The 144,179-nt window shown below is 44.4% G+C and overlaps 2 protein-coding genes across 4 annotated transcripts; both read right to left on the reverse strand.

Annotated features, from left to right (window-relative positions):
• Positions 1-2,770: 2,770 nt before the first annotated feature.
• Positions 2,771-17,359, reverse strand: LOC134578624 (phospholipase A and acyltransferase 3-like). Of its 3 annotated transcripts, none has more exons than XM_063437607.1 (5): positions 17,271-17,359; positions 16,754-16,851; positions 11,859-11,958; positions 11,295-11,554; positions 2,771-4,916 (listed from the first exon to the last, which is right to left on the reverse strand). In XM_063437607.1, the coding sequence occupies exons 2-5, from the start codon at positions 16,766-16,768 to the stop codon at positions 4,818-4,820; spliced, it is 474 nt and encodes a 157-aa protein (XP_063293677.1). In that variant the 5' UTR covers positions 16,769-16,851; positions 17,271-17,359; the 3' UTR covers positions 2,771-4,817. The 3 variants fall into 3 exon arrangements, with proteins under 3 accessions (XP_063293677.1, XP_063293676.1, XP_063293675.1); XM_063437606.1 differs by having other exon boundaries at positions 16,754-16,905; positions 17,271-17,340; XM_063437605.1 differs by lacking the exon at positions 17,271-17,359 and having other exon boundaries at positions 16,754-17,249.
• Positions 17,360-24,509: 7,150 nt separating this feature from the next.
• LOC134579527 (phospholipase A and acyltransferase 3-like) lies at positions 24,510-110,676 on the reverse strand. Its single transcript, XM_063438844.1, has 4 exons — positions 110,649-110,676; positions 87,083-87,182; positions 34,534-34,793; positions 24,510-24,703 (listed from the first exon to the last, which is right to left on the reverse strand). Exons 1-4 carry the CDS (start codon positions 110,658-110,660, stop codon positions 24,602-24,604), a joined length of 474 nt encoding a protein of 157 aa, XP_063294914.1. The 5' UTR covers positions 110,661-110,676; the 3' UTR covers positions 24,510-24,601.
• Positions 110,677-144,179: the final 33,503 nt, after the last annotated feature.

Raw genomic sequence — 144,179 nt, forward strand, 5'->3', positions numbered from 1 at the left:
CATCCAAGGAACTGGCTCTTATCTTCGCTAAAGAAGTATTTCGGTTACATGGTATTCCCTTATCTATTGTGTCCGATAGGGGTAGCCAATTTATTTCCAGGTTCTGGAAAGCTTTTTGTTCGGAAATGGGTATTTCTCTCTCATTTTCTTCCGCTTACCATCCCCAGTCTAATGGAGCTGCTGAACGTGCCAACTAGTCTCTGGAGCAGTACCTTCGTTGTTTTGTGTCCCACCATCAGGACAATTGGTCTGACCTTCTTCCTTGGGCTGAGTTTGCTCGGAATAACGCCACTCATGATTCTTCCGGCAAAAGCCCTTTTTACGTTGTCTATGGCCAGCATCCCATTGTTCTTCCGGCTGCATTCTCCTCACAGGGCATGCCAGTTCTGGATGAGCATTTGGCTGGTTTGCGTGATACTTGGGAGCAGGTTTAGCATTCTTTGGTGGACTCCGCTGCTCGCCAGAAGGCTCAGGCTGAGAAGCATCGCAGAGCGGCTCCTTCTTATGTTGTGGGGGACAGGGTTTTGCTTTCCACGCGGAATATTCGCCTCCGGGTGCCTTCTATGAAATTGGCCCCCCGCTTCATTGGTCCTTATCGTATTCTACATAAAGTTAATCGTGTTTCGTATGCCTTGGGTCTGCCTAAGAATTTGCGTATTCCTAATGTCTTTCATACCTTGTTGTTGAAGCCTTACGTATGCAACCGCTATACCTGGCATACTCCCCCTCCCCCTCCTGTCTCGGTGGAGGGTCATGAGGAATCGAGGTTTCTGCTGTTCTTGACTCTTGTTTTTTTTAGGAGTTGGCTTCAGTACTTGGTGCATTGGAAGGGCTATGGGCCTGAGGAGCGCAGTTGGATTTCAGCTGATGCTGTTCACGCATGCGTTCTTACCATTCTCGTTTTCCTCTCAGGCCTGGCCCTACCTGCCCGGAGGGCGTGTCCTCAGGGGGGTACTGTAGCGTTACTTACCTTATCCAGGGGCCGGTCGCGGTCCTCTATTCGAGCCGTGCGCGGTCCTGCTGCACGAGCCGCGCACGGCTCATCCGACGGCTTCACTAGGAAGGCGGGCAGTGACTGCGAGAAGCGGTCACGTGTCCCGCCTGAATCTAAGAGCGCGCCGCGGGTCTCGGGCGCGCTCTTAAAGAGACAGTGGGAGCCTAAATTGTCAAAAGGCTCCCATTGGCCCCTGTCATGCCACACTCCCCATACACTTACCTTTTGGAGGTGTGGATATGACAGGAGCCAATCAAATTAGTTTAGAAGCTATTTAAACTTACCTCTCCCTTTACTCCCTGGATATCTGTATTTCCATCTTGTGATTATCATATACAGTTTGCATTACTCAATATTCCTGCTCTTATATTCAGTTTTTTGGAGTGCTGTCATGACTATTTTCTGCCATACATTGCTGCAATTCTTATATCAATAAATGTGTACTTCATTATTTCTGTGTATTTTTCTGTGGATCATAAGGGTTTACTCCTGAGTGCGGACGGCATTTTGTTTTGTGGAAGTTGTTTTCCAACCTATCCCCATCTTTTCCTCCTCCATATACAAACAGTATGGGCAGAGCTACAGCATACTGTACACAGAGGCAAAGCCATCACTAGCCGTTTAAAGCCCTTTCGTTTACATCTGATATTTAATATGCAGTCTGCAGTAAAATAGGTTTACCCTTTCTTATGTACGCATGAATTCAAATTTGTGAAGGTGTTTGTGAATGCATGTGTACATCGCAGTACATACATTACATATGTGCACACACATTTTATATATAGGCTTAAAGAGTAAATCACTGACTTACACAACTGGTGGTTAAAAAGTTTATTGATTATTTACAATGCATATAATAAATAATAAAACTCTTTTTCTACTGCGCTACTAGATATTATCAAATGCTTTATTTTATTTTTTTTCTGGTCTATCAGTCGAAAAGACAATATGGTTTATTTGTAAAATATTCAGTATTTGCTAAATACTAAATTTAAGTGAATTGAAAAATCTAATTTAACGGTGAGGTTAGCAGAGTTGGAAACATTTTCTAAACTATTATTTTTTAACATTTTGCGATAATGCAGCTACTATTCTAAGGAAAATCAGATCAGGGAAGGGCACAAATAAGGTAAACAGAAAAAGTACTTAAAATTGATATTGTAAAATAAGCATATGTTCAGTACCTCCAAATGGAAAGTATTAAATGTTTCTCTGGAGTTATACAAAAGATTACATAAGAACTTTAAGAGAGCAACACTATAGAACAAAACCTTAATAAGTCTCAAGAATAAAGAGAAATGCTTTGTGTAGATTTGACATTTGAGGGTTTAAGTAATCCTGTCAAATTAATAGGGATTTAGCGTCTTTAAGCTAAATGTAAACGTTGTTACTTGCGTAGTGTGTAGTCTGCATGTTTTGGCAGGAGAATGATTGACTAGTGTCAGAAAGACTAAGGCTAAGTCTAAGGCTAAGTGATGCTCTCCAGAGCTTCCCAAGTGAGCAGGCACGATAAATGTTAAGACCCACTATAATTTTGTCTCGGGGTCTATGGATTAGGAAGTATCAAGAATAGTTTAATTGCTGGGTCGACATTAGGGTAGTGTGTGCGCATCTTTGACTAGTCAGAAACAGTGATGTTGATTAGCTAATTCCACATTAGCTTACTACACTGGTATTTCATCATAGAGCTCAAAGTATCAAAATAAATAATTAAGTTAATTACGTTATTAATATAATAAAAGTACATTTGTGCTTGTTATTGTGTTGCAACGTTTGTATGTTTATTATTATTATAAGGCAGACATTGGCTTGAAAGATTGTAAATGCTAGCTGTAGTTTGAGTTTATTATTAGAAGGTCACTATGCACCATAACCACTTCAAAAGAAAATGGTTTAACATTGAATGCAGATCCAAAATGCTACATGTTTTCCTGGCTAACCATGACAGGATCACTGATGGGTTTAACGCCACCTCCATGATTATAAAAGTAATTAAACACTTAGATCATATAAAAGTCCTTCCTTTCCAGTTTTTTTTTTCCTCTTCTCAGGTGACAGGCAGGTAGTTTGAAGATTTAACATTTTTATTTTGGCCTCACCTGGTAATAGCCAGAGATAGTTCAGCCTCTCTCCCTCTGAAAGATCCAGTATACAGCCTACCTTGGCAGGACTAAATGGGTCAGGTTTCATGTTAGACATTAAACTGCTTCATGGGATTATTCATAGTGTACCTTAATATCTGAAAGGTCAAGACGGACAACAAGACTGTTGCGTCATATATAAATCACCACAGAGGGACGAGGATCGCAAATCTCATCAGTGAATTTAGACCAATCATGTTTTGGTCTCAACAACATTTTGTGTGTCTCAGAGCAGTCTACTTTCTGGGGAAGGATGATGTATTGGGGATTTCCTGAGTAGATCAACCCTGGATGCAGGAGAATGCCTCAAATAGATCTGCTTGCTTCTTCCAGGAATGTTCAGGTTCCAAGATTCTTTTCAAGAAACCACAAACTCCAAGCAGAAGCTCAACATGCACCAATACAAATGTGAACATTCAGTTTGGGTAACATCTTCCCTCCAATTCCTTTCAATTACCGATCCTTGAGAAAATTTTGGAACTCCAAACTCAAGATGATCGCCATCCTTCAATTTTGGCCTCATAGAGCTTTGTTTACATGGCTAATCAGCATGAAACCTTCAGTAACCTTGGATCTATCCTGAAATGTGGGATCTTCTCCATCAAGGACCAGCTGTACATCCATCTTCACAAGCTATGAATCAGAATGGGTTATGAAAGGGAATCTAGTAAAATCAGGACTCTCTCTGGGGATAGCAGGGACTCTGCTTAAAGTTAGATCAGATAGGAAGAACAGAAGTTTTTCCTTACCTTTGGGTATTTTTAAATGTTTACAATAAAGCCTACACAAAGTTGCCTTAGAGGCTTTTATATGATTTAATTGTTTAATTTCTTTTAGGATCCTGTCCTATCACATCATGATAAGTATGAAACACATTTCTCCTTTAATATTGACTGGTGGAATGACACCAGGAAACTCCAGGAACCATAAGCACTTCAATGAGAAGAGGTGGTTATGGAGCCTCTAGTGTTATTTTAAATTTAAATTAAATTAATTAAAGGGAAACTATAGTGCCAGGAAAACAGCTTCCTATTGTGTTAAAACAAAACCCTGTTACTTACCTGAGTTCAGCACCAATGTCAGTGCTGATTCAGGCTCCGCCTCTGCTCCTCTTCTATAAATGTCAGCCGGCGGGGGAGACCTAATGCTTATGCACGATTGCCGCACTCGCATTAGAACTTGTATAATTTTCTATGGGCACTTGGGTGATCCTGGACGTCCTCATGCATCGTGTGAGGATGTCCAGCGTCAGTTAGGCAAATGACACGGAAGTCCCTTTGGTAGACAGCCACTCGAGATGGAGTTAACCCTCAAATATGGTTATTGCAGTTTCAGAAAAACTGCAATAATTGCCTTTGCATGGTTAAGGGACCTGGGACACTGCACCCAGACCACTTCAATGAGCTGAAGTGGTCTGGGTACCTATAGTGTCTTTAAATTCCTGACAATATTAGTAAATAACCTTCTGGGTATTGTTAGGAATATGTTGCTTTGCAGAAATTCGCTCTCGTTCTCAACCTTGGTAAAATAGCATTCTATTAAAATTACTGAACACGTTGAGCTAATTTCATCTCATCTTCCATCTGATAAATGTGTAATTTAAAATAGTCCAATAGTGTTCTGTCTGTTCCAGTGTTCTGTAAAATCTGGGTAGCATAGATTAAGGGATGCTGGTTTTGTCTTTATTGGTTCTGTCGTTTATTTCTCAGAAAGGCAAACATGGTAATTACCGAGGCTAAAGCAACACCTCCAACCGCAGCATATGTTGCAACATTAGCCACCTGCAAGAGAAGAAAGGTTATCATTATATAGTTCTTCCATAATTCCCTATAGTATGAATTATCCCCACTGGGTTTCACTTATGAGCATGACACAATACTTCATCCCTCACCTATACTCTATACTACAACTAGCAGCCACACACCGTGGATCATTTAGCAGGCTCAGTTTGTATGTGTGGTCAGACTATGCTGCTGGAACCCAAACGCAGACCCCAGCGCTCTAAGGGAGGTGAGGTCAGGGCACTGGGAAGTCAGTAGCATGGGCTTGATTAAAAACGTAGTTGTACCACCATCACCACTTCTGCATTTAGAAGTGGTGATGGTGGTAGGAATCGGTTTGTGCAGTGCTTTCTTGTCTAGTTACACCCCCAACACATTTGTCTAATGTCATTTCTGTAGTTGAAATGCTGTGTCACTCTTGAGAAAAAGTAATAGGACCAATGTACCTGCTGGTACAATGTAGTAGATGCCGCAACCTCTCAATAAGTAGAATATAAAGCAAAATCCATGGATTCAACAGGTAGGATGCAAAGTGCAATTTATTTAGGCAGTGAACACAACAAAATATGACATTTCACGATTAAGGCTATTTGGCCAAAACATCATACTTTGTTGTGTTCACTGCCTAAATAATTTGCACTAACTGTAGTAAAATATTTAGGTAAACAATAGATTCTATTGCACAATATATATACCCATATAATTCACATAGAACAAGCAAGTGCATATACAGTAGAAGCTTTTGTCTTTGCTGGCAAGAACACAAGGTAAAAAAATATGGGGGAGAAAAAAAAAATCAAACAGAAGAGGCATTAGTCACTGGCGAGACAGAATATGAAAATTGTTCAGTACACAAGGCTCTGTCCTCTGCCTGAGAGGATTAGAAGCTGGGAAGACGTGGATTGTAGCAGTTCCTTCATGATCGCTTATGCTAGTGGAGAAGAATTATGCACAAATCAATGAGGAAGTATTATTTGGGGACCGTAAAAGGTTAATTTCTACGAATATGGGCACTCTCTTCTCACAGAGAATAAACCACTGTTATCGAGGTGCTGTACCAAAAACAGCACCTCCACCATGACTGCTGGAAGGCTGCAGCAAGTGCCAGTGATAAGGAAGGCAGAAGTAAAATTACTTGTTGACACCCTTTTATGGGTGTCAAAAAGAGACTATTGTGTGGTTGCAAAACCAACATTTCAGTACATTTTATTCTGTAAAACTCTGCTTATCTTGTGTACCACTAAACTACTAGTATAAATATATAGATGTGTAGTCTTCCTACCTAACACTGGATGCAAATGATGACCTGCAAAATGATTGAAAACATCCATAGTTGTGCACTGTAAGTTATTGGCAGATATTGCTTTATAATGTCTGCAAGTCATGTATTGGACCTGTGTCCAAGAAGTGGAGGTTTCTGTGCTGTGCACGAGGAATCTACCACAGTGGATTATATATGCTTACCCAACAGGTTGGTACATAAGGTCTCTCACTGAATTTTAGCTCATTCCCAATCTTGATGGTTTTCATGTTTTAGGCACACCGTAATACACTCACCAAGACTAACAAGGGACAAATAATTGAACTCCACAACCAATGGGGAGATCAAAGATCACCCTCACCTACCTGGCCATCTTAATACTGGAGTAGAGGAGGAAGGACTTTGTCTGCACATCCTGTATGTAAAGACTAAGTTCTCCGCTCCTTTTAATGTATTGGAGTATTGCAGCAGGTTAACATGCTCAGATGATTTCTTCTGGCATCGTGGCCTGAAGGGAAAAGTCTGCATTGTAGCCCAATATACCCAACACATACTGCAGCCCCTATCTCCCCCCCCCAACAGTGCATCGCCTATACACCCCCACACACGGAAGCCCCTATCTTACCATATGCCACAGGCCCTATACTCCAATACTATAGACCCTATCACCCTGAACAAACACTGCAGCCATTTTCCCCCTATTATAGTCCTTATATCCCAATCCGCCACATAGACACACTACAACCAACCTCATTCACAGCCCCACAACCCCGCAGATTACCCCCCACCCCTGCATAAATTCACACAAGCAGAAAGTCCCACAAATAGAATCCCACAAGTTGTTCTAAAACAGTATGACAAGTTACATTGGAAGGACGCCAGAGTAGTCTTGCAACCATAAACACAACGGGCTGAGCTGTAGTGGCTATAGTGTTTGGAGTGTTCCTTGAATAAACATTCACCGTGTAATAAATTATTATGTAGAAAAATGTTACACCCATAGCCCGTCAGACTATCAGGAACTACTTTGAGGAAAATGACACAGTAGACATGTCCCCCCTGACACTGTGGGAAGCTCATAAATGCGTAGTCCGAGGGCACTTCATTTCCGTGTGCACACAGCGCAGAAAAGACAGGGCACGCGAGCTTACAGACCTCACGAAACAGATAGCAGACTTAGAAAACTCACATAAGCACACACTAGACGACAACATACATTTACGGCTCACAGAAGCCCGCAGAGCACTCACGAACCATCTTTCCCAGGGCCTGCTGCACACCATGCGAAAATCCGCCAGGTTCTTCTATGAACACTCCAACAAAAGCGGCAAACTCCTGGCGAAGATGCTCCAGGAAAAGCGTAGATCCCAACACATACACAAAATCCATACACCAAATGGGCGAACTACGGGGATGCCTGAGGGCATTCTGGACGCTTTCAGGTCCTATTATGCGGACCTGTACAACCAATCCCAGACCCAACAGGGAGCTGCTGCACAGACCCATTACCGACGAGTAACGGACTATCTAGCTCACCATGTAACACGGAAACTCACACCGGCACTCGCGGAGGAGCTGGACAACCCCCTCACCCTTGAAGAACTAGCGACTGCAATGAAACGTTCGAAACCACACCGAGCACCGGGTCCAGACGGCCTCCCCCTGACTTACTTACGGACGTTCCAAGAGGAGCTCCTACCGAGACTTCTGACTGGCCTAAACGCCCTGCGGGAAGGGGGTGCGTTCCCCACGGACACCCTAGCGGCTGTAGTCACGGTGATCCCCAAGGAAGGGAAAGACCCGAGCAATTGTGCCAGCTATAGGCCGATCTCACTGCTTAACGCAGATCTAAAATTGTTCACGAAGGCCCTTTCCCTGAGGATATCCCGGTTACTGCCCGACCTGATCCACCCGGATCAGGTCGGCTTCATTCCAGGCAGGGAAGCACGAGACGACACCATCCGAGCGCTGAACATAATTCATAGCGCACGGGCCGGAAAGCGAGACGTCGTCCTCCTCTCGACGGACGCCGAAAAGGCGTTTGATCGGGTGGATTGGACATACCTGAAGGAAACGCTGCATCACATGGGCTTTGGTCCATATATGCGCATGTGGATCTCGGCCCTGTACACCACTCCGACTGCCCGGATACGGATAAACGGAGCCCTCACGCGGTCTTTCCCGATATGTAATGGAACGCGACAAGGCTGTCCCCTGTCCCCCCTCCTGTTTGCCCTCACCCTGGAACCCTTCCTGGAGGCGGTCAGACGGGACGGGGGTATAACGGGGGTTCGCATGGGCACAGAGGAACATCGGGTAGCGGCATACGCCGACGACATGTTGTTCTTTTTGGAACAACCTCTGGTCTCTGTGCCCAACCTACTAAAGGCTTTTGACGAATACCGCCAGAAGTCAAACCTGAAATTGAACCTTGACAAGTCGGAGGCGATGCCGATAATGAAGGACGAAGGCGAAGCCCACAGACTAGGCAACCAGTTTGCCTTCTCGTGGTGCACGGAGAAGATACGGTACCTCGGTACCTGGCTACCGAAAGACCTTTCACAAACGTACCAACTGAATTTCCTGCCCCTCCTCCGGAACATACAATCAGACCTCCATCGCTGGACGGCTTACTATATCACCTGGTTCGGGAGGATTAACGCGATCAAGATGAACGTGTTGCCACGGTTGCTGTATCTCTTTGCCACCCTGCCACTTTTAATCCCACAATCATTCTTTAAATCGCTGGATACAGCGATCCGTGGGTTTATCTGGAATCATAGACCTTCGCGGGTCCGTAAGTCGACGATGGAGAGACCCAAACAATCCGGGGGACTGGGACTGCCCTCGGCGTCCACTTACTATAAAGCCACACACTTGCACAGGCTCACGGACTGGCATGTAGACAAGAGCCCAAAGCGCTGGGTGGCTATGGAACTGCAGCAAACAGGAGGTAAAATCCCCTCGAGACTGTGGTTGGGGGGCACCACGTTCGCAGAACTGCGGACGGGCAACCCCATGATAGACGCGACGCTCAATGTCTGGTGCAAGGTTCGCTACACCCATCAGCTCACTACATCACCGAACCCGTTGACCCCGATCGCATGCAACCCAAATCTAGCAGGGGGACTCCACCCGACGGCACTGCGGAACTTTCATCAGGCGAACTGGATATACCTAGATCAGTGGTGCTCGAGGGGGCGACTCCGTCCCCTCGAGGACCTGCTCGGAGACACACGGCCCACACAATTAGACATCTTTCGGTACCACCAGGTGCAATCGTATGTCACCAGCTTAGCTGGAAAAGACCACCTTCATAGGCAACTGACGGATTTTGAAAAAATATGCACAAAAAGAGGTCACATAGACCATGGGGTGTCGCGCATGTGCGACTCTCTGAGAGAGGCCCAAGACTCCTACCCACTGGGATACAAGAGCAAGTGGGAAAGAGAGACAGGTACACAACTCTCGGACCAGGAATGGGACAAAATAGTCCGCTTAACCCACAAGTGCTCGATCAGCTCAAAGATCCAAGAGACTGGATATAAGCTATTATCGCACTGGTATCGGACTCCGGACACCCTTAGACACTTCGGTGGAGCTGGGGCGGGTGACTGCTGGAGGTGCGGCACGGCCCTGGGAACGAATCTGCACATCTGGTGGTCTTGTCCACGCATAGTAACATACTGGCAGATGATAAACACGAAAATTAGAGAAGTCACAGGCGATCCCATCCCTCTACAACCCATGACAATGCTTCTACATCACACTCCCATACCCACGCAGAAATATAAACACTCCCTCACCATACATCTGTTGAATGCAGCGAAAGCATTGATTCCCCTACATTGGAAACGCACAACGACACCCTCGTTTAGACAATGGGTGGACAAGGTGGAGAGCGTCTATGATATGGAGATACTGACAGCCTCTCTGCAGGGACGCTCAGATAAGTGCGCATTGCAATGGTACCCCTGGCGACTTTACATCTCCAGGGGAATCGCGTAAAATCCCCGGGATAGGCAGAGAGCCGGAGTGACTACCCGAGCTGCGCAGATTGGTCGGACTATACCCAGCGCAAAGGAAATAAAGTAGCTAAATAGCCGAAGGAGACCTCACCCGGGCTCTAGACTTTCCCCCCCCCCCCCTCTTTTTTCCCCCCCGTACCGACTATGCTCCCCCCCTCCCCCCTCTTCCCCCCCACCAACCCTCAACTTGACGGACCTTCATACTACTAGACGCCAGAGGAATCTGGCCCCCTAACTGACTATACTCCACTCTGACGGACAGGTAACTTTATTCGCACTTAGGTGTTCAAAACCGAGAACCGGACCACACGACATAACACGGAACAAAACCTCTTTGAGGGGACTTAGGAGTCAAGGGAAGCTAGCCAGACGGACATAGACGTGATAATAGGCCACCACCTAGACACAAACCCATGGACAGCCATGGCCCACCAGACAGGACCGATACCCCTGAAAGGACACTCCACCGAGCAGGGTAACACATGGGGCTCCTCAATCCATAAGTAAGACGCCCAGGGGACACACTGTTCCAATAACTACACACAGCAACGGAATCTGGTCCCGTTTGGACCACCCGTGCACACAAAGAGTACTCATACCCTGACACGACGTAGGTTCTGGGGTAGTAAGGAGTTAACCCCGAAATGGAAACACTAGAAATCTGTTGTTAATAAGTGGGGATCTGGGAATAGGAACTGCCGACCACAGAGATGCCCAACCAAACCCAAGCAAACCCAGGGGGAAGCAAACGAGTGTTCTGGCCAAAGCCAATTCTGTTACCTAAGCTTCCCGGAAATCGGCATCTTATTTCGGCACCTCAAAAGTTTAACTGTTATTATGTTGTAAAAGGATCAATCTACATTTCCGTGTAACTTATGTGAAATTGCTGTTTTTGTTACCGGTGAAACCTTACCAATAAAATTATGATTGACACAAAAAATGTTACACACCGTAATATAATGTGCTGCTCACGCCTATTGAAATATCGAGCACACACCCAGTATATTGTAAGCAACATACACCCACATTGCATTGCATAAGCTATACTTCAGATAGCAGTTCACTGCACACAGCACATACAGTGTATACCTGATCAGAAAAGCATTTCCCATATCTCAGTTCTGTTGCAAAATGTTCGCAGTTGGCACTTGTAACACTGTAAGGCATTGTCTGGCCAACCAAATCCAGGGCTGCTTTTACCACGTCTTGTGGAGGATATGGAATCGTCTTCTGGTCGTACTTGTTATTCACCCTGTATCCACATCCATTGGCAACACTTTCTAGGAGGTCCTTTCTTACAACAGCGGAGCCCCCGAGAGCAGAAGATAAACTAGACCAACCCTCCTGATCTGAGACCAGAGAGAATAATTAGCAGTATTTGTTTTTGTGCGCCACAAGAATAATCATTTCACTATAGATGTATCATAATTCATTTGTATTGAAATTAGCAATCAGTTAACACATAAAACTGATCAAATTCTACGGAATTGTTTTGCGTTTTTTGGTTCAGATTTCTCCATGTGTGGCTTCTAAATGGATTATTATTTTAAAAGGTTTGGTTGTCGTTCGTTTTATATACAAGTTTGGTCTCTGACGTAGACAAGACATCACTTTAGTAAGACTGTTATTTCTGTACAACAGTAAAAAACGTACCTGTTAGATGTACAACATATCCATCTCCCACATAGATTCCCCAATGTTGATAAAAAGGACGGATAAACTCAATAAGGTCTCCAGGTTTAGGGGGTGGTCCCTATTGCAGAAGAAAATGTATTTGTTTATTAGCAATATGTAGTGTTAAAGGAACACTACAGTGACAGGAATATAAACATGTATTCCTGTCACTATAGTTATGAAAAACACATTTTAAGTCCCTGGTCCCCCTGACAGCTAAGTGAAAGATGATGTTACTCACCTTTCTTTCGGCCCTGCCCACGCTCCACACCCTTGGCTGAGCCCATCAAATTTGAGGATCTCAGCCAATCCAATGCTTTCCCATAGAAAAGCATTTGGGAAATATTGTGCATGCGCGGCAAAATGCTTCTCTGCGCCAATCAGCATCTCGTCATAGAGATGTATTGAATCAATAATAATATTTATATGGCACCTTTCTCCCAGTGAGACTCAAAGCACTTTTCAGCGCACGTTCTCGGAATTAACCGAATCAGCAGCTGAATAATAGATGTTATTATTACCCAATTCATGATACTCATTTTATCGACCTCTGAAGGATGAAGGGCTGAATTGACCCTGCCGGGATTTGAACCAACACATGTGTATGAAAAACATTCAGCGCTTCCGCTGAACTGTGCGTGCCACTGGCTTATGAACCAGCTCTAGTGGCCATCTGGTGACTGCCACTAGGGGTGTTACTAGGCAGTAATGTTAATACTGCCCTTTCTCTTAAAAATACACAGAAATCTGTTGGAGGATCTATCAAACTATTAACAGAGTTGGAGATATGAAACACTAAAATAATCATACTGTGCAATAAGGGAAGCTATAATATTTAGACTTGGTTTTTAGAATGTATGTAGGGAGGCTGTGTGAGTCACAGCCAGGGAAGGGCCAGTGTTTAAATAAAGTGATTTAGCTCGTAAATGGCAGAGAATTGAGCACAGTGAGACTGCAGGGGCATGGTCTATACTAGGTGTAGGTAAACTTTGGCACTCCAGATGTTGACTACATTTCCCCAATGCTTTGCCATCATTATGAATGTAAGAGCAATATGGAAGATGTAGTTCAAAACATCTGGAGTGCCAAATGTTGCTTATCCCTGACTTATACATCAAAACCTCTTTATTCAGCTATAGTGGCTTGGCTCTTAGAGTGTACCTTGAAAGGTATACTCGACCATAAAAATAAAGATATTTGAATTGTCCTTACTGTAACCTATTGCCAAGGGATACAAGTGATTAAAGCCAGATAGAGGGACTCGCTTTGACGCCGAATCAAGTTTGCTAAAGGATTTCCAATCATTCATTGGCAACGGCAAATGCTCATTGGCTATCCTATTGACTAATGCAGCTAAATCTCCCATTACTCCTTGTAGCTGGAGTTAAGCAACCTTCCCCTCACCTCCAGGATGATACATGCATGGGGTTGGACTGGTTAGGATCTAAGAGGAATTAAATCTTATAACACAGGAAAGGTACATTCGCACTGCCACTTTGTTTGGGTGGACTGACTACCTTGCATCTAAAAGCACAAGTCACAAACCCTCCCTTATATTATTGGGTTTTTTGTACATCAATCCATTTTTGCAGATTTGTGTACTGTACACAGGGCCGGCCTTAGGGGTGTGCGAGCTGTGCGGCCGCACAGGGCGCCATGGAGCAGGGGGCGCCGTGCGGCCGCACAGCCGGCCGGGATTTAAAAAAAAAAAAAAAAAAAAAATTTTTTTTTTTTTTTTTTTTAAATTTGCAGCGGGGGCGGAGCTTAACGTGCGGCGGGGGCGGAGCTAAAAGCGCCGGAAAACTGATGCAGGGGAAGCAGGAAGGAGTCCCTGCTTCCCCACCAAACAGTCACCAGGAGCTGCACTGCCTCCACAGGTAACTGTGATTGTCAGGTGAGTGTGACTCTCTGCCTGTGTGTATTACTGTCTGTGTGTGTATGACTGTCTGCCTCTGTGTGTGTATGACTGTCTGCCTGTGTGTGTATGACTGTCTGCCTCTGTGTGTCTGTGTATGACTGTCTGCCTCTGTGTGTCTGTGTCTGTGTATGACTGTCTGCCTCTGTGTGTCTGTGTATGACTGTCTGCCTCTGTGTGTCTGTGTCTGTGTATGACTGTCTGCCTCTGTGTGTCTGTGTCTGTGTATGACTGTCTGCCTGTGTGTGTCTGTGTCTGTGTATGACTGTCTGCCTGTGTGTGTCTGTGTGTATGACTGTCTGCCTCTGTGTGTGTATTACTGTCTGTGTGTGTGTGTATGACTGTCTGCCTCTGTGTGTATGACTGTCTGCCTGCATAGGCGTGCGCACGGGGTGTGCCGGGTGTGCCTGGGCACACCCTAATCCCCACAGCACGCCTATGTATTGAGACCGGCAGGGGAGATCTCAGGATCTCCGCTGTCGGCTCATGCAGAGCCGGCGCTATCCGAGCGCCGGCTCTGCTCTCAGCCTCCCTCCCCACCGACCCACAGGCAGGGAGGGAGGCAGGAGAGGACCGGCGGAGCTCTTGCCAGCAGCTCCGCCGGGTTCCTCTCGCGAGATTTGAGCGTTGCCACAGCAACGCTCAAATCTCGCGAGAGTGAACTCTAGCCCCGCAGGGTAGAGTTCACTCTCCACTGGACCACCAGGGATGGCGGTAGCATGGTCCCCCCTCCCTACATAAGGTAACAAGGGAGGGGGGATATTAACTAAACGGCACCTCACCTCACCTCCACTGGACCACCAGGGAAGGCAGCAGGAACAAGAATCCCCCCTCCCTACATAAGGTAAGAAGGGAGGGGGGATATTGAGTCATGTACCCCCACCTCCACCCCCCACAATCACCCACACACATACAGCACACACATACAGCACCCTCACTCAGCACACACACACACATACAGCACCTTCACACATACAGCACCCTCACACAGCACACACACACATACAGCACCTTCACACATACAGCACACACATACAGCACCCACACACACAGCACCTACACACACACAGCACACACAGGACCTACACACATACAGCACCCACACACACATACAGCACCCACACACACATACAGCACCCACACACACATACAGCACCCACACACATACAGCACCCACACACAGCGCAAACACACACATACAGCACCCACACACACAGCACCTACACACATACAGCACCCTCACACAGCGCACACACACACATACAGCACCCACACACAGCACCTACACACACACAGCACACACACACAGCACCCACACAGCACCTACACACACATATAGCACCCCCACACACACAGCACACACACAGCACCCACACACATACAGCACACACACACACAAACAGCACACGCACACACACACACACACACAGCAGTGTGTGTGTGTATAAATAAATAAATATATATATATATATATACACACATACATATACACGCGGCGTGTGTTTGTGCTTTAGGGTGCACACCCTAATGCAATAGGCTGCGCACGCCTATGTCTGCCTGTGTGTGTGTGTGTATGACTGTCTGCGTGTGTGTGTGTGTATGACTGTCTGCCTCTATGTGTGTCTGTGTGTATGACTGTGTGTGTGTCTGTGTGTATTACTGTCTGCCTCTGTGTGTGTCTGTGTGTATTACTGTCTGTATGACTGACTGCCTCTGTGTGTGTCTGTGTGTATTACTGTCTGTGTCTGTGTGTATGATTGACTGTCTGCCTGTGTGTGTCTGTGTGTGTGTGAGACTGTCTGCCTTTGTGTGTCTGTGTGTGTGTGTGTGTATGACTGTGTGTGTGTGTATGGCCGTCTGACTCTGTGTGTGTCACATACAACCAATACACGCATATCACACACTGTTAATACACCCATTACAAATATCACACATAGCATACATATCACACACAGTCATCACACCTACTATCACATACACAGACAACACAAACATTACAGCATACATGGATGACGGGGGGGCGCTGTGAAGATTTTTCGCACAGGGCGTCTAAATGCCTAAGGCCGGCCCTGACTGTACACTTTTTAGTCATTCATTGCTGTTGTTCACCACTCAGTCATCCCAAATAAAGCATGCAATTACAATATACTGTGTATATATTTTTAATTTTAGAGTGTTTTTTCCCTCCCTTTTAGATTTAGGGCACCACCTTTTCATAAAAAAACAAAACAAACAAACACAAACACTTAAAAAGTGTTATTAAATTTGCCTTTAGACCAGTGCTGGGACAAATGCCTTGCAGTTGTGTTTCTGCCTCCAATTAAGTCACCAGTTCTGATGGCTTTTCACCTGTCCCATGCTTCACATAATGAACCAATTGGGGATATAGGGTACATGTACAGCAATTACCACACCCCACAAAACCAATTCTTCTATGAGAAGCATTGGGTGCGTTCAGCCATCATGTTATGCCACATGTCAAAACTTATGTAAGAAGTACCTCTAATGGCTCTGACAGACACTGCCCCTATCAGTAAGTATCCCCTCTTTGGTAATTTGAAATGCTGACAGGTACCAGCACTTTACCCCTCATGTGACCATTACATAAATTCCCACCCAACACCAAACCTCATGTTTAGACCAGACTGAGTTGGCATTAAAGTGGCAGGACATAGACCAAAGTAGCTCAACTGGAAATATTCTCCAACTCTGTTTTATTTAACACTGGGCTTTATTGTTGCCAGTTCACTGTTTAGTAAAAAGCCCTTTTAAGATTCCCTTTTCCACTAGTTTCACTGGCATAACTCCCATCTTTGGCGGCCATTCCTACTGCTGGCAGGAGCGTCCTACATTTTAATACTGTATATGAACCATTTGACATTTCAGGCTCAGGCAGACGTTGTTTTTGGAAGGGGAGGGGTGGTTTAATGGACGTTTTATACGTCATCTCTTAACTCACCGAGATCAGAGGCATGTCTCTCCGCTCTTCCAGACGGTTTTGGGGTGTCCGCCTTGTTCGGTCACCTCCCTTTCTCCTGCTGGCAAACTGCGTTGGGCCTTTAAATGACAGTAAATGTACCGAGTGTGTGTGACGTGACTCTTAGCTGCGTGCTATAAAAAGTCATGACACAGATGGCAGACGGCATTAGATTAACAAATCAGTGGAGATCAGTACATCGTCCGTGCACACTGAGCTTGGAGAGTCGGCATTCCATAATATACAATGTATCAGTAAGGGGAATACCACGATAGAACGCTGAGGGAGAGACTCGTGATCAGGACAGTCATGAGGAATCGGAGGAGAGAGAGAAGGATCAGACATGGAAGCAGTAAATAGGGAGAGAGGAGAAAGACAGGAAAGTGATTGACAGCTTATAGCAAATTCCCTGTCTCTTTACTGTGGGGGTGGGATGTATAGATTTATGAAGGTAAGGTACGATTGCTTGTTGCATCAGGTTAGAAAGACTAGGACTTACCCACTTACAGCAGTGAGTGCTGGGTGATTTGTTGTTATCAGAGGTACATTTTGCTGATCTGTGCAGGGAGCGGGTGTCATTGTTACCAGGCAGACCAGAGTCTGGTACTGCGTAGGAACATTTTAGCACAGATCTACAGTTTCGCAATTATTTGGCTCTTATTAAAAATGTTTAGCTCATACTATGAGAATGGAATCATCACTTAAAGGACCACTATAGGCACCCAGACCACTTTGTTATGGTACTTTTTAGCAGTAAACCAAAATGTTTAAATGTCTTATCTGTTCCTGTCCAAATTAAGAAAATTGAATTGCGTATATACGCTGAAGTAATTCAGTCTGACACACGGAGTTCAGGTTAAAATAACTTCGAGGAAATTTATTGGCAAGTGAAGCAAGAGCGGGCTCGCAGGCCCTTTTAAGAGGCATTTTGCGTCATCATTGATTATCAAGATATCAGTAAATAAACATCATTAATTGGGTTAATTGTTAAGTGTCTGGGTTAGTATCCACCTATCAATATAATTAATTGGCTCAAAAACTAAGTGGTTAGCTAAGTGTCCACCCACCGATAGGTGGTATTGTTCTGGACACGGGTGGGGACAGAGGGCTCAAGCGCCATCTTCCCTAGCATGAGGTTTACTCGGTGGAAAGGGGGGCTTGAGCGTCATTTTACACGGTCAGTGATGTCAGGTCTTGTGGTCAGGTGCAAGGTCTCTTATGAATAGAACATTTCATTAGTACAGTGTTCTCATGGCCTTCAAATTATACTATGTTGCGAGTTAGGGGAAATTCAGCAGTTCCTGGGTAGTCATGTCTTTATGGAAAATACAGTCTTTGTCTATTGTGTTAGATGAGCTGGGAAATTCTGTCATGTAATGTACCGTATATACTCGAGTATAAGCCGACCCAAATATAAGCCGAGGCCCCTAATTTTATCCCAAAAAACTGGGAAAACGTATTGACTCGAGTATAAGACTAGGGTGGGAAATGCAGCAGCTACTGGTAAATTTCTAAATAAAATTAGATCCTAAAAAAAATATATTAATTTAATATTTATTTACAGTGTGTGTATAATGAATGCAGTGTGTGCGTATGTGTGTGTGTATGAGTGCAGCGTGTGTGTATGAGTGCAGCGTGTGTATGAGTGCAGCGTGTGTGTTCATGAATGCAGTGTGTGTGTGCATGAATGCAGTGTGTGTGTGTATGAATGCAGTGTGTGAATGCAGTGTGTGCAGGGCCGGTGCAAGGATATTTGCCGCCGTAGGTAGGCAAAAAAAAATTTGCCGCCCCCTCCCCCCCCCATATGTCCTGACTTCCCCTCCTCCTCCCTCAGTGGTCCTTACCTCCCCACCCCCGTGTTCCTTCACCCCCCCCCAGTGGTCCTGACTCACCTCTCCCCTAGTGGTCCTTACCCTCCCCTCCCCTAGTGGTCCTTATCCCACCCCCATCCTCCCATAGTGGTCCTTATCCCCCTTCTCCCTCCCATAGTGTTCCTTATCCCCCCATAGTGGTCCATATACCCCCCCCTCCCACCCATAGTGGTCCTTATACCCCCCCTCCCTCCCATAGTGGTCCTTATCCCACCCCCTCCCATAGTGGTCCTTATACCCCCCCTCCCTCCCATAGTGGCCCTTATACCCCCCTCCCTCCAATAGTGGTCCTTATCCCCCCCTCCCTCCCATAGTGGTCCTTATACCCCCCCCCTCCCTCCCATAGTGGTCCTTATACCCCCCTCCCTCCCATAGTGGTCCTTATCCCCCCCTCCCTCCCATAGTGGTCCTTATCCCCCCCTCCCTCCCATAATGGTCCTTATCCCCCCTCCCTCCCATAGTGGTCCTTATACCCCCCTCCCTCCCATAGTGGTCCTTATCCCCCCTCCCTCCCATAGTGGTCCTTATGCCCCCCCTCCCTCCCATAGCGGTCCTTATACCCCCCCTCCCTCCCATAGCGGTCCTTATACCCCCCTCCCTCCCATAGTGGTCCTTATACCCCCCTCCCTCCAATAGTGGTCCTTATCCCCCCCCTCCCTCCCATAGTGGTCCTTATCCCCCCCTCCCTCCCATAGTGGTCCTTATACCCCCCTCCCTCCCATAGTGGTCCTTATCCCCCCCCCTCCCTCCCATAGTGGTCCTTATCCCCCCCCTCCCTCCCATAGTGGTCCTTATCCCCCCCCTCCCTCCCATAGTGGTCCTTATCCCCCCCCTCCCTCCCATAGTGGTCCTTATACCCCCCTCCCTCCCATAGTGGTCCTTATCCCCCCCTCCCTCCCATAGTGGTCCTTATGCCCCCCTCCCTCCCATAGTGGTCCTTATACCCCCCCCCTCCCTCCCATAGCGGTCCTTATACCCCCCTCCCTCCCATAGTGGTCCTTATACCCCCCCCTCCCTCCCATAGTGGTCCTTATACCCCCCCCTCCCTCCCATAGTGGTCCTTATACCCCCTCCCTCCCATAGTGGTCCTTATACCCCCCCCCCCCCTCCCATAGTGGTCCTTATACTCCTTTTTTTTATTATTATTATTTCTTATTTTATTTGTATATATTTTTTTTCGTCCCCCCTCCCTGCTTGATATAGGGCAGGGAGGGGGGCTCTCCTTCCCTGGTGGTCCAGTGGGGGGAGAGGGGGGCTGGCAGAGCTGTAACTTACCTGTCCTGCAGCTCCTGTCAGCTCTCTCCTCCTCCGCGCCGTCCGTGCAGCTCCCTCTGTCAGCTTCCAGTGTAAGTCTCGCGAGAGCCGCGGCTCTCGCGAGACTTACACTGGGAGCTGACCGAGGTGCTGAACGGACGGCGCGGAGGAGGAGAGAGCTGACAGGAGCTGCAGGACGGGTAAGTACAGCTCTGCCAGCCCCCCTCTCCCCCAGTCTGTATTATGGCAATGCAAATTGCCATAATACAGACCTTGACTCGAGTATAAGCCGAGTTGGGGTTTTTCAGCCCAAAAAATGGGCTGAAAAACTCGGCTTATACTCGAGTATATACGGTAGTTTTAAAATGGAGAAGCCAGGTTATGAGGACAAAATGGAGGGTTTGTCACAGTGTGAGGTTAAAATGGAGTTAGTACAATAATTCAATACAAGTTCAATAAAGATTTTTAATAATTCTACATCAACTTCAGCTTAATGAAGTGGTCTGGGTGCCAGGTCCATCTAGGATTAACCCTTTCTGCTGTAAACATAGCAGTTTCAGAGAAACTGCTATGTTTACCTATGGGTTAATCCAGCCTCTAGTGGCTGACTCATTGACAGCCGCTAGAGGCGTTTCTCACTGTGATTTTCAGTGAGAAGACGCCACCGTCCATAGGAAAGCATTGAAAATGCGTTCCTATTAGACTGGCTGAATGCGCGTGCGGCTCTTGCCGCGCATGCACATTCAGCCGATGACATCAGAAGAGGGAGGAGAGTCTCCAGCGCCGAGGGAGCTCGGTGCTGGAAAAAAGGTACGGGATAAACCTCTTCCTCCCCCTTCAGCGCCATGGGAGTGGGACCATGAGGGTGGGGGCACTCTCAGGGCACTATAGTGCCAGGAAAACAAGTTTTTTTTCCTGGCACTATAGTGGTCCTTTAACTAGTGTTGCCATAAGTGCACCATTCTTTAAAGGGACACCCGAGCACCAAAGCAATAAGTTAATGCAGTTGTTTTTGTGTATAGAACAAGCCCCTGCAATCTCATTGCTCAAATCTCTGTTATTTATGCATTAAAGGGAAACTATGAGCAGCCAGAGTATTTAATCTTCATGAAGTGGTCTGGGTGCACTGTCAGTGTCCCCTTAACCCTGCAATGTAAGACAGTGGAGTTTCCAAGAAACTACAATCTTTATATTGCTGGATTATGACTGCGATTCCTGCAGCATGAGGACATCCCACGTTTTGCAAAACCCCATTTTTTTTATCACTTTTACCGCTGGGAAGGGTAACGGGTAGAAGGAAGCTATAGTGTTCAGAACACAGGTTTTTTTTATTCCTAACACTATAGTGTTCTTTAAATCGCTTTGTTTATACCCTAGCCACACCTTCCCTGGCTGCTACTCTCACCAGGCATTCAAACTTCACTAGGACAGTCCCCAATTTAAGAAATCCAGGGGAGGTTGGACATGTCACTAAACACTTCAACTACGGTGCTGCCAGGTAGGGAAGGCGAGACCCCAGGACCATACGTAAAGCAATTCATTCACCTGGGGAAAAGACTATGTTGGGCATCCTTTGTCTCCTATCAAGTGCAGGCAGCTGGTGCATGTTGGGATCAGTGAGATCCCAGAATGCACCCGCCTGCCAGCTTTCCCAGCACCTTCTAAAAACTGACAAATGATTTTAGTAATTGCGTGTTTTTAAATGGTAGAAGTGAAATTGGCAATAACAATCACAGATCATCCAGCAGTGAGAGTGACTGCATTTCACAATTACTGCCTGAAAGAGATGGCAGCCAATGTTAAAAAGGGTTGTCTCTCTCACGGTTAGCACTGACAGAAAAAGAAGTTCAAGTGTTAAGAAAACATTTTTTTTTAAATGATTAAATGGACACCATAGTCACCAGAGAAACTAGTGCATTATATATATATATATATGTTTTTTTCCAAGTAATGGTAGGGATGCCATACCCACCATGTTTTACAGGACACCTATAATTTATACAAACCGGTGGGCATCAAATGGAGATTGCTGTATCATGTAGAAATCAAATGCAGCAGATAGTGATTCAGGAAATGCATATCAATTATACAAACTAGGGGGCGGAGCCTGACCAGCTTCCTGACTAGACGCATGGTCACAGAGCTCCTGCATTAAAACCTGATTAATCGCGCAAAAACGACAATACGGGTACTCACACCCACGAGACTGCCCTGCCTGAGGTCAGTGTGCCCCACCGAACCTCCCGATACCACTCGGAAGAAAATCGGAGCACGGAATCCTGAGATGCGTGACCGCGGCCTGCAGGCGTCAGACCTGGGGAGAGACGGGGCCGCTTTCCCCGTTCTCTCGCTAGCGGCCCAGGAGGCATGAAGCTCCCCCCCCCCCCCCGGACCAGTGGGGGTTATCCCGGTCCAACCCTGGGAGAAAGCTCGGCTACCCAGGAAACAAGCGATGAACCAGCACAGCAGGCCTACAACTCTAGAGCAGAGCAAAATGGCGGACGCCACGTGTAAAGGAAGGAAGAAACACCCGACATAATGGCACGGCTAGAACATACCTTTGCGGCCTTCTGGATGAAGCTAGCTGACAGGATGAAGCAAGCCCAGCCCCAGGAGGCAAGGGTGAAAATCACCAAAGGGCCGCCACGCAGCCCCAACCATAAGCAAACATCACCCAAGCTGAAAGGTACTGGCAAAGGGCGCAGGAGACAGCAACACCTCCAAGCTCGGAAAGCCGCCAAAATTAGCCAGCCGCTCCACAAGCTAAAGCAGCGCACTCGAGGGGCCTACACATGGCCTGCACCTAGCACCACAAGAAATCCTATCAACGCTCTACCCAAGTGCAGCGATACACAGCCGCATACAGGAATCTGAAGGGCCATACCTCCACATTAAAGGGACACACAGAGTCTCATACTCGCCAAAAGGCACGGGGAGCAAAAAAACTGTCACTACAAAGCATACATCCCCACCGCCCAGGGCACTCGCACAGGACCGGGAGGCAAAGGCGTAGTCCCTGCAACATCCAAGATCCGCGACGCCAAGGCCCCACGCAAGCAGATCACCATGGTACTGGACTGTACAGCCTGCCCGGAAGGTATAGGTTAACCCGGGATGTAAAATCGAGCAGACATATTTGGTGATATCTCTACCTGCTGTCTCGCTTGAGGACATTACCACTGACACCACCTTTTTAATGTATGTCGCCAAAGCCCCTAGCATGTGTTCGATGCATAGTTCCCTGCATTTTTACTTATGATTGGCATCACACCAAACGTTTATGGATATGTCTAACACTACTGCATATTATTTCTTACAGCAACCTTGCGCCCTATTGAACCGACTAACCTGTTGCCCCTAACATGCAATTACCAAATACCCACACTGTCTAGCATTACTCTCAAGTTATATCTTCAAGCCAAACATGCTACTTTGTTGGTACCTTATATATAAAACCTGAATCATACCAAACGTGTTACCATATTACAGTACATTATCGTATAAGTTAAGTGGGATGTTTTGTTTAGCTAGACAATTACTGATAACTGTTGAACCCTGCATAATTATAGAGAAAAACCTGTGTGACTATGCATACCACGGTTAAACTCCACTATATGTTGACATACAGCACATATACACCGTGCCCCAGCCTGACAACCATCACACATATAGGCCTACTAGCCTGCACACAAGTTAGAAGAGAACCATATTATATGCCTGTTTATATCTTGACATACTTATCTTTTCACCTGTGACATCTTCGTTATAAAACATAAAAATGTGCATGCACTATCAAAACGCAAAGCACCTGACTAATATGCAGACATGTTGGTTTACCCTGCGATTACTGGTTTACCTCTTATGCTTACTGTCACCCTAAAGTTAACCCACGAATACCTAAGCATTTAAAATTGTGCAGATCGCTTGCAATACATGACTAACTATAGCAATATGATCTCCTGCAAACATGTTATTAGACAAGCATGTATAACCTGATTGTTATTTTATTCTGTTATGCCTATCCATGCTTACTTTTGAATTTCTTACAAAAAACAAAAAAGTGCAACGTATCTTGAAGCTGACACCAAAGTGTCACCAATTGTCGACTACTGTAACATTCTCTGCCAGTATTGAAACTTGTAATTACTTATGCACTTTCAAAAATAAAGAATTATACAAACTAAAGGGCTGCATTTTGATGTGCGATCAGTCAACATAGAGAAATTATGTGTTTCCAGAAAAACATGGTGGTTCTGGCATCCCTAGGTAATGTAAATGTGCGAAAATCCATCATCTGGAAAGGTCCTCAATAAACACTGAACTGTAGGCAAGTATCTTAGAATTGCTCTTGGAAACTGAAATTTGTAAGATAAAAAGACATACAGACAACTCAGCACTGTGTGGAATTTAATGATTGAATGAATAAACTTGGTGAAATTGGTTAAACTGAATGAACATTCTATGCTTCTATGTAAATGTGCAAAATTCCATCATGTGGAAAGGTCCTAAATAAAACACTGAACTGCAGGAAAGTAACTTTTAAGTAAGAATTGCTCTTGGGAACTGAAAACGATTTGTGAGATAAAAAGTCACACAGACAACTCGGCACCATATGGAATTCAATGATTTAATGAATAAACTTGATGAAATTGGTTGAATTAAATTGATATCTGGCATAGAGGTGTTATTCGATGCTCTGGATCCATCACTGTTTGTGTCGCTTGTTTTGAGTTGTAAGCAGGGCTAGAGCACCAACAGCCAGAACAGCAGCACCGCCAACTGCTGTGTACATCTTGGCATTATCCACCTGTTGTGAAAAAAGATATTTTATTATCAGTCCATTACCATACATGACTATGCTTCATAAGCAGCAACATGTAAAAATACCATCACCAATATACATTTGTAAACTGAAAATTTCAAGCATAGAAAAATATATATTCATTAGCAGGCTGAAACACAGAAAATTCCACTGTGAGAATAATAAGGGGTAGAAAAGATCACTGCCAAGCTAGAATGCATTGGCAACAAGGAATCCATCCTACAGATTACAGGGTGCAGAGGGCCCATGTGGAATGCACAGGGGTAGAGATAGGCCCCTCCCATGTGCAATGAGAATAGAAACGTTCAAGTCCTTTTAGTTGTTTAATCAGGGCACAAATCAGACACAGAATGGTATAGTATCCACAGTGCTTAAGCAACCTCTGGAGCTTCGGGTGTTATGAACAGTATTTGCACCTGACCAGACCTGGGAGGATACTGTGCCTGTCTGGCCACATACTACGACACAACATATTAGTGCAGCCACAATTAACATAGGGGCTGATGGAGCTGCAGCTCCAGGCCCATTGATTTACAGAAAAAAAAATTTTTTTACTACACTTCACATGCTCTTGCTTAAGTATGGAAACTTAAGAGGGATGTAGGGGAACAAAACTGGTGTGGACTGGCTGACAATGAAATTAGTTAAGATAAAGCTGACTTTGCGCACTATGCAAATGCTTTTGCTGCTTCAGTCTCTCTAACACTGTGGCATGTTCCCTTTCTTCTACACTCACTTCATATACTTTTTCTCTGTCCCAGGCTGTATAACAGGAGCTTCCGCTGGCTAGTGAGAAGATTAGGAGAGGAGTCAGGGCCGGCCTTAGGGGTGTGCGAGCTGTGCGGCCGCACAGGGCGCCATGGTGCAGGGGGCGCCCTGCGGCCGCATAGCTCACACGGCATGTCTGTTAGCCGCAATGCTAACAAGACATTTGCCTTGGGCGGCATTTTCCAGGGGGCGGCAAAAAAAGCCGCCCCCAAATGCCCAAGGCAAATGTCTTGTTAGCCTTGCGGCTAACAGACATGCCTGGCTGCTGGGCGGTCGGGCGGCGCTGGCGGGCGGCTGGCGAGGGAGCACTTCCTCTGAGCTGTATGCTCAGCTCCCTCGCGCGCCGCAGAGTGAGGCTGGGAGGCGGAGCCGGAATATGACGTCATATTCCGGCTCCCAGCCTCACTCTGCAGCGCGCGAGGGAGCTGAGCATACAGCTCAGAGGAAGTGCTCCCTCGCCAGCCGCCCGCCAGCGCCGCCCGCCCAGCCCAGCAGCCACTGGACCACCAGGGAGGAAGAGACCCCCCCCAGCATTCCCAAAGGTAAGGAGGCTGGGGGGGTCTAAATAAATGTTAAAAAATGTGTTAATGTGGGTGTGTGTGTGTGTGTATGTTAGTGTGTCTGTAAGTGTGTTAGTGTGTGTGTGTGTATGTTAGTGTGTGTGTATGTATGTTAGTGTGTGTCTGTTAGTGTGTATGTTAGTGTGTCTGTTAGTGTGTGTGTGTCTGTTAGTGTGTGTGTGTATGCTAGTGTGTGTCTGTTAGTGTGTGTATGTTAGTGTGTGTCTGTGTCTGTTAGTGTGTGTCTGTGTCTGTTAGTGTGTGTCTGTGTATGTTAGTGTGTCTGTGTATGTTAGTGTGTCTGTGTCTGTTAGTGTGTGTCTGTGTCTGTGAGTGTGTGTCTGTGAGTGTGTTTGTCTGTTAGTGAGTGTGTGTGTCTGACTGTGTGTGTGTGTGTGGCTGTCTGCCTGTGTGTGTCTGTTTGCCTGTGTGTGTGTGTGTGTGAGACTGTCTGCGCGTGTGTGTGTGACAGGGTGTGTGGGAAGGGGTAAGGAGTGGGGGAGGGGGGACGGGAAGGGGGGCGCTGTGAAGATTTTTTGCACAGGGCGCCCAAATGCCTAAGGCCGGCCCTGAGAGGAGTGGACCAGCGAGTGCTAGGGGACAGTGTTTAGAAAGTGTAGAACTATAAATGCATTTATACCAAGCTCAGATTGGTCATCATGCGTGATTGGCAGGCAACTTGATGTGCATTCACGCCAGACTGGCCCCTTTAGGTGGGTTTGGTAACGTGATTCACGTCTTACCCCGCCCACCGAAATTCTGCTTCACTGGACACCGCTTTTACAGGATATGGATTTACTTGAAAAATGAAAGTCAGAGATTTTAGCATAGGGTATGTATTTTCTGATAGCTATATCCTGTGAGTTTCCTTTCAGCACTACCTCCAACAGATACATGATGCTTGGGAGGCATGACTGTTTTAGTGTTTTCTGTCGATAAGATTCTGTAATTAGACCAATCATATTTGTCTGCACCAGGACCAATAGGCATTTAATCCGGCCCTGAGTGCAGCAGCAATCACAAAAACCAACAAGGCAGTGTGGGCATGTTGCCATGTGTTGAACTGGAGCTTCAGATCAAATAACCCCCATTTTATTCTGGTCCTGATTGCTATTTGCTGCCCTCTTGTCCACAAACTAGATACAAGTGAGGATGTACACAGTAAACAGCATTCAAAAGTTCCGGTGTTATATATGTTCCTTTGTAAATATTTTATTCTATGCAGCGATATCACAACGATGATATTGTCTGTGAAAGTGCAGTTTTTTTCATTTTTCACACACAAACGGCACTTTCACTGACGATATAATTGATGTGATACGTTTTACTGTTTTGAAACACGAATATTTGTATTAAGTGAAGTCTCCCGAGTAGAACAATACCCCCCATGTACTGGTTTTAGGGTGTTTTCAAAAGTTACAGAGTCAAATATAAGACTTGCATTTCCGTTTTTCACATAAAAATTTGCCTGATTAATTATGTTGCCTTTGAGACCATATTGTAGCCCAGGAATGAAAATTACCCTCAAAATGCATACCTTTTGCAAAAGTAGACAACCCAATGTATTGCAAATGGGGTATGTCCAGTCTTTTTTAGTAGCAACTTAGTTACAAACACTGGCCAAATTTAATGTTTAAGTTAGTTTTTTGCATTCTTCACACATAACAAATATGAACACTAATTTTGGCCTGATTTTGTGACTAAGTGGCTACTAAAAAAGACTGGACATACCCCATTTGTAATACCTTGGATTGTCTACTTTTGTAAATGGTATGCCATCATGTGGGTAATTCTCATTCCTGGGCTACCATATGGTCTTAAAGGCAACATAACCAATCTGGCAAATTTCAACGTGTATAAACCGAAAAATGTAACGTGCTATATTTGACCATGTAAGTTTCCAAAACACCATAAAACCTGTATATGGGGGAACTGTTTTACTCGTGAGACATTGCTGAATACAAATATGTGTACTTTACTGCAGTAACAGCTAACAGTATTATGACATTCACAGTTAAAATGCCATGCAGAACAAAAAAAAATAACATTTCTTAATTTCTCATTTTTATATTGTATTCATATTAAATTATGTTTAAAATAAAAATATTTGATGTGACATTAAAGCCCTGTTTCTCCTGAACACAATGATATATAATAAGTGTGGATGCATTTAATATGAAAGAGGTTAATTACGATTGAACAAACATATCACGCAAATTCAAGATTTTATTAAAGACACGGAGGCTCCTATTATGCTTCTCTTTCTTTAATTCTCCCTCAGCAGCGAAGAGAGATATATGCAAAAGAGATAAAAAAGAACAAATAACATAAACATATTGACAGTGCTATCATGGGTATCCACCCCCTTAGTATATAAGGTGTAGCACTTCCTGTTTCTCCCTCTTTCTTCGCTGCTCCCTCAGATAAGTACACTCTATTTTTATTTATGGTGTGCTCTGGTGGGTTTTTAGCTTGTGACATCTTGTATTGATTTAATATACTGTTGGGATATTCTCTTCCCGTTATCCCTTTATCCCACCTTTACATAATTTTACTTGTTTATTTCATTTATTATTTCATTTATTATTATTTACTAAGATATTTTATTGTGCTGTTACCTTTCACTGTGTGACCGGGCTGCCCGCAGTTCGCCCTCTGGGCGCTGCCGTTTTTTCTTTCCCCTCGCCCCCCCTCCGGGTGGGGCTCTCCCCCCGGTCACACACTACCGGGTTTCGCCGGCGGGGCTCGTCTAACACCCCCGCGGCGCTTCCCGGCACTATTTCCGTTGCCGCCGGCCGGATCTACTTTATCCGCGCGGCGGTTTCATTTCCCGCCGCTCGCGAGTGGCGCGCATGCGCAGTTTGCTCGCGGCGGCCATTTTTTCGGTTTCCGTCGCCGATTAAGGCGGCGGCCATTTTCTGTAGCGTGTTTCACGGATTTTGTTCCTCTCACACGCTGGTTTTCGTTGCTCTCTCATCCTCAGACGGGTATAGTCTTTTCCTACCCTCTCTACCTTGATATTACCCTCCATCTCACTATCCTTCCCATCCTGTATCTGGGTTAATCAATCCTGATACTGCCTGTCACTCATATTTCGTTTATTATTTTCCTTACTTGCACTCATTATCCACCATGCAATCTGGTGATAAGTTCCCTGGCAAACTTAGCCCACCTATGGCCAATACTAATCCTGACCCCCAGGTTGACCCTGGACTGATGGGCTCAGAGGAATTTCAATGCCTCCTGGACACCACCATGTCCAACTCTATCTCAAAGGCCATATCATCGGCCATGGGCGCTATGTCCTCTACCATATCAGACTCAGGCAAGTACAGCCTCAATCTGCCCCGGCCTTGGCCCAGGCCCCCCCTGTAGGGACACTACCGGGGCGCAAATCATTGGGCAAACGCAAACACTCACAGGACCCCCCCCCCACGCAGGTTGAACCTGCTCTGATTGACATGCCTCAGGCTGTCCAAGATGGCGCGCAACAACCGCGCAGTAGAGCTTCTGGGAGAGCTACGGCTACCAGAGACTGGAAACGGGCAAGAGCCCAAGATATTATGTCTGACTCAGACGAGGAGGGGGATGAGGGGTCTGACGTCCCGTACTCAGACCCGTACGAGGACGAGCTCTCAGAGGGTGAAAGCCTCCAGGGAAAACAATTCCCTTTAACGCCAACACGTGCCTTGGCACATTCAGGGACGACCGGGGCAGATACTGAACACGACCCTAAAGAGGTTCCGCTTTTCGACCCGGACAACCTGAGACACCCACGCTCTGCTGAGTGGGAACCCTCCGAACATATCGCCCAATATCTGGCCCTCAGGGTGCGTAAGTCCCTCTCTCAAGAGGGCCGTAATAAATTGAGAGCAGAATGCCCCCGACCCATAATTCCTGATGCTGTGGCAAAAACCCCAGAAGTGGACCCCCAGATAGCCCAGTTTCTGGCCAAGACAGGGTGGAAACCTAAAAGGGGACTAGACTATTCCCTCCGTAACTGTCAGGACAAGTTCCTCGACACCCTGGGTCCCGTTACGAAACTTTATGAGATGCTGGAGGCAGCTCAGTCGGGTGAGGCATCATTAGACTTTGAGGTGGCATTTGGCTGGCTCCAACGCCTGGTCTGCATGATCGGCAACGCCAATACCGCCATGTCCACGGAGCGCAGGAAGGCTATCCTGCTGAAAATTGAGCCTAAACTGGCTAGCATGGCCTCCTCTGAACCAGGGGCCGCAGCTAAGGGTCTGCTATTTGGCGACTCCTTCGTCAAGGATCTGGGCTCCTATGTAAAAACCTTCACAGCCCTTGACAAAGCCCAGTCATCTATAAAGAGGGTCTTCCACCAAAAGGTTTTCGGTGGGGCCGGGAGAGGTAGGAGCCGTCTACCCGGCCGCAACCCCCGAGGTTTCTCCAGACCGGGCAGAGGCTCCTTCAACACACAGAGGCAGAACCAGGAGCGTTCCTATACACCATTCTTCCCCTCTCGAGGAAGGGCTTGGAATGCCCGCGGCGGCAGAGGTACAACCCCAGGAAAACGCCCTTATGGTGAGTACGATTTTTCCCCATTTTTCCCATATAAATGTGGGGGGCAGGTTGGCTTTGTTCACTCAGACTTGGGCCACTATCACATCCGACAGCTGGGTGTTACAGACTGTAGAGGGTTACCACCTAGAACTGACGGGTCTTCCCTTTCAGGACTCCCCTCCAAGGGTACCACACATGCCACAGTCACACCGCGACCTCATCTCCGCAGAGATAGAGGTCCTTCACAACAAAAATGCCATAGAGGAAATCCCTCTAGATACCCCAGGTTTTGTAAGCAACCTGTTTTTGGTACCAAAGAAAGGCGGGGGTGTCCGCCCGGTTATCAACCTAAGACCCCTCAATGCCTTTATCCGATACCATCATTTCAAAATGGAGGGCATACACTGCCTCCGAGACCTCCTTCTCCCAGGAGACTGGATGGTGAAACTCGATCTGCAAGATGCGTATCTTACGATCCCGATAACTCCTACACACAGGAACCTATTACAGTTCCAATGGGACACAAGGAAGTGGCGCTTCCGCTGCCTTCCCTTTGGTCTATCCTCCGCCCCCTGGTGCTTTACGAAAGTATTGAAACCAGTGGTTACATTCCTCAGATTACACGGAATTCGTCTCATCATCTACCTAGACGATATCCTCATACTGTCAGAAACGAGATCCCTTCTACTATCACATCTGTCGTGGACTCTGCACCTCCTACAGAACCTAGGCTTCCTAGTGAATTGGGAGAAATCGGTACTACAACCATCTCAGCAGATGGAATTCCTGGGATTCCGAGTCGATTCGGTACAACAAATTCTATGTCTCCCTGCGGACAAGATGTCCAGCATCAAGAAGGAGATCAGGAAGATAAGACACCGTCCAAATATCTCCCTGAGACAACTAGCCCGAGTAATCGGATTACTAGCGGCCTCCATACAGGCGATCTTCCCGGGACCACTCCACTATCGGGCGTTACAGCGCCTGAAAGCTTCTTGCCTACGGAACGGGCAGTCGTACGAGTCCAACATCACTCTAGACGAGGAATCCAAGGAGGAATTGGACTGGTGGTTGACCCACATGGAAGCATGGAACGGACGAGCGATCTTCGGTTCCACTCCGGATATAATAATAGAGTCGGATGCGAGCTTACATGGCTGGGGCGCGCGCTGCGGCTCCATCTCCACAGGAGGCAGATGGTCATTAGACGAATCCTTCCTCCACATAAACTCACTGGAACTACTGGCAGCCTCATTTGCCATACGCAGCCTCACTCCCAGGAGCGTCTCTTGCTCAATCCTCCTCAAGTTGGACAATATCTCGGCGGTCAGGTACATAAACCATCTGGGAGGTACCAAATCACGCATCCTGGCGGTTTTAGCTCGAGACTTCTGGCATTACTGCTTACAAAACAATGTGTCGGTGACCGCGGAGCACATACCAGGCCTAGACAATTACGCCGCGGACTGGAACTCCAGATACCTGAGGGATCTGGGGGATTGGAGACTTCAACCGAAGGTCTTTTCCAAGATCGCACGGCTATGGGGTCCATTGAGTGTGGATCTCTTTGCATCCAGACTGAACACACAACTTCCTCAATTTTTCAGCTGGCGACCGGATCCGGAAGCCTTGGCAACAGATGCTTTTCTTCAAGACTGGACCGGGGGACGAGCATACGCCTTTCCCCCGTTCAACCTGATTGCTCGGACTCTGGCGTACATCCGACGGTTCAAAGCAACAGTAGTTTTGATAACACCATGCTGGAGATCTCAACCCTGGTTCCCTCACCTTCTGGAAATGGCAATCGATTTCCCACATCTACTGCCGGATCACACGTCCCTGTTAACCAATCCGGATGGGGAGAACCACGACCTGATAGAACGGGGAGTACTCCGTCTCATGGCATGGCTCCTTTCAGGGGACCCTGGGAAATCACGGAAGTTTCGAGAACAACTACCCAACTCTTGGCGAACGCATGGGCACCAGGAACTCGGCGCACATATGCTGCGGCATGGAGAGTTTGGTCCGATTGGTGCCTGGAGAAATCAGTGGATCCCATATCAGCTCCTGTGAAGACAGTACTAGACTTTCTCACTCATTTATTCGAATCGGGCAAGGCGTTCCGTACAGTCAACATCTACAGATCGGCTATCTCGGCTGGTCACGATAATGTAGACGGAAGTCCTCTCGGACAGAACCCCCTGATCTGTCGCCTGCTCAAAGGCATACGTTTTGCACGGCCTCCAAAATCCAGATACGGGTCCTTTTGGGATGTCAACATTGTGTTCAAATTCTTAGAAGAGTGGCCCGACAACTCGGCACTATCACTTAAACATTTGTCTGCTAAATTGCTCATGATTTTATGCTTACTATCCTGTAAACGAGTATCAGATGTACGAGCCTTAGACTGGCAAGCCCGCACATTCACCCCGGAGGGGGTGTCATTTGATATTTCACGAAGAACTAAATCAGCGACTAAGCATGTTTTCTATCCACGCCTCCCGAACCAACAGAAGCTGTGCCCAGTACTGTGCTTGAAAGAATACGAATCCCGTACTTCTTCCCTCCGACCACCAAACGAAGGCCCGTTGTTTATTTCTCTGAAGAGACCGCACCTCCCGGTATCTACACCTACGCTTGCCCGTTGGGCCAAGTGGTTATTAGCTTCAGCAGGGATAGACGTAACAGTTTTCTCGGCCCACTCGGTGAGAGGCGCTATGGCTTCTAAAGCATCGACGATAGGATGTCGATTAGAGGATATCCTGAAGGCCGCAGACTGGTCTACGGAATCCACATTCCGGAATTTCTACTTTAAACCAATCCAACATTTTTCGGAAAGAGTTATTGCTCAGCTTTGAAAGAGCATAATAGGAGCCTCCGTGTCTTTAATAAAATTCCTAGATTTTACTATTAACATGACGTAAAGTCATGATTTTATTAAAGACACGGAGGCGAGTATTATTCCCTTCCCGCCCTCCCTGGGTGGAGGGATTGGATTTGCAAGGATATCGACCTCAAGCGGATGTAACCGTAAGTTCAACTGCCTTTTACAGGTTTTTCCTACATCCTTCAGGTAAGTGGCTCTACGTGCTACTGTGGACATAATCTGATAGATATCTTATGTTTGACGTCATGACGATAATGCTGTACACATTAATTATAACTGTTGTGGGGGTATATGATACAACCAGTCATCAACCGAATATTACCATATTTTCTCCTTTCATTTTAGCCTGAATTATACTGTCATGGTGTTGAAGTACCGTTACTAAGTTCTACAGTCCATCATCAAAGAATGGAATTTTGACTACCGCCCACTGTTCCTGTTCGGGCCAAGTTTATCGTTCAGTTATGGATCTGGTCTTTGGATCGCAGAAGAAAGAGGAAGAAACAGGAAGTGCTACACCTTATATACTAAGGGGGTGGATACCCATGATAGCACTGTCAATATGCTTATGTTATTTGTTCTTTTTTATCTCTTTTGCATATATCTCTCTTCGCTGCTGAGGGAGAATTAAAGAAAGAAAAGCATAATACTCGCCTCCGTGTCTTTAATAAAATCATGACTTTACGTCATGTTAATAGTAAAATCTAGGAATTTTGTTTACGTTTTGTTTTGATCTGAACTAGTACAACTGTCTCAGCCCATAAGAGGTTAATACAAATAGGAACCCAACTAATCTGGGCTTATGAGTAAGAGTGGCTAAACTCGACATGCGTCAAAACTGGTGTAGTTCCCCTGTTTATACTAATGGTGCGCTTTGCATGGAATTAAGGATATATCTTTTACTGGATTTTTTGTAACCTGTCTAGAACATCCACTCTCACTTGTATGCGATTTGTTTCCTGTTAGGGGGATTCGGGGGACTTCCTTTGTAGAATGCACCAATGTGTGTGGGGTTCTGACATGTGAAGTCTAGAGTGCGTATTTCTTGGGCATTGGGAATATGCACTCTGTACCTGATCACTGAAAGACTCTTCATATCTCAGTTGAGTCACAAAGTGTTCACAGTTCTCCCTGGTGACACTGTAAGTCATCTTTTTTCCTACTTCATTTAGTGCAGCCTGCACCACCTTTCCTTTGGGTAGCGGTTTTCGTTTCTTGTCATATTTGTTGTTGACTTGATAATTACAGCCACCAGCAACCTTTTCCATAGGGTCCTTTCTCACCACAGCTGAGCCTCCAAATGCAGAAGATAAACTAGACCAGCCGTCTTGATCTAAAGGTCAGAATAGGAAGATTTACACAGAATCTAGCATCAACATTTAACGTAATCATAACTGCTAATGTCGGTAACTGTGATAGGATCATAGATCATAACTTTTTTGTAGATTATTTGTTATTTATATTAAGAAGCTAAACAAATAAACAAGATGTGCTTATACAAATCCTAAAACAAGAGAAAATGAAAAAAGGCAATATGTACAACCTAAGAGTATGTCAAATCTGTGTTGTGCTACAATAAGAGGTTGTCAGGTGCAATAACATAGCCAGCCACGGGTGTTTGATTATAATGGACTCATTGCTGCCCTGCCATCCCAAATTTGGTCCCTGGTGTTGCACGTCTGGAGATATAGTAGGGGGTTTAGTGGTTATAGTAGGGATAGGGGCTGCAGTGGGTAGAGAGTGGCTTCAGTTATGGGGTAGGAACTGTAGTGAGGGGATAGTACTGAAGGCCTAGTTCTCCCTCTTATCTGTTGCGTTATTTACCTGGTCCTCGAGTTAGCTGTGGTCTTCTGTTCTGGCCGCGCATGCTAGACACCTAATTATTTGCACAGCCATTGCAGAGAAAGGATCTGGTAAATGGTAAATAGTGCTCGCAGTCTGAGTGCATTGTTCAAGGGGAAATTGACACATTTGGACTCTAATTGGGCCACATCTGTCTGGCACCCCCATTCACGTACACTTTTTGGTCGCAGGTATGATGTGGATGAATCACAATGCACCACATAGTATTTAAACATATGTGATCCTATTTCATTTGTCCTTATTGTGGTTTCTGTTCCCAGTACCCTTTAGTGCGCTCCCTGATTCATCTTGTTATATTTTGGTATTGACCTTGGCTTTGTTCCGGACTCGAGTTTGTCTTTGTCCCTTGCCTTTTGTTTGCCTATTTGACTATGACCGTGTACCCGACTTTGGCTAGTTCTTTTTTTTGCTGTCTTTCCATTGCCTTGACCTCGGCTCATTTACTTACTACGCTCTCCATCTAACGTGTAGTCCAGCCATTCTAAGGCACGATAATGTGTTTATTTCCTTTGTTATATTCCTTGCTATCTAAAATGCTGCGTCTTGGGGTTTTACCTTCTGACATTATCCCCATGATAGGTGAGGGAGATCTTAGATCTGGAGCCCCCTACCTGGGCTGTCCCTTCATTAGCACTAGTCCTGCAGGGGCCATGGCGGGGATATTCTGACAGCCTCGCCTTGACTAATTGGGGTGGAGGCATTTGCCCTTGGCTTTTCAAGGGATGGGGGGAGGGATGACTTCACAACGATAGTTCCCATGTAGAGGTTTGCTGCAGTCTTTGGAACTTACAGGGCAAAATATGAGCCCCAGTCTTCATACATAGAAATTTGACCAATTGATTTTCTGGGCCTATGTTACATAGTTAGTTATATAGTTACAGAGTCTGAAAAGAGACATGTGTCTGTCAAGTTCAGCCTTCCTAACATCTGTGTTTTGCTTTTGATCCAAATGAAGGTAAAAAACCCAGTTTGAAGCACTTTCAATTTTGCAACAAACTAGGGGGAAAAAAATCCTTATTAACCCCAGAATGGCAGTCAGGTTTATCCTTGGATCAAGAAGCTATTACCCTACAGTTGAAAAATTATATTATTGAATATTATATTTTTGCAAGTACGCATCCAGTTGCAGTTTAAATATCTCCTTTCTTCCAGTCTAAATGCATGACCTTGTGTCCTATGTATAGTCCTGTTTGTGAATAGATTTCCACACAATGGTTTGTATTGGCCCTGGATATATTTGTATAATATTATCATATCCCCACTGAGGCACTGTTTTTCTAAACTAAAGAGGTTTACATTTGTTAACCTTTCTTCATAGCTAAAATGTTCCAGTCCTTTTATTAATTTTGTAGCCCGCCTCTGCACTTTTTCTAGTGGCATAATATCTTTCTTTAGAACAGGTGCCCAAAATTGCACACATATTCAAGATGTGGTCTTACCAGTGATTTATAAAGAGGCAAAATGATATTCTCATCCCGAGAATTAATGCTCTCTTTTATATATGCGAATACCTTACTGGCCTTAGCCACTGCTGATTGACATTGCACATTGTTGCCTAGTTTGTTGTCTATAACAATTCCCAAATCCTTCTAGTGTATAGTTATCCGTAATTCACTACCATTTAGGGTATAAGTTGCTTGTGCATTCTTTACCCCGAAGTGCATAACTTTGCATTTTTTTACATTAAATTTAATCTGCCATTTGAGTGCCCAGTCCTCCAAGTCTACCTAAATCCCTCTGTAGCAAAGTAATATATTGCTCACATTGTATTACTTTACAGAGTTTTGTGTCATCTGCAAACACTGAAACTTGACTTTCAATGCTTATTTCAAGATCATTTATAAATATGTTAAATAGAAGAGGTCCCCAAACAGAACCCCGAGGGACACTAATTACCACTTCTGTCCAGCTTGAAAGTTTACCATTAATGACATCTCGTTGTACTCTATTTTTAAGCCAATGTTTTACCCAAGAACAAGAATTTTCATCTACACCAAATTTTTGAGTTTGAACACTAATCTATCGCGTGGAACTGTATCAAACACCATGGCAAAATCCAAGTAGATCACATCCACTGCAACACCCTGATCTATATTTCTACTTGCTTTTTTATGTACTTAAAAAATGCTTTGGGGGGCGGGGCCTGACTGCCGGCGGGATCAGACGTGCCATGTCTGAGCTCCCGCTTCGGGGCCACAAAATCAGCGCTGACCAGAGCCTAAACCCACTCAGCAATACCCACAAGCGACTAAATTGACCTTAAGCTGATGGGGTACACGGGGATACCCGCCAAGACCCTCCTTGGCACCAGCAACGACCTAACAAGTACCCGGAGTGTGGAGGAGCTTGAGCCGGGACGAGACGGCCGCTCTCCCGGGTCTCCGGCTGGTGTCTGGCTCCCCCCCCCCGGGTCATCCCGGTCTACACGGGCAACTACTGGAGAGCCAACTAAGGCCTTAAAAATCATCACCCTGCCGTGGACCATCGAGCAGCGCTCCTCAAGATGGCCGCCGAATACCAGCCATGTGCGCGACCTACCCGCATGAATAGGGTGGAGGGCTGCACTCCTTCAGCTGCGACGGCACAGAGCCAGGAGCCACCACCCGTGACCCTCTGCCCACTACACGCACCATCCTGGCCGAGTTTTGAGTGAGAACACATCAAACCACCAAGCAAGGGCTAGCTATACCCACCTCGGCCTTGACAGTGCAGCATAGGTACCAGCGGACCGTTACACCGTCCTTCTTAAGAAAGCATTCACACCCACATTGCACTGGACTTTTGTACTAACTAAGCACTCTTTGGCATGGAATCACAAGGTGCCCAGTGGTCTATCAGCTGTACCAGCAGATGAAGCGGCAGGCCTACAAGCTAATGTGTTCCAGCAAGTATTTCCTAACAGCGCAATTAATCTTCTATATTGACCATTTGCATTATATGACCAGACTTAGTAGCATAATCTTAAACTAAAATGTTGTAGGCAGCATGCATAGCCTATCAGTTTCCTTTAATTTGTTAAGCCTGTCTGTTTACTCTTGAATTTCCATACAAAAAAAAAAAAGTGCAACATATCTTGAACCTGTTATCAATATGTCACCATTTATTTACTACTGTACTATTTTTGACATTACTAATGTATGTAATCAATGCACTTTCAAAAATAAAGAATTTAAAAAAAAAATGCTTTGGGGTTGCTTTTACTCGCCTTTTTGCACACATTATTGGCTTCCTTATATTTTTTTATAGGATGCCTCTGATTTGTCTGATTTGAAATCTTTAAATGCCCTTTTCTTATTTTTAATTTTGTGATTCACTGTCCCACTAAGCCACACTGGTTTCAAATAGTTTATTTTATAGTTATTATCAAATGGTACATGTGACGGAGCTCCAGTACGTCGACCGAGTACCTCCGCCAAGTCTGCTTTCTTGTAGTTATCAGGGACCTTGCTCCCTGCGTTGCTGCATGTCGGAGGCAGAAGACAGAGGTCATCTGTCCTGATGCCAGTTTGTCTGCTGGGGAGGAAGACAGACCGTCTCATCTACCTGTAATGCACACTGCCGCTGGGGAGTGAGACCAACTGTGACCACTCCTAATAATCCACACTGCTGCTTGGGAGTGAGACTGGCTGTCTCCCCTCCCTTGAGCTCACACTGCCGATGAGGATGGAGGTTTATACTCTCCTCTCCCTGGAATACACACTGCCGCTGGGGAGAGAGACCGACCGTCTCCACTCCCTGGAACGCACACTGCTGCTGGGGAGGGAGGATCATACGCTCCTCTCCCTGGAAGGCACACTGCCACTGGAGAGTGAGACTGTCTGTCTGTCTCCACGCCCAATAATTCTGGCTATTTCCACTCCCAGTAACTCCACTGGCACTGGGGTTGTAGCGGGGTTGACAGGGTCCCCATGTCCCAGGTATGAGGATCTGGGCCAGCTGCCCAGCACCCCTGTGAATCGGGTGTGGAGAACGTGGTTCTCTCCACATCTACCTGGCCAACATCCTCAGATGTAAAGTCTATTAAATACCCAGTCTCGGGGACCTGCTGCTGTACAGAGTCACATAATTGCTTGTACTCAAGTTCAAGCTCCCACTCCAATGTGGCCAGGTGGACCAAATCTTGTTCCAGGTCAGTTGCTTCTGAGAGATCCAGTAGGTGTTCCCTATTTTCTCGAATGTCATTGAGACGGAACTTCTCAGATCTTCCAAGTTCAACTTTTTCCTCAAAGGCCTCCCACAATAGGCCAGGGCCATCATAGCCTTCACCCTCTGGAGGGTCGTCATCTGCTAGAAATAGATACTGCAGGACTGCATATGACCTTAAAACCCAGTACAAATCATCCATCAATTGTTTCTGGACCAGCTCCTCTAATTTGAATACACATTCCGCCTGTGACTGCTCTCCCAAGAATTTCATCCGCAAATCAATTTGATCCCAAAATCGTTGCATAATGGTTGGAAGGGGTTCTCTCCATGTACAACAAACCTCCTCGAGAACATTGTTCCAGCATTTCCGTCTGATCATGTCCAGTTCACCCTCTGTCAGGGAAAAGCCATCATACTGGGACAGAGCTGGTTGTATCCTCTGCTACAACTCCTCCTCGCTTGGGGGGCGCTGCACGAGTGCTAGCTCTATCCATCTTGGCAAATTCCAGAAGGCATGCAGGGGTCCCAGTCATAGTTTGGAGGTCCCCCAATCCCTAGGAAGCCATCCCACCACTGCCAACAAAATGTGACGGAGCTCCAGTAGTCCGACCGAGTACCTCTGCCAAGTCTGCTTCCTTGTAGCTATCAGGGACCCTGGAACACTTCAGATCCAGTTGCTGAGGCTTGACTGGGATCACTGAGGGCCTTTTCCACCCTGGACCAGGCTACTGTGTTTATAGCCCTGGACACACTTTCCTTTAGCAGATTTCCCCAAACACCAGATGACACTTGGTGAAAGGTTAAAACAGCAACTAACTTTAATAGACATAGCACACATATTTAAGCCCCCAACAGCCTTATTTACATACAATAGGGTACATAGAGTACTATAGTACATGGAAGGGTGGGATCAGACAACAGCAAGGGCTGATGGGAGATTGAGGAGGAAAAGGGCAGCTAGTTTAAACTGGTCTGGCAGTGTCCCTTGGACAACTCTGTGCTGGGGAAACAATAGGACAGGTAAAAGGGTGAGGAGAAAAGGCACAGACAATTAATAAATTTAACATACCCTGCGCCAATACTGGGCACAGGGTGATTAAAACACAAGAGTAATCTGCGGACCTACATATAGTGTCTGTCTTCCATCCCCAGTGATAGTGACTACCATCACAGTACATACTGATAAATGTACCTTTCCGTTCCTGTTTGAAGATATTCCATTTATCATCAGTGTTTTTTTCACTAAAGCGTTTATGCCAGTCAAAATATTGAAGAGCTGCCCTAATCTTATTGAAATTCCAATTAAATTTGAACCGAACTAAAAGTACCGAATGCCGTCCCAACATGAATAAACAATAATTCGGTAGTTTCACCGGCGCTCTGTCTAAGTGACAGGACGTTCGGGAAGGAGAACAGATCCTGAGAGAGGGGGAGAAGAGGAAGTGATTAAAGAAAGGTAAGTTCAGCATGACAGTGCCCCTTTAAACAAAAGAACTTAAATGAAAAGGTTATGCATTCGGCATTTGCCCTTCCGTTTCATATATAATTTCTATGTAGGACTTTCGTTTATGTTATTGTAAACGAATACGAAAAAGTCCAAAAATTTGGACTTAACCCCTTAAGGACTGGACTGTTTTTGCGATGTTGTACATTTGCGACCAGGCATCTTTTTACACTTTTGTGGTGTTTGTGTTTAGCTGTAATTTTCCGCTCTCTCATTTACTGTTCCCATACAAATTATATATTGTTTTTTTCAGGACAAAAGGGGCTTTCTTTACATACCATTATTTATATAATCTCATGTAATTTAATTTTTAAAAAATGAAAAAATATGATGAAAAATTGAAAAAAATACTTGTTTTTTGACTTTTATGTGAAAAATCTTTTACTCATCTACAAAAGCGAATGAAAAAAACTGCTAAATAGATTCAAAATGTTGTCCTGAGTTGAAAAATACCCAGTGTTTACATGCTTTTTGCTATTTTTTTGCATGTTATAGGGCTATAAGTACAAGTAGGATATTGCGGTTTCAAAACATACATTTTTAAAATGTATCAATAGTGACATTGTAACACTATTATCTGTCATAAATCGCTGAATAACACCCCACATGTACATATTTTTTTTAAAGTAGACAACCCAGGGTATTCAATATGGGGTATGTCCAGACTTTTTTAGTAGCCACTTAGTCGCAAACACTGGCCAAAGTTAGCGTTCATATTTGTTTGTGTGTGAAAAAAGTAAAAAACTAAATTGAACGCTAATTTTGGCCAGTGTTTGTGACTAAGTGGCTACTTAAAAAGACTGGACATACCCCATTTGCAATACCTTGGGTTGTCTTCTTTCGCAAATGGTATGCCATCATGGGGGTAATTCTCATTCCTGGGCTACCATACGCTCTCAAAGGCAACGTAACCAACCTGGCCATTTTCTTTTTTTTTTAAATTCTTTATTTTTGATACGGTTGAACACCACATGTACAATACACATCGATACAAATAACGCCACCTGAACATATGCAGGAGTCAATAGAAACATAAGGCACATCATATAAGGTACATTATAAGTCTCTTGAAGCTTCGTCGATGTCATCGGCGGGTTGGTATCGAGGATTGCACTTGAGGTCGTGGTGTCCCTCCATTTTCATATATATAAAACTCAAAAAGAACTAGAATGGCTATAGCATGTGATATACATGGCATTGAATATTTTACATATGTAGTAACATATCCTTCGGGCTATAGAAAAAACTTTGTCCGGCCTCGCCTGTTGGAACGCCTAATAGTGCAATCGTACATTTCCAAGAAAAGCTCCCTGTAGTAGCGTCCCTGTCTAGACAGGACGAGGTAACCTGGCCATTTTCAATGTAAAAATATTTGACCCATATATTTGACCCTGTAACTTTCAAAAACGCTATAAAACCTGTACATGGGGGGTACTGTTATACTCAGGAGACTTTGCTGAACACAAATATTAGTGTTTCAAAACTGGAAAATGTATCACAACAATTATATCATCAGTAAACGTGCTGTTTGTGTGTGAAAAATGCAAAAAAAGTCACTTTCACTGACAATATCATCGCTGTGATATGTTTTACTGTTTTGAATCAATAATATTTGTGTTCAGCAAAGTCTCCCGATTAAAACAGTACCCCCCATGTACAGGTTTTAGGGTGTCGTAGAACGTTACAGGGTAAAATACAGTGCTAGCAAATTAAATTCTCTGGACTTTCGGCCTGGGTTGGCAGGCAGGTCCCTTAAATTGCAATCAATAAAATAACTTAATTATGTAAAAATATGACATAAATACGCACGTAGAATTTAAATATATATGCATATTTATATATTTGAAGTCTACATGTATATTTATATAATTATTTATGTAATTTTGTATATGGACATGAATAGTTCGTATTCTTTTTATTTATTTATATATACATAGATATATATACAATTTCATTCTAAGTGTATTTTGATATAAATATATATATATTAATATCAAAATACAGTTAGAATAACATTTCGTATAGATATATAATTTTTAAAAAAAAAATATTATTATTTTTACATGTTTAATTTAATTTAAATTACTTATTATTTGTATTTTATAATAATATATATATACAATATATATAGTTATTATATATATTATATATATACGTGTGTAATTTAATTATAGGTGTATTTTTATATTAATATATGTACATATTAATATAAAAATACACTTAGCATGACATTATATATATGATATATAGACATATATTATATAGGTATAATATATGTCTATATATCATATATATATATATACACATATATAATAATAATTTTTTTTTATTAACATTAACTTTATTTTATTTTTAGGATTTTACAGTTGCAGGGAGACTGCCTGTCAGCACAGACAGTCCCCCTGCAGGCAGACACATGGACACCTATTGTGACCATGTGGTCGCCCTGTTGGGCGATCACATGGCCACAGGGGTCCTAATCCGCCATGGGGAGACTGTCTGGGCTTCAGGCAGTCTCCCCACAACGGGAGCACCGCCGATCGCCGCCGGGGGAACGACGGCGATCGGGTAAGTACATCTTAAATTTAGGACGGTTCAGGACCGTCGTCGGTCGGCAAGGGAAAAATGCCGATGACGGTCCTGAACCGTCTAGCGTCCTCAAGGGGTTAATCATATTTCTCCTATATCGAATGCACTTGTCTACTATCTAGTCTGCCCAATTTTTGAAATACTTTAATTAGTCCCTTATCTTAAGTCTAGGATAGCCTTATGCCTATCCCACGCATGCTTAAACTCCCTCACTGTGTTAACCTCTACCACTTCATCTGGAAGGCTATTCTATGCATCCTCTACCCTCTCTGTAAAGTAAAACTTCCTGATATTATTTTTAAACTTTTGCCTCTCTAATTTAATACTATGTCCTCTTGTTGTGGTAGTTTTTCTTTTTAAACATAGTCTCCTCCTTTACGATGTTTATTCCCTTTATGTATTTTAATGTTTCTGTCATCCCCCCGTCTCGTCTTTCCTCCAAGCAATACATGTTAAGTTCCTTTAACCTTTCCTGGTAAGTTTTACCCTGCAATCCATGAACCAGTTTAGTAGCCCTTCTCTGAACTCTTTCTAAAGTATCAATATGCTTCTGAAGATAAGGTGTCCAGTACTGTGTACAATATTCCAAGTGAGGTCTCACCAGTGTTCTGTGCAATGGCATGAGCACTTCCCTCTTTCTACTGCTAATACCTCTCCCTATAAAACCTAGCATTCTGCTTTAGGGTTTTATTTTTTGTAACAACTTTTAGTAGTCACAAACCTGGCCAAATTTAGAGTTCATATTTTATTTTGATTGTGTGCGTTTCACACAAAAGGTCTCATGAGTACAATTTCCCCCATTTACAGGTTTTACTTTTTTACGTTTTTGGTTTTTTTACAGGGCCAAATACATGGCCAGCCCATTTCAGTCAAAATATATGAATTTTCACAAACTATCTTGGTGTAACATCAGCAAATGTAGACAACAGAGGGTATGTCCAGTCTTATTTATTAGCCACTTTGTCACAAATCCTTGAAAATTTTGTGTTTTCTTTTGTGTTTTTCACACAAACACCACAATTTCACTTTTTTTTTTTTTTTTTTTAAATTCTTTATTTTTGATGTGCATGTATAAACAATCGCATGACTGTAATGCCACAACAGCATTCTTAACCCTTTAAGTCCGGAGGACGTACTATTACGCCATGCAGAAACCGGCTCTAAACGCCGGCGGGCGTAATAGTACGTCCTCGCTTTTATTTCCGCCCACGTGGCCGGCGGTATTCTCCCGCTGCAGATCGCGGTCGGGGGGGATGCCTGGCCCCCCGGGCAACCCCCCCTGTGGCCGGTGACCGCGATCTGCAGTCTCTGATCGCAGTGACAGGCTGTCACTGCGACCAGTATTCAGCATGTGTCAGCCGATTTCAAATCGGCTGACACATGCGGCCGGCGGCTTTCCCCTTCTGCAGATCGCGGTCGGGGGACTTACCTGGCCCCCCAGGCAGTCCCCCTGGGGTCAGTGACCGCGATCTGCTAGGTCTGAGATCGCAGTGACAGGCTGTCACTGCGATCTCAGAGCGCTCTGATCGCAGTGACAGCCTGTCACTGCGATCAGTGTTACATGTGTCAGCCTATTGGCTGACACATGTAACTGGCACAGTGATCCCCCTGCAGATTGGAAGGGGGGAGTGCTTGTACCACCCAGGCACTCCCCCCTGTGGTCAATTACCCAATCTGCAGGAGGTGATCACAGTGACAGGCAGTCACTGTGATCACTGATCCTGTGTGTCAGCCAGTGATGTGACATCACTGGCTGACACTGTCTCTGCCCCCTGTCCTGTAAAAAAAATAAAATATTAGTTCAAAAAATGAATAAAAAAAATTACAGTTACAAATAAAATATACTTAGATCATATATATTATATATATATGATCTAAGTATATATATATATATATATATATATACATACACACATTTACACATACACGACGTGTATTTAAATATTAATATATATATATATATATATTAATATCAAATTACACGTAGACTGATACTGATTAAATATATATATAATTATTGTTATATATATATTTATATATAATATAAAAAAAATATATATGTAAATACGTAAAAAAATAAAATTAAAAAAATATTTAAAAATAAATAATTAAAAAATATATAGATGTGTGTTATTTCGTTCTAACTGTATTGTGATAATAATATATATATATTTATATCAAAATACACGTAGAACAAAATAATATATATCATAATATATATATCTATATACATAAATATATACGTATATATCACTATATATACCTATATATAAATAAAAATATTAAAAAAAAATTATATATATATATACGTATATATACACATATGTATATATATACATATATTAATTCTACACATATATTTATGTAATAATTTTACATAATTAGGTATCCTAATTAATTACAATTAGCGGGACCTGCCTGACAACCCATGCCGAAAGTATAGGGAATTTAATTTGCTAGCACTATATTTAACCCTATAACTTTCCAAGACACCATAAAACCTGTACATGGGGGGTACTGTTTTACTCGGGAGACTTTGCTGAACACAAATATTAGTGTTTCAAAACAGTAAAATGTATTACAACGATGATATCGCCGGTAAAAGTGACGTTTTCTGCATTTTTCACGCACAAACAGCACTTACACGGACGATATTATTGCTGCAATACTTTTAACTGTTTTGAAATACAAATATTTGTGTTGAGCGAAGTCTCCCGAGTACAACAGTACCCCACATGTACAGGTTTTATGGTGTTTTCAAAAGTTACAGCGTCAAATATAAGGCTTGTGTTTCAGTTTTTTCACATTAAAATTCGCCAGATTGCTTACGTTGCCTTTGTGACCCTATGGTAGCCCAAGAATGAAAATTACCCCTATGATGGCATACCATTTGCAATAGTAGACAACCCAAGGTATTGCAAATGGGGTTTGTCCAGACTTTTTTAGTAGCCACTTAGTCACAAACACTGGCCAAAATTGGCGTTTTTTGCATTTTTCACACACAAACAAATACTAACGCTAACTTTGGCCAGTGTTTGTGACCAAATGGCTACTAAAAAAGACTGGACATACCCCATTTGCAATACCTTGGGTTGTCTACTATTGCAAATGGTATGCCATTATGGGTGTAAATTTAATTCCTGGGCTACTATACAGTCTCAAAGGCAACGTAACCAATCTGGCGAATTTCAATTTCAAATGTAACACGCTATATTTGACCCTGTAACTTCCCAAAACACCATAAAACCTGTATATAGGGGGTACTGTTTTACACGTGAGACATCGCTGAATACAAATATGTGTATTGCATTGCAGTAAAAGCAAACAGTATTTTGACATCCACAGTTAAAATGTCACATAGAACTAAAAAAAAATAAAAAAATCTTTTTTTCTCCCATTTTTTTATATATTTTTTATATTAAATTATGTTCAATACCTAAATATTTAATGTTAAATGAAAGCCCTGTTTCCCCTGAATAAAATGATATATAATAAGGGGGGATGCATTTCATATGAAAGAGGTGAATTACGGTTGGACAGACATATAGCGCAAATGCCAGGTTTTGTTTACGTTTTGTTCTGTTCACAACTTGTACATTTGGCTGCGGTGTTAAGGGGTTAAGTAATAAAAACATTCAAGAGTTCGGACAGGTGTTAAGCATTTGTAAGTGCGCACATATTTTTTTTATACAGTAAATAATAAAACAGGTTGGGTACATGCTGGCTATACAAGATGAACTACACAAACGTGTAGGGACAGTAGCTGAAGAAGAGATAGTGAATCTTAGTCGTTGCATGCAGTTAGACAACACATTTTTGTTTGTTTTTGGATTCTGCACATTTTTTATATATATTATAGTCGCTTGACAGTTGGTTTATCCTGTTCAGCTCGTCAAAAAAGGAAGGATACAAGATTAACTATATAACATGAATAACTTGAAATAACAGAAGAGTAGTTCTAGAGATTTAGATGCTGCTACCCAGTTTTACCAAGTTAACACAGCCTATTGAGCGGTTATACTAAGCTGGGTATATGCTAGGTGGGTATGGGATGAAGCTGCACAGGTTTGTATACAGTGGTGTCGCTTTGCCAAAGAAGAAAACTAAACAGTTTGTTCTCTGCTCTGCTTTTCATGGCGTTGCCCTAAGTACTATATTAAAGCTTCTTAACCCTGCATGTTAACTACGCTAGGCAGGGGTCAAGTCCTGGGGAAAAAAGTGTGGGAACTCACCCAAGATTCCCACCCTCCCCCTTAAAAAAAAATTTTTTTACACTCCTATGCATATAGTGCAGTGTGTGTATAATTAACCCCTTAAGGACCAAACTTCTGGAATAAAAGGGAATCATGACGTGTCACACACGTCATGTGTCCTTAAGGGGTTAATGTAGTGTGTTTGTAGTGAATGCAGAGTATGAATAATAAATACAGTGTGTTTGTAGTGAGTGCTGTGTGTAATAAATGTAGTGTGTTTGTAGTGAGTGCAGAGTGTGTATAATGAATGTAGTGTTTGTAGTGAGTGCAGAGTGTGTATAATGAATGTAGTGTTTGTGTTGTGAGTGCAGTGTGTGTATAATGAATGCAGTGTGTTTGTAGTGAGTGCAAATTGTGTATAATGAATGTAGTGTGTTTGTAGTGAGTGCAGAGTGTGTTTGTAGTGAGTGCAGTGTGTGTATAATGAATGCAGTGTGTTTGTAGTGAGTGTAGTGTGTGTATAATGAATGCAGTGTGTTTGTAGTGAGTGCAGATTGTGCATAATGAATGTAGTGTATTTGTAGTGAGTGCAGTGTGTTTGTAGTGAGTGCATAATGTGTATAATGAATGTAGTGTGTGTAGTAAGTGCAGTGTGTATAATGAATGTAGTGTGTTTGCAGTGAGTGCAAAGTGTGTATAGGGAATGTAGTGTGTTTGTAGTGAGTGCAGAGTGTGTATAATGAATGCAGTGTGTTTGTAGTGAGTGCATAGTGTGTATAATTAATGTAGTGTGTTTGTAGTGAGTGCATAATGTGTATAATGAATGTAGTGTGTGTAGTAAGTGCAGTGTGTATAATGAATGTAGTGTGTTTGCAGTGAGTGCAAAGTGTGTATAGTGAATGCAGTGTGTTTGTAGTGAGTGCATAGTGTGTATAATTAATGTAGTGTGTTTGTAGTGAGTGCATAATGTGTATAATGAATGTAGTGTGTGTAGTAAGTGCAGTGTGTATAATGAATGCAGTGTGTTTGTAGTGAGTGCATAGTGTGTATAATTAACGTAGTGTGTTTGTAGTGAGTGCATAGTGTGTATAATTAATGTAGTGTGTTTGTAGTGAATGCATAATGTGTATAATGAATGTAGTGTGTGTAGTAAGTGCAGTGTGTATAATGAATGTAGTGTGTTTGCATCGAGTGCAAAGTGTGTATAGTGAGTGTAGTGTGTGTGTGTGTGTAGTGAGTGCAGTGTGTATAGTGAATGTAGTGTGTTTGTAGTGAGTGCAGAGTGTGTATAAGGAATGCAGAGTGTGTATAGTGAATCTAGTGTGTTTGTAATGAGTGCAGAGTGTGTATAATGAATGTAGTGTGTTTGTAATTAGTGCAGATTGTGTATAATGAATGCAGTGTGTGTGTGCTGGATGATGTGAGTGCTGGATGATGTGTGTGTGTGTGCTGGATGGTGTGTGTGCGTGTGTGTGCGTGTGTGTGCGCGCGCTGGATGGTGTGTGTGTGTGTGTGCTGGATGATGTGTGTGTGTGTGTGCTCTGGATGATGTGTGTGTGTGCTGGATGATGTGTGTGTGTGCGCTCTGGATGATGTGTGTGTGTGTGTGTGTGTGCTCTCTGGATGATGTGTGTGTGTGTGTGTGTGTGCTGGATGATGTGTGTGTGTGTTGGATGATGTGTGTGTGTGTGTGTGTGTGCTGGATGATGTGTGTGTGTGTGTGTGTGTGTGTGCTGGATGATGTGTGTGTGTGTGCTGGATGATGTGTGTGTGTGCGTGCGCTGGATGATGTGTGTGTGTGTGTGTGTGCTGGATGATGTGTGTGTGTGTGTGTGCTGGATGATGTGTGTGTGTGTGTGTGCTGGATGATGTGTGTGTGTGTGTGTGTGCTGGATGATGTGTGTGTGTGTGTGTGTGCTGGATGGTGTGTGTGTGTGTGTGCTGGATGATGTGTGTGTGTGCTGGATGATGTATGTGTGTGTGTGTGTGTGTGCTGGATGATATGTGTGTGTGTGTGTGTTGGATGATGTGTGTGTGTGTGTGTGTGTGTGCAGGATGATAGGGAGGGGAGCATTTTTTTTTTTTAAACTTTATGTGTGTATTTTTTTAGTTTATTCCCCCCTCCCTGCTTCTTACCTTGTCAGGGAGGGGGGAGATCGCCTGGTGGTCCGGTGGGGGAGCCAGCCGCTGCACACAGGTCCCATCACACACTGTGTTTCCTCTCCAGCTCTAACTCTCGCGAGACTCGCCTGTGCGGAGCGTTGCCATGGTAACGCTCTGACAGCCGCGGGTCTCGCGAGAGTTAGAGCTGGAGAGGAAACACAGCGTGTGATGGGCCCTGTGTGCAGGTAGCAGGGCCGGTCCTGCAGGACTGGGAACGGGAACGGCGTTCCTGCTTTGGAAAAAGTGCAGGAACGCCGTTCCCATGCGTTCCTGCAGGACTCGAGCCCTGACGCTAGGGAGTTAAGTAGTTCAGTGGGGGAATGACACGTTCAAAACCTATGCGGATGCAATAGTAGGCTAAAAAAGTAGTAGTAAGTAATTGGGGAGTTAAACCTGTGACTAATTTGCTGGAGCACATAGTAAGCCCAGGGAAGACATGCTACCTCCGAGTGCTAAGCATCTTGCACGCTGTGATACCTGAAGACATTAAACAAACATCAGTAGAAACATAATACAATAATACAGCGATGTCAGTTGAGTGATTCTGCGCATCTTAAGACTTTGCACTCTCTGTGTGAGTAAGTGTCAGCATGAGGTTCATAGCTTAAGCTACTGGTGCAAACAAGACAATGAAGAACGCGTAAACTAGGCGTAAAAGGAAAAATGCCTGCAAAGATATAGAAAAATCTTCACAGGGCTAGTAGAAGCATAGTCCGTCTCTGGTGCAGTTAATCCTGATTAGCCAATGCCGGTTCTGGAGGCTAGACAGGTGGGCCAGATACATTGATTGGCCGATTTCCCCCTATGCATGTCAGTGTCACAGTAGTGGCTTAAAACAAAACAGAAACACAACAAAACTTAACTCATGCAGCTGAACAACGCTCTCGCATGGCAGCGGTTTGGGGTACCAGCCTGGCTATTGCTTGACCATTAATAACTGAGGATACATGAAAACATGTCCTTAACATTAGCAGTCCTAATAAAAGTCCAACTCAGAAACGATGTCCCAGGGTTGCGCGTTTAGATAGTGTGGGTAGCGTAAGTCCCTGCGAGTGCACCCCGCCGTCGGCCCATGCCTTCCTCGGTGGTCTAGTATGCCAATCTGATGTCGGGACGTCGTTGCAGGCGAACGTTGTCAGGAGCAGGAGCAGTCGATTTGTGTACATAGTGCGCTTCCGAGTTGTCGCTGTCAGGGGATAAGGGAGAACTGTCCGTGGAGTTGGAGCTCACTGGTTTTCGGGTAAGCTGCGTTGTTCCGTGGAGGCCGATGCCCACATAAAAAGGTGTTGCTTGTAGTTCGGTGGACAGGGGATCAGGTTTCCGCAATTGGAAATTGGACAAGTGGTGCGTCCGAGAGTGTCGAGCTCTGAAAGGTAGTTCACTGCTCTATGGAGGTGAGTGGGATTGCCTGTGCCTCTCTATTCAAGTGGTGATGGAGGCGTAGGCGTCCGGTGTATTATTTCTCGGCACAAATGCGGGGATTCGTGCCGGGTCCCAGTTGCGGTTTGGGGAGGTAGGCTCGTAGGCACTCACCTGGGTTTGTGTAACCTGTGGCAGGCCCAGGGTTTGTAGGAGGTTGGCTGCTTCTTGAGCGTCGTGGATTTGGTGTGTTTTGTCTCCTTGATGAACGAGGAGTATTTGGGAGGATCGCCAGCGGTACCTTATATTATTGCGCTGAAGCAAGGTCGTGAAGGGACAGAGTGACCTGCGCCACTCCAGTGTAGCCCCGGACAGGTCAGCGTAGAATGTCAGGCTCATGCCTTCAAACTGTAGTGGGGTCTTGCCTCGGAGTGTGGCGAGGATCGCCGATTTGTCCTTCCTGTTTTGGAAGGTGAGGATGGTATCTTTGGTGGCTGTGGCCGGGGCCCCGGAAGGTTTGGGGACTCTGAAAAAGTCCGTGGGAGTGATGGGTTTAGCTTGGCTGGCGGGTTGTATGGCCGTCAGCATTTTTTTCAACGTTTGAGGTAATTCCGTCTCTGGCAGGTCATCTGGGACCCCTCTGACCTTTAGATTACAGCTCCTTCTGTTATCCTCTTGGGCCGCAAAACGCCTTTCATATAATAAGTTTTGGCGTTGTAAGTCTTGTACGGCCATCTGAAGGGAGGATATGTGCTGCTGGTGATCTTGGGAGGAGGCCTCCAGTGTTGTTATGCGGCCTGTCAGGCCCTGCAGCTCTCCCCTCAGTGCGGTGACGTCCGTGAGGATATTCCTCTGTAGGTCGGCTAGCAGTGCCTTCAGTACCCCGGTAGTAACCAGGTCAGCATCTTTGTCCACTGTGGGCTTATTAGGTTTCGCCGGCTGTTTAGGGGCTGGTGGTGGGAGGAAATCCTCCTCTGCGCCTTCAGAGTAGTCGTCCGAGTAGAAATCCGAGCAGCCTCCGTGGAGGGCCGCCATATTGGATTCTCCCGTGCTGCGTGTTTGCCGCCACATGTCTCCTATCGTCAGCCCTGGAGCGGGTTTGTCCGCCCCCTGTTTTTTATTTTTTCGTCCCATGAGGTCAGGGTAGTTCCCCTGGTTGTGTGGTTGTCTTTAGGAGTGAAATATTCAGTTTTTAGAGGGTTTTTTCTCGATTGTCGATCGGAGCTTCTGCAGTGTGCATCCGTTCGTTTCAGCGGTTAGGCTCCGCCTCCCACAATTTCACTTTTATATCATCATTCATACTTTTTTTTTTTTTTAATTATTTATTTTTTAGTGCATATAGATAAAACATATTCGCGTGAGGGACCCCAACGGCAATCCTCAGGCTCGTTGTCAGCATTTGTTACATGAAAGGATTCAAGTATACAGGTTAATAATGAGGAAGGGGGTAATGAACACATGCACATTTTTATGTTGTAAACAGGCTAATTACAGGTATGAACTTGTATCTATAGCTTAGTAGGAGCAGTGAGTGGATAGTGAGTCGAGTAATATGCAAAAGTAGATTACACTTTCCAGCTTAGGGAGATATAAGTAGACGCTGTATGCTGCTTGTAATAAGGTGGTTGCTTTAAATGTGGGAGATAAGATTCACCCCTTAGGCCCCTATCACCACACATAGGTAGGTTTAGTAAGTTTGGCTCATCATGACAGAGTAACTTACGGTTGTGCCATATACATATTATGCAGGTTAGAGTCAGTGGGGCGCTTTAGCAGAGTGTTCTTGTGAGTCCCTGTTTAGCTGATGCCCTCTGTGGGCTTTGCGTGTTCTCGCTGCATCCCGGCTGATTGTATGTGTCGCGGTTCCTTCAGCTTTGGTTGGGAGATGCTGTATGGCAGTTCATGAGTGGTTTACTCCAGTGGGTCCAGCCGCCCTGCGGACCCCTGAGACCGGGTACCAGGCCTGCTGCCACATTTTGTGGCCCCGGCCGGCGCAGCAAACCGCCGGGGCCGCATATGGAGGGGTCCATCGGGTGGCCCATGCTGTCAGGTTTTGTAGATGGGGGTGGCAGGGGTTTTGTAGATGGGGCAAAGGTGTCCAGCATAATGTGCTGATGTGCTAGAGGTGGAAAAGATAACTTAAAATTGAAAACTATTACTGCAACGAAAGAAAGCACTCATAGGGCTTAAAAATAAACAACAGAGCAACTTTATTTTAAGCAGACATGCATTTGCATATAATCATTTTTTTTTGTATCCTATGTTGAGTTGAGCGAACCCGATCTGTAAAGTTCGGGTTCGTACCGAACATTAAGATTTTTTGACCCCGAACCCGAGCCCGGACATTTCAGTAACAGTTCGGGTTGGAGTTCGGTGTTCGGCGATTTAATGGCGCTTTTTGAAAAGCTGAAGGGCAGCCAATCAACAAGCGTTTGACTTGTGTGCCCTTAAAACCATCACCGCCATGCCTACTAATGTCATGTCTGTGATTGGCCAGTGCAGCATGTGACCCAGCCTCTATATAAGCTAGTAGGGGCATGTCTATTAAACAGTGAGCAGACTTTTTTTACACCCGAGCCCCCCTCCCGAGCCCCTACTTGTAACGTGCGAGTGGGGGCTTTTAATCTAAAGTGGGGACCTATTGCCCCCACCCCTGAGAGGCAGGTGGGGGCCCTAAAGCAAAAAGGGGGGGGAACCTAATGTCCTCCCCCCTGGCCCCCACCCCTGAGCGGTGGGTGGGGGCCCTAAATAAAAATTGGGGGGGGGGGGCCTAATGTCCTCCCCCTGGCCCCCACCCCTGAGTGGTGGGTGGGGGACCTAAATAAAAATTGGGGGGGGACCTAATGTCCTCCCCCCTGGTATCCACCCCTGAGCGGTGGGTGGGGGCCCTAAATACCAATAGGGGGTGGGGACCTATTGTCCTCCCGCCTGGCCCACACCCCTGAGCGGCAGGTGGGGGCCCTAAATAAAAATGTAACCCCCCCACCCAAGTAACTAGGGGTCCCCAAACCCCTAGTCACTCCCCCAAAAAATAAATTAACCCCTATCTACCCCCCTTACCCTAAAAATAATGAGGGGGGGACCTTTAACTAAGTACCTGTAAAAATAAAATAAAACTTACCATTTGATGTTTTCTTCTAAAATCTTCTTTTTTCAGCCCCAGAAAAGGCCAAATAAAAATCCAATAAATAACCAATCAGAGTGTTATGAGTCAAATTACACAGCGTGGGAAAATTCCAAACAACTTTCTCCCGCTGTGTAAAATGACACAGAGCACTCTGATTGGTGGATTTCAAGCCAACGAATCAGAGTGCTGTGACAGGTAAATGTAGAGACTTAAACTCACCAATCAGCCTTCCCCTGCCCTGCAGAGCCCATGCGCGGAGCCCTCCATGGGTGAAGATAAATATTTTTTTTTGTGCTCGTTTTTTTTTTTTGTTTTGTTTTTTAAGTGCGTTGGTTATTATGGATTTTTATTTGGCCCTTTTTGGGGCTGAAAAAAGAAGATTTTAGAAGAAATAAAACATCAAATGGTAAGTTTTATTTTATTTTTACAGGTACTTAGTTAAAGGTCCCCCCCTCATTATTTTTAGGGTGAGGGGGTAGGTAGGGGTTAATTTTTTGGGGGAGGGGGGTGACTAGGCGTTTGGGGACCCATAGTCACCTGGGGGGGTTACATTTTTATTTAGAGCCCCCACCCGCCGCTCAGGGGTGGGGGCCAGGGGGGAGGACAATAGGTCCCCCCCAATTAGTATCTAGGGCCCCCACCCACCCGTCAGGGGTGGGGGCCAGGGGGGAGGACATTAGGCCCCCCCCCCAATTTTTATTTAGGGCCCCCCTACCACTCACGGGTGGGGGGCAGGGGCAGGGGGGAGGGCATAAGGTCCCCCCCTTATTCTAATTTAGGGCCCCCACCCACCTCTTAGGGGTGGGGGCCAGGGGGGAGGACATTAGGTCCTCCCCCCAATTTTTATTTAGGGCCCCCACCCACCACTCACGGGTGGGGGCTGAGGGGGAGGACAATAGGTGTGTCCCCCTTATTGGTATTTAGGGCGCCCACCCACCGCTCAGGGGTGGGGGACAGGGGGAGGACATTATGTCCCCCCTCCCCAATTTTTATTTAGGGCCCCCACCCACCGCTCAGGGGTGGGGGCCGGGGGGGAGGAAAATAGGAGTGTCCCCCTTATTGGTATTTAGGGCCCCCACCCGCCGCTCAGGGGTGGGGGCCGGGGAGGAGGACAATAGGTTTCCCCCCCCCATTATTTTACTTTAGGGCCCCCACCCACCGCTCATGGGTGGGGGCCGGGGGGGAGGACAATAGGTCCCCCCCTTATTGGTGTTTAGGGCCCCCACCTGCCGCTCAGGGGTGGGGGCTGGGGAGGAGGACAATAGGTTCCCCCCCATTATTTTACTTTAGGGCTCCCACCCGCAACTCGGGGTGGAGGGCCGGGGGGAGGACAATAGGTCCCCCTCCTTATTTAACTTTAGGGCCCCCACCCGCCGTTCAGGGGTGGGGGCTCAGGAGGGGGGAACTTTTTTTTTTTTTTAACAGTGAGCAGCCATAGGCTGCTCACTGTTTAATAGACATGTCCCTACTTACGGTATAGCGAGTAGGGGCATAATTTACTAATAGTTAGTAATCTTTACTTAGTATTAGTAAATTTGGCTGAAAGACCAATTCAGGTCTTTCAGCCTTTTAGTAGATAGCTCTCTAATATCGTGGGAATTAGGGAGTTATCTACTTATTCATTCCTGTCATTACATTGACTGGCCAAGTATCTTACATTTTATATGAAAGTATGTTACTTGATTGTTGTAAGTGTTGCAAATGCTTACAGCTGAATCCTAGCTATGTTTGTAGGGCGGTCAGACGGGACGGTTTGGAGGCGGTCAGACGGGACGGGGGTGTCTCGGGGTTCGCCCTGAAGGGCACGACCCATAAGATAGCAGCCTACGCTGATGATATGCTATTTTTCATCAGCAACCCACTGGTGTCCCTCCCAAACCTGTTACAAGCATTCAAGGAATATGGACAGATATCGAACCTGAAGCTAAACACCGATAAATCAGAAGCAATGCTCATCTCAGCCGAGCCTGGGGCGGCTTCCAACTTGCACACGCAGTTCTCTTTCTCCTGGTGCGCAACCAAGCTGAAATATCTAGGTATCTGGCTACCGATGGATCTATCCCAACCATATACCCTTAATTTCGCCCCGCTCCTGCGGAGCCTCGGGGCGTACATGCTGAAATGGTCTGGCCTGTGTGTCTCCTGGTTCGGTAGAATAAACACTGTCAAGATGAACCTCCTCCCCCGTTTGCTATACTTATTTCAAACGATACCGATTAGCCTACCCCACACCTTGTTCGCTCAGCTGGAATCTGACATCGCTAGGTTCATATGGCAGAACCAACTTCCCAGGATTCGGAGGACACTGCTACACAGACCGAAGGAACGGGGGGGGTGGGACTTCCCTCCATGAGGACCTACCACAGGGCTGCACACTTGCTACGCATCGTAGAATGGCACATACCACACTCGCCCAAGCACTGGATACTCATGGAGAGAGCACAGATGGAGGAGGCGATCCCAGCGATGGTGTGGAGGTATGGACCAACGAGGGTACACCGGCTCTCAACCACCCACTCATCGGAGCCACACTGAAGACCTGGGGTATGATACAGACGAAGCTCTCGCTTACCACGCTCCCGGGGCCAATGACACCTGTGACGTATAACCCGGATGTGGCGGGGGGACTCCAGCCCAAGGACGTGGCCGCCTTTGAGGGCGCGGACCGGACCCATATGCATCAATGGTGCGACGCAGCCACATTTAAACAGCTGCCTGATTTGCTAGGAGACAGAGCACCGACACTCCTTGATAGGTACCGTTATTTTCAAATCAAGACCTTCTACACCCAAATTGGAAAACACCTTTTTCCATAGACCACCTCACAAGGTTTGAGGAGCTTTGCAGAGCAGGCTCGAACGTCCCTCACGGGATCTCGGTTATGTACACAATCCTCATGGCCGCGGTCCCACTGGACCCCGCGAAACACGCGGCCCGATGGGAGAGGGAGACGGGAACTGAGCTCAGTGACCCTCAATGGACACAAATATACATCCTGACGCACCAAAGCTCCATATGCTCAAAACTGCAGGAGCTAAACTACAAACTGCTCATAGGATGGTACCGTACCCCGGCGCGGCTACACCGCATGCTTCCCGAGGTCCCGGACATGTGCTGGAGATGTGGAGAGGGACAGGGAACGGACCTGCACATCTGGTGGTCCTGCAGCAAGATAGCAACATCCAGGCGAGATATGTGAACTGGACACAGGGCAGAAGGACACAGACACTCCACCAGGACCCGACAAGTATCAGACTACACACACATACAGCTGATCAAACTTAGGGGAGGAGACCGGGAGCTTGCATAAGCCCTAAACTACGAGCAACACGAAACCAGGGCACCCCCAGAACAAACACACCTGACCGACCACCCCGCATGGCCACCTAACACACGGACACCCAGGACCATGAAACATGGCCTGAACTCCAGACTCACAGACGAAGTTACCCGAACCCCAAACATACGCTACCAATAGGGGGGGAGTAATGGGGGTGGCACAGGGTTGACGAATGGACGGTACACCGGGGGCACACAGTAACTCACCAAGGAGCTAGCTGCCAACACGGAGGTGGTGATCAGCACCCTCCAAGAACCCGAACCCCATAGCCCACATACTTAGACACCCGCCCCAAAGTAGCGGGGCAAAACCATATAAAATAAAGGACCTGGGGGCGCCGGGGGGACGTGTGGTATACGGAACTGGGATCCAGACACAAAAGAGGTATGAAATAATAATGGCAGACAACAGACCTGCCCGGGACGCTACGAAAACCCCTTCACTTAGAAAACACGTAATAGGTAACTCTCTACCTCGGATAAGGTAGCAAGTGTACAAGTTAACCCTGGATGGAGTACCCAGCGGAAATCTATCCAGCCCAGACAATGAGCCGGGAGTACCAGACGGCTATCTACTTTAGACACATTATAACAACATAAGTGACAGTAGGTGCCCGCACACAATGACCTAATGAGCATATTCCGCACGTCCTAGGACATAACACACCGAAAAGACACACCGAATGTAAGTCTACACAACCTAGTGGGGTGTACCAACGACTGTACTGACTCAGACCATAACAGTAGGATGAATTACTGACCCGACGACTCACACTACGGGGTAACCCTGATAGCCTAATGAAGGCAAGAGATAGAGGCAGAAAGGCAAGGGTACCCTTCAATGGTGAAGGGTATCTCAGCTCACTAAGAGTTACGAATACAAAAAAGAAGTAGGGATGCAAAATGACAGATAAGCACTTCTAAGGTGTGGATATAAAATATATATACAACCTTGTATCAATGAGGTGAGCGATATCTATATAGAAATAAATCGCATATAGTGTATTACAGAAACAAAATGTTATAACACGCAAAGTGATTGTAGTAACTCACAAGATAGTAATGTAAAACAGGCCCATCATCCTCAGTCAGGCAGGATCTTCAGTATATGAAGTAAACAGATTCTTCTATAGACTTGGAATAAAAGAGACCAAATGATAGTGCAGACAGAAAATTTATGGAATAGATTTAATATACAAATGCACTTACAAAAGGATCCGAATAAAACAGCATAAAAACCACACTCAGGTGGTATCAACAGCATCAAAGTAAGTCCCCAAGTGGTGTAATCCGACGCGTTTCGTCTAGTCGACTTCCTCAGGGATTATGCTCGTTCCGTTCTGGGGTCGCCATTTAAATCTGCCGCCGAAAGTGCCGCGATGTGATGCACCTGTGTGTGTTTCTCTTCCTGTGCGTCTCAACCTGGAACGCACTGAGTATATCCGGCGTCGTTTCCGGTTCCGGTTCAGCGGTAGCTAAAAAAACTTCTATGCGTTTCATGTTGGAACGCATTGGCAAAAATGGGAACCCCTCGTACAGAGACCACTACATAGTAATATTAAAGTATCCCAGAATGAAAGGGTACATACTTCTTAGTACAATTATATATGTGGAATAAAAGAATTAATTAAATAATAGGTATACAATGAGATTATAATATAATAGTAAAAAATTAATTAATTAAAAATTAATGAGCAAATATTGTATCTATATATATCCAGGGCTGGGACACTTATTTTAGCTGTGTGACATGAATATATATTAAACTTATGAAAACAGCATAATAAATTGATAATACTGAAATTTTGACAAAAAATAGTAAATGTATATACCCAAATAATACTGGGACACTTTTACAGCTGTGTACCATGATAATATGGTATAATGAATTAATAATTCTCTAATGAAACAGAAACCAAATAGTATAAAAATTAACATTCATAATTCATAATACTCCAGTAAAACAGGACAATGATTGGTATTCCCAAACGGATTTCTGAAGACTTAAAAAACAAGAATTAGATCTCGCAAAAGACAAAAATATATATCAATTTTTCTAAACAAAATTAATACAAGGGATATGTAAAAAAAATAAGATATATGTGAACCAGGGCCAGCAAAAGAAGAGAAAACCCACAAAAGGAAAGGGGAAAAAAAGGTCCTGAGGAATCAGATTAAACCTGTAAGATCTATATCCATATTAAGGCCTCTTTTAAGGGTGCCTAAATTATAAATCCATTGTGCCTCTTTCTTATTTAGTAACGTGGATCTATTACCTCCTCTCCAGTTTTTTTCGGCTTTATCTATCCCAATTGCTATAAAATTCTCCCATGAAAAGGCCGGACATGTATTACAGTGTTTTGGGACACTGTGTTCCGTTTTATTTGTGCGGATATTGTAAAAATGTTCAGCTAGTCTGGTGTGTAATTTTCTTGTTGTTCGTCCTATGTATTGTGCACCACAACCACATTGTAAGAGGTAGATGGCAAACGTAGTGGAACACTGAATAAATTTCCTGATCTCATACTTTTTGTGAGTATAAGTGCCTGTAAAGTCATGTGTAGTTCTTTTTTGGAACTTACAAGTAGAACATTTTCCGCAACTATAAAAGCCTTTTAGATCAAATAAGTGGGTATTAGCTTTTTTTGTGTTTAATAGACTGGGTGCTAACTGGTTTTTTAGATTTTCTGCTTTCTTATATATTACTGTGGGCCTGTCAGGGATCACTTTTCCTAATATGTCGTCTTTCTTCAATATGTGCCAATGTTTTCTTAGGATTTTTTCCATTCTTTTAGCCTGGGAATTGAATCTAGTAATAAAGGCATATTCAAATTTGTTGTTGGTATAATTTTTCTTTTTGTTTTTGTGTGAGTTATCTTGATTTTCTAATAGGGATTGTCTTTCTAAACATTTTACTTTTTCCTCATCCTGATTCATTTTTTCTAGATCATATCCTTTTTCATAATATCTTTTTTTAATAATCTGATTTTGTTCTTCAAAAGTAGATAGGTCTGTGCAATTGCGTCTTAGGCGCATCATTTGGCCCTTGGGTACATTAGTGAGCCATGGGCCATGATGTGAACTAGACTTATTTATGGCTGTGTTGCAATCTGTGCTCTTGAAAAAGGTTTTGCTTTTTAGTTGTTGTTCTTTCACATACAGGGTAAGGTCTAGAAAGTTAATGGATGTAGTGTCTATAACTGATGTGAAGTGTAAATTATACTCATTTCTATTGATGTTATCTATAAAGGATACCAGTCCCTCTGTATGGCCTTCCCATATAATCAGGACGTCGTCTATGTAGCGTCGCCATAGGACAAGACCTCCCCCAGTCGCTCCGTCTATCGTGATGGTGTTGGACTCCCAATGGGACACGTACAGGTTGGCGAAACTGGGGGCAAATCTTGTCCCCATGGCGACGCCACATAGCTGTAAAAAGAAAGTGGAGTTGAACCAAAAATAGTTCTTAGTTAATACAAAATTAATACAGTCAATCAGAAAATCTATCTGATGTATATTTAATAACTGTTTTGAAACCAAAATCTCCCTTATAGCTTTCAACCCCTTGCAATGGGGGATACTGGTGTATAAAGAAGAAACGTCCACAGTGGCCATAATATAAGAGGATTTCCACTCTATTTTTTGAAGATCGTGTAATATATGTCTGGTATCCTTAATATATGATGGAGTCATAAGCACATATGGTTGAAGAAAGAAATCGACATACTCGGACAATCTGGAGGATAAGGAGTCAATCCCACTAATAATGGGGCGTCCCGGAGGGTTACTTTGGTCCTTATGAATTTTCGGGAGGAAATAGAATATAGCGATTTTACACTCTATGTTCAACAAATAATCAAATTCTTGTTTTGTGATTATTTCTTTTTCCATCCCGACTAGTAAAAGATTTCTTAGATCTTGTAAAAATATTGGTGTGGGGTCTTTGGGTAAGATTTTATATGTACTAGAATCTCCTAGGAGTCTGTTGGCCTCTGTCATATAGAATAGTCTGCTCATTATGACTATCCCTCCTCCCTTGTCAGCTTCTTTTATAACAAGATCGGAATTATCTGTCAATTGTTTTATTGCTTCTTTTTCTTTTTTAGAGAGGTTTGGAGTATATTTATTATGTGTAATTTTCTCTAAGTCGTCTTGAACAAGTTCATTGAATAATTCCAAATACTTGTTTTTTTCCATATAAGGATAGAAATTAGACTTGTTTTTCAATTTAGAGTGTACTATTGGTAATTGGGATGGTTCATCATTTTTAGGGGTATCCTCATTATTAGATGGGGGTATATCAATTTGTTGTCTTTTTTCAAAGAATCTTTTTCTGGTCAACTTTTTTAAGAATATTTGGTTGTCCAAAAAAAGAGAAAAAGGTTGTGGATTGGTAGCTGGGGCAAATTTCAAACCCTTCTGTAAAAGGGATAATTGATGTGGGGTAAGATCAATATTGGAGATGTTAAAGATACCTTCACCTTTATTTACTGGACTTATTTCCTGGATAGAGGGGGGTAATCTTCTGTTTCTATGTAGGGTCTTTTTTTGTTTGGGGATCTTACATTGTGCAGTCGATTGCGGGTAGGTAGAAAATGTGTGTTTCGGTTTGGCACCTTGTCTAAAAAAATGTCCTGATTGGAAGACTGCCCTTCTGGCTGAGACATGATAGTCTTTTTGGTCATTAGAGGACGTGAAGATCCTGTTTTTGGGGTATGGGGTTCTTGATAAGAAGTAAAATTCCTTTTTGATCTATTAAAGTTGGAGCTATTTTTATTGGGAAAGGGGCCATAGTCTCGTGGTCTAAATGATCTCGGTTGTCTATATGGATTAGATCTGGGTAAAATTCTATGGTTCCCCGTCCTAAAATCTTCCTGGTCCCTTTTAAATTTGGAAGCTTTATTATTGGAAATTTTATCATCTATAGTTTTTATCGTGTCTTTTAATTTCTGGTACTTTTGTTCTGTAATATTAGTCTCATTATTAGAAATGATTTCAGTCTCTAAGGAATTAATTTCTGTTTCTAATAAATTGAGAGATCTTTTTTGAAATTCTATAAGGCTTTTCATATATTTTCTAGAACACTCGTCACTGGCTAAATTCCATTCCTCCATGAGTTGTGTGTCATCTGTGCCAAAAGCTGGCATCTTGGTGACCCTTAGACCTCGTGGGATGATGTTATATGAAAGATATTGTTCTAGCGAGGTGATCTCCCACCATTTTTTTGTTTCTTTAACCAGTAACCTTTCTAATTGAATAAATTTATTGTTAAGATTGTCATCATTACTCCTCATATTGTTATGAAATAAAATACCTATTCTGGTATTTCTCTCTTTTCTGGACAACCAAATATTCTTAAAAAAGTTGACCAGAAAAAGATTCTTTGAAAAAAGACAACAAATTGATATACCCCCATCTAATAATGAGGATACCCCTAAAAATGATGAACCATCCCAATTACCAATAGTACACTCTAAATTGAAAAACAAGTCTAATTTCTATCCTTATATGGAAAAAAACAAGTATTTGGAATTATTCAATGAACTTGTTCAAGACGACTTAGAGAAAATTACACATAATAAATATACTCCAAACCTCTCTAAAAAAGAAAAAGAAGCAATAAAACAATTGACAGATAATTCCGATCTTGTTATAAAAGAAGCTGACAAGGGAGGAGGGATAGTCATAATGAGCAGACTATTCTATATGACAGAGGCCAACAGACTCCTAGGAGATTCTAGTACATATAAAATCTTACCCAAAGACCCCACACCAATATTTTTACAAGATCTAAGAAATCTTTTACTAGTCGGGATGGAAAAAGAAATAATCACAAAACAAGAATTTGATTATTTGTTGAACATAGAGTGTAAAATCGCTATATTCTATTTCCTCCCGAAAATTCATAAGGACCAAAGTAACCCTCCGGGACGCCCCATTATTAGTGGGATTGACTCCTTATCCTCCAGATTGTCCGAGTATGTCGATTTCTTTCTTCAACCATATGTGCTTATGACTCCATCATATATTAAGGATACCAGACATATATTACACGATCTTCAAAAAATAGAGTGGAAATCCTCTTATATTATGGCCACTGTGGACGTTTCTTCTTTATACACCAGTATCCCCCATTGCAAGGGGTTGAAAGCTATAAGGGAGATTTTGGTTTCAAAACAGTTATTAAATATACATCAGATAGATTTTCTGATTGACTGTATTAATTTTGTATTAACTAAGAACTATTTTTGGTTCAACTCCACTTTCTTTTTACAGCTATGTGGCGTCGCCATGGGGACAAGATTTGCCCCCAGTTTCGCCAACCTGTACGTGTCCCATTGGGAGTCCAACACCATCACGATAGACGGAGCGACTGGGGGAGGTCTTGTCCTATGGCGACGCTACATAGACGACGTCCTGATTATATGGGAAGGCCATACAGAGGGACTGGTATCCTTTATAGATAACATCAATAGAAATGAGTATAATTTACACTTCACATCAGTTATAGACACTACATCCATTAACTTTCTAGACCTTACCCTGTATGTGAAAGAACAACAACTAAAAAGCAAAACCTTTTTCAAGAGCACAGATTGCAACACAGCCATAAATAAGTCTAGTTCACATCATGGCCCATGGCTCACTAATGTACCCAAGGGCCAAATGATGCGCCTAAGACGCAATTGCACAGACCTATCTACTTTTGAAGAACAAAATCAGATTATTAAAAAAAGATATTATGAAAAAGGATATGATCTAGAAAAAATGAATCAGGATGAGGAAAAAGTAAAATGTTTAGAAAGACAATCCCTATTAGAAAATCAAGATAACTCACACAAAAACAAAAAGAAAAATTATACCAACAACAAATTTGAATATGCCTTTATTACTAGATTCAATTCCCAGGCTAAAAGAATGGAAAAAATCCTAAGAAAACATTGGCACATATTGAAGAAAGACGACATATTAGGAAAAGTGATCCCTGACAGGCCCACAGTAATATATAAGAAAGCAGAAAATCTAAAAAACCAGTTAGCACCCAGTCTATTAAACACAAAAAAAGCTAATACCCACTTATTTGATCTAAAAGGCTTTTATAGTTGCGGAAAATGTTCTACTTGTAAGTTCCAAAAAAGAACTACACATGACTTTACAGGCACTTATACTCACAAAAAGTATGAGATCAGGAAATTTATTCAGTGTTCCACTACGTTTGCCATCTACCTCTTACAATGTGGTTGTGGTGCACAATACATAGGACGAACAACAAGAAAATTACACACCAGACTAGCTGAACATTTTTACAATATCCGCACAAATAAAACGGAACACAGTGTCCCAAAACACTGTAATACATGTCCGGCCTTTTCATGGGAGAATTTTATAGCAATTGGGATAGATAAAGCCGAAAAAAACTGGAGAGGAGGTAATAGATCCACGTTACTAAATAAGAAAGAGGCACAATGGATTTATAATTTAGGCACCCTTAAAAGAGGCCTTAATATGGATATAGATCTTACAGGTTTAATCTGATTCCTCAGGACCTTTTTTTCCCCTTTCCTTTTGTGGGTTTTCTCTTCTTTTGCTGGCCCTGGTTCACATATATCTTATTTTTTTTACATATCCCTTGTATTAATTTTGTTTAGAAAAATTGATATATATTTTTGTCTTTTGCGAGATCTAATTCTTGTTTTTTAAGTCTTCAGAAATCCGTTTGGGAATACCAATCATTGTCCTGTTTTACTGGAGTATTATGAATTATGAATGTTAATTTTTATACTATTTGGTTTCTGTTTCATTAGAGAATTATTAATTCATTATACCATATTATCATGGTACACAGCTGTAAAAGTGTCCCAGTATTATTTGGGTATATACATTTACTATTTTTCGTCAAAATTTCAGTATTATCAATTTATTATGCTGTTTTCATAAGTTTAATATATATTCATGTCACACAGCTAAAATAAGTGTCCCAGCCCTGGATATATATAGATACAATATTTGCTCATTAATTTTTAATTAATTAATTTTTTACTATTATATTATAATCTCATTGTATACCTATTATTTAATTAATTCTTTTATTCCACATATATAATTGTACTAAGAAGTATGTACCCTTTCATTCTGGGATACTTTAATATTACTATGTAGTGGTCTCTGTACGAGGGGTTCCCATTTTTGCCAATGCGTTCCAACATGAAACGCATAGAAGTTTCTTTAGCTACCGCTGAACCGGAACCGGAAACGACGCCGGATATACTCAGTGCGTTCCAGGTTGAGACGCACAGGAAGAGAAACACACACAGGTGCATCACATCGCGGCACTTTCGGCGGCAGATTTAAATGGCGACCCCAGAACGGAACGAGCATAATCCCTGAGGAAGTCGACTAGACGAAACGCGTTGGATTACACCACTTGGGGACTTACTTTGATGCTGTTGATACCACCTGAGTGTGGTTTTTATGCTGTTTTATTCGGATCCTTTTGTAAGTGCATTTGTATATTAAATCTATTTCATAAATTTTCTGTCTGCACTATCATTTGGTCTCTTTTATTCCAAGTCTATAGAAGAATCTGTTTACTTCATATACTGAAGATCCTGCCTGACTGAGGATGATGGGCCTGTTTTACATTACTATCTTGTGAGTTACTACAATCACTTTGCGTGTTATAACATTTTGTTTCTGTAATACACTATATGCGATTTATTTCTATATAGATATCGCTCACCTCATTGATACAAGGTTGTATATATATTTTATATCCACACCTTAGAAGTGCTTATCTGTCATTTTGCATCCCTACTTCTTTTTTGTATTCATACTATTGTATTGGTGTTTGTAGAGGGCACACTGTTTAGTAGGTTTGCTATTTGTTGCTGTGTTGTTTAGTGGTTGGGTACTTTTTTGCCTTATCACTAAGAGTTACGTATGAGAAGAACGGCCAACTCACACACTCGCTACCTGATTTAGCCACATTTAGACTCAGAGTGCCATATTCGCATACAAACATACGAGGAGACCGCATGTACTATTGTATAACACTGACTGAATGTCACTGTGTTCCCATTGTTATGTTATGAAAAACCAATAAAAACAACATTAAAAAAAAGCCCTGTTTCTCCTGAACAAAATGAAATATAATAAGTGGGGGTGCACTTAATGTGACAGCGGTGAATTACGGTTGAACAGACATATAGCGCAAATTCCAGTTTTTGTTTACGTTTTGTTTTGATCAGAACGTGTACTATTGACTCCGTCCTGAAGGGGTTAAATAAGTGGACAAATAGGGATAAATAGCATCTCTCAGCTATGAAAAAATGGAGCACTTAAATCTTTCCCCCAACTGATGAGTGAATTTAATCTACCATCAAAAGAACTATTCAACTTTTTAAGATTAAAAAGCTTTTTAACATCACATTTAATAAAATCTGATTTGTTATTGGTGAATAGAATAAAAATACTATTTTACTCAAACCCCTTAGAACAACCATTTTCAAAAGCCTTTATTTTAAGCAGATCCCTTATGAAGGAAAATAAACCCACAGCTTTAGGCATATGGAAAAAAGAATTGAATATCAATATAGAAATGAGAGATTGGGGATCTTCTTTGACAAATGTCTCTAAAATCGCTCATTCTTTAAACCTAATAGAATCTCAATTTAAGGTTATTAACAGATGGCATTTAGTTTTCAGAAAGAATACACAATATGTTCCCTTCAGAAGACCATCTATGCTGGAGATGTGGGTTATCTACATGCACATATTTTCATTAGGCATGTGCATGGGGAAAATTTTCGGTTCGGTTCGGCATTCCGAAATTCGGGACTTCGGCACTTCAACACTTCGGCACTTTGACAATTCGGAAATTTGGCAACTTCGGCACATCGACACTTCGGAATTTCAGAACTTCGGCACTTCAGGACTTCTTTTGCAGCCGCTTAGTAGATAACTCCCTAATTCCCACGGTATTAGGGAGTTATCTACCAAAAGGCTGAAAGACCTAAATTGGTCTTTCAGCCAAATTTACTAATACTAAGTAAAGATTACTTAGTATTAGTAAATCTTGCCCCTACTCGCTATACCACGAGTAGGGGCAGGTATAGTAAACAGTGAGCAACCTGTGGCTGCTCACTGTTAAAAAAAATAAAAATAGGGTCCCCCCTTTAATCTAAAGGGGGGGCCTATTGCCCCCCCCCCGGCGCCCCACCCCTGAGCGGCAGGTGGGGGCCCTAAACACTAATAAGGGGGGACCTAATGTCCTCCCCCCTGGCCCGCACCCCTGAGCGGTGGGTGGGGGCCCTAAATACTAATAAGGGGGGACCTAATGTCCTCCCCCCTGGCCCCCACCCCTGAGCGGTGGGTGGGGGCCCTAAATACTAATAAGGGGGGACCTAATGTCCTCCCCCCTGGCCCCCACCCCTGAGCGGTGGGTGGGGGCCCTAAATACTAATAAGGGGGGGGGACCTATGGTGACCCTAGTCACCCCCCCCAAAAAAAAATTAACCCCCTACCTACCCCCCTCACACTAAAAATAATGAGGGGGGGACCTTTAACTAAGTAGCTGTAAATAAAATAAAACTTACCATTCGATGTTTTCTTTCTTCTGAAATCTTTTTTCAGCCCCAAAAAAGGGCAAATAAAAATCCATTATAACCGACGCAATAAAAAAAAAAAAAAAACGAGCGCAAAAAAAAATAATCCATCTTCACCCGGCGAGGGCTCCGCGCAGACTGATCTCTGCAGGGCGGGGAAGGCTTATAAAGCCTTGCCCCGCCCTGCAAATAGGCTCAGAGCACTCTGATTGGTGGGTTTAAGCCATCCAATCAGAGTGCTCTGACAGGTAAATGAAGAGACTGACAGGTAAGTCTCTACATGTACCTGTCACAGCACTGTGATTGATTGGTTTGAAATCCACCAATCAGAGTGCTCTGTGTCATTTTACACAGCGTGGGAAAATTCTTTGGAATTTTCCCACGCTGTGTAATTTGACTCATAACTCTCTCCAGTAGGAATCTTTAATTTCGGTTTGTGATGTTGTTATTATTTACATTTTATTTTTAAAGTCAATCATACGCTCTGCCCAAAGAATATCATCATATAATACCGTGCACTACCATGTAAAGTATGTATCCTAGACTAAACCTATCTGCCGCCTCCAGCTAACATGATATGATGCCTTAACCATGTTTATTATATTGGCTGTAAAACAGTGCTCCAACTCTGCAATGCCATGCTCTAATTTTATACCCTGTTAGTCTCCCACGTGCCCACACCGACCACGGTGTCCAGCGGCTACTCTGCTAAAAAAATTAACCACGGTTTAGCGTGTTACTTTATCTTTATCTTGATTTCATCGACTACGTTAATGTCAATCTATATAGTATGCCTACAATTTAATATGTTTACATTTAAAATGTGCAGTCCTACCATATGCCACAGTCTTATGCCTCTTGAAAAATATGTATTTACTGTCGTGGCACGGCAAACATGTCTGTCTAACTTTTGCACAACAAAAATAAAGAATTAAAAAAAAAAAAAGAAAAAGAGAAAACTCAGTGACAAATGTCTATATAAGGAAATGTAACCTCTGTGAAAGAGGAAACTCCGTAATAAATACCAATATGACGAGCGTGTGTCTGTAACGGACCGTTTCAGCATAAAAGGGGAAAAATCCGTTTAGGCGATAATCCCCTTTTCTAAAGACAGGCACAGCTACTGCAGAACATCACACTCCCGATCTGGATACGAAATAACACTCCGAACTGGAACAGCTGAACAAGAAAAGCATACAATCGGCTTACACTCTTGGCAGTCAGCTTACAATCCAATCCCCCCCAAGAACGAGACGACACTTCATTTTGAGGGTTAAGCAGGAACTCAAGACTGGGACACCCAGTCTGGCTTTTATTACCAACAAGTACATACAGGACACTCCCAGGGGGAGGATGAAATTAACCAATCACATGGATGTACCTCCCACACATTTCCTCCCCTTAGATTAACACTTAACACAATTATACTGTACACCTTTTTCCCCAATTCCTGGATGTACCCCAAATACATATGCTACACCTCCAAAACAGGTATCCCCTGATAGCCCTTATTCAGGGGGACAACATATGCAAGAATCAGCCCATTCGGATAAATGGTTCAGGAGTTATGGGACTCCAAAGATTTGACCGACCGCATGGGTAAAGTATCTGAAAACAGTTCCATGCATTTTGGCCCTGCGGTCGGTCACAAACAAGGGAATGAAAACAGGCGAATTGCCTGTGTTATAGAGCCTGGAGAGGGTTTGAATGAATTCCCTTGTTTATGGGGTTCTTTCTACCGAACGGCGGGTCATTCGGTAGTTTCCATACGAATTTCTGGAAGTATGGAGGTCTCAGCGGTGTTTGCCTAGTCAAGTGTCCGATTTTAGTTCCAGACACTCGACGGCAAAACACCGCTGTTCGGTAGTTAAAGATGGCCGCCGCCACGTGGTTGTTTCCGGAATGGCGGCCACCCAGAGGACACAGAACACATTACATGATTGCCAATTACCCGTTTGCAACATTGTTGCAAACGGTAATTGGAGGCACACTTAATCCTGGGTGGTCTGGTTGTTCGGTAGTTTCCTCAATACAATGAATGGAGTGATTCTACCGAACAATCAGATGAAGGCTGCATATATATATATAACCCAGGTTAACTGCATACATAAATACATATACAATATACAGGCAGTACAATAGAATATGCTTCACAGTCTTAAAGGGACACTAGTCCCAAAATGTCCACCGCTGATTTTAAAGGGCCAGTAGCAGCAATATAAATTATACATGCCCAAATATAGTCTTTAAAGTGCAATATGTCCAGGGGCCATAGTCGCAGGGCAGGAGGCTAGCAGCCAGGCTTCTCCAGCCCACAGTGGCGAAGTTGGTTTCGCCACAGTGTCCATTGCAAAAGAGGAAGATGAAGCTTTGTAAAAAATACAGATTTGATGAGCGGGAATCCTAGAATAGTATTATAAAATGTTTTGAGTGTGTGTCCCAGGCCCGGACTGTCCATAGGGCACACCGGGCAAATGCCCGGTGGGCCGCGGTGGCCATGGGCCGAGGCCGGCAGGGAAGGTCACAGGATCTCCCCTGCCGGTCTATGCAGGGCCGGCACTATCGTAGCGCCGGCCCCGCTGTATTCCATGGTGGGCCGGTGGGAAGATCAAAGATCTCCCTCACCGGCCCACATGCTGTCAAATGCGGCCACCGGCGGGGAGAGAGGGAGGGAGCCAGCCTGCCTGGAGAGAGGACCTGGCGGAGCTCTAACTTGCAGCTCCGCCGGGTTCCTCTCGCGAGATCCGGAGCGTTGCCATGGCAACGACCGGATCTCGCGAGAGTGAACTCTAGCCCGCAGGCTAGAGTTCACTCACCACGAGGACCACCAGGGAACACTGCCACTCTGCCTCCCAGTCCCAGGTACCAGTCCCCCCCTTCCAGGCTAAAGGTAAGAAGGGAGAGGGGGACATAATGCCTGTTATTTTATTTGTTTATTTACAGCCCCCCCCCCCCTTTACACACAATCCATTCTAACATTTATACACAGCAGCACTCTCACACCCATCACACTCATCACACTCAGCACTCTCACACACAGCACTGTCACTCACACCATCACACTCAGCACTCTCACACACATCATACACAGCACTCTCACACACAGCAGTCACACACATCCCACTCAGCACTCACACTCAGCACTCTCACACACAGCATACACAGCACTCTCACACACAGCAGTCACACACATCCCACTCAGCACTCACACTCAGCACTCTCACACACATCATACACAGCACTCTCACACCCATCACACTCAGCACTCTCACACACAGCACTCTTACACACAGCAGTCACACACCTCCCACTCAGCACTCTCACACACATCATACACAGCACTCTCACACCTATCACACTCAGCACTCTCACACACAGCACTCTTACACACATCATACACAGCAGTCACACACATCCCACTCAGCACTCTCACACACATAATACACAGCACTCTCACACACATCTCACTCAGCACTCTCACACACAGCACTCACACACATCACACACAGCACTCACACCCATCACACTCAGCACTCTCACACATCGCACTCTCACACCCATCACACATCACACTCTCACACCCATCACACTCAGCACTCACACACACAGCAGTCACACACATCCCACTCAGCACGCTCACACACATCATACACAGCACTCACACACATCATACACAGCACTCTCACACACAGCACTCTCACACACAGCAGTCACACACATCCCACTCAGCACTCTCACACACATCATACACAGCACTCTCACACACAGCAGTCACACACATCCCACTCAGCACTCACACTCAGCACTCTCACACACATCATACACAGCACTCTCACACACATCATACTCAGCACTCTCACACACATCATACTCAGCACTCTCACACACATCATACTCAGCACTCTCACACACATCATACACAGCACTCTCACACACATCACACACAGCACTCTCACACACACATCACACAGCACTCTCACACACAGCACTGTCACACACAGCACTCACACCCATCACACTCTCACACCCATCACACTCAGCACTCACACACATCATACACTGCACTCTCACACACAGCAGTCACACACATCCCACTCAGCACTCACACTCAGCACTCTCACACACATCATACACATCACTCTCACACACATCATACACAGCACTCTCACACCCATCACACTCAGCACTCTCACACACATCATACACATCACTCTCACACACATCATACACAGCACTCTCACACCCATCACACTCAGCACTCTCAAACACCGCACTCTTACACACATCATACACAGCACTCTCACACACAGCAGTCACACACATCCCACTCAACACTCTCACACACATCATACACAGCACTCTTACACACAGCACTCTCACACCTATCACACTCAGCACTCTCACACACTGCACTCTTACACACATCATACACAGCAGTCACACACATCCCACTCAGCACTCTCACACACATCATACACAGCACTCTCACACACAGCACTCTCACACACAGCACTCTCACACACATCATACACAGCACTCTCACACACAGCACTCACACACAGCACACACAGCACTCTCACACAGCATACACAGCACTGTCACACACAGCACTCTCACACACATCACACACAGCACTCTCACACACAGCACCCCTCACACACAGCATCCATCACACACACATACTGCACCCCTTACATACACACACAACCCCCAACACACTGCACCACACACATACACAATACTTCCAAATATATATATATATATACACATACATATATACATACACACACACACTACACTCTTAACACACACACTCTGGATCCCCTATACACACACTAGATTCCTTGTAAGCAAACACATACTACACCCCTAAACACACGCTTTCCACAAACACTACATCACCTATACACACACACACACACACACACACACACTATAGCCTGTATGCACACACTTGCTATATCCCCTATACACACATTCTCTACAGCCCCTAGCCACATATGCATCACATAACACCACAAACACAACATGACTAAAACCAACCTTATTACACAATACCACACCACAATCAGCTCACTCTACACACACGCAATACCACAAGCAGGCTCCAAACACATGCACAGTACTCTTTCCTGGCATTTTTGTCTCCTGATATCCATTTATAGAGACACCAGAGACAAATTGCAACGAGAGACAGTGCAAGCATGTTATTAAATTTGCTTGCGCTGTGCAGAACAAATACAGGGCTTTTTTTCTCATGCTAGAGCTCTTCAGCAGAGCTCTGTGCATGGTCTGCCCTGGAAGAGCATTGAACCAACATGCTCACTTTGAGAGGGGGCGTGCTTGTCATTGGTGATGACAAAACACACCTTCTCTGCCCCGCCCCCTTAGTGGGCCGCTGTGATAGAAAAATGCCCGGGCCGAATTTTTCTCCCAGTCCGGCCCTGGTGTGTCCTATGTGAATGAGGAATCTCAGTAACCAAATACCAAAACTAATGCGTGTGTGACCTCTGAAAAAGTGGAGGCTCGTTCATGAAAACCAGTCTGAAGAGCGTGTGTCCTATATGAATAGAGATAGCTTAGTAATTAAGTATGAATGTGATGAACGAATGTTCCTAGCAATAGAGGAAGCTCAGTATCAAATACCAATTTGAGGAGTGCGTAATTGCCTGTGGACACAGGCATAGGGTGCATTTCTATGTTATGTCAGTATGTAATGTTTCTGTTGATACCAGAGGACGAATAAGAGACAGGACTGACATACACTAAATATTATACTAAGAATTATAGGAGTTGCGGTGTTGGAGCCGTAAATATTTTAATGGTTAATTTCTGGTAATTTTGTGGCTTTAGATGTAAAGTGCGTAGCAGATGATAAATAAGTTGGATATCATAATTTACTGTTAGGTGTGAGAGGTTTAGTTTGAAGTATGCTGTAGTAAACTAAATATGTAAAGTCATCAATAATTAACACACAATAGGTAGTGTGACAAACGCTATTTTCCATGGACGTTTGCCATGAACTCCTGGAGGAGTGTGAAAGCTGGCCACCTGCCCAACGACTATGGTCCAGGTCTGAGACCTCGTTTGGGAGTTACCCTGCCCATCCGCCATTAGCAGCTTTCCCTCGGTACCCCTGCTTTGCCACTTTTCCTTCTCATGAATTGAACCAAACCCTAGCTCCCTGGCGGCGGTTCGCATGAACTAATCCATGAATGGTCCTCAGCCGTACATAGCCGCGAATGTTATGGAGCTGTTTTCGGCTAGGTGACCTGGTCCGGGGTTTAGAACCAGGAGAGCATGTTTTGGAGGGAAGTTGCCTGAGACTAAGAGGAAGAAACTAATCCTGAGAACTGAGCAGAGTACCCCGCATTTCTGCCGCAGGTGCTCCCGAAAGTTGACTGGCAAAGGGACAACATGTGCGGCCAGTTAGAACTTTGCCCCGGTGGCGTTTACCCTACACTACATGGATCTGAGCGCTATTTGGACAACTTAGGCACTCAGATCAGGGCTGTCTTGGGATGTAGGACATGTGGGGTTATTGTATGTTTTTATGATGTTTTGGGGTACTTTTATGTTTTTATATTTGGCTCTCTGTTCCTGGGAGATAATTAACTTTAACTCAATTATCTCCCAGGCACAGATATTCCTGTGAGGGGCTTGGATTGATTGCTAGGAGATCCCTTGCTGGAGTCTGTGCATAAAAGGGCGAGTTTGGCTCATTAAAATCAGTTTTACTCCCAGAACTATGTGTCGTCTAGTTACTGGGAGAGGAAAGGGCTATGCACTGTTCAGCACCTTGTTCCAGCTTGTGGAGGACTCAGCGGGGGAAAGTCCTTGTAAGAGCTATAGCCCACAGCACCGTCTATCACACAGTCCCTGGGCGGAAATAGAGTTAGTCCCATATCCTGTTCCAGGATGGAGAGGCTCCAGGAGGGCCCCAGTCAAGCGACGGCGACTGGGGCAGAAGCACTGAGGTTTTCCCCAGTTCCAGCTAGGAAGGCGGAGGTACCCAGCCGGGTACAGGGAGCTCCGCTACAGGTAGGTTCATAAAAGCACAAGTAGGACACTTAGTATAAATTACACTTAGGGATGCAGCACAGTAATAATAAATGGGAAAAACTACCTGGAAACTAACTGATAAAACAAATTATATGTTAATGCTTAATAGCAGGTAGCATGACTGAACAAGGTTTAAAATTAAAGAAATGAATGTGCAGCGGAACGTAGGCCAAATGTTCTGAACCAAATTGAAAATGTGGAGAGTAATAAATGGGTCGCAAGAGAATACTGAGAACGGGCAGCAGCTGAAATAGCTTGCCCTTCGGTTTGTCCCCGCTCAGTTCTCAAGCTGTTTTTTGCTCATCTTGTGCCATTACAGAGAGAACTTCTCTGAAACATATCAGACTGGTCCCACCCATACGGGCAGTCCAGATCCGAAATGCCAGCAAGTTCCCTCTGCACGAGAGACACAGCAACCCCAGACGATCGTTTCAGCCTTGTTAGGCATCATCAGTGAAGCATAGCTGATGTCTCCCTAGGCACCGTGAGCAAGGGGTCCACGTCTGGATTATCCCTTTATACTTGTGGAGAGTAATAAATGGGTCGCAAGAGAATACTGAGACGGTACCACGGTGCCTAGGGAGATATCAGCTATGCCTCACTGATGATGCCTAACAAGGCTGAAACGATCGTCTGGGGTTGCTGTGTCTCTCGTGCAGAGGGAACTTGCTGGCATTTTGGATCTGGACTGTCCGTATGGGTGGGACCAGTCTGATATGTTTCAGAGAAGTTCTCTCTGTAATGGCACAAAATGAGCAAAAAACTGCTTGAGAACTGAGCGGGGACCAACCGAAGGGTAGGCTATTTCAGCTGCTGCCCGTTCTCAGTATTCTCTTGCGACCCATTTTTTTACTCTCCACAAGTTTAAAGGGATAATCCAGACGTGGACCCCTTGCTCACGGTGCCTAGGGCGATATCAGCTATGCCTCACTGATGATGCCTAACAAGGCTGAAACGATCGTCTGGGGTTGCTGTGTCTCTCGTGCAGAGGGAACTTGCTGGCATTTTGGATCTGGACTGCCCGTATGGGTGGGACCAGTCTGATATGTTTCAGAGAAGTTCTCTCTGTAATGGCACAAAATGAGCAAAAAACAGCTTGAGAACTGAGCGGGGACCAACCGAAGGGCAGGCTATTTCAGCTGCTGCCCGTTCTCAGTATTCTCTTGCGACCCATTTTTTTACTCTCCACAAATTGAAAATGTAACATTGCTTAATGTAGGCCAAATGTACTACCAAATGTAGGCAAAATTAATATGCAGCGTGGCTGAACGTAAGCCAAAGGTTCTAATGCAAAGTGAAAGTGTACGTAAATTAGCTGAACGTAGGCCGTAGATTAACTGAATATAAATTAAAATATAGTGTAGCTGTCACAGGAGTCCTACTCCAACATGCAGAAAAGAGAAAACCCACAAAACGTGGAACCAAAAAATGTATTATCGAGCCTTCGATTGGCCGGACTTAACGCATATATATAGCGAGAATCAAGGTCAAGAATAAATCAAGGTCAGGGTCACAGAAATACACAAAGTCAAGACAAAGCTGGGTCAGGATACCAGAAATCACGAGTCAAATATGAAGCTGAGGTCAGGATGCCAGAAATCACGAGTCAAATACGAAATGAGGTCAGGATACCAGAAATCACAAGTCAAATACGAAGCCGAGGTCAAATACAGGAAATCACAAGGGAATATCTAGGAGCACTAAACGAGGATCTAACAGAAACCACAATAGGGGTTAAAACAAGCCTTAAATAGGCTTAACTATGTTCTGATAGTTCCACGTCATTACTGCGATCCAAAACAGATTTAAGTGTGAGCGTGATGTCATGCCCATATCTATATATCAGTACAATAAATCCACTATATACACAACCAATATGTGATAGTGAGAGTGTGTAGCGCTTAGTAATTAATCACTTACTCCCCAGCAATTTCTTAAGGGTATGTAAGATATCTGGGTAGTATTCGATCCGTTTGTTGTATGTTCCTCAAGAAAGAACAAAAAGAAAACAGGGAAAATTCGCCCTGGTGTTGAAATCCTTATAACTTTTGGTATCAGAAATAAAGGTGGAGGTATTCTTCTCACCTGAGTAAGAGCCCGTAACCTGGCTCTAAGTGTAATGGCCCGTGAGTCCTTTTTAGGGATGACTCCTTCCCCCTTTCAGCAGGATAGAAGATGTACCAGATGCATGTAACTCAATAAAGATTTATTCATACGAACATTTAAAACCATTTAAAATACATACAATATCCTGGTAGTTGTCCAAAACGCGTTTCGCCGATCTCACCCGGCTTTCTCAATTGGTGACTTCCATCCTTGTTTGTTATACTTAAATATCCCTCCTTCCGTCCGGATTGGAGGAAACGGACCGCATTCCAGCCAATCACGGGCGTTCTCATGGGGGAGTATGAGGAAATTCCGGGATAGGCTCAATTTCTAGTAAATTATCTCAGTATATTGACAGATGCTTACAGCCTATTGTTCGCACATGCCCTAGCTACCTCAAAGACACTATCAATATACTACAAGTAATTAGAGATATAGAATGGAATTATAATTACTACCTCGTAACTGCCGATGTAAACTCCCTATACACAATAATTTCACATACGAGAGGGTGTAATGCAACTAAGCACTTTCTAGAATGTTCCAAAAGATTTCAACAACCACAAATTGATTTTATTGTAGAGGGGATAAACTGGATTTTAACCAATAATTATTTTTGGTATAGGGAGGAGTTTTACTTGCAAATCTGCGGCACGGCGATGGGCACGAGGTTCGCACCCAGCTATGCGAATTTATTTATGTCACATTGGGAATTAGAATTTATCCAGAATGACCGTAGATGGGATGCGAACCTCGTGACCTATCGCCACTATATTGACGATATATTTTTTATCTGGAATGGAGACGAGACATCACTAAAAGTGTTTTTAAATCATCTTAATAGAAATGAATGGGGCATTAAACTTACAAGTAATTTCAGCAAAAATGCCGTGGAATTTTTAGACCTTAATATTTATGTGGAGCAAAATGTATTAAAAACCTGCACTCATTTTAAAAAGGTTGACGTTAACAGTTACATAGGGGAGAATAGTTGCCACTTCTCCCCTTGGCTACTAAACGCCCCGAAGGCACAACTGCTCAGAATTAAAAGAAACTGCACAGATCAACATAAATTCCACGAACAGGCGGTAAAAATCATTAATGATTTTAAAGAAAAAGGGTACAATGATGGTATCCTAGAGAAAGCCCTTTCTGAAGTAGTGGATGAGGACAGGATGAAATTAATAGAGTACAAAGGCACTAAGGATAGTACAGAACCACAAAATGTAAAGTTTATCTGCGATTTTAATTATAGTGGTGGACGCCTTAAGAAGATTATCCGAAAATATTGGCCAATACTAAAGAATGATTCAGTTTTAAACTCAATACTCCCGAACACACCAGACATAGTGTATAGAGGGGTACCAAATCTTAAAAGCACCTTAGTCAAGAACCATATACCAACAAGAAAATTGACAAACCAATTTTTTTAAGAAAAGTTTGGTTTTTATGGATGCGGGATGTGTGGGGCTTGTAGAAATTCTAAAAGCAGCAAAAGAGCAGTGAGAGAATTTTGCCACCCACAAGATAAAAACACTAAGTTTAAAATAAAACAAGTTATTACCTGTCACTCTACAAAGATAATTTATATGATTACATGCCCCTGTGGGTTAGCTTACATAGGGAGGACCACTAGGACTCTTAAAACTAGGATTCAGGAACACATTAGAAATATTCAAAATGGGTTTTTAAAACACAGTGTATCTTTACATTTTAAAAATTATCACAATAGTAATCCACATCTAATGGAGTTTATGGGAATCCAAAAAGTAATTGGAAATTGGAGAGGCGGGGATCCCATAAAACTAATTGGACAAGCAGAGATGAAATGGATTTTTAATTTGAACACTATGCAACCTTATGGTCTTAATGATGATTTTGAAATATGCCACTTTTTATAAATTCTTTTTATTATATATTTTTTTTTATATATATATTTTTTATATATATTTAACATAATTATTGGCTACACATTTTTATCACAATATTTTCTTATCTATTTACTATTTTTTAAGTTTTATAAAAACTTTTTGTATTCTATTTCTACAAGTTGAGGTGGAGAAATCATCATAGTAACCATTATAGAAAGACCCCCCCCCCCCCCTTTTTGCACAGCGTTTTGGGTTGCTTTTTGGTGGAGATGGTATAATGATTTTTAATGTATTTGGGATTGACTAATAATCTTTATCTCTTTATTTATGTGTTTGCAATGCTCTAATATGGGCACACCATCCAAATAAAGGGAAGAATATGGACTTTTATGTGGACATTATTAAGGACATTCTTTTGCCAGCACTTTGCCCTCGAACAAAATGGCGAAATCACCCTCTGCATATGTGGAAACCTGAACACGAATCTACATCACAGGAAAGGAAGCTGGATCCCACGTGACCGGGAAGGAGGCATCATCGAATAGTGGTATGGATAGAGACTATTCAGATTCCCGGAAGTGGCATCACGCGCTCGATTTTACGTGCGTGCGCGATGACGTCACCAATAAGGGATAGAGTACTTTCAGCTGAATTTCCTCATACTCCCCCATGAGAACGCCCGTGATTGGCTGGAATGCGGTCCGTTTCCTCCAATCCGGACGGAAGGAGGGATATTTAAGTATAACAAACCAGGATGGAAGTCACCAATTGAGAAAGCCGGGTGAGATCGGCGAAACGCGTTTTGGACAACTACCAGGATATTGTATGTATTTTAAATGGTTTTAAATGTTTGTATGAATAAATCTTTATTGAGTTACATGCATCTGGTACATCTTCTATCCTGCTGAAAGGGGGAAGGAGTCATCCCTAAAAAGGACTCACGGGCCATTACACTTAGAGCCAGGTTACGGGCTCTTACTCAGGTGAGAAGAATACCTCCACCTTTATTTCTGATACCAAAAGTTATAAGGATTTCAACACCAGGGCGAATTTTCCCTGTTTTCTTTTTGTTCTTTCTTGAGGAACATACAACAAACGGATCGAATACTACCCAGATATCTTACATACCCTTAAGAAATTGCTGGGGAGTAAGTGATTAATTACTAAGCGCTACACACTCTCACTATCACATATTGGTTGTGTATATAGTGGATTTATTGTACTGGATTATAATAGGATTGGAGAGTTCCTATTTTTTGTGTGGGAGCTGCTGCACTAAGAGCACCTTATTTTGGAAATTATTTTAAGCGCCTGTTAACACAGATTACTTTGTATACTTGTTCCATATCTATATATAGATGTCCTGCTGTACAGCCGCGTGGTTCAGTCAGACTGAGCAGCAGGAGGAAGTCTGCTCGTCTTTAGGGAGGTGAGTCTCCCTCAGTGTGCCGCGCAGGCGTGTGAAGCAGTCGATCCGCGCGGCAGGAGGAGGTCTTCGCAGCTCAAAGGAGGTGAGTCTTCCTCAGTGTGCCTCCGACTGCTCCAGACAGGAGGAGGTTTGTGTGACTCGATGGAGGTAGGTAAAGCCACTGTGGCCAAATGCAGGCCAAAAGTACTAAATCAAAAATGACTATGTAGAATGGCCGAAAGTAGGCTTAAATTAATGAGTTAGGGGGGCGTGGCTTGAGCTCGGACCGGGATGGCCACATAAATCGTGTGCTCCCCTCTGCCGGCGCCTAAAACAGCCCCAATATCGCAATTATAAGCACAAATGGGACGCCACCCACTCACAAACACCCCCCAGACCCCGAGGGGCTCCCAACTGGGTCACCCAGCCTTCAGCATACAGCCTACAACAGCGGGGAGGCACGCGGTTCCAATATGGCGTTCTCCTCGTGAACCGCATGGCGCAGCGTTGGAGAGGATTGGGGATGAACTCCGCTCTCTGGCCACTGCTATGGCCACCAAGGCAGACCTCCTGGTCCTTACCACCACCATACAAGACGCACTAAGGGCAGAGATGGCGGGCATCCGGATGGAGGTGGCGGCCCAGGCGGGCCGAATATGGAACATAGAGCGCTCACAGGAGGCCCACGCCGCAAGGCAATGGATACGGCCTTAACACGCCAAGGTGAGCTGCTACTTCACATGAGACGGACTGTAGAGGATCTAGATAATCGGGGACGCAGCTGTAACATCAGGGTCCGCGGGGTCCCTGAATCCAGATAGGGGGGAAGAAAATGTGGAGGACATTCTCACAGACCTATTTCGGTTGATACTAGGAGAGGCCGCACCCCACACCATTAAGTTTGACAGAGCCCACAGGGCCCTGCGTCCCCGGTTGCCAGAAGACGGCCCCCGAGACCTGATATGCTGCCTCCACTCTTTCCGAGAGAAATACGCTATAATGAATTATAATGATTATAAGGGGGCATTGATTTCTCTCTACAACGATCTCTCACCTATTATGCTGGAGGCTCGGAGGGCACTAAAACCCCTAACCGCGGCCTTGCAAGAGCGGAACATACCTTACAGATGGGGCTTCCCCTTTGCCCTTCTTGCTCGCCACCAAAATGGCTGGGCATCGGTCCGGTGGCCAGAGGAGATCCCGAGATTTTTGGAGGAGATGGGCCTACCCTCGATACCCGTACCGGATTGGGTATTGGGTCCACTGGGGGGAAGACCCCGCCAACAACGAACTCCTAGGAGACGTGGGGATGACCCCCCACGAGCCCCGGCTCCCCGCAGGCGTAATGCCCAGGAAGCACCGGAGCGTTAAGCAGCCCTTTCATGAAGTCTCTCATCCCGAGGCCCTCATATCTCAGCCCAACACTACTCCTATTTCAAACACCGAAGATCCCTCTGCCCGCTTCCAGGACCGCACCCTGGATTTCGCATCTATTTTCGCCCCGAGGTGTACTCCCTAGACTACCTCGGGTAAATGGGACTGGGCTGCTCTGGACACTCCTGTTCCTCATGGGCTTTGGGTGGGGGCGATGGGTTCCGCTCCTATCACTTGATGCTTAGGATCCAATGGGGTGGTATCTAATGGCGGAAGGACCGACACGACCGATGGACTTACCCCAGGGATCTTCATTTGTTGGGAGGGGCGCCGGCTGGGGAGAGGAGAGGGAAAATGCCATACACAGAAGTAGAATTATCAATGGCATCCTGACATGGGCCTCTCACCTGCTGCGACAGGGGATCCCCCTGCTTGGGAAGAGTTATAGATCGGAAGGACACCAGGACTGTATAACAGGCTCCTAGAGGACGCAAGTTGAGGACATACGGAGCGGAGCTCACTGGTCGTATCACTTGTTGACCACATGTGTCTTATGCCATAATAATGTTTAATGCATACATGTTGACTTGCTTATGCCACATACCTCGCAAATATGGTATACACCCTCCCTGATAGCTATTATGCCCCTACGGCACCTACACGCGGAACTTGTTCTAGCGTATATAGTGAGATGTTACTAATTAACCCTGCACTATGGGAGACGGGAGGGGACAGGGCAAGGGGGGTGGGGGTGGAGCAGGTAAAGGGGGCGGGAGGCCTGCACCACTACACTACCCCACACTTCTGTCACTATGGGGCAGACGCCCGGAGGGTGGGCGGGGGCGGGGGGGGGACCTGAAGGGGAAAAGACCACCGAATGGCCTTTATAGATACACCTTTGACTAACGGGCCCAAACACCATAACACGAGAGGGCTGAAGAGCACTTAATGGAGGCACGACAAATGATGATGGGGGGGTCCCCCGGGAGATGGGGGGAGAAAAGGAAAGGGGGAGGGACTCCAAGAGGGGGGACATGCAAACGGCCTCACCGAAAAGAACCCCCCCCCTTAGAGGTTACTGTTATTGTTATCATATTTCCTAAATGTTGCAATGTTGATATGCATATATGTTGTTCCATGTTTATCTTACAAGGTGGCGTCCTATGGAATTAGTACCACATGGGGCTGTGGTGACGACGGGGCGGGGACAGTGGGTATCACTAGGACACCACACTCCACCCGGCCTGGGGCGGAGCTACGGACTCCAACTTAGGGTCGTGCATCTCTCCCTAACGGCGGAGCGCCCGGGGGTACACATTTCGATCTGGTTACTGAGGTGGCCCCTGGCAGCCCTAGCTGTCGCACGACTATTTCCTCCTGGACTCAGGGAGGTACCGAGGTGTCCCCTCTGCTCTTTCCTCATCCCCCTTAAAAGAGACACCTCTACTTGGGGATTCTGTTCTTTTCCCCATTTTTTTATTGTGTCGCACTTTCCTTACCTTACCCTTTGACTATACTCTCCTGGTGTTTCCCTCCTGGCTTTGACGCCGACTCTACACTCATCTGTACAGCACATCACCTGCACTGAAAGTTGACAACTAGTAATGTCCCGAACTGTTCGCCGAACTGTTCGCGAACTGTCCGCCGGCAAACAATAGCGTGTTCGCGTTGGAATCTCGGTAAAAATAAATTTAGTAGGCCGAGATTACCACGTGGCATGTGTACGAACATATGCGATTTCCGGTCCGCCCCCTATTCATCATCATTGAGTAAACTTTGACCCGGAACCTAACAGTCAGCAGACACATTCCAGCCAATCAGCAGCAGACCCTCCCTCCCAGAATGTGTCAGCTGACTGTGAGGTTCCGGGTCAAAGTTTACTCAATGATGACGAATAGGGGGCGGACCGGAAATCGCATATGTTCGCCCAATGCAAACACGCTATTGTTTGCCGGCGGACAGTTCGCAAACAGTTCGGGACATCACTATTGACAACACACCAGGATTTGATGTGGGCGGGGACCACACGACTCGACCCGGCATACAGACTTAGGGGGAAAGGGAGAAGACACATTGACGTAACCCTACCATCATGACAGTGACCCCTTCTCTCGCCTGAGTCTGTAATGCCCGGTCCTCTGATCCCGTCGTGGCGCCAGACGCCCGCGCTTGGGGTGGGAGCTAAGGGGTGGGAGCTGGGGGGCCCCGTCTGTGGAACGGGGTTGGGGTCTCCGTGTGCCTGGGGACACCTGCTGAGATGGCCATGTCCTATCAAGCTGCCCCTCTGCACGTTCTAAGTCTTAACTGTCGAGGCCGGAACGTCGCACTCAATTGCGCACAGCTGAATGTAAACGGATCTACTGAACCTGAATGAAAATGTAACATGGCTGAACATAGGTCTAAAGTATTACTATCAAAGTGAACATTTAGTGTAGCTGAATGTAACCGAATTTACTGAACCGGAACTAAAATGTAGCGCGGTCAAATAGAGGCCGAATGTACTAACCACACAAGTGCAATCCAGTTTTCCATGATCCCTAGAGATAGGACATTGATTGGTTAAATCAGTATCCCCTCGGGTGGGCATAGCAAACTCACGCAAGACGAAGAAGGTAAATATTAGAAAAGACAAAGCAAAACAAATTGACCTGCTTCTTCTGCCTGCAGAATGAGACAGCTATCTCATTCAAAGGAAAAGTCCTCGAAGGGTGTCAAGGAGTTGTGTAGTATAGTAGACAGCTCCCTTTCCTTATTATCCTTTCATTTAGCTGTCTACTAAACAACTGAAAGAACAAAATTAAGAAGAGGGTTTTTGTTAATTTAAATTTCTTAGCTGTTTAGTAGGTAGCTCCCTAATTTAATATCCTCATATGGGATTTCCATATTTATGGATACCAAAATCAGGAGCTATCTACTAAACACAGCTTCCTCCCTAATTTGGTGCCCTTAAATATGGCAATCCCACATAAGGGTACCAAATTATGAACTGATCTACTTATCTAAACCACTGAAAGATTTGCCCGACATCGCAACTCTCTGAAACATTTGAAAAAAATAGACTAATGCATCAACTAATGGTCAAAATTAGTTCATGTCGAAACTAAATTTATTTTCGTCAAGTTCATTCAGACTAAAGAGTTAACGGATAAAATGTTATTATCTATAAACTGTTAAGGTTTCATTTCTCCATAGTTCTACTTGGCTCATGTACAGGCCCGTCGCTACCCGACAGGCAAACCAAGCAACTGCTTGGGGCCCCGAGCTGGCCCGGGGCCCCAAGCAGAGCTGGTGCTTCCTATAAGGCTGCAGCCGCCTGAGCGCTCTATAGAGAGCCTCAGGCAGCTGCAGCATTCCTCGTCATCACCTCCCCTTCAGCTCCTCTTCCTCCTCACTGTCAGTCCGGCCGGGTACCGCGCGGTACAGGAGATTCAGTTTCCTGTTCCCGGCCGGACTGACAGGAAGTGCACACTGAGTGTTCACTTCCTTTCAGTCCGGCCAGGAACAGGAAACTGAATCTCCTGTACCGCGCGGTACCCGGCCGGACTGACAGGAGGAAGAGGAGCTCGGCCACAGCCAGAGAAGGGGAGGTGAGAAGAGGAGTGACAGCTCTCTGTACTTCCACATTAGCTAAGTACCAAAGAAGAGACAGCATGACAGACACCTTGGGGCACAACGTCTGTATTAAATTGTTTGAAGACAATTTAACACTTTAAGGTAAGATGGCATCAGAAGAGAACAGGCACCATCACTTCCTCACTGGAGTTCATAGCGTCCTTTTAGTAGTTTTAAAACGTGTTTTGTAAAATAGATAGATAAGGGAAGCATACTATAATAAAGCTGCAAATCCACTTTTTTGGTAAAAGGATGAGTGGCATCACTGAATCCCGCAATTATAGATTTTCCCATTGCCTGTAAGGGTGCAAGTCATATTCACTGGTTCCTGTAGTTTTAGAGACTCTGGATAAGGTCAGCTTACAGCCCTTACACCTTGCAGATGCTTCTATTCAGATCTAGTTCAAACTGCTCTTGAGACCCACTTGTTCTTATGCAGATCATCTGTGTTCTAATTAGATCAACATTTTCACCTGTGTACCTGTGACTGGCACAGAGAACATAATTTTTCTTTTTTAGCAGAAAACAAATTTATTTTGTAGTACTATAAAACATGCAGACAAAAAGGTCTTTGTGTCTTTATTCATTGGGTGATTTGATCATGGCATGAAGCTAGTAAAAATTCATGTAAATAGACTTATTCATGGAACTGTATTACTTTATATGTATTACACAAACAGTATATCTGAAAATGGCAATAAACTGCATTACTGAGCATTGATACAGATGGCTCTTTGTAGCTCACGTTTACCAGTTTTAAAGTTTGTTTTTTTTCTCTTCATTAAAAGACCTGAGTATAGATTTTTCATATCATTACCAGTCCTACAGTTTGCATCAGCCACAACATTAAAACCATTTGCTCATGATTGTGTATGTATTGTGCTGTCAAAACAGCTCTCATGCATCGAGGCATGGACTCCAAAAAAACTTCTGAACATGTCCTGTGGATTGAGATCTAGAGAATTTGGAAGCCAAGGCAAAATCTTGAACTCTTTGCCATATACCTCAAGGGCAAGGGCAGGGCAGAGCTCTAAGCAGTATATGCACTGTAAACCTTTTTTATTTATATAAAGTGTGGGTGAAATTAAACTGTATGGCTTTGCTGTGGTTCCTGTAGGCTTTGTGTGCGTGTGGGGGGTGGGGAGTTGGGGGTGCGGGGGCCTCCATGTCCATTTTGCTTGGGGCCCCCAAATTCCTTCAAACGGCCCTGCTCATGTATCTTTGGCTATAATGCCTTTCTATGTCTCCACAATGTGTGTGTGTGTGTTTATTTTATTGCAATACTCCAGCGATAACATTTACCTGTTAAATGTACAACATTTCCACTTCCCACATAAATTCCCCAATGCTGGTACACTGAGCGGAAGAATTCAATGAGATCTCCAGGTTCAGGATATGGTCCCTGCCAAAAGATAATGTGTGAGTTAAGAAAAGCTTTTCTGAAATTTTTCAGGATAAAGCATAAGACGCATTAAGTAATATCTCTGAGCAGAGTAAGTAATTATATTTAGAGTTTTTGAAATTCTCGTGGTATAAGTATTAGGACCAGTGACGTGGGCATCCCCTATGTAACCAAAGTTTCCCCACTTTTGAATGGCTATCCTATGAAGCTGCCCTCCCATGTCAACTAAGGCCAGTTAGACAGAGACAATATGACTTGTGGAGGACCATGGGGGTCAGCATCCTTCCTTTACACCATGGCCCCTCTGTTGTTACTGAAACTGAAATCAGTAGTTACTGTAGACAACTATCATGTTTAAAATGGTTTTGACTTTCTATATTGTATTTTGGACTGTTTCCTTCCTTCTCTGTCCCTGCATTATTGCTCTCCCAGTATTGTTCCAAAAGAAGGCTTCTAGATTAGTTCAAATTGGCTGTCCTGCTACGCCATGAAGTCTCACATGTTGTCCTTGTCATTGTCTTTCTCCACCCTTCCTTATAAACATGGTGCTCAATACTTACTGACTGCAATTTAATTAAATGTGTTGGTGTTATTGGTTTACTTGTTTTCACTGTACAAATAAAGACGTATATAAAAACCCTGTGTGTTTTTCAATAAAGCTGGACTATTCCCCATTTTATCAAGTGTCTGGCTGATATTTGCAGAGGAACTTCTACTTAAACTATCTTTCTCTGGAAGATACTTGGCACTACTACTCAGGGTAGTGCTTGAAGGAAGGCTGTCTCTTTGCTACATTTTCCCGTAGGAGAAAGGACAAATGCTGGGCGAGATAGGTCTATGCCCCAAGCCTGGTACCAGTCTACCTATAAAAAAAATATATAATACACGTGGGATTCAGCTGATATGCCTAAAAAATAATAAATAAAAAGAACATAGCCTTATACAGTAATGGAAATATAATATTCCCTGCTATAGGTTGCACTCACAAGAAATCGGAGTAATATGTGCTCTGATGGTAGTTCCCCAGTCTATCTATAAAAAATATACAATACACGTGGGATTCAGCTGATATACCTAAAAAATTATAAATAAAAAGAACTTAGCGTTATACAGTAGTGAAAATATAATATTCCCTTCTATAGGTCGCACTCACAAGAAATAGGAGTAATATGCGCTCTGATGGTAGCTCCCCCGGGGAGGGTAGTCTTGGGGGGGTAGTGTCTTCCTCTCAGGATCAGGTATCACCCAGTATCAGGAACCATGCAGGACTCCCACAGGTAGATAGGTTAAAAAGGGATTTATTGGTAGTATAAAAAATACAATTAAAAAGAAAGAAATGGTCATACACGTTTCGTCCCACTTCTGGGACTTCCTCAGAGACCAATATTTAGTAAAAACAATAATGCTCCCCAAAAAAGCAGCCTAATTCCACCCTCCCATCAGTCCCATTAAATAGGGCTAGTTCCAGTCGGCGTCTTCCATTTCATTCACATCATTGGTTGTGTTCAATTCCTTTTCACCTGTTTCTTGATAAGGGATAGTTCACGTTGTTGTCACAGCTGATCGGAAAACCGAGATCGGCTAAACTGGAAGTGATGTATATGACACACGTCCGTGCATTCCACTGTGGTTTCGGGAAATGGATTGGTCGTTCTCCCCCTGGTGTTCTCCAAGGGAATCATATTAAGCAGCTAAAAAGACTAGCAATTGATTTACTAGAAAACAGCATCTAAATAGAAAGGCACTAATAGATAATTTTATCAAACTTCTTAGTTCAATAGAACAGATGATATATATACTCTAAAAATATATATTTGGTATTGTAGTGTATTAAAGGAACACTATGGTCACATAGATTACTTTAGCTAAATAAAGCAGTTTTAGTGTATAGATCATCCCCCTGCAATTTCACCTCTCAATTCACTGTCATTTAGGAGTTAAATCACTTTGTTTCTGTTTATGCAGACCTAGCCACACCTCCCCTGGCTATGATTGACACAGCCTGCATGAAAATAAAGCTGGTTTCACTTTCAAACAGATGTAATTTACCTTAAATAATTGTATCTCAATCTCTAAATTGAACTTTAATCACATACAGGAGGCTCTTTCAGGGTCTAGCAAGCTATTAACATAGCAGGGGATAAGAAAATCTTAATTAAACAGAACTTGCAATAAAGAAAGCCTAAATAGGGCTCTCTTTACAGGAAGTGTTTATGGAAGGCTGTGCAAGTCATGTGAGGTGTGACTAAGGTTCATAAACAAAGGGATTTAACTCCTAAATGGCAGAGGAATGAGCAGTGAGGCTGCAGGGGCATGTTCTATACACCAAAACTGCTTCATTAATCTAAAGTTGTTCAGGTGACTATAGTGTCCCTTTAAGGAAAGGTTGGTAATGGGACTGAAATGGTGAATGTTTGCTGTTACACAGCTATAAGAAAAGTTATCTTGTTTATGTCCTATGAGTGTGCTCTTTGAATATGTTATTGTGCTGGAGTGTGCACCCAGCAACAAGACTGGGCCAATACATGCCCATTACATATATGTTATATATTAAAGGGACACTATAGTCAGCAGAACAACTTTCGCTTGATAAAGCAGTTTTGGTGTATAGATCATGCCTCTGAAGTTTCACTGCTCAATTCTCTGCCATTTAGGAGTTAAAACACTTTTGTTTCTGTTTATGCAGCCCTAGCCACACCTCCCTGGCTGTGACTGACACAGACTGCATGGAAAAAAATGGTTTCATTTTAAATCAGATGTAACTGACTTTGAAAGTTTTTATCTCCTGCTCTGTAAATTGAAATTTCATCACACACCGGAAGCTCCGGCAGGGTCTAGCAAGCTATTAACAGAGCAGGAGATAAGGAATTCTAAGCTAAACACTATTTCCAATAAAGGAAGTGTAAACATTAGACGAGTCTTTACATGAAGTGTTTAGAAAGGATGTGTAAGTCACATGCAGGGAGGTGTGAATATGGCTATATAAGCAAAGTGTTTTAACGCCTAAATGACAGGGAATTGAGCAGTGAGACTGCAGGGGCATGATCTATACAGCAAATCTGCTTCATTAAGGTAAAGTTGTTTTGGTGACTATAGTGTCTCTTTAATATGTCGAGGTAGTTGGACTGAAACATTGATTATATGCAAATGCACGTCTGCTTAACCCCTTAAGGACACATGACGGAACAATTCCGTCATGATTCCCTTTTATTCCAGAAATTGTGTCCTTAAGGGGTTAAAATAAAACCGTTCTGTTGTTTATTTTGAAGCCCTATGAGTGCTTTTTTTCATTGCAGTAATAGTTTTTTTATTTTAAGTTATCTTTTCCACCTCTATATCAGCACATTATGCTGGCGCAACGCATTATTGGGCTTGTATGGAATTTTTTACAGAGCTGCTTTTAGTTCCCAGTCCGGCCCTGCAAACATGTATTTCTAACGCTAAAATGTTCGTCTACCTATTTCAATCTTTGGTCTTCCCCAGAAGTAAGAAACGGTTGCCCTACCTCCACTGACTGATATCATTATTACTGCTGTTTTCAGACTTCCCAATAGAGAAGCATTGGCAGACTAATGCACATGCATGCCAATCGCCATGCTGCACTAGTCAGTACCTATTCAGAGATGCATTAAGGGGATGCATCTCTATTGTGAGCTTTCAGGTCTTCAAGCAGAGTGTGTAAAAACCCATTGTTGTCCAGGAAGTCCATCTAGTGGCTGTCAGAGTGATTCCCACAAGAGCACTGGCAGACCTACCGCGGTCGCAGGGGTCACTGCTCGGCTGCCCTGTGGACCTCTGCACCGGGGTGCCCGCTGGCCATGTGGAATAGTACAACCGTGGTAACCGAGCATTCAGGTGGCCCTAACATCTAGCATTTGGCCATTCTTGCCAGGTTGTATTTGTGAGCAGTGTTTGTGCATTTGAATGTAAGCATGTTTTTGCATAGAGTATATGTGTGCATATAGGGGTTTATTTGAATGTACTGTTACCATTGGAATGCAGTGGTTTACTTGTGTATAATGTTTGAGTTTGAATACAGGGGTGTGTGTTTTTAATGTAATGTTTGCTTTTGAATGCAGGTGAGCTTTTGTATGTAGAGTTGGTGTTGGTGTAGGTATATATTTTTAGCATTTTAATAAAGGGATGTGTTTGTATGTAACATATGTAATTACATGCAGGGGTGTGTTTTTATGTAATGTTATCTTTTAAATGCAGATCTACATTTGTGTGTAGTATTGCTGTTTGAGTGAAGGGGTGTGTTTGTATGTAATGTTTGTGCTTGCAGGGGTGTGTTTGCATGTTATAATTGATTGCTGGGATATATGCACATACATACTAACACAAATATGCATACACATTAAATACAGATACACACATAAATAGGCTGATACCTTGACACACACCTTGACACACAGATACACACTAACACAAACACAAACACACTGGCATATACACACACTAGCACATACACATTGTGACAGAGTTCCAGTACTCCGACTGAGTACCCCTGCCAAGTCTTCTAACTTGTAGCTATCAGGGACCCTGGAGCATTTCATACCCAGATTCATACCCAGGTGCTGAAGCTTGACATTCCTTTCCCCAAACACCAGATGACACTTGGTGAATGTTAAAACAGCAGCTAACTTTAATATACATGGCACACATATTTATGCATCCAACAGCCTCATTTACATACAATAGGGTGCATTGAGCAATATAGTACAAGGAAGTGTGGGGCCAGACAATACTATAGCAAGATTGGAAATTGAGGAGGGACAAGGCAGCAAGTTTAAACTGGTCTGGCAGTGTCTGTGGGACAATGCCCTGCTGTGGAAACAATAGGACAGGAAACGGGCGGAGGGGTAGTGGCACAGACAAGCAATACATTAAACATACCCTGCACCAATAATGGGCACAGGGTGACCAAAACACAAGAGTAATTGGGGGTCCTTCATATAGTGTCTGTCTTTCATCCCCAGTGATGATGGCTAACATCACACACACACACACACACACACAGATACACACAGACAGACACACACTCAGGTACATACACTGACACACAGATGCACACACTTTCATACAAACACTGGCACATCAAAACACAGAGATACACACTTACACACACTGACACAGATATGTACATACACTCAGATATATGCATTGCCACACACATAAATATACACTAACACACACTGACACACAGTACCCTAATCTAGTCACTCACTCATGCCATACTCACCTCCCATTGCTCTGCCATATTCACCCTATCACACTCACCTTCTCTAGCACTGTCACACTCACCCCCCAATCCTGTCACACTCATTCTCCATCACTCTGTCACATTTGCCCCCTTTCACTCTATCACATTACCTTCCCCAATTCTGTCATACGTATCCCCTCCCAACCATGCCACACTCACCCTGTGGGGCATGAATAAGACACATGGAGGGGATGGGGGGCGTGAATGTGACACATGAAGAGGCTGGGAGGGTGAGGCGTATGGGGAGGGAGGCACCCGAGGAATTTTCTCACTGGGGCCCCATGGTTTCTGCACAAGAGGTTGTGTTAGGCAGTAATGTAAACAGCGTCTTTCCTCAGAAAAGTGTTTACACTGCTGAGCCTGCAGAGACAGACTCTTTGTTCCAGAACCCCTACATTAATCCTAAACATACTTTTCAGGGACATTTTGGAGTCTGGGTATTCCAACACTGTTAAGATAAAGATTGGGTGCAATTAATAATAGCTAGAAGAGCTTAGATACCCCAAGTTGGAATATATAACACTATATACATATTCAAAATTAAATTAGTATAGCAAATTACACAGTATAGCCATGCTATAAAATACTTCCGCCCATTTTGCTTCCAAGCCTCTTTCAGGGACATTGGAACGTTTCATCCCCAGTCACCGAAGCTTGACTGGAGGCTCTCCGACCAGACTGCAGCTCTCTCCTTCCAGGCAAGTATACAAACCTCTGCCTGCAATGTGATTAGCTCCTGCCTTTATAAGGCACTTGTGGCTCTCAGACCTTGCTCTTTTTTAATTGTCCTCCACTACAGGGACCATGCAGCCAGCCAACAGGTCCAAAGACTCTGCTACTGGGATCCCTGAACAAATCCACACAGGACACACAGTTCCAAGGGGAAGTAACACACAACTTTATTGAAAACAACACATCTCTTTATACCTCCCAGCCTTATTTAATAGGGTTACAGTGGTACACAAAATTACCACAGGGGTGAAGCACAGTGAGCCAAAATCAGCCAATAGCAATATGGACTTGGGACAGAAACCAATTACACAACATATCCCAAGTCAAGTAATAGCAGTGTGAACTTGGGCTAGTAAGCAATTACACAACCTATCCTAAATAAAGCAATAGCAGTATGGACATGGGCTAGTCACCAATTACACTACAACGCTTAGATTACATTAGTGTGAATGTAGTACTGTTTACAAGGAAGGGTGGGGACAAACAGCAACAAGGGATGAGAACCACATGGGAGATTTAAAGGGATTCTCCAGTGCCAGGAAAACATATCTGTTTTCCTGGAACTGCAGGACCCTGCAGTGCCCGTCTTCCTCCCACCCCCCATCCCATTTTACTGAATTGGTTAAAACCCCTTCAGCGACTTACCTGAATCCAGCACCGTTGTCCCAGGCTCCGCCCAAGCTCCTCCCTCTGCCGACATCAGCCAGCGGGGAGACCTAATGCACATGCGCGGCAATGGCCGCATGCGTGCATTAGACCTCTCCATAGGAAAGCATTATTCAATGGTTTCCTATGGGGATTCTGGCGACGCTGGAGGTCCTCATGCATAGTGTGAGGACGTCCAGCTTCGTTTAAAACACTTTTCATGTTCTAAGAACACGGAAGTCCCTCTAGTGGCTTTCTGGTAGTTTATAAAAACAGAAAACAAAAAATCACAAACTCCCAAATATAGGTGAATGTGTGGTGTCTACCAGATATCCAAAATAGGGGGTAACCCTGATAAACTTGAGAAAAGAAAAAAAGAGAATGTACTAAGGTTCTAACAAGTAGACCCTAGAACATAACTTGGATATCTGTAGAGATTGGTCTAACTACGATATAATGAAAATAAAAAATAGCTTTATTGTATAAACAAACTCCTAACTACTAATGAAACACATAAAAGTGAATCCCAAGGGGGGAGCTGTAAAAAAGCTCAAATTGCAAAAACGGACCTATGGAGCCATGAACAGTATATGCCTAACAAAGTTGGGTCGTGGCTCCTCCCATCTAGAGGGTATAGAACCCTTCTAATAAGGTGAAACCTATGGCCCCTAGCGCATACACACAAGGTTGCAGAATATCTGCTAAACAGGGTAACAAGATGTAGCCAGTGTAACAACTGAAGCGTTTGCATAAGAATTGCAACAATTGCAAAAATAAAAATAAATGTCAAAATAAATGACTGGACTTGTGAATTGTATGCCCTGGTAGGGGTGTATACTGAGGATATACCAGATCAAAACTAGCTAAGTGAGCAAAGTAACGAAATCCTCAGATACAAATGACTTCATTAGGGCTAGTGCTGCAGAAACCCCAACTAGTGGGTGTTGTGGATCTAAAAAAAATGGACCCTATACACAGAAGAGATGGTAGCACTAAAATAGAGGTGCCCCTTACTCAATCCTGCGGGTGCTGTAAGGAGATTCTGGCACTAAATGGAAGTCCCCAAAAAAACTGTAGCAGACTGCAACCTAGAGGCTCTCGATCCGAGCAGGCAAAACCCCCATAAATATAGACCAAAAAGACGTGCTTAAATCGTGCTGAGTGAGATTAAAATGGCATAATGCCTAGAGCATGATGCCTAACGCGTTTCGGCGCTGCTGAAGCGCCTTTGTCAAAGGCAGAATGAACCGTGCTGTATTCTGCGTGTTCTTATATACCTGAAGGGAGGGCTTAGCCATCCAATCACTTGTGATTGGCGTGTATGCGTTTCAAACCAGAACGAGGCTTGAAACGCAACGTGCTAACAGAAGCACTTCACATCCGATTATGCCGCCCCTTCAATTATATCCTCGGCGAAACTCCACCTAATAGGGTGTGTATACGAAATCAATGCTGAACTTGAGTTTTAACCCTTTGGACATGTTAACCCATACTTCACTTGGGGTCCTAAAAATACGGATCCCCAAGTGATTCAACAAGATATACACATAGAGTGGAGATGGTTCATTTGGAATATTATCATACATATGGCTGATATAACACTAACAGAAATCTTATTATGGTTCATTGCATATGTAGTATATTGGGAATTACAATTTAAAAAGCAAACAACAATCATTATAAATAGTAAAGCCAAAACATAATTATTATTACTGGTCCTTCTCTAGACATTAATGAATGGGGTAAAAGAGAACCCCTCATTAAGTCCCTTAGGTGACATGGTGTCCAATTTACTTATCCAGAAACATTCCCTTCTTCTTAAGGTCAGGTCATAATTTCCACCTCTTTTGCCCTTAAAGACACGTTCAATACCTACAAATCTTATGGCTCTTGATGAGTCATTATGGCATTGTCTCATATGTCTGGCCACTGGGGTGTCTCTCAATGATGTTATGGAGTGGACATGCTCCATTACCCTTCTCTTAAAGGGACGTATAGTCTTCCCCACATATTTCATGCCGCAGCTGCAGGTTAGGAGATAGATCAAACCTGCAGTGTTGCAGTTGAAGAAATGTTTTATGGGGATCTGAATTGTACCTGTGGAGTCAGATAGAGTTTTGGAGCCCTTGGCCATGAAACTGCATGCGACACACCTGCCACATTTATATGTGCCGTGTACCGTGAGCCAGCTTCCTTTGTTTTTATTTTGAAGCTGTAAATGGCTCGGGACAAGTATCTCTTTCAGATTCTTCCCTCTCCTAGCCGTAATTGATACTGTAGGGGATACCACATTTTTTAGATGGGGATCCTGGGTAAGGAGGGGCCAGAACCTACCAATGATTTTCTTTGCCACATCCCAACCTGCATCATATTTGGCTATGCAGCGTATCATTTTTGTAGTATTTGGTTCAGGGGTATCGTCAAGGAGTTTTTCCCTATCATTTTGCAGTGCCCGTTGGTAGGCTTGTTTCAAACATCTACCTGGGTAGCCTCTTTCCTTGAATCTTTCTCTGAGATCTTTTGCCTTTACTTTAAAGTCCTCCACAGAAGAACAATTCCGTCTAAGTCTTAAATATTGACCTATCGTAATCCCACGTTTAAGTGCCATAGGATGGAAACTTTCCCACTTTAACAAACTGTTTGTAGATGTGGGCTTCCGATAGAGAGTGGTATTGAAGTCATTTGTATCTGAGGATTTCGTTACTTTGCTCACTTAGCTAGTTTTGATCTGGTATATCCTCAGTATACACCCCTACAAGGGCATACAATTCACAAGTCCAGTCTTACATTTATTTTGAGCGTCTTCCCTTTTTTGCAATTGTTGCAATTCTTATGCAAACGCTTCAGTTGTTACACTGGCTACATCTTGTTACCCTGTTTAGAAGATATTCTGCAACCTTGTGTGCATGCGCTAGGGGCCATAGGTTTCACCTTATTAGAAGGGTTCTATACCCTCTAGATGGGAGGAGCCACGACCCAACTTTGTTAGGCATATACTGTTCATGGCTCCATAGGTCCGTTTTTGCAATTTGAGCTTTTTTACAGCTCCCCCCTGGGATTCACTTTTATGTGTTTAATTAGTAGTTAGGAGTTTGTTTATACAATAAAGCTATTTTTTATTTTCATTATATCGTAGTTAGACCAATCTCTACTGATATCCAAGTTATGTTCTATGGTCTACTTGTTAGAACCTTAGTACATTCTCTTATTTTCTTTTCTCTAGTTTATAAAAACTGCAATAATTACACTTGCAGGGTTAAGGGTGGTGGGAGTTGGCACCCAGACCACTCCAATGGGCAGAAGTGGTCTGGGTGCCTGGAGTGTCCATTTAATGGAGTGCAATGGCAGTCACTTTGAACTGGTCTGGACATGTCCCTGTAACAATGGGGCAACACCCTGCTGTGAAATCAATAAGACAGGAGAAGGGGGATGAAGATAACTAACTAACTAACAAACAAATACATTATACACGCCATGCACTTATAATGGGCACAGGGTGACTATAACATAAGGGTAATCTGTGCACCTGCCTACATAAAGTGTCCCATGTTCCATTCCCAGTGATGGTGGCTACTGTCACACATACTATTAAATTAAAAACCAAAAGCATTTACAAATTGCATATGCATACCCCTCAACTTGTGAAGTCCTAAATAATGCTTTATGTCGTATGTTTAAGAGCAAAGTGAAATGTATGGTGTAAACCAGGGGTCCTCAAACTTTTTAAACAGGGGGCCAGTTCGCGGTTCCTCAGACACTGCTGGGGACCGGACTATAGTTTTACTTTTCTTTTTTAACAAATTCCTATATATAGGTAAACAGACACATAGACATATACAGACACAAGCACGCATAAGGACATACATACACACACACACACATACATAATGACAGACATATATACTGACATAGACAGACAGACATATACATACTGACATATACATACATAAAGAAATACATACTGACATACATATACATACAAACACATACATACTGACATACATACACACAGCCATACATACGCACACTGACATACATACAGATAGACAGACACATACTGACATACATACACAGACAGATACATACTGACATAAATTGATACACACACACACACAGACATACATACATAAAAACACTGACACACACACTAAAATACATACATACATACTGAAATACATACATACACACAGACATACAGATAGACACATACTGACATACTGTCAGGGTATTTATATCGGCACACATTTTGTGCTATGATAGAAATTAAAATGTATATTGTCAGTAGTCACTCTGAACAGAGCAGACTCCATCTTTGTTATTTTCAAGCTAACAGACACAGGATTTCAATTCTCTCTGTATCTAACCTTAACCTGACCCTAAGAATGCACTGTATATACAAACCAAGTGATACAATGAGAGCAGGGGGATGGATAGATGTCTAGATGCTAATGGAATATAAATAATTCTAAACCCAGACATTTGTGACAGAGAAGATTAAATAATTTAATTTTACTTTCGATATTTTACAAGGTCCCATTGTAAGTTAGAGGTCAAACTTAGTTTCTAACTGTCATTTTTAGAAGAATCTCAAAGAAACGCATTGAACTGACAGGTAAACTTAAATCATAATGCTCATTTTAGATAAGACAAATGACGTTGAAATCGTCACCAGGAAAAGTTAACTCTTTCGTGGATAGGAATGTTTAGTGAGACGATACTACCCCCTATGGACCAAATACTTAAATTGATATCTGGAAGGTAACCACACCTCCCGTTTTCTATTGGTCTTATTACCTAAAGACACACGAAGTGCTTGGCCCTTTAAAAAGTAAGACAAAGAGAAGAGAGAAGAAGTGAGTCTAAGAGAGGCTAAGAGAGTCAGAGCGAGAAAGAGACCAATCATACATCCAAACAAATTCCTGAGACTACCTACTTATCTGACGAGAATATCTACCTAACTGGTAAATATACTGGTTTTATTTAATTAATTTAAATTAATTAAAATATTTCTAATAGCATGATATATGACTGGATAAATCACGGTCAGATTTCGATATTTAGAAATCTTAGTTAACTAAAGAGTATATAATTACATACATCCCATTCTGCAGGTGGGATTAAAAATTATATATATTACATGTGACTTATCACATATTAGTATACCGTTGTATTTATCCAGGGGTATTGATTTGCTCTAAAATAAGATAAAATATCTGTTTAGGCAAGTTAAAAATTTGGCTTATAGAATCTGGTAGATATATTCTTATTGAATGGTTCCAGGAAATGACTAATGAACTGGTTTAGATGTTGTGTTAATTAAAATAACATGAAATAGGATAATATATGCCTAGGACAATCTAACCAGCATTGGAAGGGTTACTCATTGATATCACTGTTAGCTAAAGTTTTATTGCCTTACGCTGCACGCTGTGAAATAAACTTTTTCTTTGTCTGTGAAGCACCATCATAAATCTTGTCTTGACAATTGATACTGTGCTAGCTATTGGAACGTGTTTGTTTTAACATTCCATTGTATTGTATACTGATGTTATACTAAATATTCATTGATTATTATCACGCATGTTACTTATTATTATTATTTAAAGGGACACTCCAGGCACCCAGACCACTTCTGCTCATTGGAGTGGTCTGGGTGCCAACTCCCACTACCCTTAACCCTGCAAGTGTAATTATTGCAGTTTTTCATAAACTGCAATATTTACATTGCAGGGTTAACTCCACCTCTAGTGGCTGTCTATTAGACAGCCACTAGAGGTCACTTCCTAGTTTCTAGCACAGGTTTCCTGTGCTAGAGCGTCGCTGGACGTCCTCACGCTGTGTGAAGACCTCCAGCGTCGCTCAAAACCCCATAGGAAAGCATTGAAATGATTTTTCAATGCTTTCCTATGGGGAGACGTAATGCGCATGCGCGGCATTTCCGCGCATGCACATTAGGTCTCCTCGGCCGGTGAGTGAGATTAGTCTCGCCCACCGGCCGACGTAATCACTAGGAGGAGCGTCGCGGAGGCGGAGACAGCGGCGAGGGACATCGCCGCTGTCCCAGGTAAGTGACTGAAGGGGTTTTCACCCCTTCAGTAACCGGGGATTGGTGGGTGGGAGGGAGAGGGACCCTCCAGTGCCAGAAAAACGGATCGTTGGCACTGGAGTTTCCCTTTAATTTGTCACAATAAATTATATCTATTTTTTTTTTTTTTTTTTTTTTTTTGTGTCAATCTGTTTTTATTGAGGTAACGTTTGTCAGAAATTCCGTAAGCATACGGTGTGTAAAACAAAACAAGAGTACAGTACATACATGAGTAACAATATTTTTCAAAGGTAGACTTTGCTTAAGAAAAGTGAGTTCCGTCTGATTGCTAGTTAACACCCGTGGGGAAGGGAATTTGATAGTCCTGTGGATTAGTAAGAATGGGCCTTTGTGGCCGGGCGGCTTTCCCCTTTAGGGTCAGCGGACCATCTGGTGCGGTTATGGCTGGGTGTTGGCCATCCTTGTGTCACTGCCTAGTGCCCTAAAGTATTCTCCTTGTGTTCAACCGTTATCTGTTAGGGTCTGTCTATAGTAGGTGTTGTGTTGGGCTCCCGTGCCCTCTTAGTGAGTTTTGGGTCAGTTCCCTTAATTAGGTGTGGGTAAGTATAGATGTCCAGCAACCCGGTGGCATTGTGTCATCGCGTATTTGTACGCCGCCCCTCGGCTTGTGTGCCGGGAAGGGCGAAGGCCTGCTTTGCCGGGCTAAGTCTGTCTGTGGCGGTCATTGTGGGTGTAGATGTATGTTGTGTGTGTGTGTACGCGGCTGAGTGTTGTGGCTGTCTATGTGTAGTTTGGCGAAAGCCGGTTTATCCTATGCATCTCGAACTAGGTACGAGTATCGAAATATACAGGAGAGAAAGAATGAAGGACAGAATTAGAGAGGAAAAGAGAGAAAAAAAAAAAAAAAAAATAATAAAAGTAAAATAAAAAAGGGTGGGTGGGGGGGAAGGTAGGGGAGGGAGGGACTGTGAGGTGGGGGGGACATGGTGTGTAAGCTGCGTGGTCCATCCTCCCCGCGGTGGTGCGGGGTCTGTGTGGCCCTCAAGCCTCGGATCGGGTCATCTAACCCGTGCGGGGGCTCAGATCTCTGGGGACTCAAGCTACGCCTCTAGTGATGTATAGTCTCCATGGGTACCATGTCAAGGCGCACTTATCCGAGCGCTCTCGCAGGGAGGCAGTCAACGATTCCATGTCGTAGATACTCTCCACCCTATCTATCCATTGCCTGAACGTGGGTACCGAGGGGCCCTTCCAGTGTAGGGGTATGAGCGTTTTCGCGGCGTTAAGCAAGTGGATGGTCAGGGAGTTTTTGTATGCCTGCATGGGAATAGGTGTGTGGTGCAGGAGCATTGGTAGCGGCTGTAGGGGAACGTCATCGCCCGTGATCTCTTTGATCTTGGCCTTGATCATCTGCCAGTAAGGTTTGATACGGGAGCACGACCACCAGATATGTAAGCTAGTGCCCCTTTCGGTGCCACATCTCCAGCATTCGCCCGCGTCCGACCCGTATATGTGTCTGAGAGAGTCTGGTGTTCTGTACCATCGTGTTAACAGTTTGTATCCGGTTTCTTGAAACTTCGAGCTGATTGAACATTTATGGGTGAGGAGGAATATTTTGTTCCATTCTTCTTCAGTTAGCTGGGCTCCGGTCTCTCTCTCCCATTTGCTCGTGAAACCCAGAGGGAGGCTATCTCCTGACCTCTGGATCAAAGCGTATAGGAGCGAAACCCCGTGGTCTATATGCCGTCTGTCCGTGCACAGTCGTTCGAATTCCGTGAGTTGGCGTTGGAGTTGCGTTCGCCCCTGTTGTTTGACATAGTACGTCCTAACTTGGTGGTAGTGGAATTTGTCTAGTTGAGTAGGTTGTCGTTCCACCATCAGGGCCTCGAGTGGTAGGAGCATTCCCCCCGGACTCCACTGGCGCATATAGAACCAGTCTGTCTGTCGGAAGTTGTGTAGGGCGGACGGTTGTAGGCCCCCCGCCAGACCTGGGTTGTGAGTAATGGGTGTAAGCGGGCTTGGGGAAGTGGTGAGTTGATGTGCATACCGCTGTCCGCACCAAACCCTGAGGGTGGCGTCTATCATCGGGTTCTTAGTTTGGAGATCCGAGAAGGTGGAGCCCCCGAGCCAGAGCCTAGATGGGATGGTGCCCCGGGACTGTTGTATTTCCATGGATACCCAACGTTTGGTGGTGGGACGCGCGTGCCAGTCCACTATTCGGTGCAGGTGCGTGGCCCTGTAATACGTGAGCACTAAAGGAAGCCCCACCCCTCCAGCCGTCTTCGGTCTCTCCAGGATCGACCTGCGAATGCGCGGCTGTCCCTGGTTCCAGACAAACCTGCGGATAGCTGTGGACACTGATTTGAAAAACGTCTGGGGGATGCTGGAGGGCAGCGCGGCAAAGAGATACAGCAGCCTAGGAAGGACATTCATTTTGACCGCATTAATGCGGCCAAACCAGGAGATGTATTTCTGTGTCCATCGCTGGAGGTCCCGTTGGATGGTCGCGAGGATAGGGAGAAAGTTCAACCTGTAGATCTGCGTCAGGTCAGCTGGGAGCCAGGTACCCAGGTAACGTATCTTTGTAGCGCACCATGAAAAGGCGAACTGAGTACTGAGCTGGCGGGCATGCTCCTCCTCCTGCATTATCGGCATAGCTTCGGATTTTTCCACGTTTAGTTTCAGGTTGGATACCTGTTGATAGGTTTGAAATGCCTGTAGCAGGTTGGGCATGGAGATCCTAGGTTGTTCCAGGAAGAAGAGCATGTCGTCGGCATAGGCCGCCACTCTGTGCTCCTCAGCCCCCACCCTCACCCCCGTTATACCCCCGTCCTGTCTGACCGCCTCCAGGAATGGTTCTAGAGTGAGGGCAAACAGGAGGGGGGACAAGGGGCAACCCTGGCAAGTCCCATTGCATATCGGGAAAGACTGCGTCAGGGCTCCATTGATACGGATCCTGGCCGTCGGTGTGGTGTAAAGTGCTAACACCCATGTTCGCATGTGGTGTCCAAATCCCATGTGACGAAGTGTTTCGTCCAGGTAGACCCAATCCACCCTGTCGAACGCCTTTTCGGCGTCCGTGGAGAGGAGGACTGTGTCGCGTCCCGAGGTCCTCGCGCTATGTATGACGTTTAAGGCCCGTATCGTGTCGTCCCTAGCTTCTCGTCCTGGGATAAAGCCCACCTGATCTGGATGTATGAGATCCGGCAGGATCCGTGATATCCTCCGGGATAAGGCCTTTGTGAATAGCTTCAGGTCTGCATTTAGTAGGGAGATTGGTCTATAGCTCGAGCAATTGGAGGGGTCCTTTCCCTCTTTGGGTATGACCGTGACTGTAGCTGCTAAGGAGTCCGTGGGGAATCGTCCCCCTTCTTGTATGGAGTTTAAGCCCCTCAGGAGGCGGGGCAGTAGGTTGTCCTGGAATGTTCGAAGGTAGGCTATAGGAAGGCCGTCTGGGCCTGGGGCTCTGTGTGGTTTGGAGCATTTCATGGCAGCGGTCAGTTCCTCCAGTGTCAGGGGTTCGTCGAGTTCCTCAGCTAGTTCTGGAGTGAGTGTGCGGGACACGTGTCGCGTTAGGTATTCTGAAACTCTCCTGCGGTGGTTTTGGGCTGCAATCCCTTGTGTGAGCTTGGATTGGTTATATAGGTCCATATAGTAGGTCCTGAAGGCAGCCATAATGCCTTCAGGCATTCTGGTACTGTGACCGGGGCGTGTGTGTATCTGGTGGATATGTTGGGTTCTACGTTTCTCTCGGAGCACTTGTGCGAGAAGTCGACCGCTCTTATTTGAGTGTTCATAGAAGTGTCTGGTGGATTTCCGCATGGTGTGTAGTAAGCCCTGAGATAGGTGGTCTCGGAGTGCTCTGCGTGCCTCTGTAAGCCGTAGGTATGTGTCGTCTTCTAGGGTCCGTTTATGGGAGTTTTCTAGGTCGGCAATCTGTGTTGTTAGTTCTAAGATGTGACGGGCTCTGTCCTTCTTGCGTTGCGTGCTGATGGATAGGAAGTGACCTCGAATAACGCATTTATGTGCTTCCCATAGCGTCAGTGGCGGCATGTCGGGAGTGTCGTTGTTGTCAAAGTATTGTGTGATAGCCTGTAGTGCTGTGGTGCGAGTCTCCAGTTCGGCCAGTAGAGTTTCATTAAGTTTCCATTGGCGCTCGGCGGGTTTAAATAGCGGGGAGCTCAATATCACCGATATCGGGACATGGTCCGAATGGTTTATAATCCCTATATCCGCATCCTGGAGTAGAGCTAAACTTTCTTGGGGCATAAATACATAGTCTATCCGACTGTAACGTTTGTGTACTGATGAGTAATATGAGAAATCTTTATCATCCGGGTGGGCCACTCTCCAACAGTCGACCAGTCCCATTCCGTGCAGGGCTCGTCTTATTGAGCGTAGGCAGTGCGCTGGAATAGTGCTGGTCCCCCTGGAGGAGTCGACTCTCGGGTCCAGAGGAACATTGAGGTCCCCCGCCACTATGAGCAGGCCGGACCTGAATTTTTCTAATTTGGCTAGCGTTTTGGCTAGGAAGACATGCTGTCTGGTGTTAGGGCTGTATATACACGCGAATGTGTAGGTTTGGTGGGCAATGGTACCTTTCAGGAAGATATACCTCCCTCCAGGGTCCGACATCGTGTCTGTATGTTGGAATGGAACGGAGCTAGCAAAAAGAATCGCCACCCCTGTTTTCTTAGAGTCTGGGTGGTTGGCATAGAACCCCTGCGGGAAGCGACTGTTCTCCACCTTTGGCGAGTCTTGGCCCCTAAAGTGCGTCTCCTGCAAGAGCGCAACGGACGCTTTTTCCGCCCAGAGCTGGCGAAGAAGTTGGGACCGTTTCTCCGGTAGGTTTAGCCCCCGTACGTTGTTGGACCATACTTTAAGTTGTGCGGGGGTGAATCGTCCCATGTCTCTCAGGCGTGAGTCTCCCCCTCCGGGCCCTGTTGGGTGAGGCATGGAGCAGCAGCCCACACGTGGATTAGGAGAGGAAGGTGGGAGGGGAAGACGGGAGGGAGAGAGAGAAAGAGGAGGAGGAGAGTGAGATGAGAAGAAGAGAAAAAAAAAAAAAAGGAAAAGTGAGCAACAATGAGCCTCGGTCGGATGGAGTCGTTCGGTAGCTGCTCTTCTGCAGTCCTGCCGAACTCCGACCAAAATATATACAGTGGGTCTGTTGCGTGGGGTGCGAGAAAGGTCACCTACGGTGTCTGTCGCACGAACGTGAGTGTTGAGTGTGTGGCTGTCCCCAGGGGCTCCCAACCTGCCGGTCGCAGCTATGTGATGAGTGTCGTAGTCTTCCCGTTATACCTCAGAGTATGGGGTGTCCCGGTCAGTTTGTCCGCGTCATCGTCACTCTATGTCTCTGGCCTGTCTCTCGTGGTATGTGGGCGGACCCTCTACTGTTTCTCTGGCCTATCCCCTGTTAGCAGCCCCCCGCCTCTCTACTAAATGGCTCGCCTGTGTCCTCTACTCCCTAGGTCCTCCTCCCCTCTGGCCCGTCTGTCAGTCAATCTAGTCAAGCTAGGTCCTGTGTTGGCCGCAGTCCCCATAACTCTCGTGGTCCAGGTCAAGTCTGGGCATCCAGCTTTATAAGTGACGGTTTGCAGTGGTGAATAAACAACTGAACCATTCAACCAGTAAAACAATTTAACCATTTGTAGCGTGCCTCCTGGGCATAAGTTTGTGCTCCCTCTCGGAGCCTCCCGGGACGCGGACCTCCCACCCCTCTCCAGCCCCCCACCCTAGCCAGGGTGGGGGAGAGGCTAAAGTGCCCTTGGGCCGTGAGGGGTGTGACGGGCGCATAACCATCTCTCCCTCCCCTCCCTCCCCTCTCTCCACGGGCCCCCCCTCCCCAACCAACCCCCAATCTTTAAGGCCGCCTGCCAGCAAGCAATCCGTGAACCCATCTATCCCCCGTAGACCTTCAGCCCCCAGGGGACAGGTCATCAACAGCTAGCTGTATCTCTGAGGCAGTCCGGATGATCCCCGCTAGTTCCCAAAAACATCTCCCCATGGCTGCCCTCCTCCTGGGTTTTCGGAGAGGCCCCCGGGAAGTGGTCACCACCTACCCCCCCTGGGGACGAGGCCCACCCTTGGGATCCATCGGGCTGCTGTGAGCTGGGGAGTGTGAGCCCGACCCCCGAGCCCCCCTCCCAAACAAGCTCATACCCCCCTGGGACTGCTTGAGGCATTGGTGGCCTACCCTTCCTTGCCTCTCTCTGTATGCTTCCCCTTCTCGGCCCCTACCCCACACAATTTGTGACTTCCAGGGGGTAAGGGAGTGTTCGTGCAGCGTTGGGGACCCTTGGCCTGGGGGGATCACAGTACATACCCAGGTCGATAAGTCTCAGTGTCTCTGTGTACAAACGCATTCCCAGGGAAGTTGGGTCACTTGCGGTATTCCGGTGTGATGGTCACAGGGGCCCCTGGGCCACCAGTCCGGCAGGAGCGCTCCGATGGGACCCGCGCCCGGGGAACCCCTACCTTCTACTCCTCTGAAGCATTGGGGCCACCCCGGCGCGTGGAAGAGCTAGGCGGATCCCCTTCAGCAAGGTTGTCAGCCGGGACAGTAGGGCCCGCGGGCCTAGCTGGCGTGTTGTCAAGTATCCAGTTAGGGATAGGAATCTCTGGGAGGCCTGCAGCGCGCAGGAATCGGGGAATGTCATTGGGCCATCTTACAATGAGCCAGTGGTTGTCTATTCTTGCTTGCAGACTGAAAGGGAATCCCCATTTGTACGGGATCCGCTTCTGCTGTAGGAGGCCGGTGAGTGGCCGTAGCGCCCTTCGGGCATCGAGGGTCAGGGTGGAGAGGTCGTGGAACAGAGATACTTGAGAGTCCATGAATCTAATGGAGCGACTAGCCCTGGCAGCTCTCATAATAGTCTCCTTTAACTGGAAAGATTGCAGGCAGCAGATCAAGTCTCTGGGTAATCCGTCCCTCCTCGGTGCTCTGAGAGCTCTATGGGCCCTTTCCAGGCAAAAGTCTGACGGTGCTTCTTCCCCCAGGAGTTGTGTGAACAGGCCCTCTAAAAGTTCCTTTGGGGATTCCCCATCGGATTCCGGCAGGCCTCTAACGCGGATGTTGTTGCGCCGGCCGCGGTTTTCGAGGTCTTCTACCTGGCGTCTTAGTTCTAGGAGGAGGTTACCCTGTCGTGAGGTCGCCATGTCGGTGGCCTGTTGGTGGTGGTCAGCTTGCATGCGTTGAACCTCCAAGTCATCCACCCTGTGTTCCAGCGTGGTCAGGTCTCTCCGAACCGCCGTTATTTCTTCCCTAATAGCCGTGCGGAGTTCGGCTACCAGCTCCCTCTTGTCCTGTCTGGTAAGCATATTTGCCGATATGGATGCCAGTTCTGCAGACATTCGCGTGAAGGCGTCTCTCTGTGGGGAGTCTTGTGTAGGGCTCGCCCGGCTGCTCGATCCTGGGGACGCGGGCGCCATTTTGTCAGGGCCTCGAGCTCCGGTTATGCCTTGTGGGGTGGAAAGATATTCATCCATCGGCCCGGATTGCTGGCTCATGGTGGTCTGTCGTTGACCAGGGGTAGCCCCCCTTTTCGGTTTGCCCATATAGACGGGGACAATTGCTATGTTTAATGGGCTTTGGCGGGTTGGGGCCTAGGAGCTCTCACTGCCTGCGTCCTACTCCATCGGCAGCCTAGCCACGCCCCCTATATCTATTTTTATAACAGATTTTGATTTTATTTGTATGGAATACATTTCACTTACATGATAACAAATCTTTGGGATCTGAGAATTTAAATAGTGGGCAATTCTCAACTGTTTACTATTATTATCCCATAAATATCCCCACAATACATAAACACAGACATACATACAAACACATACATACATACACATACTGACATGCATACATACAGACACATACTGACCTACACACACATACGGACATACATACACACAGACAGATACATACTGACATACATACATACATACACACAGACAAACATACAGATAGATACATACTGACATACATACATACACACACACAGACATACATGCTGACATACTGAAATAAATACATACATACACATACATGCATACAAACACATACTGACATACATACAAACCCATACATACAGGCATGCAGACACACAGCTAAATTTTCTTACTTTTTTTGCAGGAGGATGGCTGTGGCTGATGGAAGTGACGGTCACTTCCTCCCAGCACTACTTTGCGGCTGCAAATTTTTAAAGGGGCCCGGTCGCGCTATTGGACGGCCGCAGCGCTGAGCAGGCCCCTGAAGATACAGGGCCCATCGGGTGGCCCTGAGTGCTGGGGCCGGGTTCAGGACCCCTGGTGTAAAAAATAATTTGTAGGTTCTTCACATCCTGTTCATAGATTTTTATATTACTGGATATGTTCTATATATTGATACTTATTTTAGTAAGACAAATACATGTATAAACCTATTACGGCAGTTTAAACACATATACCAGTGAGAGTTATTTCTGTAGAGTTCTGCTCTACACATTCTGAGCTACAGCCATGAGAGGGGCATTAGGTACCAAAGAAGTTTCAAGCAAAGTTTCAATCACAATCACACAAGATGCTTAAAATAAGGAGCAGCTGTGCATTGTATATCATGCCTTAACACTGTTTTAATATGTCACTCGGAAAGCTGACAGTTGTTGTTGGGGCACTGTGAGCAATTGTACCGTATTACCTTTGCACCAAAAATAAAGAATTAAAAAAAAATATCAAATATGTCAAATATCGCCCGCATCCAAGTGAAAACGACTGCAAAGAAGGCAGAGTTCAACGCAGCAAACCGGCCTGAACCCACCAATGCCTTTTCTATATACCCCGGGCAAAAAATACCAGACCCGCGGCTCCAAGGCCTACCGCGGGTCAATCAAGCACTCTCTGGCGGCCTACGGAGGCCCACTAGACTGGGACGACTCCGATCTCCTAACTCTGCTAACGGGTAACATGGGGAAGAAAACCCAAAAAACACCCGCTCCCACTTCCAAGACACAGCACGACATAAGTCAGATGCTGCAACACACGGCGCCAACGATATCAACACCGGCGCGGGAGGCCTCACTCACCTTGGAGCCTTCACTCACAAGAGTTAGCGGTGAGACCGCATACCAGAGCCCGATGCCGATAAACAGAGAGTCACCAAGTCCAAAGGAGACAGAAGCACCGGCTACAAAACGGGAACTTCGAGAAATGCTCACCGGTCTCCAAAATAACCTCAGGGCAATGTGGGAGGTGGACCTGGCGGCTCTCACGACAGAGGTACAGGCCGTCAAAAGGTGCACACAGACTACTGAAAGGAATGTGACAGACCCGCAACAAGGCCTCAAGGAATTGAGCGATACAGTTCAACATATCCAGACTACACAAGCTGAAACAAACAAACAGATGCTCATCCTGGACGACAGGGGCAGGAGAAAGAACATAAAGGTAAGGGGAATAGCAGAGACTATACCCCAAGAAGAACTACCACACTTCATAAGAAGGTTAGTGGCATCACTACTATCAGCAAGAGAGGCTAAATACTTCTCCTTTGATGGAGCATACCGAATAGCTAAATCCCCAAGAGCCCCTGCAACTGCACCACAAGACATTATTCTCAGGTGTCAAACAATGTCCAATAAATTAAGCCTGCTAGCAGTGATAAAAGGGAAGACCTCAGCAGAGCCACGCTACAGTGGCAGAAAGCCCCTCACGCAGATCGTGCAGAAAGCAGGCCTGACCAGATGGGCGACACCGCAAACTCTATGGACACCCCCGCACTCCTGGCAGCACTGGACTTACAATCACAACGGGGCTCCGCACACGCACCATCGGACATGCAACCCCTACTGGACACTGACTCAGATACGTCCTCATCAGACATTAGAAGAGACAGGAGACCAAAGACCTGAACTAATCAGCACACCCGAGCACCTCATGCTCTAGGGGCATTTATGAGACTTTCCTAGCTGCAAAGTTATGCAATGATTAACACTATATGGATCATCCACCCGGCCTCTTCTTATACACATCAACACACAATTACCTAGCTACGCAGGGAGACTCAAAGGGCACAAACAGCGCCCACATCACGCTCAGGGACTCTCTCCCCCCCTCCCCACCACACCCGACATGCCAGGGGAAAACGACAAGGGGACAAGAGACCACACATAGATGAGGGCCACACAATAGAACTAGTACCAAGAGCAACTACCACATAGGGCCGACACCACATAGGAACCAACACGCCTCTTCCCCACATGCACCCAAGAGACTCAGAACTCGCAAACTTCACTGGCATACAACGTACGAGACATCACACATAGCAGGAGTTCATCAATCCATATACTGACCAACTCGCTACAACCCAACAGACTACTACACTTTTAAAACTGTGCAACACGCTACCCAGCCAGAACCCACAAAAACGTGACTTCACATACAATATTTACCCCGTTCCAGAATAGATTGCAAAATGTATGTATCAGACTTGAATGCAAAATGTATGTACGTTACATGCTAACCTGCACCAAAAATAAAGAATTAAAAAAAAAAAAGATGCTTAAAATACAAGCGTAAAACATACAAATGTTCATTGAAATGCAAGCATATAAACAGAAAAAAATAAGAATCTACAGAAACGCCATCACTGACAATTTAAATTTTCAATAAAATAAAAAACAAAATTGTGGGAATGTATAAGGGTTACTTAATGAAAAAAGTTTTACATTAATGTTTTAGAAAATGTGAAACAAATTAACTTTTTAATGATTACTCCCTCTCATTATCCATAAATCATACTTACCACCAAAGGCATGACTCCGGCTGTGTGTCTTTCTTGTAGGTGTCTTTCTTGTAAAATCTTGTTTTAGTTTCATTATGAGTCCTGAAATTTAACAGACGCACAGGATATATCAGCCAAGAATAACAGCCACTCAATATACACTCTATTTAATACAGGAAATACTTTTGTAATTAAAGTTTCTGCTTCTATATACAGACATATGTTTTACACAAAAAATATTTTCAAAGCATTTGGGCTTAACCTCTAAAGAGAAAAACATCACCACACCTCTAAGTTTTTGTAATAGATTCCCCAGTTACATAGTCACATAGCTGAAAAGAGACTTGCGTCCATCAAGTTCAGCCATCCTCACATATGTTTTTGCTGTTGATCTAAAAGAAGGCAAAAAACCTAGTCTGAAGCGCTTCCAATTTTGCAACAAACTAGGGAAAAAGTCCTTCTTGACCCCAAAATAGCAGCCAGATGTCTCCTTGGATCTGTCAGGACCTGCTCTGTCCTGTTCAGATGTCTGGTAAGGGCTTCTGGTATCCAGTACTCTTTTTACAATTCTTGTTTGGTTTTTCGTGTTTTTTCTGGTTTTCTATTCTATGTCTGGTTTTCTTTATGCTGGGTTTTCTGAGTTCATTACTTTATTCCGCTCCTGGAATTCCCAGTCTCTTGGATTTCTTTAAATGTTTGTTTTATGTTTCCACACCTGTTCCTTTTCCATTTATCCTTTTGTTTCAGTTGGTTCCTGCAGGGTTTGCTACAAGGTTTGCTCTGCCTTTTTTGCAGGTAAGTGCTGTGTGTGTTTTATTATTGTTTATTTAGTCATGCATAGTTAGGAAGTTAGTTTCCCACCTTAATTGGAGTACTTTGCTGAACCTAACCGAACAGATTGCCCCATTTGGTTCGTATACTGAACAAAGTACCGAACACATGGACCACCCAGAACAGTTGTGTGCCGCTAGTTGACCCACTTGACCTCACTAGCAACTACACAAACCGCAAACACTTGAGCATTCTAAGTGGTCGGCTGGGTGGCCGCCGTTCGTATGGATGAACACGAGGCGCCGATCATCTTGTTTTGGCGAACGCTTCCAGTGGTGTTTGGTCGGCCAGTGTATGGAACTATTATCGGACACTGGACGGCCCGAACACCACTGAGATTTCCACTCTCACCTATGTTCGTTCCTATTCATCTGAGGAAAGCGGCGTTCGGTGGGAACACACTCACGAACAAGAGACACTGTGTGAACATACGCACGAACCGATTATTCGTCTATATTGTTGGATTTTGTACTCCCGAAAGAGACAGACCACACAGCCTGATTTCACGGAACTATTTTGGGCAGGCGCCTCATGTGTGGTTGGTCAGAACTATACCCCCGGTGGCGTTTTGACTATATTCATGGGATCTGCGCGTATTTTGGGTATGTTGGGCACTCAGATTCAAGCTATGCGGGGATATAGTATTTAGGGGTGATTGGGGTGTTTGAGTAATGTATGTCCTGGACCTGAGAGATAATGTAATTATGTATGTACTTTTTCTGCAGTCTACCTTTCAGGTCCAGTGGGGAATGGCCCTGCAATATGTATGGAGAAACCTCTTGCATGGGGACTTGTATATAAAGCCAGCTGTGGCTCCCATTAAAACCAGTTCTTCTTCACCCTTAACACAGAGTTTTGTCTTGTGCTTGTAGGGAACAGCTATACTATGCAGCACTGCTCACACTAGGGGGAAGGGACATCTCTGGTGGTTGAAACCCTTCTTCTCTCAGGGTGACCACTACAGTTTTCTACTCATCTGACTAGTTTGTATTGCTTTTTATCTTGCTTCCCCTATTTGGTTTGGATTAAAATGTCAGGTTACCTATTTATGGCTACCAAATGACTAACCTACAGTACCTGGAGTTTCTGTTACAACTTATGGCTTTTAACTTCAGTCATCTTTCACTTTCAAAGTTACAAACTCTCATAACTTTTATGGAACGTGAGTTATGTTTCTCCCACCTATTGCTTCTTTGAGCAATTAAAGCGGTTTTGCCATCAAAAATAAACTTTATATAATCTAATATATACCTCCATGTGTTTGAATCTCTTTTCATTTCTTTTTTCCTGAATGCTCTAGTTTTCATACAATACATAAAGAAAAAGCTGGGACTATTTTTCCTAATGTATAGCAGTCAAGCAGAAACAAAGCTAATGGGTTCTTTTTCACACAAAATTAATCCCTACACTCAAACTCCCACTATAGCAGCATTGACTATAGTACTCAGTCATCACATTACACAAAATAAAAAACAAAAACAAAATTAACAATTCCCCTTGCTGCACTCAGCTCAAAAGCAAGATCTCTAATATGACAGAGGGGTATTTTTATAAACCCGCACACACTTATTAAATGGACACTCCAGGCACCCAGACCACTTCTGCCCATTGGAGTGGTCTGGGTGCCAACTCCCACCACCCTTAGCCCTGCAAGTGTAATTATTGCAGTTTTTATAAACTGCAATAATTACCATGCAGGGTTAAGTCCTCCTCTAGTGGCTGTCTATCAGACAGCCACTAGAGGGACTTCCGTATTCTTAGAACACGAAAAGTGTTTTAAACTACGCTGGACATCATCATGCTATGCATGAGGACCTCCAGCGTCGCCGGAATCCCCATAGAAAAGCATTGAATAATGCATTCCTATGGGGAGGTCTAATGCACCTGAGCGCCCACTGGCGAGCAAGCGTATTAGGTCTCCCATGTCGGCAGGGGAGGAGCATGGCGGTCGGCGCTGGATTGGTAGGAACTTGCTCCGGAAAGGTCAAATTTCATTGAGGTCCTCTTTCCAGAGATTGGTTCGGTGTGCCACTCTCCATTCCAGTTCCTTCTCTGCTGGGATAGTGTCATCCTGCTGGAGTCTTGTATCAAAGTGGGATGCTGCACGACGGTACGCGCCTTCCATATCCCCACATACCAGAGGTGGGTGTCCAGAAGATGTGCTCCTTTCCCAACTGACTAGGAAACCATCCCACTTCTGCCACCACTTGTAGCGGAGCTCCCTGTACCCCAGCTGGGTACCTCCACCAAGGATCACTACCTAGCTGGAACCGGGGAAACCTTAGCGCTTCCAGCCCAGGGTAGGGAACTTGCTCTATTCCCCCCTCCAGGACTCGAACACACACAGTCCTAGGAGATATAGTCATTTAAAGGACTTTCCCAGCTGAATCCTCCACGAGCTGGAAGAGGTCGCTGAAAAGTGAATACCCCCCACCCTCCTCCCAGAAACTGTACTGAACAAGCTCCTGCGGACAAAATATTGGATGCCCCGCCTTGCTCTAAGGAAGCAATTGTTCTTCATAGTGTCAGGCACCTTCCCTCCAAAAAGCGCTCTCCTGGCAGGTCAGCAAGTGGGTCAAAACACCGAAACAAGACAACCGGGAACCGCAAAGTCCTCTAGCTGAAAATGGTTCCATACAGAACGCGACTAAGTACCGCTGAGTTGACCATTCGCGAGTTACTTAGTGCGAACGACCACCAGGGAGCGAGCGTTTGATTGAATTCAGAAGATTAAAGGTCCTGAAGGTCCAATATGAATAACCCACATTAACTGCGGTAACCATGTCCTATGCTAACTGCGCCACAGGCTTCTCCTACGGGGACAACCGGTATATTTTGTTGACAATTGCCATAACTGCTCTACCAAATTGTAAGCCTCTGCTTAGGAAAATGTTACTGTAACACTGCTAAACTTTCACTGCTACATATACCGTTTATTGCATGTCTACTGCATCCCCTGCGTGGAAAAACTGTTTCCTGAACTGTTATCAATAAAAACGGATTTAACACAAAAGGTTGCCTACCTCTGGACTATTTGTTCATCCAGGGAAAACTTATTTTTTTATTTCAACCTGTTATTTGCAACTTAACAAATTAATTAATTATAATTTAGCAAGTAATTGTATTAAACATTTTCCCAGCCACAGATATTAAGCTCACAGGCCTGCAATTTATTAAGGGATCATATTCAGTAGGTAGGTCTGTTCTGTGTCCACTTTTTCTTCAAACGCTTTGTTAATTATCTTGCAATAAGGTATAAGTCATGTGTCACTGTTTGCAGATGACACAAAACTATGCATTTTGCTTTGAGGAACATGCAAACAACTTACAATGATCAGGCACAACATTAAAACTACCTGGCTAATGCTGTGTAGGTCCCCCTTGTCCTGCTAAAACAGCTCTGATGCCTCAAGTCATGGACATTACAAGTGGTTAGGAGTTATCAAGGCCACTCTGACTGGTCTGCGGCTATGCAGCCCCATCTGCAGCAAACTGCGATACACTATGCGTTCTGAAACCTTTCCATCATGGCCAGCATTAACGAGCCTTGGGTGCCCATGACTCTGATGCAAGTTCATCGGTTATGCTTCCTTGCACCACGTTTGGTAGGCACTAACCGTTGCATACCAGGAAGACCCCACAAGACAAGAAGTTTTGGAATTACTCTGAACCAGTCTTTTAGCCATCCCTCCTTTCTGGATAATCATCCTCTGTGGTCATCGGGGGGACTGCCTGACAAGTAATGTAGTCCCCCCTGCAGCAAACGTAGACATGGGGTTACTGTTGAAGTTGTGAGACATCCTGAGCACACATATTGTAACAATATTGGAGTTTGTTGAAAGTATGCTATTTAAAGCAGTCTCTTTTAAGTAGGACTTGAAACAACACGAGTTCCTTGGAGAACTGGTGGACTGTGGTTGGTATTAGTTAATATAGTGACTCTGCTAACCGAAAAGTGAAAAAGCAGGTTTAATTTTGTATTTTTTTTTATTTAAAACTATTTATCGCTTTTTTATTTTTATATTTCTTCTTTTTTTTTTTTAAATATAACTTTTTTTCCCCTTTATTTTTGTTCTTTTTGCTGTTTTTTTGCTGTTTTTTTCCCCCTGCTGGTGACTGCTGCTGCTGAGCTGATTATGAGGAGTGCCCATTTATTTCCACCTGCATGGGATTTGTATTGCCAATATAAACCCACTACTGACTCACAGAGCTTGTTCAATGGAGTTTGCTTGAAAGTAGTCTCTTTTAAGTAGGAGTTGAAACAACAGGAGTTCAAACTAAAAGGGAGTTAAAACCAAGAGTTTTAAAATAGTTTTGCTCACATGTGATTTTGGTAACTGGGGATGAGTGCTAGTAAGATTGCGGGTTTTACTCAGTGCACATCCTGCTGCATGTATGAATCTGTTCAGGGTCCATACCTCTGTGGCGGGTGTGAGCGAGTGGCTTCAACACCAAGGGAGACTGATAGTCTTGAGAGGAGTCTGCTGCTCACTGAGTTTAGTGGGAGCAGATAGTGGAGTGGGAGGAGATAAGACAGCAGGGGAGCAGGCACATAGCTGGGTAACAGTAGTGCAAGGAAAGGGAGGGGGCGGGGGGGGGGAGGGGTGGAGAAGAGGAAAGGTTTTGCTAGTCCTGATCTTGTGCAGCCTAACAGGTTTGCCTATTTGAGTGAAGATGTCGGGAGCATCAGCTCAGGAATAGCTGTACTGCAGGAAGCTGTTCCTTCTAACAGCCGTGGGAACAGTCCCTCTAGTACGGGTGGGGTTGAGAGTGTAAGGAAAGCTAGACAGGTTGTGGTGCTTGGGAACTCTATTATTAAGAGAGTAGATAGGGTCATCTGCAGTTCTGATCATCTCAACTGGACAGTTTGCTGTCTCCCGGGTGCTCAAGTCCAGCATGTTGCTGATAGAGTTGAGGGATTATTGGGAGGGGCTAGGGATGAAACAGCTGTCATGGTCCATATTGGTACCAATGACAAAGTCACAGGAAAATGGAAGGTCCTACAGAATTAGTTCAGGGAACAATGAAGTAAGCTTAAGAAAAGGACCTCAAAGGTAGTATTTTCAAAAATATTACCTGTGCCGTGCTACCGCAGAAAGGCAGCGGGAGATTAGCAAGGTCAATGCGGGCAGGAACAAGGGTTTTGGGTTTTAGAGCACTGGGACAATTTTCTGCTTGGGTACCACCTTTACAGCCGTGATAGATTGCACCTAAACAGAAGAGAGTCTGCTGTGCTGGGGGACAGGATGGCTAGAAGGTTGGAGGAGATTTTAAACTAGTGGTGAGGGAAAGGGACATAGAAATCTACAAAATGGAGACGGGACAGAGAGATAGGCTTTAGCTCATCATAAGCAGGGTGAATATGGGGGGAGGGGCGAGAGGGGTGGTATACAACAGTAATAAAAATTTGCACAAAGTGACTCATGATAATATTAAATATATGCTTACTAATGCAAGGAGCCTAAATAACAAAATGTGGAAACTAGAGGCAATAGCATACATTAGCATTGAGAAAGGGCTGCTGCCCGAAAACGTTTGCTGCTTTAACTTTGTCCTCAAATACATTGTGGTAGCACCTGTGTGTGCACACCTATACTGGATGCGCAGGACTCTTGTTTGTTTTTTGGTTGCATACAGGCCTGGACTGGCCATCGGGCACACCGGGCAAATGCCTGGTGGGCCGCGGTGGCCGTGGGCCGAGGCCGGCAGGGGAAGTCCCAGGATCTCCCCTGCCGGTCTATGCAGGGCCGGCACTATCCGAGCGCCGGCCCCTTTACACACAATCCATTCTAACATTTATACACAGCAGCACTCTCACACCCATCACACTCAGCACTCTCACACCCATCACACTCAGCACTCTCACACACATCACACTCAGCACTCTCACACCCATCACACTCAGCACTCTCACACCCATCACACTCAGCACTCTCACACACATCACACACAGCACTCTCACACACAGCACTCTCACACACAGCACACACATCACTCACACACAGCACTCACACACACAGCATACACAGCACTCTGACACACATCACTGTCACACACAGCATACACAGCACTCTGACACACAGCACTGTCACACACATCACACACAGCACTCACACACAGCACTCACACACAGCACTCACACACACAGCACTCACACACACAGCATACACAGCACTCTGACACACAGCACTGTCACACACAGCATACACAGCACTCTGACACACAGCACTGTCACACACACAGGCCCGGACTGGCCATCGGGCAAACCGGGCAAATGCCCGGTGGGCCGCGATGGCCACGGGCCGAGGCCGGGGAGATCCAGCCGGTCTATGCAGGGCCGGCGCTATCCGAGCGCCGGCCCCGCTGTGTTGCATGAAGGGCCGGTGGGGAGATCGAAGATCTCCCTCACCGGCCCACATGCTCTCAAATGCGGCCGCCGGCTGGGAGAGAGAGAGGGAGGGAGCCAGCCTGGAGAGGCGGACCCGGTGGAGCTCTAACTTGCTGCTCCGCCGGGTTTTTCTCGCGAGATCCGGGCCGTTGCCATGGCAACCGGCCCGGTCTCGCGCTAGAGTTCACTTACCACGAGGACCACCAGGGATGGATGTCAGCGCTCCCCCCCCCTTCCAGGCTACAGGTAAGAAGGGAAGGGGGAGGGCATATAATATATTTATTTTAAATAAAAAATAAAAAAACTTGATAACTCAATATTGGCATTTACACAATACATACACAATCCTTGCAAACACACACATCACCCTCACCCAGCACCCAAACATACTCACACAGCACCCAGCACCCTAACATACTCACACAGCACCCTAACACTCACCCAGCACCCTAACATACTCACACAGCACCCAAACATACTCACGCAGCACCCAGCACCCTAACATACTCACACAGCACCCTAACATACTCACGCAGCACCCTAACATACTCACGCAGCACCCTAACATACTCACACAGCACCCTAACACTCACAGCACCCTAACATACTCACACAGCACCCTAACATACTCACACAGCACCCTAACATACTCACACAGCACCCTAACATACTCACACAGCACCCAAACATACTCACACAGCACCCAAACATAGTCACGCAGCACCCAGCACCCTAACATACTCACACAGCACCCTAACATACTCACGCAGCACCCAGCACCCTAACATACTCACGCAGCACCCTAACATACTCACACAGCACCCTAACATACTCACACAGCACCCTAACACTCACAGCACCCTAACATACTCACACAGCACCCTAACATACTCACACAGCACCCTAACATACTCACACAGCACCCAAACATACTCACGCAGCACCCAGCACCCTAACATACTCACCCAGCACCCTAACACTCACCCAGCACCCTAACATACTCACCCAGCACCCTAACATACTCACACAGCACCCTAACATACTCACACAGCACCCAAACATACTCACGCAGCACCCAGCACCCTAACATACTCACACAGCACCCAAACATACTCACGCAGCACCCAGCACCCTAACATACTCACACAGCACCCTAACACTCACCCAGCACCCTAACATACTCACACAGCACCCAAACATACTCACGCAGCACCCAGCACCCTAACATACTCACACAGCACCCAAACATACTCACGCAGCACCCAGCACCCTAACATACTCACACAGCACCCTAACACTCACCCAGCACCCTAACATACTCACACAGCACCCTAACATACTCACACAGCACCCAGCACCCTAACATACTCACACAGCACCCTAACATACTCACCCAGCACCCTAACATACTCACCCAGCACCCTAACATACTCACACAGCACCCTAACATACTCACACAGCACCCTAACATACTCACCCAGCACCCTCACATACTCACCCAGCACCCTCACATACTCACCCAGCACCCAAACATACTCACCCAGCACCCAAACATACTCACCCAGCACCCAAACATACTCACCCAGCACCCAAACATACTCACCCAGCACCCTCACATACTCACCCAGCACCCTCACATACTCACCCAGCACCCTCACATACTCACCCAGCACCCTCACATACTCACCCAGCACCCTCACATACTCACCCAGCACCATAACACTCACCCAGCACCCTAACGTACTCACCCAGCATCCTAACGCTCACCCAGAACCCTAGCTCACACAGCACCCTCACTCACATAGCACCCTAACACACACAGCACCCTAACACACACACAGCACCTTCGCACAGCACCCTAACACATAGCACCCACACACAGCGCCCTCACACACACACTGCATCCTCCCACACACACAGCACCTTCCCACACACACTATACTCCTCACAAATGCACACTACACCCCTCACACACACAGCAGCCCCCAAACACACTGCACCACTCACTAGATCTCCTATACGCACTCCTTCACACACACTAGATCCCCTACACACAGACGTTGCACCACCTACACACACACTACATTTCTGACATACACACTCTGGATACCCTATGCACACACTAGATTCCATTTAAGCAAACACATAGTGTCTCCATAAATGGGATACCGTGAGTATCCCAATTATGGAAACCCCTGAGACAAGTTTCAAGCAAACACAACGCAAGCATGTTATTAAATTTGCTTGCGCTGTGCAGAACAAATACAGGGCCCCTTTCTCATGCCCTGGAAGAGCATTGAACCAACATGCTCACTTTGAGATGGGGCGTGCTTGTCATTGGGGATGACAAAACACACCCTATCTGGCCCCGCCCCCTTTTCAGTGGGCCGCTGTGAATAAAAAATGCCCGGGCCGAATTTTTTCCCCAGTCCGGCCCTGGTTTCATACACTAAGCAATATGACATAATAGGCATAACAGGAGCATGGTGGGATGAGACATTTGACTGGGCAGTTAACTTAAATGGGAATGCATTACTTAGGAAGGATAGAAAAAACATGAAGGGTGACGAAGAAAATGTGTAAGCTTCATGGGTAGATATCTGCTTGGGGCAAAAGAAGGGAAATCAATTATTGGTTGGGATATGTTATAAACCACATAATGTAAATATTAATGAAGAAGAACAGCAAATTGGGAAAACTGCACATCTGGTTGACACGTTAATTATTGGAGATTTTAGTTACCTGAACATAATTTGGGATAGAGGGACTAGTGGTTCAGCCAAGGGAATTAGGTTTAAATGTTAAATGCCACCTTCATGCAGTGGCGTACTAAAGAGGGAATGGGGGGGGGGGCGGTCTGTCCCGGGTGCCACTCACTAGGGGGGTGCCCTGGGCAGACTGCAATGCCCCTCCTGTGCCCATCGCCGAGACCGGTCTGCAGCTCCGCAGTGAGCAGAGCTGCAGACCATATATCTCGCGAGCACTGCCCAATCAAAGCGTTGCCGCGGTTTACCACGGCAACGCTCTGATTGGGTCTCGCGAGATCCATGGTCTGTAGCTCTGCGGAGCTGCAGACTGGAAATGATGGCCACCGGACCACCAGGGAGCCCATCGGACCACCAGGCAGCCCCCACTGGACCACCAGGGATTTAAGGTAATTTTGTAGCCCCCCCTGCATCACCCCCCTCTCCTCATCACATCACCCCCCTCCCTCTCACAATCACCCCCTCTCACAATCACTCCCCTCTCACAATCACCCCCTCCCTCTCATAATCACCCCCTCTCTCTAAAAATCACCCCCTCCCTCTCATCCTCACCCCCCTCCCTGAGCTCCCTCTCACTTCACCCCCCCCACACCATCACCCACCCCCCACCATCACCCCTTCCCTCACACCATTATCCACTATACAAGCACACACACTGCATTCACTATACAAACACACACAGACACACACTTATACATGTGTGTCTGTATGTGTGTTGGTATATGTGTATCTGTATGTGTCAGTGTGTGTCTGTGTATCTGTTTGTGTGTCTGTGTTTGTATCAATGTGTCTGTATGTGTGTGTCTCTATCTGTATGTGTGTCTGTGCCTGTGTGTCTCTCTCTGTGTCTGTATGTGTGTGTGTTTTCTAACATACTCACACAGCACCCTAACATACTCACACAGCACCCTAACATACTCACACAGCACCCAAACATACTCACGCAGCACCCAGCACCCTAACATACTCACCCAGCACCCTAACACTCACCCAGCACCCTAACATACTCACCCAGCACCCTAACATACTCACACAGCACCCTAACATACTCACACAGCACCCAAACATACTCACGCAGCACCCAGCACCCTAACATACTCACACAGCACCCAAACATACTCACGCAGCACCCAGCACCCTAACATACTCACACAGCACCCTAACACTCACCCAGCACCCTAACATACTCACACAGCACCCAAACATACTCACGCAGCACCCAGCACCCTAACATACTCACACAGCACCCAAACATACTCACGCAGCACCCAGCACCCTAACATACTCACACAGCACCCTAACACTCACCCAGCACCCTAACATACTCACACAGCACCCTAACATACTCACACAGCACCCAGCACCCTAACATACTCACACAGCACCCTAACATACTCACCCAGCACCCTAACATACTCACCCAGCACCCTAACATACTCACACAGCACCCTAACATACTCACACAGCACCCTAACATACTCACCCAGCACCCTCACATACTCACCCAGCACCCTCACATACTCACCCAGCACCCAAACATACTCACCCAGCACCCAAACATACTCACCCAGCACCCAAACATACTCACCCAGCACCCAAACATACTCACCCAGCACCCTCACATACTCACCCAGCACCCTCACATACTCACCCAGCACCCTCACATACTCACCCAGCACCCTCACATACTCACCCAGCACCCTCACATACTCACCCAGCACCATAACACTCACCCAGCACCCTAACGTACTCACCCAGCATCCTAACGCTCACCCAGAACCCTAGCTCACACAGCACCCTCACTCACATAGCACCCTAACACACACAGCACCCTAACACACACACAGCACCTTCGCACAGCACCCTAACACATAGCACCCACACACAGCGCCCTCACACACACACTGCATCCTCCCACACACACAGCACCTTCCCACACACACTATACTCCTCACAAATGCACACTACACCCCTCACACACACAGCAGCCCCCAAACACACTGCACCACTCACTAGATCTCCTATACGCACTCCTTCACACACACTAGATCCCCTACACACAGACGCTGCACCACCTACACACACACTACATTTCTGACATACACACTCTGGATACCCTATGCACACACTAGATTCCATTTAAGCAAACACATAGTGTCTCCATAAATGGGATACCGTGAGTATCCCAATTATGGAAACCCCTGAGACAAGTTTCAAGCAAACACAACGCAAGCATGTTATTAAATTTGCTTGCGCTGTGCAGAACAAATACAGGGCCCCTTTCTCATGCCCTGGAAGAGCATTGAACCAACATGCTCACTTTGAGATGGGGCGTGCTTGTCATTGGGGATGACAAAACACACCCTATCTGGCCCCGCCCCCTTTTCAGTGGGCCGCTGTGAATAAAAAATGCCCGGGCCGAATTTTTTCCCCAGTCCGGCCCTGGTTTCATACACTAAGCAATATGACATAATAGGCATAACAGGAGCATGGTGGGATGAGACATTTGACTGGGCAGTTAACTTAAATGGGAATGCATTACTTAGGAAGGATAGAAAAAACATGAAGGGTGACGAAGAAAATGTGTAAGCTTCATGGGTAGATATCTGCTTGGGGCAAAAGAAGGGAAATCAATTATTGGTTGGGATATGTTATAAACCACATAATGTAAATATTAATGAAGAAGAACAGCAAATTGGGAAAACTGCACATCTGGTTGACACGTTAATTATTGGAGATTTTAGTTACCTGAACATAATTTGGGATAGAGGGACTAGTGGTTCAGCCAAGGGAATTAGGTTTAAATGTTAAATGCCACCTTCATGCAGTGGCGTACTAAAGAGGGAATGGGGGGGGGGCGGTCTGTCCCGGGTGCCACTCACTAGGGGGGTGCCCTGGGCAGACTGCAATGCCCCTCCTGTGCCCATCGCCGAGACCGGTCTGCAGCTCCGCAGTGAGCAGAGCTGCAGACCATATATCTCGCGAGCACTGCCCAATCAAAGCGTTGCCGCGGTTTACCACGGCAACGCTCTGATTGGGTCTCGCGAGATCCATGGTCTGTAGCTCTGCGGAGCTGCAGACTGGAAATGATGGCCACCGGACCACCAGGGAGCCCATCGGACCACCAGGCAGCCCCCACTGGACCACCAGGGATTTAAGGTAATTTTGTAGCCCCCCCTGCATCACCCCCCTCTCCTCATCACATCACCCCCCTCCCTCTCACAATCACCCCCTCTCACAATCACTCCCCTCTCACAATCACCCCCTCCCTCTCATAATCACCCCCTCTCTCTAAAAATCACCCCCTCCCTCTCATCCTCACCCCCCTCCCTGAGCTCCCTCTCACTTCACCCCCCCCACACCATCACCCACCCCCCACCATCACCCCTTCCCTCACACCATTATCCACTATACAAGCACACACACTGCATTCACTATACAAACACACACAGACACACACTTATACATGTGTGTTGGTATATGTGTATCTGTATGTGTCAGTGTGTGTCTGTGTATCTGTTTGTGTGTCTGTGTTTGTATCAATGTGTCTGTATGTGTGTGTCTCTATCTGTATGTGTGTCTGTGCCTGTGTGTCTCTCTCTGTGTCTGTATGTGTGTGTGTTTTCATCTATAAATGTGTTTGTATCTGTGTGTCTATCTGTATGTGCCAGTGTCTGTCTGTGTATGACTGTGTCTATGTAACTGCATGTGTGCATGTGTCTGTGTATGTGTGCCAGTGTGTATATATGTAAGTATATGTATGTATGTATGTATATCTCAGAATTTCGCCTACACTACACACAAATACAACCCTGCATCCAAATGTCAACACTACAAAAAAAAAACACCACCGTATTCAAAAACCACACTACAGAAAAATGCACTCCTGCATTCAAATGCCAATACATGCAAACACACCCGTACATTCACTCACACATACTACATACAAAAATATTCAAACACACAAACACACAAACAGTGCTTGGTGCTAAATACATACAAATAAAAATAAAAACACTGCTCACTGCTAAAGCCTGCTGGCTTGCTTCCTGCCCTAGGACTATGGGCCATGTAACCGACCCACTTGGTTCGTGTGTTTTCCCTTTCAGTTCGGGAACCGAACAAACCAACGAATTGCAAACAACCTCTGGGCTTGTTAACCTCTATTAAACTTTCCTGACACCTCCATAATCGATTGGCACCTCAGTATTCTAAGTGTTCGGCTGGGTGGCTATCGTTCGTATGCACGAACACGTGAGACCTGAGTTGGCGCATCTTGTCGCACAAACACAGGGAGCGTTTTTTGGTCGTCGAGTACCTGGAACTGATTTTGGATATGCACTTTTGCGAACACCTGTGACAATGGAACTGCTGCCCTTTCAAGTTCCTGACCATCCACATGAACGGCGTTTGGGAGACACAAACTACCGAATGGGGTGAGCACTTGAAATCATTCGTCTATAGTGTGTGGTTTTCGTATGGAAGTCCACGAATGGAGACCGGCCGTTGCCACGATTTCTCTGGAACTATTTGGGGCTTTTACCTCGTGGACGGCAGGTCAAATGTTTACCTCGATGGCAATCCCAAACCACCAAAACGATCTGAGTGTTTTTTTATATGATAGGCACTCAGATCAGGGCTATCCAGGGAAGTGACTCTTGAGGGAGTTCCATGTATTTTTGGGGGTACTTTTGGGGTGTTTAAAAATTGTTATACTTTTCTGTACCTGGGAGATAATTGAGTTTGTACAGTTCCTGACTCAATTATCTCTCAGGCATAGGGAGGATTTTACTGTGTGTATAAATTGAGAGTGCTTGCCTGCATTAAACAGATCTACTCCCAGCATTCAGTCTCGGCTGATGTGTGGGGGGAATGCTATAACTGCTATAATCAGTACACAGCTATACTCTCTGCAGGAGAGCTTTGATCACTGGAAGCTGGATCCAGGACCTTGTTCCTGGGTGGGAAGCAATGGAGAGACCCCAGCCAAGCTGCGGGCTGAAGTGCTGATGGTATCCTGGCGATAGCTAGTAGGCGTGTTTGGCGGAGGTACCTAGTCGGGGGACCAGCTGGATAGTCTAATCAGAGTCCAAGTATCCTCTAAATATGACATTTGACAAATGGGTGACATTCATTGATTCTAATGATATAATTGAGCACTCTCTGGAATTTATATTATCGATAAATCCAAATTTTTGAGACGTATTGGTTCCCTATTTTAAATCACTCCAATTCACTGTTTTGTGACAACACTTCACAATTTTGTATATATCTGGGATTTTTTTATTTGGGGGGGGGGGGGAGGGTTCTTTTATTATTATTTTTTGTGGCGTACTGATACCTCATTATATTTAATAAAGTTTGATTATTTGTATCTCTTCTTAGTCTTGTTAAATAAATGACTTACATATTGAGGTGGTGACACTTGAGTTTTAGTCCCAGTTCTCTCTGAGACTAACTCTCACGTTCTTCTTGTTTTATAAACAAATAAATATTAGTATTTAGAGCAGTAAAACGTATAGTGATCATGATATCATCAGTGAAATTTTAGTTTTTGTGTGCAAAATGCGAAAAACAAATATGAGCACAAAACTTTGGCCAGGGTTTGTTAAAAAGTTGCTACTAAAAAAGATTGGACATAATCCCATTTTAAATATCCTGAGTTATCTACTTTTACAAATAGTGTGCCGCGATGGAGGTTATTTTCATTCACGGGCTGCCATATGGTCCCCAAAGCAACATAATCCCAGCAAATCAATATGGCAAATTTGAATGCTAAAATAATGTATATATATATATATATATATATATATATATATATATATATATATATATATATATATAATATAATGACATTCAAAGTTAAAATGCCATTCAGAATTTGGATAATAACATCTCTAAATTTCTCACACTTTTTTTTTTAGAATATATTCATGTTAAATTATGTTTCATGTATAAATATTTGATGTGAAATTAAAGCCCTGTTTCTATTGAAGAGAATGATATATAAATGTGGGTACACTTAAAGGACCACTCTAGGCACCCAGACCACTTCAGCTTAATGAAGTGGTATGGGTGCCAGGTCCAGCTAGGGTTAACTAATTTTTTTATAAACATAGCAGTTTCAGAGAAACTGCTATGTTTATCAATTAGTTAAGCCTTCCCCTTTTTCCTCTAGTGGCTGTCTCACTGACAGCCGCTAGAGGCGCTTGCGTGATTCTCACTGTGAAAATCACAGTGAGAGCACGCAAGCGTCCATAGGAAAGCATTGTAAATGCTTTCCTATGCGACCGGCTGAATGCGCGCGCAGCTCTTGCCGCGCGTGCGCATTCAGCCGACGGGGAGGATCGGAGGCGGAGAGGAGGAGGAGAGCTCCCCGCCCAGCGCTGGAAAAAGGTAAGTTTTAACCCTTTTCCCCTTTCCAGAGCCGGGCGGGAGGGGGTCCCTGAGGGTGGGGGCACCCTCAGGGCACTCTAGTGCCAGGAAAACGAGTATGCTTTCCTGGCACTAGAGTGGTCCTTTAATATGAAACATATGAAAGATATAAATTATGGTTGAACCGACCTATAGTCAAATTCTAGAATTTGTTTTGGTTTGGGTCAAAACTTGTACAATTGCCTCTGTCCTTAAGGGGTTAAAAGAGAATGACTTGGAAATATGTATTGACTAAAGACATGACGGCAATGGGTAATGTCAGGTAACAGTTGCTAAGGCATTGTCCTGCATAAAAAGGGGTATTATTTCACACAACAAAAATATAATTTCCCCTAGTTTTAAATCAAGTGTAAGACCCGTGTAGAAATGATAAATCTTCTAATACATATTGCTTTTATTTTATGTTATATAATTTACTGCATGAGATTGTGTGACAGTAACTCATATTTCCTATCTGAGTGTGACACTCAGTGGTGAAGCTGAGCTGCAGCGTTGTACTTTAAGAACAGTGCCATGTCTCATTTCAGTCAGTGCCACCTAGTGGTGAAACCATCTCAATGTTTAGCCTGTGCCACTGTCATCATGCACTGATAAAAAATAAAATACCAGGAACAGACCCCCCCCACCCCTTGGACCGGTGGAGGTTATCCCGGTCCCCACTGGAGGACTTTGAAGCAGACATCGATAGGGCCTAAAACTAGTGCCCGGTGCTGGTAATCCATGATAGCCACCGCAGCAGCCCCTGTGTGATCCAATCTCTCACCCACCCTGTGGAACGGCTGTTTTCTGCAGTCTCATGGCGACTTTTGATCTCTGTTCGGACCCAAGCAAATCCTACATGGCATCTATGTACCTCAGCTTGGAAGTGAAGGCTTTAGGCAACATTTCACCACACACCCATCATTCGCGACTGGTTACCGCTCACATTCACCTGATGCTCGAACCTAGTGGAGATGATCTCCCCAATGCAGCCCTAAACCAGGGAGAGTGGTCTGCTGGTGCTGGGAATGCTATGGGGGCCTCCCCTGGATTGCCAATCATTGCTTCTTGGAGCACCGGATCCGAGGGCACCAGATACCGTCTCAAATGTAGCTTGGGGCTGCTGGAGTGGGCCTTGATGGACCTGTTAGTATGCTGGGACTTTCACAACGATTTTCTGTTGGGCACAGTAGAGGTCAAAGTGGATTGGGGGACTCCAGCTGGGGACTGTTATTCTTGTGGTACCCTTACAAGTGCAATGCAATTTCTAGTATAGAAGCAGTTACAAGTAAGTGCCCGGTGGCATTATTGTTATTTATAAGTGTATCTTGGGCGGGAAATCTCTATTAAGCATCACGATTACCAGTGTGTAGATCTTGCGGTCAATGTTAGACAGGTCTTGGTTCATTCAGTAACAGTGCCAGATTTGATCAACTGCTGCAGTTGAGACTAATCTCCCAGTTTTATTTACATCTTGCAACGGACTACTGTTCTAATCTATATTTTTACTCATTCTTTCTCAGTTAGTTTAATAAAACTGTGTTCCTGGTGTCTTTTCTCATTAAATATAAAAAGTGCAGTATTTTTTACATATCCTGTCACACCTTCATCCCTACATACATTGAAATCTGTACTCCTGTGAAATGTCTAACCACGCTTGTATGTTATATAATGCACAACAAAAATAAGGAATGCCAAAAATATATAAATAAAATAACATTTGCATTCTTGCTTTAATAATGATTGGTTTAATAGAAAGAAAATACAAATATAACATAGTTTGACAATAACTCCTTAATCTAACTTAACAGCTAGATTTTAGGTATCCATCTTCAGATTCCCATTTTTTATGTTCTGTGCTCAGTGGTAAAAAAATGGACGCATCTGTGGCCTACAGAATTGACAGTCAGATTGCACACCCACTGGCTGTCAAATCATAGGTCATAGACCCATGCACTCACTTAATGTACAGTCACCATCAACTATTTGACAATATTCCACACCTCCAAAGCTGTGATGAAATAATAAAACAAACCTATGATAAATATTTAAACCATGATGAAATAACTGGACGTGTTGGGTTTCCTTTTGAGAAAGATAGACAGTCCCACTACTATACTGTAAATTATACATGGGACATTCTAATGTTAGGACTCTGGTCATTACCGCAGGGCAACATTAGAAAATGGTTTAACAATAGAAGGTAAGATGGTGCCAGAGGACTACAGGTACCATAACTACTCCATTGAGATAAAGTGGTTATGGTGACTGGGGTTTTCTTTTGAATGTGCTGAGCTGCCTAAACAAACCATTGTTTGAGTGTGCGTTCTAATTTGAGTGAGGTAGATTGTTATATATTTTGTATTAAAACATTTGGACCTCACAGGCATCTTTAAGTTTTAGAAGCTAGTGGCATGGCATGCTGAGATCTAGCTGCATATATATAATTCTCCCTCCTAACTTTGACCAGACTGAACAGCTGTCAGCTCCAAGCATTACAAAAAAAAATAACCCACTTTTTGTATTAGACATAGTAATTCATATTTGGTTATTTCATGTTTAATCTTCTGGAAATAATATTTTTATCATAATGTTTAAGAAATCTTTTTTTTTTTTTTTGCAACACTTGTTGATTTAAAATTTTCATCTATGTATGTTTATCATTAGTGATGTCCCGAACAGTTCGCCAGGAACCATTCGCCAGCGAACATAGCGTGTTCGCAGTCGCGAACACGTGTGCTGTTCGGTCCGCCCCCTATTCGTCATGGAGGTGGGAGGGTGGGTCTGCTGCTGATTGGCTGGAATGTGTCTGCTGACTGTGAGGTACAGGGTCAAAGTTTACTCAATGATGACGAATAGGGGGCGGACCGAACATCACACGTGTTCGCGAATGCGAACACGCTATGTTTGCCGGCGAACTCTTCGGGACATCACTATTTATCATTATAATAATATGAATCTTTTTTTTTTCTCTCTAAGGGAACTAAAGGATTTCAGAGTATTTTCTTGTAAGTTTATCTGAATTGGCAGCTGGTTAAAATATATTAGCTCAACATGTTGGTAGCTGTGTACTGCATGCTCGTATTTAATTTATCTTTTAATATCTTTATTCCTCTCATTTTTTCAGTATCTCTTTTTCTTTTAATAAAATTAAAGGGACTCTCCAGTGCCAGGAAAACAAACCGGTTTCCTGGCACTGCAGGTCCCCTCTCCCTCCCAACCCCCATCCCAAAACTCCTTCAGTGACAGGGACCGATGTCTCCTATTGCGCATGCGCAGCTGACGGTAGAGGAGACCTAATGCGCATGTGCAGCAATGCCTCACACGCACATTAGACCTCCCCATAGGAAAGCATTGAATAATGCTTTCCTATGGGGATTTTGGCAACGCTGGAGGTCCTCACATAGCGTGAGGATGTCCAGCGTAGTTTTAAAACACTTTTCATGTTCTATGAACATGGAAGTGTCCTCTAGTGGCTGTCTAGTAGATAGCCACTAGAGGAGGACTTAACCCTGCAATGTAAATATTGCATTTTATGAAAACTGCAATAATTACACTTGCATGGTTAAGGATAGTGGGAGTTGGCACCCAGACCACTCCAATGGGCATAAGTGGTCTGGGTGCCTGGAGTGTCCCTTTAAGTAAACAACTATGACCTTTTTTTTTTCAAAATGCTATTGGCTAAGTGGTTAAGGCAGAGCCACTGATTTGATTCCTGATACTTAGCCTTTCATTCTTCTAAAGGTTGATTAAAAGACTACCATTAAGTTGGATGAAAATATAATATTTTTCAAATAATATAGTAAAAATTGGCTTGACTGAACCATTGACACTACCAATACAAGTGCAATAAAATATCACTTTCAAAGAAAACTGATGTATTTAATAAAACTTCATCACTTTTCCTACCTGTTAAGTGGTTAACAAAACAGTGAATTACAATTATTTATATAGTTCTAACATATTCCGCAGCGGTGTACAATAGGTAAACAAGGCAAGCATTTAATTCTAACAAAACAGGTATGACATACAGGAATAGTAGGTGAAGCGGGCCCTGCCAAAATGGGCTTACAATCTAAGAATTAGGAGCTACTTTCTTGTAGTTAAACTGACTCTTACATTGCCCATGAGTTGATGAAACCCATAGGGACCAATAATGATCTAGGTCAGCATGCAATATTATTTAATGGCTGCAGAGCTATGTAAAGCTGACAGTGATAAATAGGCAACCTAGTATATGCTGGCGTAAACTCTTTAAAATCCAGACGTTGTCGACAGCAAAAAGTAATACTGTAAGCACCTAATTTCATAATAGCGTTTTGGTGCATAAACCCTGTTCCTTTATTCAGACAATGTAAAACATTACTGTTTCTTGTGATGGCTAATATGTATATACAAATATACACGTATTTGGTAGGACACACACATAGAACATGCATTAGAGGGGCATCCAGACCACTTAATCTCATAGTAAAACATTGCAGTTTTTGAGGCACTCCAATGTTGATATTGCAGGGTGAAGACTGCCTCTAGTGACTGTCCACCAGACAGTCACTAGAGGCACTTCCTGCTGTTTCACAGAGTTTAACTCTGTGAACAAATGCTGGGTGTCTTCACGTTGAAATTGTTATTGCTTAAAAACTAAATGGTACATTATAAAACGAGGTGTCTTCAGGTTTTTATTTTAGAGTTTAAACCCTTCAAGACATTGATCATTTCTCATAGAGATGCATTGATTCAATGCATCTCTATGAAAAGATGCTGATTGGCCAGTGCTGTGTTTGGCCCAGTCCCAGCCTTCTTTGCTGAGATCATTAGAATTGACCATCTCAGCCAATCCAATGCTTTCCTGTAGGAAAGCATTGGATTGGCTGAGATCATCAATTCTGGAAAACATTGGATTGGCTGAGATAGCAAGAGGTGGAGCCAGCAACCGACAGACCCAGGGGCGCTGGAAAAAAAATGTGTTTTAGACTTATTTAAGGGGGGTAAGTGAGGAGGGCAACCACCTAACATGGTCTGTTAACACTATACGATTAGGAACACACGTTTGTACTCCTAACTATAGTGTTCCGTTAATAATGGTGCAGAATTGATTAAAAACAGCAGGGTCTTTCTAGTATTGTTAGATATACTGACTTCACTGTTAGACAAACCTGAGGAAATTGATAAGATTAGGACAGTTTGGGTTAAAATAACCAATAGGATCCAAATATATCAGCACTCCTGTTTTTGAGGCACGCTGTAGTTACAAGCAGTTTATTTGTTTTGGCGTGAATAGAAGATTATTGCAGTATGAAAATGCGGTCCTCATCGGTGGGAGATCTATTGAAGAATATAGGAAGCCCAATACAGATAACAGCATCTCCACCGGAATATTGTATCCACTTTCCACATGGAGTTGCTGTTACAAGTCCTGAGCCTCATCATGTCCAAAAGTGAAGTTTTGTGTACTAGAAGTCTTCATGGCTCGCTGACCTCATACCTAGAAACACAAAAGAATGTAAATGTGAGACAGAGGATATACTGAACATTTTGAAATCATATTGCTTAAAAACTAAATGGTACATTATAAAAGGAGGTGTCTTAAGGTTTTGTTTTTTTTAGAGTTTAAACCCTTCAATACCCTTTGTTTTTAAAATATTATAACATTTATTTCAAACATTAAATACAGAGCTAGCAATACAGCTTCTTAAAAATAGATATATAATGTAAACCTAACATCTGTAATTGAGCATATTCCCATATACAGTAAGTACAGTTACATCATGTATTAGTGAAACATATGATGTACAGGCATATATTCGTACAGAGATTTGAGAAGTGTTGTAGCAACCCACAGTCCCCAGTGACATCTTCTGACCGTAACTCACCCTTCCCTGCTACAGTGAAGAAAAAATATATTTATTATTTGCAGCTACCTTTACTGCATGCTAGGTGGGGGTGGACTATTCTATTCATCTCAGACTCAAGCGTAACACTTTTCCTAGAGTATAAAGAAAGTCAAATGCAGCATTATGAACTGAATATTTTTTTTTTTTCTTTGCAGTGCCAAACCCAAGTAAAAACGTGAATACATGTTTTTGATACTGAAGAGGTTGATTAAACAAACTGCAAGCAACATATTATATATTTAAAAGGTGCTCTGTGGCAGAATGCATTATGCTAAAAAAAAGTGCTTAGTGTTGGATGCAATTATGCTCTTAAAGGGTTAGTCCAGGAACTATCACCACTTCACTGATTTGAAGTTGCCATGGTGCTTACAGTCCGTATGTGCAGGGCTGCAGAGCCCTCCCTCTTTGCAGTGAGAAAGGGTGGGATGACAAAAGTAGGCTCAGGCAGCAGGGAGAACTTGTACCTCAGCGCTGGATTACAAGTGAGTTTCCTTTTTTTTTTTTCTATTCAAAATAAAGGGGCAGGCATGCCAATAAGGGTTAAAACAACAACAAACAAGTCTTCCAACACCCAAGTAAAATCTACTGCAGCATTTATTGGGGCGACCAACACAGTGGAGATTCAAAACATACTTATCCCCACTGCATCTGTGTTGTGGTCACTTCACTGTCCCATGATGTCCCTCTAAAAATAAACACTTTCAAACAAGAAAAACAAAACAAATACTAAGTAATATGAATATAATGGAATTCAAAAAGAATAGTACCTGTGCAGTGGTTTCAGAGACCCCACAAATATATATTGTTCTCTGTCCGATAAATTCTAAAGGTTGCAGGGCCATTAAGTAAAAAAAAAAAATGTAGTGTAATGTAGATCATTTTATTCCACCAATTTTTCTTCAAACCATAAATTAATAAAGGAAAAATTAAGTATACATGAAAAGTCATCTATTAACCCCAAGATTCCTGTTTTAAGCACTTCTGGGTATATCAGAGAATAGTCTGGAGGAAGTGCAGTACATGTATATCTGATTGCCATTATTATGCATTTCTGCCTATCTGAGAGCAGTTAAGCTGCACTTTGTGCATATACATGCCAGGCTGGCAAGGCTCAGGGTCAGACTGCCTTGCACGCACCGTTTTCTGAAACGTCCATTTATTGATCATACCATCCACATGCCACCGGTAACATGCATCGAAGGCATGTCCTATAAGTGGGTACATGGTCTCCTAGTCTGCTTTCCTGTTTCACAATATTTTATATATAAAATATTGTGCTGTTTGTATGCCACTAGCTGCCCGTAAACACAATTTTTTTTAAAGCACCCTGGATAATAAATTGGATAAATAATTCGGAACATGAACAACCACAAATATTAGTTTATAAAACATTTTATTGTAATTAAAAAATATATATTTTTTATTGTTTTGAGGTTTGTTTTTGCTGTGGAGTGTTGTAGAGCTGGTACTAGGTTTTCAAAGATGGACAAAATGATATGGGCTCCATAAAGGTACTGTAAGTTGAAGAGGGACACTTGAAATGTAGTTTTTGTACTTTAGGTTATTTGACATTTTAGAATGCATGACTAGCTGTACAAAATATCCCAGGTTCTGATTACGCAAATGGAGTTATTTACTAAAGTGTGAATTGTTGGAAGATCAAAGTGAATTCTAGCTATGCTTTCCATTTTGGTCAAATATCAGAACTTAACTTTGAATTTCTGACAATACACCATATTAATGACTGCCAGTAAGCACCAGTGATACAGCCTTTCCATAACATATTTCTACATAATAAAATGTGTACTTTGTGCACGTACACACTGCCGCACCCAGCGGGACAATAAAAAGGTTGTAGTACACCTTGGTTCTTTACTTTACACACCCCTCTGTGAAACCATGATCACTTGTTTGCACGCATCAGGCTTCTGTCTACAAAAACTGCAATGGGTTGCTTTAAGTTTACCAGATCAACCATGTTTTTACTTCTTCACATTAAAGGACATGGGGAGCACATGAAAAGTGCCGGCTTCCTTTTTTTACTATAATCAATTTCCTACCAGCACAGGCCTGCCAAATTTTTCTATAAAAGTATCAATTCTATGTGGTGATGGATGGTTCAAGAAAAGTGCTAGAGTATGCAGCATTCACATCCTGCTGGGAGAAATGAGTTGAGGCAGTTCCTAAGGGATTGCTGTGTGATTAATTGACCTCATACTGCAGAGCTGTACAATTGAGTACTGCCTTTGAACATGGTGAAGTATATATCCAGGAACATTTTGGGGCAACTGGCTGGCATAACCATAGGCTGTCAGCTTATTTAAAGCATTGGGTATTGGGAGCAGACATAGAGTGCAAGCAAGTGCAGCCATGGCTCACTTGTCAGTCCTCAGTCACAGTCATCATTAGTTTACATATGCCTCTTCCCCACTTACAACTAAGCAAGGCTTTATAGGTAAGTGACCATGGAAATAGGTACTGTCCCTTTTTTTTTCTCTGCTTGCAAATCCAAAAAGCAGGTTTCTTGCCAAGCCATAAATCTAGTAACTCATTGGACTAATGTCTTCCCAATAAATTACAGGTAATGATGTCATCCCAGTGATTTATAGGATTTAAAAAAACATGACACGCTTGTTAAAATAATAATAAGTAGATCATGTAATAATCACAACATATATAAACCTCTCTAGGTTGTAGGCGATTCTATGCCCCCCAAAAATATGAGTTTAATTATTTTAATGCAAGTAGTGGATTTAATGGATAAATAAGCTAAGGGACACAATGCATGGAATTTGTACATTATTTTTAAGTATAAGTAAAATAAATACAATTAAAAAAAAACCTGCAAAGCTATATAACATTGTGGTAGTTCTATTTTGTACCACATTTACAAATGTATCTCCTATACAACCTCTGCCAGTGTTGCTAGTCAAATGCTAGCACCATTTAGTATTTACACTAGATTAACTACTTCTTGGAAAAAGCTGTAGGATAAAAGGATCATACATCCATGTAGCATGCAAAATAAACACATGTGCATTGTTTAACTAACTGGAAAGGTGCACACTTTTACAAAATATTCTTACCTTATTGTATATATATATTTGGAAATATTTTAAAATATTGTTTCCTAGTCTGTTAGGAGATGCATGTTTCTGAAATAGCCAGTTCTTCCAACATCAGCTACATTTCAGAAACGAAAGCCATTTGAAGGCAATGTGTTATTATGCAGAATTCATGCTTTCTTAGTATGGTGTCATTCTGCATCATTTTAGTCAATATGTCTCTACTGTCCTATGTTTAATTTCTGTTGATTTCCCTTTCCTTATGGGTGCAGCCATTTTGTTTCCCCTCTGTCCATGATGTCTGCTTTTTGCCCTTCTGTGGGATTTATTTTACTGATGGGTTGGGGATAAATTTGAAACAAAACCATACTTAAGCTCCACCCATTTTCAGATTTTGCCCAATTAGGATAGGCAACCTTTTGCATTCTAGATGTTGTGGACTACACCTCCCCTGATGCTTTGCCAGAGTTATGGCTTAAGAGCATTATGGGAGATGTAGTACACAACATCTGCAGCACTGAAGGTTGCCTACCTCTGCGGCCCAGTCCCTACTTTGCCTTGTGTATTTTGTAAAAAAAAAAACAAGACTGCTCAGGAAAAAAAAAGTTTCAGACACAGAAGGCTCTATAGTAGAATATTAGTTGAAATGGATTTTTAGGGACCTTGCTGCTTTAAGGTTACAAATGTTGTATGTAAACACTAAGCTATGTGTATCAAAGGTGCTGAATTACTGCACAGAGCCCTGCATTGTGTTTGTCTGTTTGTGACCTCTTATCATCTGGTGTCAGAGTACTGATCTAAAATGGAGGGCAATCTCCTGCGAATCTCCATCATTAATTACGTACAACAGTATTTTGCTGGAAAACAATAAAGGGATTATGTGATGCACTTTACAATTGCACGGTCTAAAAATGAACATTATAATTACAGGGTTATTCATTGAAGTGAAAATTGCAGGAAATTCAAAGTGCATTTCATATTGAAGGGCAAAGGAGCCGAACTGCAAGGAATAGGTTACTTGAAGAATTTTTCCATTTGTGCTATTTTGACCTTACATTTCAAATTTACTTTGAATTTACTTTTAATTCCCTGCAATTATTACTTTAGTGAATAAGCCTGTAAGTAGAAAGTAAGTAGAAGGTAAAAAATATGGGACTGTCCAGTTTTCTTTAGGTTTAGGCCCGCGAGCCAAACGCAGCCCGCTGGACATCGAGGTGCGGCCCGCGTGAGATCTGCAGCAGTAACCGCACCTTTAACTACTGACAGCATGTTATGTGTCAGTTAAACTTGAAGTTAAGCTGTAGTGCGCATAATCCCTCCTCTACCCTGTGTGTGATGTCATGCGCAAAGGTAAGAGGGAAGGAAGACGGAAGCGCCCCAGGATTAACCCAGTATTAACATAGATTACTCAGCTAAAAGGCTATATTACGGTATCTCTCAGTGAAAAATTAGTGCAGCCCACGAACACTAACATTTCTGATGAAGTGCCCCACTGCAGAAAAAAGCGCTAATCCTCAGGTCCCCCAGGCACTACATTTCTTTTCAAGCCAGTTTCGTGAATGGGACGTCACTGATTGACTTTGAGCGTCAGCTGTCGACCCTTAGCAAAAGAGCAGCACCCCTGCCTGGCGCCACTCTGCACTTCCTGAAACGGAGATTTAGATGCCATCTGGGGGACCTGTAGAATCGGCGCTGGGGGCTCGCTTTGGGGTTAAATCGTTCAAGAACGGTTTAACCCCTTACAGTAAGAGTGCAACCTGGGGGATTTGGGCAACATAACAGTGCCATTTTGATGAAATTGTTATGGTGCCTAAACTGTCACTTTAATGTTAACCTATACATTACAGCATTAATATAAATTATAAATCACAACATTATTATAGATTGATAGCCTCTGATACCCGCTATGCCAAGGATATTAGGTTCTGTTACTTTCATATCCTTGCCTTTAGAGATATGAACCCTTTGAGTGCCAATGATGTGACCAATAGATTGCAAAGCAATTGTGTGGGTCACACTTCTGCCATTCAAAGGTTGTTTTTTTAATTTTATTATTATTAACAACAGTAATCTCAGGGTGAAAAAAATGTGCTTTTAATACTGTGATTTTGACTACTTTTAATGCAATACTTATGGCATAGTAAGCTAATTTAAAACTGAATTATAGTCAATAGAAAACCACACTGCAAAATTTAGGCAAAAATATGTTAATGTGGGGGGAAAAAAATCACTCTGCTCTACAGTAATCAAGACATGGTTATTGTAGTCTAAACTTTGCAATTCAGTTTTCAATTAAGTACAGTTAGGTGATCAGTGAGTACACTTCATTCTATCAGCCTCAGTGAAGGTAGAGAGAATAAAAAACCCAGCTGTCAAATGCCCGATTTCCTATGTATGTATGGGTACATACATATAGAATAAATTTTGACTACTACTCCAGTACCACCATCAAGGTGCCACGCATGCTACTGATACACACCTCGTGTTCAGATGGCAAAGTTCAAACCGGTAATATCCTCCTCTCTAGTGTATGTTAATAGGTGACCTTTAAGGAGAATATTCTGTGCAAGAACACTGCTTATCTCTTCAGAACGCTGCACTGTTCGCTGTATGAAGGTGTGTCATAATGCCACCATGATGGCATCAGTCTTTCCCCCTCTAAATCTCAATTATTGTTACCAACGAACAACAATATCGCCAGCATTGCCTGATTTGGTCGTTCCTTTTCATTTACAATTTCTATTATTTCATTTCGGTTTTCTCCCTAAAATATCTGTAAGTTTTTTTTTCTGCTATTTGCACAACGACGTATACACAGGATATTTATTTACTACTAAACTAGATAGATTTGGGAACGTTTTGCCAGGAATTTGTTTAATAGCATGTGCTCTCTTACTGTCTCTCTGCTGTTATATAACTGACATTATTAACCCCTTAAGGACATATGACATGTGTGACATGTCATGATTCCCTTTTATTCCAGAATTTTGGTCCTTAAGGGGTTAAATCGCTTTATACGGCAAGTATGTTCTGTATGTGGCTGCACAATTGCACTACATGCATGTGGAATATAAATATATGTATGTGCGTGTTTCTTTTTTTCATGTCTCACAACTAGCCATTAAATCAGGGGTGCTCAAAAGGTAGATCCCAACATGTCGTAGAACTACAACTCCTATGATGCTTTGCTTGCCTTTAGAATGTCTTTAGAATGACAAAGCATCAAGCTGTAGTTTTAAAACATCCGGGGATCTACCTTTTGGGCACCCCTGCATTAAATCTAATGTGCTCTATAGGGTTACCTATACTAGGAAATTGTCACATAAATAATATATGTGTCTCTTTTATGATTAACTCATTTTAAAAGGCTATTGGAAAACCTTTATATCATATTGTGGCTCTTGATTCTCATACTAAAATGCAAATGTACAAAGATCCCACCACCAACCTTTTCCCAACAACCTCTGGGTATATTGCACGTAGACTCACCAGGGTATCCCGAACAGAGGGGTGTTTGACGGTTCACCTGGGCAGCTCAGAAGTCAAATGAGAGTTTTGAATTCGTGCCTCCTATCTTTTTGACGTTCTGGGAGGGAGTGCGAAGCCCATCCCAGGAATGAGGGGTTAACCATTAACCCCAGCTGTAAATGTTTGATAAACTCAGAGCAGAAGTCACTAACACGACAAGGCCAGTGACTCTGGTGAAAGAAAAAGGGTGTGGAGGTTAAGAGGTGTGTCTGTCAGAAGCATGGGTTCTGTGTACAGATATTGAAGACGAACACAGACACAGTGTCCCATTAATGGTATATGGAACTGACATCATACATTAAGTATATGCAAGCGTTTATTTGCTATAGTGGGAATTTTTGAAGATTTATCAAGCAGGGCGTTGCCGGGGATGTCTGACAGGGCTTTGAGCCCCACGTGAAAGCATGGATCTAATTTTGGTATTATATCATTGTTAACCCAGAGTCCCTTGTAATACAAAAAAAAAAAGAATACTTGCACCCCCAGTTACATAGTTAGTGAAAGTGCCACTTTAACATAATTATACAGCACAGTGTGTGGGTATTGCCACTTGGGTAAGGTTTTTGTACAGTGTGGTGAAGGGTAAATACCAGTGTTAATTGTGACGGCGAATTTCAATTTAGTTTTAGTCATAGTCTTTTGTCTAAAAAGCCATTTTAGATTTAGTCGTATTTCTGGAATCTGAATTTTAAGTCGACGAAATCTAATTGTTTTTACTTAAAGCCTCTATCTGCCTATTTTGGCCCTTCCCTAGCCCCTCTGTGTCTCCTTCCCAAGGCCCTGTCTGTCCCTTTGGTCCCTGCCCATCTGTGACTCTTTGCCCCCTCGCAGTTCATCTGTGTGTATCTTTCTCCCCACAGCCCCATTTGTGTGTCTCTTCCTCCCAGCACCTTGTCTCTTTCTCCCCCAACCCCTGTTGCTTTGTGTCTCCCAGCACCTCCATGCATCTCATCTCCCCCATGTGTCTCAATCCCCCCAAGCCCCTCCATGTGCTCATTTTCCCCTTAGTCCCTCCATTTGTCTCAATCTCACAACCCCCTATGTGTCCTATTTCTTCAGCCCTCCATGTGTCTCATTCAACGAGCCTCCTCATGTGTCTCATTCCCCCAGCTCCCTCATGTGTCTCATTACCCCAGGTCCCTCAAGTCTCATTCCCCAGCTCCCTCATGTCTCATTCCCCAGCCCCCTAATGTGTCTCATTCCCCAAGCTCCCCATGTGTTTTATTCTCCGAGCCCCCCATGTGTCTCATTTCCTCTCCTCCCTCTTCCATGTGTCTTACCCGCCACTGTTAATTTGTTTCAGCAAATTTGAATTTAATTTTAGTAATAGTCTTTTGACTAAAAAGCCATTTTAGTCATCTGAATTCTTTTTTAATCTATTTTTAGTCAACTAAATCGCCAAAATCCTAAGGAAATATACTCAGAGTTTCCTTTCTTTTACCAAAAGGGGACATTTGTTGTTCAAGGGCAGTGCTGAATATTTTAAAAAAAAAAAATGTTCAAATATCAGATTACTTCCCTTACGAACATTGGTGGGCGATAGGACTCCCACTGTGCTGGAGTCTTTCACTTATCACCAACTACACCACTTTCACACTTCAGTAGCTAGCCAACTGCAATTATGCGGGCCAATTATGTTCTCTGGAACTGCAATGTTTTACATGGCAGCCTTAAATGCAATAGGGACACAGCACCCAGACAACTTCAATTAGCTGAAGTGGTCTAGGTGCCTACAGTGTCCCTTTAACCCCTTAAGGACCAAGCTTCTGGAATAAAAGGGAATTATGACATGTCACACACGTCATGTGTCCTTAAGGGGTTAAATACAGTGCCTCGTACAGCTGCAAAATTCATAACCAGAAAGTACTATAACCTTTACTTATTTACATGAAGCTCGGAGTGCTGTTTCATTGAAGAGCCATTTAACATAATCAGTAACTTTATGACCTTTAAAACTAATGTAAGGCAAAACCTCACATTCTGATAGGTTTTAACATTCTGGTTATATGAAACGTATATAATGATACGAACATAGTCTCATAAAGTAGTGCTTGTTCGTCAGCACCTATATAGCAAGCAGTAAAAAGTGTTTCACTAGATTACCATCAGTATACAATTCTCTCACTACTCCTAATGTCGCTTTAACCCATTCCTGACCAGGGCCACTCTACACAGGTTAAAGAGTCAAACATGGTTCTTCACTAAAGTGAGCGATCAGTGTGAATACAAAAAGAAATACAAATTTAGAGGGACACTATAGTCACCAGAACAACTACAGCTTAATGTAGTTTTTCTGGTGAGTATATTCATTCCCTGCAGGCATTTGTATGTAAACACTGCCTTTTCAGAGAAAAGGCAGTGTTTACATTGCCCCCTAGGGACACCTACAGTGGCCACTCTTCAGATGGCCACTGGAGGTTCTTCCTGGGGCAGTGTTGCCATACGGCGTGTCCGTGCTGATTTTTTCTCATAGAGATACATTTATTCAATGCATCTCTATGAGGAGGTGCTGATAGGCCAAGCCGCCATTTGGCCCCGCTCCCGCCTCGTCTCCTTGTGATTTCAGCCAATCCAACGCTTTCCCACAGGTAAAGCGTTGGATTGGCTAAAATCATAAATTCTAATGGCGGATCGGAGGCGAGGCCAGCGCTGGCAGACCCACGCAACGCTGGAAATAAGGTCAGTTTTCTTATCTTTTAAGGTGGGGCAAGCCACCTAAATGGTGGTTTTAACACTATAGAGTCTGAAATACACGTTTATGTTCCTGACCCTATAGTGTTCCTTTAAGGTTGAAATAGCTCAACTGGGAAAAATTCTCTAAGTCAGCTATGCTTTCAGTTTTGCTTATTTGGCCCAACATTTGAAATTCCCATTGGATTCACTTGGAATTTGCACTTTTGTTATTAACCCTGTTAGTCTCATTTGGCAATGAAAGGGTTCCAAAAAGTCTATATGTTAAGGATCAGTTTTGTCCACAATTTAAAAAAAAAAATTATTTTCCAAAATGTGCAATGATTGATTTTTAATTGGCATTTTGTGCCTTACAAAGACCTGCTACCAGAATATATTAAAATTTGTAATGTAAGTCACCACTAATCATTTCATTTTCCATAAAAAAATTATTTATCGGGGGGGCGTGGCTAACCGCCGAACGAGATGGCCGCTCAGTAAACTCGCTCCGGCACATTGGCTCTCTATAACCTGCTTTAAACGCTGCTGAAACCGATCGACCACCTACCACCACGATGGCCAACCCCAAAACAAAGAAATCTGCCACTAAAGCAGAAAAACTTAGCTTTTTTAATCAAAAATCCCAATCTGCATGTGAGACCGCATGGGCTGCTGCACAAGATGGCGCGGATGACTCCGACACCTTAACACAGCACACAGAAGAAGAAATGCCTCAGCCTGCGGAATACCTCACAAAGGGTCACTTTGAAAAATCACTGGAGGATATGGCATCAAAACTCATAGCCACGTGGCAACAAACTGCAGAACAGATTAGGAGAGAGGTGAGAGACCTTTCCGCACGGACCACCTCAGTGGAGCAGCAGTATGAGCAGCTCTCATCTGCACAGGGAGACCTATCTCACCAAATAAAGACCCTGCAATGCCAAATGGAACATATGGAAGCACGGGTGGCGGACCAGGAAGACAGAGCCCGGAGAAATAATCTGAGACTACGGGGCATACCGGAGACCTTCTTCCCGGACAACTTACCTGCATATGTACAGGGCCTACTCCGCGCCTACGCCCCGGACATACCAACAGACATGCTTCTCGTCGACAGGTTGCAACGGGTAACGAAACCTAACCATCTACCAGATTCCATACCCCGCGACGTCCTAATGCGGGCGCATTATTACCACATAAAATAATTAATCCTCCGAACGCACCGCAGCAAAGCTGGACCCCATGAAGACTACCCTTCGGTACGAATTATGGCGGATATATCGGCAGCTACCCTCCGGCGCAGACGGGAATTCCTCCACATCACCTCGGAGCTACGCACCCGCGGCATAAGATACAGGTGGGGCTTCCCCACGAAGATTTTATTTACCAAAAACGGGAAAACCATACAGATATCAACCCCGGAGGAAGGGAAGCTGCTGCTCGCTAGCTGTGGAAATAATCCCACCACAAGAGCAAGCCCTCACTCCCCCAGGGCAGGCCGCAACACCACTATGGACTGATCTCACTGCACATGTCATTACGGATTAAATGAATGTCCGAGAACTGCACACTGCAAGTATAACCGAAAGATGTATTGTTGCTGTTTAACTGTTTAACTATTTATGATATGTACCATTTGTATAATCCATACATGGCCTGTCTCGACCATGGGGCACGAGAGCGATATGAACACAATGTTGGCGTTTCACGTGCCCCACACATAACGTGGTGTGCCAAAAACGAGCGATAACACTTATTTATGTAAGCCCTATGAGGTCTCTCACCGGGGCTAAGGTGGCAGGCAACCACATCAGCCAACCACACTGAAAACACTACTATTGGTGACACGAATCTCGACCTGCCATCATGGGAGGGTTGAAAGCTTAGGAGACCCCCTTTTAGGGATGCATTCCGGTGTCCGGAAGCTTGCAAATATCACCTATGCTACATGACACTTACCATCTCGCCACCTATGTGTACACCTCTCCTTGGCA

Source organism: Pelobates fuscus, chromosome 12, assembly GCF_036172605.1.
Source record: "Pelobates fuscus isolate aPelFus1 chromosome 12, aPelFus1.pri, whole genome shotgun sequence".
Taxonomy (NCBI): domain Eukaryota; kingdom Metazoa; phylum Chordata; class Amphibia; order Anura; family Pelobatidae; genus Pelobates; species Pelobates fuscus.

What these genes read in the sequence shown, in the direction of transcription:
- LOC134579527 (XM_063438844.1), bottom strand. An exon ending in AAATGTTGTACATTTAACAG is followed by an intron (nt 34,794 to 87,082) that starts GTAAATGTTATC and finishes TCTGACCTTTAG; the next exon opens with ATCAAGACGGCTGGTCTAGT. An exon ending in AAGAGTCTTTCAGTGATCAG is followed by an intron (nt 24,704 to 34,533) that starts GTACAGAGTGCA and finishes TTTTCACAACAG; the next exon opens with GTGGATAATGCCAAGATGTA.
- LOC134578624 (XM_063437607.1), bottom strand. An exon ending in ATATGTTGTACATCTAACAG is followed by an intron (nt 11,555 to 11,858) that starts GTACGTTTTTTA and finishes CTCTGGTCTCAG; the next exon opens with ATCAGGAGGGTTGGTCTAGT. An exon ending in GGAAATGCTTTTCTGATCAG is followed by an intron (nt 4,917 to 11,294) that starts GTATACACTGTA and finishes CTTCTCTTGCAG; the next exon opens with GTGGCTAATGTTGCAACATA.